General features: G+C 38.3%; 2 protein-coding genes across 2 annotated transcripts; one reads left to right on the top strand and one right to left on the bottom strand.

The window, feature by feature from the left end:
* Positions 1 to 11,169: 11,169 nt before the first annotated feature.
* KCNK10 (potassium two pore domain channel subfamily K member 10) lies at positions 11,170 to 65,656 on the bottom strand. The gene is made up of 7 exons (XM_032230004.1): positions 65,605 to 65,656; positions 41,754 to 42,091; positions 33,409 to 33,526; positions 27,540 to 27,700; positions 23,712 to 23,898; positions 14,193 to 14,335; positions 11,170 to 11,802 (listed from the first exon to the last, which is right to left on the bottom strand). The coding sequence occupies exons 1-7, from the start codon at positions 65,654 to 65,656 to the stop codon at positions 11,170 to 11,172; spliced, it is 1,632 nt and encodes a 543-aa protein (XP_032085895.1).
* Positions 65,657 to 77,128: 11,472 nt separating this feature from the next.
* SPATA7 (spermatogenesis associated 7) lies at positions 77,129 to 121,642 on the top strand. The gene is made up of 12 exons (XM_032218126.1): positions 77,129 to 77,353; positions 81,907 to 81,981; positions 84,982 to 85,077; positions 90,186 to 90,233; positions 97,197 to 97,330; positions 106,739 to 107,223; positions 109,357 to 109,423; positions 111,144 to 111,217; positions 113,344 to 113,397; positions 116,072 to 116,149; positions 116,854 to 116,911; positions 119,620 to 121,642. The coding sequence occupies exons 1-12, from the start codon at positions 77,299 to 77,301 to the stop codon at positions 120,076 to 120,078; spliced, it is 1,683 nt and encodes a 560-aa protein (XP_032074017.1). The 5' UTR covers positions 77,129 to 77,298; the 3' UTR covers positions 120,079 to 121,642.
* The last annotated feature ends 254 nt before the right edge of the window (positions 121,643 to 121,896 follow it).

Raw genomic sequence — 121,896 nt, forward strand, 5'->3', positions numbered from 1 at the left:
AATAGATTTCTATACTTAAAACCTGTTAGATTTGGTGGACATTTTTTGTATATTTTAGAAGGCATTATGGTTAAACTTCAGTTATTGTGGATTTAAATAAGCCCTGTGAACAGATCTGACCCTATTGATTATTATTTATCTATTTTTATGAATTTTATTGAAAAAATATTAAATTTGGAGACTGCCCATTTCACTGATAGAGTGACTGAATTTTCCTTTTAGTCCCTTATTAATATGTGTGTTATTTGGTACAACTTTTTTCCTTTACTCACATTTCTCATCGCTTTCACCATCCAAAGATCACTTTCAGCATTTTGACCATAAATGGATTTGATAATTTATTCCTAATTTACATTTTTATCACATCTAATCTACATTTGTAAACAGATATTAGTATCCATACTGTTGTATGGAAGTATGTGGTCTTCCAGTATTTTCTAGTATGCTAGATTTTATACCGTTCTTAATATAAAAACAATCACTGGCCATCACTGCTCTCCCCTGATTTCTCTATTAAAAAGACTCAATTTTTCCCTATATATAACAAACTATATCATGTATGCATTGAGACCCTTGATTATGCCTGTTTAGTTGGCATTACATGAACACCAGAGTGCATTTGTGATAATGCTACCTTGCAGGGGTGTCCACAAGGAAGTTCAAAAAAGTCAAGATGGGGGTATGATGTGTGCAAAATGTGTAAAAGGGGGGAGGGACAGAGCTTCTTAAAATCACGTCTGCCATGACTTTATGACCATCTTCAATTGATATCACTGCAACATTTTCTGAGAAAGAGCAGCCTTTATGAAGATGCTACCTTGAATCTCCAACTCTTCCTTTTCACCAGCTTACCTGAGTTGTAATATTATGAGAGAGAACAATATTTCTATTCATTTTCCCTACACGCCACACTTAATTTTATGCCCTTCTACTTTTGTTCCTCAGAGAATTGCTGTAACATCTGGATCATTTCCTGTTCACCAAGCCACAACCTTTTAGTGATATTGATGACACATGGATATTAAAGTTCAAAAGGTAAACAGATGGGATCTAGCTATGAAAACATTAGAGAGAAGAAAAACAACAGGGAAGATTATTATCTTCTACAAAGTCTTTGTTTTAGTTTTATCTCTTATTGAAAAATGTTACGTTATAATTATTTTTAAAGAATAATAGCAGAAGCCATTGAGATGCTAACAAGTGTTTTTAGGATTTAGAAATCATGTTTTTTTAATTCTAAAATGCTTTTTGCAAGCATCATGAGCCAAGGTGGCGCAGTGGTTAAATGCAGCACTGCAGGCTACTGCTAGATCAGCAGGTCAGCGGTTCAAATCTCACCGGCTCAGGGTTGACTCAGCCTTCCATCCTTCCGAGGTGGGTAAAATGAGGACCCAGATTGTTGGGGGCAATATGCTGACTCTCTGTAAACCGCTTAGAGAGGGCTGAAAGCCCTATGAAGCGGTATATAAGTCTACTGCTATTGCTATCATGAAAGAAAAAAAAGACAAAACAAGGGAAAACATAAAGGGTTTTTAAAGAAAAAGCAGTTGTTAGTAAATAGTTCAGGGGGGAGACTGTTTATATGCCCAATCCTCTCTACTATTATGCTTTGATAAACTTCAGCTAATATCAATCCCCACATCAAGATCTCTGCATTATTCAGTAAAATGTGACTTATGAACACCAATCTTCTGGGTTTGGAAAAAATTCAACACTCATTCAAGTCATAAATATGATGATAACAATGGCAACCTCATCTTCAAACGATTGAAGATGAGGTTGAAACTAGGTTTAAAAACATTTTTATCCTGAAGTAGGTTTTATCCCCTCTTAAAATTCAAACAACCATCCTTAGCAGTCATGGACATTCCATATTTAACACATTGTTCTGATTAAGGGCGGTTCTAGCATTAAAAGCATGAGACAAGTTCAGTAGCTTTTAGGGAAGAATGTTCAGGTTGTTCCTCCTAAACTCCAGATATTGCTGTATACTGAAAAGAAGAAGAGAGATTCATCTAAATTAGTATACACATGTGGCATGGTAAAGAACACCATTGCATTAACCATGCATGGAATGTGTTCAGGAACAACTACTTTACTTAAGGGAATAAGACATCTTGCACCAGCTTTGCATCAGATCCGAATATAATCCCCATTTATACTAAACCATGAATTTATTCCATTGGGCTTGGTGAATAATGAATGTATAGAAGTGTGTAAAGTTGCATATAAACATCAACATTTGAATATATTTCTGAATGAGCCATGTATCTACATCTGTCTTGTTCTACATATGAAGTTCACTTCCATGCCATGTTCTTCCCTTACTAGCTGGGAACATAAATTTTCTCATTGATCCTGGGAGTTAGTAAAGGATGGGCTGGAAGATGGTATATACTGTATGAATTGCATATTTTGTTAGGCATTCATTGTCTCTTAAAGGGAGAGACAGAGAATTATCAGTGACATGTGGCAGAATGTTTGGTACATGTACAGCAATCTTATTCCAACAATGTTATCCTGGCATATGAGGGGGAAAAGTCCTTTTTGTGCTTTAGCTATGTGTGTGAAAATGATGCTCACTTTAAAATGCAAGCAACACTGGTATTTCATGCTGCAAATTCCAGGATACCACAGGGTTGTACACCAGACTGGTACTCTACAATAAATCCCAGAAGCATAACATTACAAAAAAAAAGTTTCTGCCATGCCCATGAAGCCACCAGAAGTCATGTTTAATTCAACCAAGTTTTTATCTTTATTTTCCTAAAATGTTACACAACATTCCAAGTTTGAAAGATCAGGCATTTAAAATTAAAATATCAGATTCATATGAGCAAATTAGATTAGTCTGTACTCTCTGTACCATATAAAATTGCATGTTAAACTAATTCCCAGTCTCTGCTTATGCAAGCCAACTGGGCAGCATTAGCAGCAATCTTAGTTCTCTAAATCCACAGATTTCAAGTATTGTAAAGAAGGGCTGCCTTTTTTTAAGTGTGCATTGAAAGTGACATCACTCTGCATTTTTAATATATGAATTTACACAGCATCACTCTTTTATCTGGCACATTCTGAACCACATGACTTCAGGTTGCTTGCCCAAAAATGTCAATCTAACAGCCAATCATCCCATTCTAGCCACAAAGTTTTCTGTATCCTGTTCCAAGGGCCTCCTATGTGGTACATTGCAACATCTTCACTCAACAGAAATATGAATCTGCTTCATGTGTTCCTTTAAACCAGTGGTTCCCAAACTTGGCAACTTTAAGACTTGTGGACTTCAACTCCCAGAATTCTCCAGCTAGCTCTTCTGGCTGGAGAACTCTGGGAGTTGAAGTCCACAAGTCTTAAAGTTGCCAAGTTTGGGAATCACTGCTTTAAACTGAAAGCCACCATGCGCTATGGTGAACACAAGTAGGTCAATCCATTTTCATATACACGGCACCAGGACTAAATTCTCATCTAAGTCAAATATAGCTTGTATGCACATTTATGTGTGTGGGAAAGATTTTCATCATAATTCAAATTATGATAGTATTTTTTTTTTAAAAAAAAACCTTCCATTGCAGATACAAGCTATAGAATGTGATGGTTCTCATATCCTACTTTTGGGGTGCCTATTAAGCATGTTAGGAATATAATCTAATGGTTGGGTTGGCAATATATAAATCATATAACAATGTTGTACCTGTTTCTTTAAATCATACTGTAAAATGTGATTGGTTGCTGTTTTCCTCTATCGGCCATAAGAGGGAGCCAGAATGACTGTTAGCTCTCTGTTTGTTAGGTGCTGAGCTGATCTGATCTGAGTGTTTTGGAAGCTGGCTGTTAGAAAGTGCTGTGAGCTATTCTAAGTTTTGCAGCTGCTAGCAAACTTTGAGTACTGAACTGATTATATGATACTGGACTATGTTATTTGGATTATCCCTTAACTGAAAGACATTGATGACTGACTGTCTTATCCATGTATGACTTGGACTCTTTGATGGACTCTGATACCTCTATTTTCACAAAAGTAAAAGCCTATTTAAACTGCAGTGTCTCTGTAGGCTGGTTTGTGTGTTCTCCAACACAACTCTCACAACGCTTCTCTGAACGTACTTACTCCCCCAACGGGGAACTTACCTAACACTGGTTATGGGCCCAGAGTGTACCAGACATAGGTAAAGGAGAGTTGGTGTTGATACGCAATACTGCATACAGACAGCTGTTTATTTTAATGATTGTTACTAACCTGGAGAAGATGGCGAGCGACCCATCAACAAGTCAGATGATGATAACCTAGTTGGATGGAACAAACTATGTTTCCTGGTCTATGAAATGCAGTCTACTCCTGCATAGGGAAGGTTTATGGGATGCTGTACAGAATCCACCAGATGTAACTGCTTGGAATCTAGATAACGATGATGATCCCAAGAAGATAGCAGATTTTCAGCGATGGAACGAATGGGCATTGTGTATAATTGCTCTAACACTGAATGACCAGCAATTAGTTCATAATAATGGAGAAAATTTTGGTGCAAGATGTTGAGAGAATTTGAAGAGGATTTATGTACGTGACACATATATCTTACACGCAAACTGTTTAGGGCACATTTTCTGAAAGGTGGAGATATGTTAGCTCATTTAATCTTTATGAAAGGGGTTTTTCAGGAACTACATGAAAAAGAACTAATTTTCTCTGAGCTACATCAAGTTTATATCATAGTCTCCTCACTGGATGAGAGTTGTGATGTTTTTGTATCTTCTCTTGAAGTCCTAACCCGAAATGAACTAACATTGACTGACATTACTGCACGACTGTTGGAAGAGTCAAGAAGAAGGATGGAGAGGGAACAACTGAGAGAGAAACCACCACAACATGAGGAGTCACCTTCTACTACCTATACTGTTCGAAAATGTTATTCTTGTGGGGCTAAGGGACATATAGCTAGGTTCTGTAAAAAGGCAAAACAACAGAATGCCGGAAGAGCTAAGAAAAATGCTAATGTCAACTTAGCTATGTCTACTTTGGCTATGTCTAGCAATACACCAGTAAACCATGATTTGTGGCTTGTTGATAGTGGAGCATCACAGTGCATCGCTAGAGATCGAAAAAGGTTTGCAAAAATGACCACGAGCAAAGAACATGTATTTTTGGCAAATGGATGGGAGGTGAGGGCGTCTGGTAATGGTAATACATGTTGTTCATTCCTAAATGAGCAGTTACCAATGTTATATGTACCTAACCTGAAATTCAACTTACTATCAGTTAGGGCTCTGGTTAACATTGGCTATGTGGTAACCTTTAGGGGAGACATCTGTATTATTGCAAAGGAGGGTAACAGGGTTACTGCTATTTTAAATAATTATTTGAATGTTATACTGGATGGCCAGATGGCTAACACAGCTTATCGTAATGTTAAACCCCATGATGAATGCATACATTTACTACATAGACGCATGGGGCACATTAATTTCAAGATGCTACAACAAACTGTTAAGTTGGCAGAAGGAGTAAAACTAAAACCATGTAGTAAATATTTAAACTGCAATGTTTGCAATCAGGAGAAAAGCAAAGTTACTCCAGCAAACAGACTGAATGATTTTAAAACAAAGGAACCTCTGGAGGTTGTTTTTGCTGATTTAATAGGACCTTTAAAACCCAGTTTGGGAGGTGCCTGTTATGTTTTGAGTATCATGGATCATTATTCTAGATACGGTTTCTGTTACTTAATGAAAAACAAAACAGAAACATTTCAGAATTTCTTTAATTGGCTGAGGTTTGCAGAAAGAAAGATAAAAGCCAAGTTTATTACTGTAGTTACTGATAATGGGATGGAGTTTACCAATTATAAATTCCAAACAATGTTAAAAACAGCTGGAATCGAGCACAAACGTTCTGTGCCTTATAGACCACAACATAACTTGTTTGTAGAACGAAGGGGGCAAACATTACAGGCCATGGCTCAAACTATGATAGCTGATTCAGGTTTGCTGGAAACACTGTGGGCTGAAGCTAAGATGTGTAGTAACCATGTTTTAAATAATGTGGTGAATACAACAACCGGTGAATTGCCACTCACTAGGTGGCATGGCAGAAAACCAGGTTTGCATTACCTACATACATTCGGAGCTCAAGCATGGGTGCATATACCATCACAAGTGAGACTGAAAGGGCAACATAGAACTTGACAGTTATTTTTTGTAGGATATGACGCTAACCATAGATCATTTAGGTTTTGGGAGAAGGGCACAGCTAAGATTTACTGTAGCGCTAGTGCTAAGTTTATAGAACACGTGGGGTGGAATAAATTAGAAACAAATGATAATCAACACCCAAGTAGTCCCTAATGATGAGGTAGTAAAACCAGTAATTAAAGAAATTAAAGAAGTACAGTTGTAGGAAGAACAAGGGCAGGTTATACAGGAGAGTCCACTGGTGAGTCCTGAAATACTTAGACATTCAACCTATGTAACGAGACCACCTGACAGGTATCAGGCGTCTGTAGCATGTCAGGCAAATAAGATTCCTGCTAATTACCAAGTATTAACTCTATATCCAATTGAGGAACAGAAAGCTTGGAAAGATGCAATGGAAAAGGAATTAAACTCATTGCATAAGCTAGATGTATATGAAAGTGTAAAGTGATACCACCAGGTAACCATGTCATTGGTTGTAAATGGATTTTCAAACTTAAAAATAGTGTAGATGGGACTGTAACCCATAAAGCCAGGTTAGTTGCACAAGTGTTTGCTCAGTCAGCCAATGACTATGATGAGGTCTTTGCACCTAGTTTAAAGGCTACAATGTTACATGCAGCATTAGCGTGGGCAGCTAAGAATGAATATATAGTTAATCACTTAGATGTAAAGACAGCCTATCTTCATGCACCATTGCAACATACTATATATTTACAGAAGCCTGCAGGAAACTGATAGTAAAACTGATTGCTGGAGATTGAAAAAGAGTCTGTATGGCTTGAAGCAATCGAGATATGAATGAAATCAATGTATTGTTAAAGAGTTAACTAAGATGGGTTTTAAAGCTGGCATGGCTGATCCATGTTTGTTTAAAAAAGAAAGTAATGGTGTGATTTCCTTGTTGCTATTGTTCACTGATGACATAGCAGTAATCACTAAAACTAAGCAAGAAGCTATGGGGATTGTAACACTGTTAAGGACGCAGTTTAATATAAAACATCTCAGTGAGATTAGGCAATATCTTGGTTTACAAATAGATAAAACTAGGGGAGGATACAAAATCTCACAAATTGAGAAGATTAACCAGCTACTCAGAATGTTTAGGATGGAACTGTGTAAACCAGCTAAAACTCCAATGGGTCAGGAATTTAGCCATGATGATGTACAAAGCCCTGTTTTGATAAAGGTATTTATCAATCATTAATTGGTAGCTTATCGTATCTGAATAATTGGTCAAGGCCCGACATAGCATATAGTATAAATCAATTAGCCAGGTTTAATGCTGAACCTACTGAAAGGCACTGGCAAGCTGCTAAGAAGATATTAAGATATCTTAAGCAAATGATGCATTATGCATTGTATTTTCGAACCTAAGAATGATCTGAGCTTAACTGCATATGCTGATGCAAGTTTTGCTACAGATGTGTCTATATGGAAATCAACATCAGGGTTTGTTGTATTCCTGGGAAAGGCACTAATTGGATGGGGATCTATTAGACAAAAACATTTGAGTCTATCGACTATGGAGGCTGAGTTCTCATGTTTGTCATTATTATGTAGAGATTTGATTTGTTATAAACAACTCCTACTTGATATGGGGATTGGCATATGAGAATCTATTGTTATTTACGAAGACAATCAAGCAGCAATTCAGATGGCATCCAATCTTGCTGTAAAAACTAGGTCAAAACACACTGATATCAGATATCTGAATGTACGGCAAAGTGTGAATAGTAAATTAGTTTCACTGGAGTATTGTATGTCTGAAGATAACATCACAGATCATTTTACTAAGGCCCAAGGTAATGTAAAGCATAAACATTGTTGCGAGGAATACAGATTAAGATTGTAAAATTTATATATTGTGCTACCCAAAGGGGAGAATGTTAGGAATATAATCTAACGGTTGGGTTGGCAATATATAAATCATATAACAATGTTGTACCTGTTTCTTTAAATCATACTGTAAAATGAGGATTGGTTGCTCCTCAATCGGCCATAATAGGGAGCCAGAATGACTGTTAGCTCTCTGTTTGTTAGATGCTGGGCTGATCTGAATGTTTTGGAAGCTGGCTGTTAGAAAGTGCCGTGAGCTATTGTAAGTTTTGCAACTGCTAGCAAACTTTGAGTATTGAACTAATTATATGATACTGGACTATGTTATTTGGATTATCCCTTAACTGAAAGACATTGATGACTGACTATCTTATCCGTATATGACTTGGACTGTTTGATGGACTCTGATACCTTTATTTCCACGAAAGTAAAAGCCTATTTAAACTGCAGTGTCTCTGTAGGCTAGTTTGTGTGTTCTCCAACACAACTCTCACAACACTTCTCTGAACGTACTCGCTCTCCCCACGAGGAGCTTACCTAACAAAGCATCTGGTTTGTAAAAGCAGAAACTGTATGTTGGACTAACTGGGCTTCTGGATTCATACAGAGAATATAATAAACTCCCAAATGTTAGTAGCTGCTGGGAATAGAAGCCCATTTCTTCCAGTCTTCAACTGCATGCTAAATTCATTATTTTCTATACCTGGAACAGAAGACATTATATTCCATCTCTTCTCCCATTTTCTGCACACTCTCCTGCATAGAATTATTTGACACCGATGATGATCAGATTACGATTTACACAAAGTAGAATTTAAATTATGTGTAATGTAGCTGTTGGGTAATTTAAAAGCATTTCTTCCCCCGTTAGCAGCATTGTGGTTTTTATACAATTTTCTTCTTTGTTCCAAATGTTCTTTCTCAGTGTGAGCCAAGATGGAGAACAGCATGAGCCTTGATGGTGGAAACTCTCTTCCATTATTTATTAGCTGCAGCTTTCCTTAACTTGCAACCTTTGGTATTATGGAACATACTGTCCAATACCCACATACTGAAAGTTCATTTTAGCTTCAGAGAATGGGACTTTTATTTTAACCAGTCAAGTGGATAATACATTTTTAAAAGGGTCTTCAGTTACATCTTTTCCCCAAGATGATGAAGATGGTATATATGTGTCTCTCTCAGTTCATCTTTTATTTTTCTGATAATCATTGTGCAAACTTGGAAATTCCCAAGGCAATCAGTAAGCTCCATAGTTGAAGAAGGATTTGATTCTGGGGCTACATCTTCACGGTTTTATGGATTAATCAGGAATAGTAAAGAAAGAAGGAGTTAAAGATTTCTTTAACTATAGACTGGTGCAAACAACTGAGATGCTTGAAATGACAGCATTACAAATACACTCTCCATAAATTGTGTTGGGCTGAACATATGAAAGCAGGAAAATTAAAAAGTGCAGCAATGGCTTTGGCATCCTTTAAAAACATTACAAATAGTATTTGGGGAACTCTATAGTATTTACAGATGTTCTCTGAATGGTAGCTGAAGGATGCTAATGTATGTCAATTTGCATGTGTATTCTAAGAAAATTTCCATTCAAGCATTCACCAAGAACTAATTTCTTTTTATATGAGAGAGAGAGAGAGAGAGAGAGAGAGAGAGAGAGAGAGAGAGAGAGAGAGAGAGAGAGAGAGAGATCCAAGCATTATAATTCTAACTAATCAACTCTCTCCTACATTTTCATTTAACATCTGCTTTGAAATCTGAAACAATTTTGTGCTTTCCACATTTATTAATGGAAAGAACAACAAACACATAAGTGATAGTGTTTTCTTATTTGGTATAACACTAAAAGTGAATTTGCTCAGTTTCTGTGGAGAGAAGGATCAAATAAGAAAAAAAAATTAAAGAAAGGTATTTAAAAAATAAGTGATTAAAGACTTCACAATATGAAGTTATTAATCGCACTTAAAGCTCTAAGCACTTAAAATAGTTACTCAAACATTACCACCAGTTTCCTTTTTACTATCCTGGAATTTTGGACAGCTGTCTTTCTCTTACATTAAGCTTAACCACCAATAGGGACACAAAGCCCTGAGGTTTGGAAGTTGCCCCACCCTTTACTATACATTGTATATGACATGTCTTTTTTAATGAATTTCTGCTACAGAGAATAGCAAACTGTTGACATCATGCAAGGTTTCACTTTCTATTTTTAGCGTGTTACAGTGTTAAAACTGAAGCTGCTTCAGAAATAGAAAGTATGATCGCAATTTCTTTTAAAAAAGAACTTCACTGGTTATTGACCCAAGCACAAGTTTATATTTTCCTTTCTAAGACTCTGCAGTTGCTTAAATTGTGAAGTTTCCCCTACCCGGGCATAGTATTAGTTTATAAGATGAATTTCTTCCAAAGGCAGAAGTTTTTCATCATTTTTCCCTTTTTCATTTTTCATGACAAATATTCACAATGAGCTGTTTCTACGTTTTCTTTTCTTGTTTCTGAAAAAGACATTATGTTGTCTTTACTGATAATATCCCAGCATCCAGATACTTTTCTTGTGCATAAAAACATTTTAATTTGGGGAGCAGGAATCACTGAAGGCTCATTGATTTTTCAAAACATAAAATGAGGAAACACTCATACTTGGATCTTATGCCAAAACAGAAACACTGCCTTAAAGTTGACAGTTCAGCCTCTTATTTTACTTTTCAATCAAAAGTATTCAACAGTGAGAGAAAGAACTTGAAATCCACTGGAAAGACTCATGCCGGCTCCATTGCCTCCTTTCCAAAATGGTCTTCTAATGTGTCTGTCTTTGCTCTCACACATTCCTGCCACGCTGTTCACCTTTCCAATTGCATTACCATCTTCCTTTGGAATTCCCCCCCCCCCTTGTACATATACAGTGTAGGCTGACACTGTCAATACTCCACCTTCAGATGCCATTCTCCAGTGTATTATCTGTGATTTCTTTTGGCAGAGCAACCTTCGGTCATTATGGCACAGTGAAATATTCTAGGATGCTATGCAATTCAGACTGAACTAGGTCTGTATAAGGCACGTGTCTTGATACGTACATTTATAGATCATGTACATATATAAAAGACTAACACTGGCTCATTAGAGTCAAAGAATGATCTACATTTAATTCCTGTCTTCAAGTAATGATTTATTTTCGTGTTCCCTTTCTTTGGTTTCAGTGGGTAGCACGCCATTCTCCAGGTCCATATGTTGTTCAATACAATTGGTAAGAATGGCAGTACTGGAGTGTTCCGAGTGACACACCTTCTCCAAGTCATCGTCCTCCTCCTCTTTCTTCTCCTCCTCATCCAAGGAGTAGTGCCGTAAGGTCTCATAGATTTTCCGCACATCTTCCGGGATACTTTTTTTCAGGTCTTTGTTTTTCCTTTTGGTCAGCTTTGATGAAGAACCAAACTTGTTGATGATGTTGTCCTCAGACGCCCCCTGCCCATGTTTGCTCAATTGCTCTGATCCTTTAAGGCGCAGATTGTTAGGCTTGTTGTTGATGCTTTCCTGAGATGAAGCCTTGAAATGGCTGTTGCCCAAAGCAGCAAAGACACAACGTTTTTCTGGAGACAGCATATCCAGGGAGTGGGCTCTCTGGTCCAGACCTAAACGCCTGCGCTCCATGCTCCGAATGGTGGCTGCCCTCTGAAGTTTGTCGTGGATCTCCACACTCAGCCGCCGCCGTGTTTCCCTGAACTCTGCTGTCACATTGGCTTTCCATTCTGCCGCATGGGCTTTTATTTCACCAACCTGTCACAGAAAACCAAAAATAACAGAGGAAGATTCAGAATAAATTCAAAAAATTATATTACTTAAACAGATGTTTATAAAAAGGATTATCCCCTGAAATTTAGATGGCCCAACCATTGTTGACATTTCATGAACCTTTTCCCATCCACTGGGCCAGCCTGTCAGATGAGCCTCATGTTGTATTGGTGGTGACTATCATTGTGTTGACTTTGGTTGTATTGTATATTCTCTACTTTTTTTAGTCCTGTTGATCATTTTTCATTTTAATCCTATATTAGTTGCTTGGAGTTGCAAGTTGACAGTCATCTAAACTGATTAAGTAAATAAGCAAACAATTGCTCCTCCAATTGCAAATTGAATTAATGAACAATTAGTGGGATCAGGCATTCATTTGATTTTCAAAGGCTGAGTATTTTTATTTGTTATTCAGTTTTCTGAATACACAGTAATTTCCTCTATAATAAACAAATATTTCTATATTACATTAATAGTATGTAAAGTAATGGGGAATAAAAAATAAAAGCACCTAAATTAAAATAAAAACCTTCCGCTTCACCACCTAAATTGTATTTAATTTTAGCTCTGTGTGCGTCTGTGTGTGAATCTATTAATATTCACTATATCTGGACTATGAATACTTAGACTCAAGCTCTAATCTCTTAGTGACAAAAGCTGACTTTCGGCCAGTCACTCTCTCTCAGCTCCAGAGTGGGATGTCAAACATCTAAGTTGGATCTGAGTTGGTATTATTCATACACACAAAGAAACATATATTTTTATTCGGATTCAAATAAATATAGGCCATAGAGAATTATATTGTCCATCTTGGCTCTCCTTTAGTACAAAGCTGGTTGAAAGTCTAACAACTGACTAATTCTGTAAAGCCAATTTTCCCATTTATATGTTTTTCCCATAAACATATAATCACTTTTTCACAAGTCCATGCTCAATGTATGTTAAATTCTTTACACTGAAACCACTCTAATTTAAGAAACATAAACAGTTTTAATCTTTAATTGACTTGAAAAAAACTTGGTCTACAATAATAATAATAATAACTAGGCAACAAAGAATTGCAAGAACATAACCCATAACAAATGTACTCACAATTTTATTACATCGCTAACATAAAAAGGATCACAGCCAATTGTTTCACGAAGATTCTCTATAGTCTCCAAGAGACTCTAAAGAGAATTTTTACTGCATTTTAGGTCATAAAAATATATTTAACACTCCTCAAAACCTGAGGCAATTGATTGGGCAATATAGGATCATTCTATTTTCTTTTCCAAAATTATATTTTATTCTTCAGATTTAGTTTTTGATATTTTTTTACATTGGCAATCATGGGTTTTAATTCAACAAAGATAATATCTTACAGACACAATTCTCCTGAAGTTTCAGAGTCTGTAAAGTCATGAAAGTCAAACAATAATATATAAGAAGTCTTCTAAATCTTAAGTATTTCCATTCAGCCTTTCTTTGTAAATTATAGTCCTTTTGTAAAATCTGAAAAATTTAAATATACCATTACTTAATAGCTGATTGAGAGTTATAACTTCATATTTAGTTGGTTGTTTTTTTAAAAAAAAACAATTCATCAGCTTTTAAAAAACAAGAATTACTCCAATGTAGCAAATTCTAATAAAGTAATTCTAATAAAATTCTAATAAAATACAAATAAAGGGACATGGTGGCTCAGTGGCTAAGACACTGAGCTTGTCGATCAGAAAGGTCGGCAATTCAGTGGTTCGAATCCCTAGTGCCGCATAACAGAGTGAGCTCCCGTTACTTGTCACAGCTTCTGCCATCTAACAGTTCAAAAGCATGTAAAAACACAAGTAGAAAAATAGAAACCACCTTTGGTGGGAAGGTAACAGTGTTTGGTGCACCTTTGGCATTTAGTCATGCCGGCCACATGACCATGGAAATGTCTTTGGACAGTGCTGGCTCTTCGGCTTAGAAACGGAGATGAGCACTGTCCCTAGAGCCAGAAATGGCTAGCACGTATGTGCAGGGGAATCTTTACCTTTACCTTAGCAATCTCTCATGAGATGAAAAAAATATGAATTTCTAATTCAATTAAATTCCATTAGAATTTGTCTACCCAATTAATGACAATTTCTGAGTGCAGCTTTTACTATTCAAAATTAGATATGACTTTCAGCCCATAATCTTCTTTATAAAGTTTTAAAAAACAACTAATTGTTTTAATGTTGTTTTTAAATTTATTTGGATTATCTCTGTTTTCTTTTCTTTTTTAAGATATTGTATTTTCCCCAAATTTGTTATGTGCTGTATTGAGTACTGATACAGTAAATTTCAAACCCGAAAGCAGAAATAACATGACACAAAACATCCTGCAATGTAAGCTACTTGCTAATAGTTACCTCCTCTTTAGTCTTCTTTGAAATAACTCGCAGCCAGTCTCCAATCATGCTGAGGACAGCAGCAAAATATGCAAGGCCCACAAGGATCCAGAACCATACCAAGGGTTTGTACCACTCCCGGTAAGGGATTTCCGCATTTCCTCCTAAGGTGGTAAGACAACAATGATAACAATGATGATGGCAACAACAACCAGAAGAACCCACATTTAGATCAGTGCTGGGTTCCGGATCCCATCGCAACCAGTATATTGCAAAGGGGCCGGACATCCACCATGGACACGTGCACTGCATGCGCATGCACACCTGCCGCCCTGCGACGTTCCAACTGCTCAGCAGAGGTCAAGCAGGTGCCATATGCTGCTCGCACATGCACAAATGGCTGGGTTAGCTCAAATACAGGTAAGGAACGAGGGCGGTACGATGGCCACTACTCCCATCTGCCACTGGTATGCCCGTACCACCTGAACCCACCACTGATTTAGATATATAGATGCAAAACATATCTCAAAAGCGAAGCTACACTTTTTCATTTCCATGTTCCCAATCCACGTTATTTTCAACGTTATATTTGAGCAAGACCCTTCGCTAACTCACCTCAGTATGCACATTCACAATAGGTTCATGCCATCCTGACAGCACATACAAATATTTAGCATATCGATTTATAATTTGCTTATTGGTAAGAGATAAGAAATGGGAAGAGGAGATATTTCATTGAAATATCAGAGAAGGTGAAAAGTTACTGAAGTTGCATGCACTTGTCTTGAAGGAAGAGGCAGTCATGTCTTTCTATGTCTTTTTCTTTGCACTTTTTCTTTTTAATTCTGTTTTGTATTAATTCTTTACCTTGGTATTTATAAACTTTAATTAAATTATTACAAAAAATGAATAATAAATGATCAAAATAAGTTCACTGTTTTAACACATTTGTGACAAAAGCTTTTTGCTAATGAATATATAGGTTTTCAGCTATCAATATATTCACATTATTTATAGCTAAATGTTCAGACTCATTAAGCTGCAAAGGAAATTCCACCTTTTTTGTGATAATTTTCATTTTTTTAATAGAATACAAACTAGTTATCAACACAAATTTGGACAACCTGGAACTACGCCACCTATGGTGTGACCTAAGCATAGTACACAAAATTGTCTGCTACAATGTCCTACCTGTCAACAACTACTTCAGCTTCAACCTCAATAATAGGTGGGCAAACAATAGATACAAACTCAAGGTAAACTGCTCCAAACTTGATTGCAGAAAATACAACTTCAGCAACAGAGTAGTAAACACCTGGAATTCTCTACCTGACTCCATTGTTACATCCACAAATCTCCACAGCTTCAACCTCAAACTGTCTACTGAGGACCTTATCCCATTCCTAAGAAGTCTGTAAAGGGGTGTGCATAAGCCCACCAGCATGCCTACCGTCCCTGTCCTACTGTCCCCATTTATTCATACTCATTTCCTTTGTTCATGTCCATGTTGATACCTGCTATCTTGTACATGTTTGACAAACCAAATAAATAAATAAAAATAAACAATGTTTTGCAGCGTGTGTTCTCTCTAAAGCCATGTCCCCCAAAAATGCTATTTGCAGTACAGTCCTATTGTTTAAGGACAATAAGTTTTACTCACTGGAAAGGAGTGCTTATAGTGTTGCATTTATTCACCAAGGAGCAAGTCCCTTTGAATTGAATGAGCCCAACTGCTACTTTGGAGGTTCTGCACAGTATCTTAGCTGTTCCTAGTAATACATTCTTCTGGACAAGGAGCTCTGATGCTGTTCCTGGAACCACTCTCTAAGTTCAGATATCCCAGTCCCAAGTGACCTTACCACCCTGGAATCCCTTGGCCCTTTAAACATTATCTCAATTCCTCCTTCAGATACTTCTCCAGCTTCTCATACTTCTTCCTGATCTTGCTGTCACTTAGCACCACTACATCTATTCTACTCTATATCAATTTCAGATTCTTATCAAGAAAACCTGGAATTTGTTTTTATGTGAGTGAGTGAGTGAGAGTGTGTGAGCATGTGTTTCTGTGTGTGTACTGTTAATGTCACTTATTTAAATACAGCTGGACAGAGAATTCAATTTTATTTTTATAATGTTGTTTTGTCTTCCATCTTCTACTTCCCTGACCTTCTGCATTTTTACAGCCTGTTAGCAATTTGAAACATTGCAATGAATTTTTTAAGGTGCATTCTAAGTAGCCTGCATATGAGCATGCTTATAATGATTTAAGAGTCACATACAAATCCAAGCATATAAAAGGTTGGCAAAGACTCAAGTATGGCTTCTGATTTCAATTATCTTTCAACAGATGTATGGTTATGGCTTTACAGCTGTCAAGGTATAACAAAGGGCAAGCAGCTGTGCCCTTGTTTCTATCAGCTGATGATGTTCTTCTGATCATGTATCACAAGTCCCAGGGGAGAATCACTAAACAGTTAAGCGTGATCTGTTGCACAGAATAAGCAGACATTATAAAATAAATGCTACTACTTTCCAGTTAAACCAGTGCAATATTTTTGTGTTCGATTGACAGTTTTCTTCCCTGCTGCCCACAAATTAACAGGACAAATTCCTTTCCAAACTGATAAACATAAAGAAGTTGACTCTGGTATAAATTTGAAAATATCAATGATCTACTGTGGGAGCATATAGCCCAAGGCTCAAAAGCCACATCTAATCCCTGAAAGCTTTAGATGAGATTCTTCAAAAGCTACCATCATACTGTACATAGCAGTTAAGACAATAGAGGGAAATTATACAATATTTGCTTGGGAAACAGTCAAGATTATTTATTTTCATTATACTTAAATGTAAATGAAATGAAATCAAATTTAGTTTTTGTATTGCTTTCTCCAACCGGGCCATCAAGATAGTTCATACTTTATAAACAGCATTTTTAAGGGGAAGATGGAACTATTCTTCATTATGTTTCTGAATCACTATTTTAATCATTAATTTCATCAGTGCTTAAATTATTTTGCCATGGGCCAGTATTATTCTGTATCTCAGACAGCAGAGTCACTTTCTCGAATTTCAGATCACCATAAATACATGGGTACCACATTATTTCTATGTCTCCTTCAGAATCTTACAAATGAGATGTTGTGCAGGATAGGAGATGCAGTTTTCTTCCTTGTTTTCTAAGTAAAAGTGAATAGCATCTTGTTGGGAAAGGGGAAAGGAGTTTCTCCAAAGTCCATAGCTTTAAACAGAAATGCTGCAAATGAAAAATAATTCCACCACAGAGTTTGCTTATTTTATGATTTTTGTAGTTGATTGCCTTCACTCCTGTCACAAGCAGTTACCTTGACTCCAGTCACATTTAGCCCAGACTTCATTTAAATTCATTGCCTTGTCTGGCCTTAGTAAACAAAGAAAAAGGAGATAGGAAATGCCTACAAATATCTCATGTGGAATCATTCAGGTAATAAGTTGGATCTTCTAAAGCAGATCGCAAAAAGATATATTTGTGAACAGTATCAAAAATGTGATAAAAATTTGAGGAATCAGGATGAATGTGTCAAGAAACACATTTTGTCAGATCAATCTTTTCTCAGTTTTTGATTGGATTTTTAGGGCAGGACACTCCCTAAATGAGGAGGGAGTAGCTACTGTCAACCATGAGATTCTGCAGACCTCAAAAGAGACTATCCATAGAAACCACATGAGAGACATGTTGATGCAGCTGGGCCCAAAAGGCCCATGTCTTTCTCAAGGATCTTGTTTGTGGTTCACTCAAGACTCTAATTACACACACGTAGTAAAAGGGCATCCAGAATTTTGAGGACTGGGAAATGAAGGATGCGAGAGCCAGGGTTAACCAACTAGAACAACCTTTATTCAAACGGAAGAACGAAGTGACAGTGATTCAAACAGGCGCTGCACGCGCCAAGGTATTTATACAATATTAACAGCCAATAGGAGACCGGGGACTGGGCAGCAACGGCTGTCAAGTCCCCTGTCCAATCAAGTGTAACTCTTGGCCGGCAACAGCTCCTGCTGCGTCCTGGCCAATCAGGAGGCAGCAGGCTGTTGCTGGCCTTTTGTAAAAGTGCTGAACTGAATGAGCTATATTTGCATAGCTCATGAATATACAACACCCCTTCCCCCCAGATCCGCGCATGCTCCCCTGGTGGAGCATGCATAGTCCTGTAAATAGGCGGGGCGGCGCCGGACCCGCCCAGATCTTCGCAGTTCTACAGGAGTCGTCGGCGGAGGTGGACCTGCTTGTTGTAGCTCCTCCCTGAAGGGGGTGCAGCTCCAAGGGACGCCATCTTGGGAAGGCCCAGAAGGCGGGCTCAACGTCAAAGGTAGGCTGGGCTGTGGTGGCGCGTCCCTAGCTATAGTGTATGGCATGGGAGGAGAGTCACTGAGGGAAGGAGCGATAGGTGGGGCCTCTGCTGCGGCGGTTTGAGTAGTCTGTTGGGCTCCCCGGAAGGGGCGCTCGGGTAGGCCGGGCCTGGTGTTGCAAAGGCCCGATGACGTGTTTCCTCGGGTTGAGCACCTTCACCGTCTGGCAATGGAAAGGCGAGGCCTGGTTCAGCGAAGGCCTCATTCGGCAACCCCGGGTGTGCGGTGTTGTCTTGAGAGTAGTCCGGGTGGCCGGCCTGTGGCGGGAGGCGCCTCCTTAGTTGATCCAGGTGGTGCCTCCATTGTGATCCGTCAGCCAGTCTGACCCTAAAAGAACAGGGGCCTGTCAGGGCGGATACAGTGGCCGGAACCCATTGGGGATTCCCGGAGAAGGAGCGGGCCCAGACCAGGTCCCCTAGTTTAAAGGAACAGGTGGGGAGGACCCCCAGGTTGTTCGGCTGATCCCCTGAATAGAGCGGATGGAGCCTATCCAGGGGAGTCCGCAGGCGCCGGCCCATCAAGAGCTCCGCGGGGCTTTTGTTGGTCGTTGGGCAGGGGGTGGAATGCTGGCTTAGCAGGTAAGCCGCCACTCTCGCCTGCCAATTGCCCCGGTCCATGCGGCCCAGGGCCTCCTTTGCTGAGCGGACCGCCCGTTCCGCCCGGCCATTGCTGGCCGGGTGGTACGGTGCTGTGGGCGCGTGCCGGATCCCTTGCTCAGCCAGGAACCCTTGAAAGGTGGTGGACGTAAATTGGGGCCCGTTGTCAGAAACAACAATGTCCGGCAACCCATGGGTTGCAAATAACCTCCTTAAGGCCCGGACCGTACTCTCGGCCGTGGTGGAGCCCATCAGGACCAGCTCCACCCACCGGGAGTAGGCGTCCACCACAATCAAGAAGTTCTGGCCGTGGAAGGGACCAGCGAAGTCAATGTGGAGGCGTGACCACGGGCCTCTCGGAGCCTCCCACTCGCGAGCAGGCCCGGTGGGGGAATGCGAACCGGCGGGCGATTTTTGAAGGAGTCGGGGCATAATGTCCCTTCAGCCTGGCCATTAAGTTGTCCCAGCCAAGTGTGTACGCTGGCCTAGGAGCGGCCAAAGCCCTGGCAGAGGCGAACATGGAAGGTTCGCAGCAGGAGAGGAAAAAGCTACATTTTTCTTCATCTGTTTGTGCCTGGTTTTTAGATGCGATGAGGTACGTCTCAAACCGCTCCATGAATCCCTCCCAGGATTCTCCGGCCGAGCCGTACGGAGCGAATGGAGGCAAGGCTGAATTCATTTTGGTGGAGAGTTAGGAGGAAGGCACGTAGTGGAGAGTGAGGCAAGAGGGAAGAAAATTTTTCCTCCGTCAGCGTTCGTTGCCGGCGCGGATCGCGGCTTGTGGCAGCTGGCTGATTCTTCACTCTCTCTTCCCCTAGGCTACTCGGGAATCGCTGGATCCCATCCTCGTCGCCAGTTTTGAGGACTGGGAAATGAAGGATGCGAGAGCCAGGGTTAACCAACTAGAACAACCTTTATTCAAACGGAAGAACGAAGTGACAGCGATTCAAACAGGCGCTGCACGCGCCAAGGTATTTATACAATATTAACAGCCAATAGGAGACCAGGGACTGGGCAGCAACGGCTGTCAAGTCCCCTGTCCAATCAAGTGTAACTCTCGGCTCATGAATATACAACACAGAATAAAGGTGCTAGATTTGATTATACTGAAGTGGCATTTGTTCCAAAGTGGCATCCGTGGCAGGAAACCGAATTGTAAACCGTAATCGATGCTTCTCTGAGCAAACGGGGGGTCTTCTTCCACAGGAAAGGAGGCTGTTGTTTGCTCCTGCTCAAGAAAGCTTCTCCCATTCTATTTTAGAGCATTTTACCTGGGTATACCTGTGGATGACTTATGGAGAGACTAGATCAAGAAAGCACAACCTTCCGGTTCTTCTTAATCTCTTAATAGTTTTTGATACCATTGACCATTCTCCAAGGGACTGGAGCGGGAGAATACTGCCTAGACACCTCCAATAAATGGAATGCCTCAGGGAGCTTTCTTCTCTTTATTCTTTCTAATTTCAAGATAAGGTACCTGTCAGCCTGGAGTTCGATATAATCAATATGCCAATGATATCTACTTACACATTCTGTTCTCAGCTGAAAAGTGATTGATGGTGAAAGTACAATCCAATGCTTAGAAACCACCAGGGTTTGGATTGAGAGGAACAGGCTCTGACTGGACTTCTCCAAAACCAAGTGGCTTTGGATTTGTAAACCTAACCATTTCAGGGAAATTTCATCTTTGTGTCTGAACAGAATTGTACTCTCCTGTTCCAAGGTCGCACACAACTTGCAGGCTCTCTAGACTCATACTTGTGCTTTGCTGAGCAAGTGGCAATGGTGACTAGAAGGGCTTCTGCTCAAGTACAGTTGCAGCTATTCCTAGAGTGGCAACCCTTGATGACAGTCATTCATGCATTTCTAACCTCTTCCCCTCAAGGGTGCCCTTGAAGATCATTTAAAAGCTTTAGTTGACATAAAATAATGCAGGCCATGCAACTGTCTTTGTGAGCCAATTTAAATCTGTAGTTACAGAAATGGCTAAATATCTATGTGAACTAATTGTTATTGCTTGAAGATGTAGCTCTTTGCTCACTGGGAAGAATTACAAATCAACAGAATAAAGAACATCCTTACAAAACCTGCACAACTATGGGTTCCGATTATGGCCTGTGATCATTTACTGCTCCCAAGCAATGTGCCAGAGATTTGAAAGCCCAACTAAATCAATCTGCCCAACCCAAGAATGTATTCCTGAATAATCAAGTCAGGTTTCAGGCCAACAAGATACTTTAAATCAAATAACTGTTTCTAAACTGTAAAGAGAACTAACATTAGCATATTTTATTATCCTCATAACAGCTGTTCTCAGGGGCAAATATAAAAAAATCTCTGACAAGTTGAAATCATGCCCTTATGGAGAAGGATTTCTGGAACTCACGTATCTTGTTATATTGAATCTTCTATCATCTCTTATATTGTGCCTTCTATAAGGACATTTAACTCTTTACCAGGAAAGCAATCAGACAATTATTATTCATTTTATGTACAATTACTTTTATTAGACTGCTATAATTTTGCTTATTTGTAAAACTAGACACTCCCTTATCTCCTCAATGACCCAGATACAATTTTATAGCCATTTTATTTTATTTGAAATAGAATTTGTGTAATTGTTTTCATTACTACTTGGTTAACTTGCAGAATTCTGTCCAGTAGCCATTAAAGACTACCACAACTTCTGAATTGTCTAATATTTGGTTGGAAGAAGTAGGTGGGGAAAAGAAGAATAGTGATGTCTTCCCTTACCACGTTCTGCCATTTATTTTATTCCTTGGATTTCCCATAGTTACTTAAACAGATCTAGATTAATGCTGATCATCTATGGATGCCATGAATGAATGACTTTAGCCCAATATTTCATGTTATAGTCCCTCTTTATACTATTTAATCAAACCACTTTCATTTCAGCCTCATCCTGAGCTGCAAATAAAAATCAGTTGCACAGTTGAGTTTTCACAGAGCCCTTTTCCTCTCAGAGGTAAAAGATCACCTATTGAACAGGATCACTGAACATGATCTCATAAAAGTATAAAGCTATCCAAGTCCAAACTCTTGTGTGACATTTGAAAAGGGAATGTTCATCTTGCAAGTTTCTCAATTATCAGGTCAATTATAACTTTATACAAGAAAAATCAATGGGAATCTATATGTCTTACCTCACACTGAGCAAGGAAGGCAGTATACCTGTCCACATTCCTATTTTATGTTTCAAATAGGACCACTAGTGATTGGTATCAAATAGCTACAGGGCCTTGGATGGGGACTGATATGGGACCATCAATCATAGGTTGATGATTAGGATCTATCAGCTAACTCAACTTTCTTTCAACCAATTTCATTGGATTTAAGTACCATGACAATAAAGATTATACTTATACTGTTGAGTTACCTAACACAACCTAATAAATCGATTGGGATACTTGGTTCTTATACTGGAGCAGGGCACTGGTGATTTAATCTAGTTAGTGGCATTGCAAAAGAGCCTATATCATATTCTTTAGGCAAAGCCTCTCCTCCCATAATTTTGGGAGGAATAAATGAGCAAATTTAGTAGTCACAGGTCATTCAACTTTACATATGCACAACTGTAAATCTCTTCCAGTATTTCATCCTTAGAGATTGGTTTTCGAGGCTGAACACAATTTTTGTCTGTCTCTCTGTCTGTCTGCTGTCTTTATTATTACAGACAGGAGACAAGTCATATATACAGAAGTGTGTTCCTTATACAGTACACAAAAAGCATCTCCTTTATATAGGTGTATACACCAAAGTTTATGTTCTCCTGCTTTTCCTAGTCCATGGAAATTGACCTTCATTTTGATGGTCAAAAGGCACCATATCTTTATTGAGCAAATAGCATTCTTTAACATGAGACTTCCTGGTTCTTATGTTAACAGCCTTATTTCTTACAGAAGACATGGATGTTTGCTTCTGAAAAGTCCTTTTACTGTTAATATTTGGAACCTCGCTCATAATGAGTAATCTAGCTAGTATTTACTAGCATTTCACTAGGGAGAAAGAGAGAACTTGAATGTGTACAATGTCCCCAGTACAACAGTCAAAAGACCAAGGATATTTCTTAATTTTTCTCATTATTTCCCACCTTCAATGTTGGGACAGTAACCAAAAGGACAGTTAGTGGCACTCATGGGCAACCCAGTGAAAGAAATGTAAACTAAATGGCAATAGAAATAAGAGAATTAGAATAACTTCTGATTCAAAATTGAATCATATCACATTCTATCCAATATGTTGTTTTCAATACAGAAACCCGCAATAGCACAAATGTCATTTTTTTTCCTTTTTGCTGGGTAGAAAAAAATAATTTAAAAACAATTATATGTCTTCAGTTTCCAGTTTGAAAGCATACACCTTCACTTAATTGGCAAAAGTACATATTTATAGGTTAATATTGTAGTTTTCATGCCTACAAATTTAACATGTTATTTGTAAGCTAGGTAAGCTAGGTAAGATTTGTCTCTTGATAAATGGTACATACAGTAGTTCACTGCAATTAATCAATCAAGCAATTGACGGAATGTCTCACCTGCCACAAAATCCCCAAAACCAACCGTGGTCAGAGTGACGACAACAAAATAAAAGGAGTCCAGGGCTGACCATTCTTCAATATATTTGAAACTGACGGCTGGAATGGTGACAAAAACAACGCATCCGGCCAGGATGAAAAGAATGGTAGAGATCACACGAATCTTTGTCTGACTCACTTGTTTCTTCTGGAAAAAGAAAATGATCATCATTTGTGGGTTTCAAGGCACTGGTTTCAGAAATGAACACAAAATAAATTGCTGCCTGGCAATATCATATTAAAAATCATAACGAATTGCAAACGGACTATAAACATGAGAAATATGCAATACAAGTTTTAATCTCACAACTGTGTATATCGAATCACAGTATTTCCCGCCACTGTCAAACTTCCTAGTAGTAAAGTTTGCAATATTCCAAAGAGAAGAATGAGTGGCTACTAACCTTAAATTTTACAAAAGCGTGACAATTGCTTTTTAAGGAAGAATAGAAGCAGAAGTAGGAAAAGAATAATAGAAATGGAAGTATATTGTGTGTGTGTGTGTGTATTTGAATCAAAGTATGATAAAATGATTAGTCATTCGTGATTTCATGCTTCAGAAAAGAATGAGCTTTCAAACAGTATGCATGCATCATTTATTCTGCATTGCAGAAATATGCACTTTAGATTCAAAACAGGGCAGCAATTCACCTGGATGGGACCTACAGAAAAAATATAGTGTGGCTCATCAAGGCATGGGAACAACATGCTTTTCTTCATTGAAATGCTTTACATAACATAAGGGCCAGTATCCCCCACAGTGCCTGAACAGAAATCTAGTTCCTACACATGACACATAATGGCACATCTGCATCTCTGCAAAAAGTCACATAGTTTGCAAAGTTTTATAAGGCTGCTTCAAAAGGGTACTTCACATCTATATTCATCAAACCATTCATTCAACCATATCTCTGAAATCTACACCAAATGAACAGCCAACCTCACATCAAAAAGGGCTTCGTGTTCATCCCTAAAGGCACAACACCACAGCCATCCTATAGCTCCATTATCAATTGCAGGTTGATAATTTTATTATTCACCAAGGGAGTTGCATACCCTGCCTTTGAATGATTAAAATAATACAGTTATCCCCAACAGCATAGAAGTTTATCCTGCACAGTATAGAAGTTAAAAGGTAAATGTTCCCCTCACACATATGTGCTAGTCCCAGGATGGTGAACCTATGGCACGCGTGCCACCTGTGCCACCCGGGAGTCATTTGTCAGGGCACGCGAGGCATTGCCCTGTCAGCTGGCCATCAGAGTTCAGCCTTTTTTAAAGCCATTTTTTTGCCCTCCCCAGGCCCCAGACGCTTTATAGGAGCCTGGGGAGGGCGAAAAGAGCCTCCCCCCCCGGAGGCCTTCCGGAGGCTTCAGGAGCTTTCCTGAAGCCTCAAGAGCACAAAAAACTGGCCCTATGGGCAAACCGGAAGTTCGTGAACGGACTTCTGGTTTGCTCGTAGGGTCAGTTTAAGCCCTTTGGAGGCTTCAGGGAAGCCTCCTGAAGGTCCCTGAAGCCTTCAGAGGGCCTCCAGGGAGTGGGGGACGCTGTTTTCACCCTTCCCAGGCTCCTATAAAGCCTCTGGAGCCTAGGGAACGGGGGGAAAAGCATGCAAAAAATGGGGGGAGCACCTCTCATGTGTGCATGCACACTGGGGGGATCACATGTTGCATTATGGGTGTGGCATGCCAACACATGACTCCCCTGCACTCCCCCCCCTTATGGCATGCGAGCCAAAAAAGGTTCGCCATCGCTGTGCTAGTCATTTCCAACTCTAGGGGGCAGTGATCATCTCCATTTCAAAACCGAAGAGCCAGCGCTGTCCAAAGATGTCTCCATGGCCATGTGGCTGGCATGACTAAACACTGAAGGCACATGGAGCGCTGTTACCTTACTACCAATAGTGGTTCCTAATTTTCTACTTGCATTTTTTACGTGCTTTAGAACTGCTAGGTTGGCAGAAGCTGGGACAAGTTATGGGAGCTCACTCCATTATGCAGCACTACGGATTTGAACCACTGAACTGCCAACGTTTCTGATCGACAAGCTCAGTGCCTTAGCCACTGAGCTGCCGTGTCCCCTGTATAGAAGTGAGTCATCAATATGTTAGCATAAAACTAAAGGATTTCTCCTTAATCAGTGTAGGACTCAAGAAAGCGGGCAAAAGCTGCTTTCAAGAAAGCGGATTTTGGCCAACCCGGCGCTATGTCCAACATAGAGGAGGGACGTCTCTATGTCGGACATAGCGGCGGGGTGGCCAAAAGCCACTTTCTTTCTTTTTGCCTCGCCAGCCATAAACCTCACCGCACGTCACTGATAGAAACACACATCCATGCATGGAGAAGATGCTTCAAATGTGACATATTCAATTGAGGAGATCCGAACAAGTGAAACAAGCGCAGAATCCAATCTGGGTTGGTGACTTGGACCAGAGATTTAGTCTCATGCTAGAGCTCATTCTCAGGGAATTTCTCTCTAACAGAATGACTAGTCTAGAACAGGAGTATCAAACTCGTGGCCTGTCGGCCAGATGTGTCATGTGCTGCCCCACCCCCACCCGGTTTAGCAACAGGGGGGAGCTCCAATGCATCACGTGATACTGCCATGATGACATGAGTTTGACACCCCAGTCTAGAACATTCTGATAGAGAGAAGTTCCCTGAGGATGGGTTCCAGCACAAGTATGAAAGCTCAGAAGACTAAACCTCTGGTCCCAGTCACCAACCCAAAATGGACTTCACACTGCTGGGGAATTCTGCAAGTTGAAGTCCACACATCTTGACCAAGGAAGCAATGAGGAACACTGCTTAGACTGTACAGTTTAGGGAAAGCTAAATAGAGATTATATAGTAATCTCTAGTTTTTTTATTGATTCCTATCTTTCCTGCCTTTTCCTCTCATAAACCCTTGGCTGTTCATACATAACAGCAGATGAAGTAAATAATTTTTTAAGGGCTCATATAATTTCAGGTTGGAGGTAGAGTGAAGGTACACTGCAGTAATTTGCATGACTGAAGACTATTTCAGATAAAATCTTCCTGCACAAAGAAAATCTGCATTCAAAGAGAACAATATTAAACTAGTTTCACACCTTAGAATGCTACTGTCATTGTAAGCTTATCAAAAGAAAGAAAAATTCAGAAGTTATCAATTGGATGATTCCCATCTGCTGATCAAAGCAGAGTTTTCACTTCCACTGCAATTAATATGACCTGGGGATGACGCTAGATTAAATCGTTAAACACACACACACACACACACGTTCAGGGATAACAAGTTGCACAGAATAAATTAACTCCCTTCCTGATCTAAATCTCAGCTTCTTCTGTAAAGTTATCAAACAATATCAAACAAAAGATACAAATTGAGTTAATTGCGAAGAGAATCATCCCTTAGGAGTCAAGAAATATGCCAAAGAAAGAAGAAGGAAGTGACAAAGTAGCTTTTTAACAGCATGTATATGTTATATTCAATTTAAGGTTACCTGGCAGCCTATTGGGCTTGTCAGAGATACTTGGAAGGAATGCCCTCCGGCAAAACAGAGAACTGCTGATGTTCTATTGCAACTCACATATTCATTATTTTTTCCTGAAAGTCCCTCAGCACTACCTAGCTAAGAAATCTGTAACTTTTATAACAATGCTTTTCCTAAATTGTGAAAATACATCTATGAGACAGGCGGCATCATTGGGTCCCATTAAGCCACATTTTTAAGAAGCACAGATGCTTTGCCATTAAGCTTTGGAATTAAAAGAGGAAAAAGCGGGGGAATAAACAGCTCAGTCTTACTCGAAAGACCTTTTCGACTCGTGCAATGCCCTTCCCAAAGATGGTTCCAAGCTGGTCACCTATGCCAGCTAGCAGAAAGCCAAAAAGCGGGATCCCAAAGATGGCATACAAAATACAGAAAATTTTTCCGCCTTCTGTGCTTGGGGCAATATTTCCATAACCTGTTGAGAAAAAAGAAATTGGTTGTGAGCTCTCTCTTTTCTGAAGATTGTGAGGAGGAGAAAGGAATGGCGCTAAACAGGAGTGGAAATATTCAAGCCAATTCTTTTGCACTTACCAAAGACCCACAGCTTCTCAAAGCAGTGTCAGAACTCTGTAACTTGCATATGCCAACTACCCCCTTTTCCAAAGATTCCTATGCCCTTCCCTTTGAACCCACTGCCATAATTTGTCAGCCAACTGCCTAAAATGATGGTGTAATGTCTTGGTGATTTCTAGCAGAAATCCAAAAGAATAAAACATGCTACGTTTCTGGAGGACCTCAGTGTAGCCTATATTGGGAAAATAGAATAACAGAATTAGAAGGGACCTTGGAGGTCTTCTAATCCAGTGTTTCTCAACCTTGGCAACTTGAAGATGTCCGGACTTCAACTCCCAGAGTTCCCCAGCCAGCATTCGCTGGCTGGGGAATTCTGGGAGTTGAAGTCCGGACATCTTCAAGTTGCCAAGGTTGAGAAACACTGTTCTAATCCAACTCCCTGCTTGGGCAGGAAACTCTACACCACTTCAGACAAATGGTTATCCAATATCTTCTTAAAAACTTGTTGGAGCATTCACAACTTCTGGAGGCAAGTTGTTCCGTTCTAGAAATTTCTGTCAGGAAATTTCTCCTTAGTTCTAGGTTGCTTCTCTCCTTGATTAGTTTCCACCCACTGCTTCTTGTCCTGCCTTCAGAAGCTTTGGAGAATAGCTTGACTCCCTCTTCTTTGTGATACCCCTGAGATATTGGAACACTGCTATCATGTCACCCCTGGTCCTTCTTTTCATTAAACTAGACATACCCAGTTCCTGCAACCGTTCCTCATATGTTTTAGCCTCCAGTCCCCTAATAATCTGTGTTGCTCTTCTCTGCACTCTTTCTAATCTTCACATCATTTTTACATCATGTAGACCAAAACTAGAAAAACTTGTTTTTCTTGCCTAAATATAGAACCTTACTTTTTTCACCATTGAATTTATTTTGTTAGATAGTGCCCAATGTTCAAGTCTGTCAAGATCCTTCTGTATCGTAAGCCTGTCTTCGGGAGTGTTGACTATTCCTGCCAGCTTGGTGTCACCTGCAAATTTGATGAATTCCCCCTCTATCCCCTTGTCCAAATCATATAATCTAGCTAAAAGCAATGCTGACTTTTAGCTGAGGAATTTGAAGAGTTTAGATATACCTATGTTAAAAATACCATTTTTGAAAAACACTGCTATAACCCTTAACCAACAGGTGCCATTAAAAAACAGAAAAATATATGATTTTATAATGCATTGCTATTTATTTCTCCGTGACTTCATAATGCATTGCTGTTCATTTCTATGACTTCATAATACACTGCTCAGACCATCATTGTAATTTTTTTAAGTAAAACCACAACTATCTGAAACTAACTTAATCCTGTCTTAGGACATGGTATTATGGAAATTCAAGCATCAACTTGCCATGTGATACAATAGAAGCCAAGATTAAACATGGGATGTATATTAACTGCTTCATATTTCCCCCACCTTATTCAGGCCAGGAATTTGACTATTACAATTATAAGTAGGCATACTTTATTTAATTATTTGTTTTGCCAACAATTTAAGTGAAATATATTAATCCTTGTACCTACTTTTATTTCATTTTCATATATTTTCAGTTTATCTTTACTAATAAGCTTTTAAGCACATTTAAGATGCACAGTATAGCTATTCACTTCAGAAGACTAAGTGAAGGGGGAAAGGGGGATTATAGACTGTGTCCCTGCTGACAAAATAAAGCAGATTGGGATTTGTGTGTCTGAGTCTATGGTTAATGAGCTATATGGTAAAAGTTCTAGCACTTCATAATGATATACTTACAACAATGGATTCATAAATGTTTAATACCACTTGGAACTTCAACAGAAGATGGAACTTAGCTTGCTATAAAGTAATAGTAATGGCTGGTAGCTTTTTAAGAATTCACATTCAATAAGCAAAATTAAAGCAAAACATTCACAGCAAATTGTGAATAGGCTAAACAGGTGGTACAAGTTGAACTGTTAAATATGAGACAACACATATCTTTAAATTCAAGATTTGGATTTAATGTTAGGTTGCACTCTTTAAAAAGTATAAGCTGTAATCAATATTTTATAACTTAAAATATGTACTGTAATCTGTAAAGAATCCCCTAGCTAGCTATTATTAAAGATTGGTTGCCTATGTTTGGTTTGGAAATATAAGCACTGAACTTGCAAATGCTATAATAATATCCAGAAATGATTTTGCAGATATAGCATCCATCATTATTCTCTAGTAGCATTTGGGGGGTGGGGAGTTACGGAGATGTGTATAAAAATTAGACTTGGTGTATTTGGGTTTCAAAAATCTAGATGACCAAGTAGATGGCAGCAAAGAAACTGAAAACAGTGACTCTCTTCTGCCACTTATAGTCAACTAGAATTTTGATAGCATATGCCTAGCCAAGCTCAACATCTATCTTCCGCACAGGTGTAACATACATTACAAGTAGAATTAAGAATCATTATCTTTTATGTTATATGTCACTCAGCAAGGCAAACTCAGATATTCATGGGTTTTAAGAGGAAAATAAGTGACAGACAATAATTAGAAGCTATTTCAATTTTTATAAATATTTTGAGGCAATCACCACTGAGTTCTATGGAAGGGATTTCAGAAATATGTCATTTAATATTTTGATTGATTTTTTTGTTTGGTTTTTAGAATTTTATTCTTATATTTGATTCTTTTTCTTTCCTCTCTCTCCCCCTTTTTTTGCTTCTTACAGTACTTGATTATGTTTTGGAACAATGACAAACAACAGTCATAGCAATATTAATATCATGCTGAGAATTGTATAGAGATCTTTAGTTATTTATTGAGATTATATAATAAATTTAGTCATTTGCATTTAGTTTATTAATTATAAATCTGATTATAATTGTTTTGGTCCAGTATTGGTTGCCACAATATAAAAACATGTTGAGATTCTGGAAAGAGTGCAGAGAACAACAGATGCTTAGGGGTTGGATACTAAAACATATAAAGGTTGCAGAGATTGGATAATTCTAGTCTAGTGAAAAGAAGGTCTAAAGGTGACATGATAACAATATTCCAATATTTGGGGGGCTGCCACAAAGAAGAGAGGGTCATTCTATTTTCCAAAACACCAGAAGGCAAGACAAGAGGCAATATATGGGAACTAATCAAGGACAGAAACAACCTACAACTAAGGAGAAATTTCTTGACCGTGAGAACAATTAACCAATGAAATGACTTGCCTTCAGAGGTTATGAGTGCTCTATCACTGGAGGTTTTTAAGAAGAAACTGCCAAACCATTTGCCTGAAATGGTATAGGGTCACCTGTTTGAGCAGGGGTTTTGACTAGAAGACCTCCCTTCCAACCCCTTTTTTGGATTTTTTTTAATGATTATTTTTCATTTTTATTTTTTTACAGTAACAGAATACTTTCATTCTGTTTTGTAAATCCTAGATTTATTTACTGTATTTATGTTATTGCTTATCCATGACATTTCTTTCTATATTTTTCCTTCTTTCATGTAACAATTTATTCTGTTTCTTCAATGTTTTGATAAATACAATATTAATGAGGAAGGAAGGAAGGAAGGAAAGTTCTAAGCTCTCTATAATTTTGGATTGCAAATTTGTTGGAAAGACAGAGAGGACTCAAGATTCTTCCTAGCATTCCATTATTAGTGACAAATTAGGAAGGATGCCAGAACTGTATTAATAAAAGGAATTTTCTAATGTACCATATTGCCATTGTTCTGCATCATAGAGAACTGTAAGGCAGCAATTAGCATGTTGTTCAGGCATTATTCTGCTATCTGAAAAATAATGACCTATGTGGCAGTTCTGCATTTGAGGAGGGGTGAGGTAACTCTTTGCTTAACTGTGATCCAAGGAACACTCCAGTGAATTGAACTGGCAGATGGTAGAGAGCCTATCCAAAGCCTCCCAAATCTATTTCTTCAGCAACCTTGTTCAGACCTCACACTTTTCCCTTTCAGTTTGAGCCCATTTTCCCTTTTATATGATGTTTATTATTAGTAACCCTTTATTGTTAGTTAGTTCGCTTAAGTTATCCAATCTTTATCCTTTTAAAAAAAATCATATTTAGATCTAACTTAAATAGCCCAGCCACATTATTGAGTTTGCTGTCCAACGCACATCAACACAGCTGCATAACTTTTCAAAATTAAAATCCGCACTCATCGCAAGTTAGTGAAAGTCCCTTCTTTTTTACAATTTAGCTTATGTGAGAAAGTCTTGTGCCATTTAATCTTTTTTAGGACTTAATTATCTGCAATGATAATAAACTTTTGAATTCCTCCCCACCCCAACACACACAATTGGGGTGCTCTTCCTTATCAAAGGAAGATCCAAATTTGCAACCGGGACAGACAGGACTGTTGCACAGATAATTCAGTAAGCTTTGCTCCAATACGGGTTGAAGTCAGTTATTTCTAAATTCCTCTATAATTATAATATGTGAATGACTTTGCTGCTACCCTGGGTGCAGCTGGTTGATCACTGTAGGAACCAGATGTTCAGCTTGATAGACTTTTGCTCCAACCCAGCTGGGTGCTTCTTACATTTATTTGCTTAGTAAGCCTGCAGCTCCAGATCTGGGATGTTTATTCATCATTAAATCTGTCAGTTGGGAGAATGCCTCTCCTGCACTTCAAATGGAGTCCCCCATTCACTGGTAGATGTGCCTTTGCTTTTACATGTTAAATCACTTGAAATAGGGGTGTGCCTGCATGCACTCTTTTTTAAGAGACAATTTTCCCCCCACCACTTAAGTATAACTATTCTAAAATTCCAAAAATCTGCCAATGAACAAGATTCTAATTCGACTGGTGAGGAACGCCCCCCAAAAAACAACTATTATCAAATGAAATGGCTAAACAGCATCATGTAACAGCAGCTCTTCTGTATCTCAAATGAACAACGGTTCAGTTCTAGTTCCAGAACAATCAGTTGCTAGTCTCAAATAGTGGGGCTGAATTATAAGAGCTATTTCACCAGTAAATGCTAGCATGTTTTCCTCCAGTTTGATAAACAGAGCAAACAGAAGGCAGCTTTGGCTTTGTAAAAAAAAAAAAAACTGCTTTCTATTATTTCCAAAGGTAAACTAAGCAATATGACTAGTGTCCGTGTGTGTTAAGTATGTACTTATACACAAAACAGAATGAAGGCTTGCAGTAACCTCTGCTGACTGTTCTGATTCCATTTGAAGAAATACAGCATAGGTAACAAATAAGGCAGCTGACAGTCAAATAAACCTACTTTTTTAAAAAAAAATCATTGTCAGCTGAGTCACTTCCATTATTCTTTCAAGCCATGTGTTGCGTTATGCCATGTCCTTGGAAATCTCCTTACTTTGCCTTCTTTGGCTACTGGCTATTATTCAATGTTGGTTGATACATCTGTTAAAATATTCTATAGTTTTACTCCTGATTAATTCATTTTATTTGGGATGGTGCCTTTTATTGATTGAGTTAGACTCTGTGGTTGGGCTCCATACTTCAAACCTCTTCTGAAAGTAATAGTTGATAAGCTATATACAGTAAATCCCATTTTCCCCATATTTGGTCATACCAAGACAGAATCATTCAGAAATATACATTATAAATATGCATAAATAGATACCTATAGTAGTAATGACAGTTCCTGCAAAGAAAAAGGCACTTCCAAGGTCCCAGTGGCTACTGCTATTAGAAGAATCTCCAACAGGGTTGACTCCTGCACTGGTAGCATTCATAACCCGCTACAAAAAAAATTAAAAGCAAATTGAGAGCAGAATATATTATAAATGAACAAAATATCTTGTTTTCCAAATGCAAAATTGATGGTCCAATGCTTTTCTCTAAAGTTCAGGCAATTAAAAAAAAAACATTGTCTACTACTTGGCCTCTCTGATACAAGATGTCTCACACTTTTCTACATGCAAAGTCATATTCCTCTCTCACTGAGTCAAAGCTTCTCCCAGAGTCCATTGGAGTTGTGTAGCTGTAACTCTTTTAAGTATAAAATAAAATAGATTCTTTCAAACATCATGGGTACTCAGTAATACACTGATTTACATGGGTACATCTCAAGAAGATGCAACATGCTGCATTTTGCAAGATGCAGAAGCCAAAAAAAAAGAACTTACCTGTGTAAGTATTAAGATGCAAAATATTCTGTGTATCTTCTTATGTCAACCTTCCTATTCAAAGTTTCTCTAATATGATGACCTTCACCATTGTTAAGATTATAAACTTGAATATACCCAGCTGTCTCTAAGTTCATAGACCATGCGGGAAGGAATTTTTGGAATCTGTAATTTGCAAATCACTTCTAACAAAATTGGGTGAAACCATCTCTTCATACATGGCAGATTTTGCATCTTTTGAAATATTCATTCCCCACAATATATCACACATAACTTTTTTACCAGCATTTTGTACCATGATACAAAAATTAATTCTGCTCTAACTTTTCAGCTTTTATATGCAACACAGAATTATTTGCTCCATTTTGTCTCTCAGCTACTTTGATACTTTGATTTTCACTTGTTTGCCATGTGATCTAACATTTACTGAAAATAGTTCAATCTTGGTATACAACACAGCTTCATGAAAATGTATGTGCATTTATGTCCTTAATCAACACACATCTTCAATCACCAGCAGCACCTTATACTTATATAAAAGCATAATATCATACTTTTATCTATAACTACAATAAAAATAAAGGAAATATTATGTATTCTTACCATACTCTGTTCAGCATTTCCAATACATTCAATTTAATCATCACACATAGTTTCTTTCTTCCATATAACATTCTTATTACATTCAACATAGTCATGCAAAACATTCCATAATTCAAAACTCTTTGCTCCCTCATCCACATTCTTTGCACAGCACAGTGTTGCACTTTTCAAATTTTGCTAACTACTGCCTCTCATCCCCTGCAAGCATAATTCTGTCAACTTTCTTATGATACATAACAAATAGGTATAATTTTGCATTCATTCTTGCTTCCTTGTCATGTATATAGGAAAGCAATCCAGATACTCCAGAGACTATCTTGCAAGTCAATATATTATTGACTGCTTCCCAACTACAAGTATATGTAATATTCTAATGTGCATTCAGGATTCAAGAAACAGGAATCTGGGATTCCCAAGAGACTTTTTTCTACTTGAATGTAGAAATGCAACAAATTAATAAGTCTTGTGCCACATGCATGCCAGTTATATATTCTCTTTGAGTGTTAACTTGAACTTTCAAATTAACATTTTCAAACAGACTAGAGCATTTTCTCTAGTCACTGTTGCCTTTCCAGGAGTGCCCACATTGCCAAAATGGAGGGTGAAATATGATAACTGAATATTCAACCCTTTTTGACATGACTAGCATTCTTTGCGTGCACAAAATGAGACAGGGCTTCATTCACACATCCTTGTGTGCCGAATTTGGACATTGTTGGTCTCCTCTCTAGATTTCTCTGCTATCTAGGCTTTTCTCCCTTGGGCTCCTGATTTCTAAGCCACTATCTTCTGCATGGGCCTCAGTAATTTAGAAAACTCAAATTCTCCAAAAGCTTTTTTTGTCATGGAAACAATCCATGAAGAGTGCATAATCTGTTTAAGATCTTCTTTCTTTTCTATGTAGGATGTTGTTTTGTTTCAGTGCAGTACATCCCTCCTTTGGAAAATAAATGCAATGCTAACATCCCCTTTATATTGCTGTTTTGTACTTGTAATCATATTTTTCATTCTCACATACACACACAAACACACACACATGCTGGAGACACAGTTTGTAAGAACATGTTTTGAAAAATGAAAATAACAAACCAGACCTGTAAAAATCCTATATCGGAAGACAATTTATGCAATAAAGAAAATCATCTTCCTTTGTGGCCAATTAATTGCCCACATTACTTCTGTTGGTGTGAAAACAAGTAAACAAGTGGTGACCTATTAAAGCTGTGCACAATTTAATGGCATATTGCATTTAGTTATCACCAAGTGACATTTATGAGATTACTGGCTGGTATAAAAAATTGGTTAACAAATACATAATAGAAAAAGCTGCCAACAGAAGTTTTTTCATTGTCTTCAAATTTAGCTCCACATGCACCATATTTCATTAATCTAGACAAGAGTTTATGATTTCTATTGAAATTTGTAAAAAAAAAAAAAAATGAATCAAGAGTTATATTATTACCAATTATCTTTCAAAAGCTTATGTAACAGACATTTCGGGTTGCACCTTAACTTTCCTACCACGTTAGCAATGCAATTTATTTTTTAATCTTGTTTTTCTTTTTGCCAGGAGCTGCCATAAAGCTCTTCTCCCAGGCCAAGAACTCTGTACTTTTATCTTTTCTTGCTAAATGTTTTTTATATTCGTTTCACAAGTGGATTCTCATGCATGAAATGAACAAGGAATCCATGTAGCAATTGTGGTACCATGTTAAGATGAAATGGCAATGGCATACAACGTGTCTCGCTCAGCAAAGATAACTTAATCCCACCAGAAAAGAGAGCACATTGGTAGTTTTATTAAGAGCTTATAATAAGTACATGTGTTGGGCAGGATATTAGCAACAGATGATCAAAATTCCAACTTGACTGTAGGAAGTAAATGAACTAAGAGAATCAAAAGATTTGTCCAGGAAAAAGTAGGCCCTTGAAAAAATTATTTACCTACATACTCTGCTAATGTTTCAGTAGCTATGGTTCCAAGTTACTGAAAGAAACTGTCACTGCAGCACATGAAAACTGAAAATAATACCAAAATGTATGTTTGTCTATGGAGCATTTGCATTTATATAAAGTGAAGTACTGAAGTTTTCAGATACTGGAAGGAAACATGAGATTGTCCTGTGTAGAATTTTCTCACTCTTATCTCAAGAAGAGATTGGACTGCCATTTGTCAGAAATGGTGTAGGGTCTCCTGCTTGGGCTAGATGACCTACAAGGTCCCTTCCAACTCTGTTAATCTGTTAAGATTTGTTAAGAATACACTAAGAGCTCAACAACTGTAGGGAAGACTTACTGATTAGCAAGACCCTAGCATGAGCACAAATGAGAATGTACAAAATCTATTCTGGAATATTTTTCTTCTTGGTTCATCTTTACTGAACTAAGAGAACTATGCTAAAATCTGACCTGCTATTTATGGGAACAGTTCAATGTATGTTCATTAGCAGATTCAAAGGAATTTTATACTGACTTTCTGAGGACCATTAACAGGTAGAACTGAACTCCAGGATGTGAAGAAAACTCTTACTTAAATGGAACAATAAATGCATGACTTTAGATCATCATCATGTGAGGAAAATGTTCTTCCATCTCTTAACTTTATTCTTTTAAACTTGTTTTTCTTAGGCAGACAGCACCTGGTACAATGGTGAATGTTGCTATGACCATTACAAAGAGACCCTAATTTTTAAAATCCGTATCGATATAAATAGCAAAGTGTGTCAGGGTTTCAAATAGCATCCAAAAGTAAATCCGAGTCCAAGACAAAGTATTGCTCAAAGTTCCAATTTATTAAGAAAGCCATGTTGGCATATTTGAAAAAACCCGACTCTGAAAGCTACCCAGTTTCCCCCACTCAGTTGAAAATTCAAGATTTTGCCCTCACACCAAGTCTGTTACATGACCCAATCTTCCACTGCCATGCTGGCAGTTCCACCCATCCAGTTCCAGTCAGGTGCAGAGGTGCAAAGAGAAAGGATGACCTTGGCATTCTAGAAAGAATTTTTTTATGGCTACATAGCATCTAACTTTGTACAATCTCCCCTCCCATTTTCCCACAATAGAAAATGCATAGTAGGATAATAGAAAGTATGGCAGGCCAAAGAGCCAAAGAAAAGATGGCCGCATCCTGACAAAGTGATTAATTCTTTAAGTCCTATTCATCCCACACATTTCACCCAGATGGCCAGTTTAGGGGTCATTTTATATGTAGAATCTCTGCTTCTTATCTACTTTTAGCAGCTACTCTCATTTGCCTCTTTACTTGTCCAAAATCCATTCCAGTAACTTATTCTTTCTGACATTTTACTTTTCCAAAAACAGTTCCCATGGGGGCCCTTAAAATGCCTTAGGAGAAAAGTGAATTCCCCTGAGCTGAAGCTTGTTTAGAATACCTGACTTTTACAATGAAGCAGCCTTCCTTTTCGTTAACAAAAAGATCATTCTTTAACATACTGCAGTGAAAGGACAGAATAAAATGCCCCATGCTTGGCCCAAAGCAGAATCACAATATGGTATACAGCTCAGGCTACAATAATGCAAAGGGATTGGGGGGGGGGGAAATCAGGAACAATTATCCAGAAAGGTCATTGGCTTTATAGCTGGATAGGATCAAGCTGAGCCTCACTAGACATTTGTTATGGCTTTCATTGGATTCCAGCCCTAAGCAAGGAGCTTACTCAGTGGCCTAAATAGCTTTTTCCAATTGTGTGACTTTAAGATGTTATGCTCAGGTATCTTGGATATCCACATTAAGTATACATCTTTCTCCGATTTGTCATTTTTAGTCAAAGTTTCTATCTCCTGAGTCAGTAATGACTGTTGTGCCCAAGACATCTGAACCCATAGGGACATCAACATAAGCCAATACTTTAGCAGCAGCAGCAGTAGCATTTTCTAATCTAGAAACTCCCAATTGCTATATAGGAAACATTTTAAGATTACCATATCTCCAAACTTCCTGGAGATGTCCATTTCATAGCCGCTATTGGTTAGGAACAGACAATAGGGATGTCTTATTTGCTTTAATTAAGGCTAGAACAATCTGTAGGCAGTCTCACTTTACCATATATCCCCCAATATCCTCCTGTTTTCTGTGTCTTTCTAACATCCTTCACTGTCTCAATTCTCTATGATCTCTTTCTATTTTTTAGTTTATAATGTTACTTTCCATCTTCTCTTTTATTCAGGGGACAAAATGAATAGATATGCCCCTGTAAGCCATTTTAAGCTCTCAAAGAATGGAAAAAGGTCAGATAACCATCTATCTAAAATGTAGATAGGACATTTCAGGAAATTCAAAACCAGTATTTTAAATTATTCTCAGTTTTCATTCTCTTTCTTCTTTTCTTTCTCTTTGTCTGTCTCTATGTGTGTGTGTGAGAGAGAGAGACAGACAGATAGACAGAAAGATTAGAGAGGGAGGGAGGGAGAGAGAGAGGGAGAGATGAGAGAGGGATAAAGAGATGAGAGAGACTGACAGATATAGAGATAGAGACAGACAGACACACACACACAAACAAACAGAGAGAGAGAGATAAGAGAGTGAGACAGAGAGACAGAGAGACAGAGAGATCTTGCTTTTCCTCTCTCATCTTCATCTCTTCCTTCTCAATATGTCATCTACTGCCTTCTGGTGCAACTTTCAGAAGATGTTATAGAGTTTGGGACAATGCCACTAAGATAGTTTTTATTAATTTTTATAGCTGTCCAAAAAGAAACTCAGCCTTATTAACCATGATAATTATTTCTAATAGCTAGTAAGAATATAGGAGAAATGCCTCTAACTGAGGCTCTTTTGCAGACTCTGAATGGCTTAGGGTAGAATGTTCTTGTCACTTCTTTATTGCAAGGGTTATATTCACCCATTCTCTGGAAGGAAAAAATAAGTACACACAAACTGAATATATGTTCAGTTTAAACTGAACATTTCCCTTTTAAACCAAATGTTCAACTGAGTGAAGAAAGAAAATTATAGATTGCCTTTAACAGAAAATGTAATACATGTATTGCAGGCAAATGCAATGTACATTACTCAGTATGAAGTCATTTTGCAGGCTTTATTTCCTACTGTAAGCATCATTAAAGGTAACTAAAATGCTGACATATAATAATTGCACTTAAGCTATTGTAAAGGCTATGTCATATTCCTCTTTTGGCAGCAAACTCAAGTCTGATGATTTCGCTCAGAAGACCAAATGTCACTCAGAGGACCAATTAAATAACAATCCAGACTGCAGCATTGTTTAGTATAGATTAGAAACAAGTAAACAAACATTGGAAGTATTTCTTCACAATTTAAAATAGGGTGAAATATACACCTACAGTATATATTATTTATGAAATATATACATTTCATTCTTCTTTTCTCTATATATAAAACACTTCTTTTAATTAATATGTCTTTGTTTTCATCAACATGTATTTGAGAATTTTTGTGTTTTTGTTTTGTACTGACCTAATGAGCAGTAACTGTAATCAACTTTAATTCAGAAATTAAGGTCCTCATAGCAAGATGACGAAATATATTTTATACGATCTGAATGTTGCTGTCAGATCATAATTGCTTTAGATTGCTTCTCATGTGCTGAATTCAGAACCAGAGATTAAACTGGAAGTTTTTATTCAGTTGAATCTCTGTAGACTTTTTAATCCCAGTTTAAGAGCCACCTAAAAAGATAGCTGCAAATTTAGGAATCAATCATGTATTGCTAGACACATTAAGCTAGGTACATTCAGAGTGGGTACTCTGTCCTATTAGCTTCAGAGCCTCAAAAGAGGCAGTGTTCTTTGATAGTAATATATGGTCATTCTGCTAATCCTTTTTCTTTCTTTTTTTTCTTTTAGCTTCAAATTTACATTCATAAAAGTGAAATAGCTTGTGAAGCTGCATGTATACATTAATTTATTTATTCCATTTATACAGTTGCCTATCTCACAGAACGTAACTCTGGGTAACTTACATTTAGAAACTCCTAGTCAAATTATATGTTTCAATTAATTCTTAAGTGAAAAGAAGCTTATGCAACCTGTGTACATGGTGTAAAACGAAATACCAACTATTTCTACAAACATGAAAGCATACTATTTAGGTGCAATTGTTTACAGATTCAGAATTAGAAAACAACAAACATGACAGGTGAGAAATTTGGACACCTTTACAGTAATATATCCTTGGTCAGAAATAACAGTTTCCCAACATTTCCTGTAATCTTTCTACTTTTGGTTCTGGATCATTTTCCCCATCTACAGAACTTTTCCCCTATTTGCATAACTTTTCTGACACAAAAATATTCTTAGGCTTTTCTGCATGTTTGAGATCTCCCCATAGACATTCAGTACTATTCAAATCTAGGGACTATGAAGGCCATTCTAAAGTATTTCTTTTTTCTTTTCTATAAGCCCTTCATTGTTAATTTAGAGGTATGTTTCATATCAGTGCCTTGCTGAAAATTTTTTTTGACTAGATTGCTATTTTATATCCTATGATACAGGTATAAAACCCAAGATTTTTAGATTTTATAATTTTCCTAATAAAGCAGCTCAACAGAGCAATGTATATCCTAAAGACAAAGCTAGAAAGTCATCTTCAAGAATATATGAACCTAGTTTCCTTCATTGATCTGGGAGTTGGACTTAATGGTCTAAATAGTCCTTTCAACTCAATGATTCTTGGACAAAAGTATAGCTTCACCCTATTGTACTATCCACATTGTAGTCAGCCTTATACAATTTCCAGTATTCTTTTTCTCAGCCATGTATAGTTGCTCACTCAAAAAAACTGTTCTATCTATCACTGCAGGAGACATAGGATTCTGCCAGTTGATGAAAAGGGAAAGATCTATCCTACGTGCTTTTTTCCTCAGGACATCCTGATGCAGATAATTTTCCAAGCCAAAGAAAGCATGTGGATTTAGCATCCAAGATAATTTTCTGCTTGCCTTTTCCATATTCTCTCTCTTTGCCAGACCCATATGCACCTCCTAACAAGTTGCACAGAATTCAAAAGGAATCTTCAGTCTCAAATGGTTAGGTAGCCATATTTAAATAACATTTACTGAAGACACCATCCCTTCTTTTAAAATCAAAAACAGAGACTTCAGAGCTCCTTCTCATAGCAACAAAACAGAAGAGGGAGAAAAACATGCAGCACAGGAAACATTTTTTAAAATTATACCTTATTTAGATTTTTAAAAGCAATTTTCCCAATATGTGGTATCCATTCTGATGTTCTCACCTTAATCAATGCCTCCAACTCCTGCTGGGATACACAGTTGTTCTCTTGGAGGAATTCTGCTTTATCATTGGCAATTCTGATTTTTTGACTGCTTTCTTCTGGCTGTTCCAAAGCACGAAACACAAGACCTCCTGTGACCAGATAGGCCACTACCACAAAAAAAATGGCTACCACTGTTTTCCACTTCATGACTGTCTGCAAACCCTGTGAGGGGGTTTCCATACTGGCAATCACAGTTGCCCGAGGAGATGAAATAGAGAGTCGTGGTGCTGGCTGGGGTATATTAGTCTTATTGGTCACAGGAACACAACCTGAGGGAACCGTTGCCGGCACAATCACTGGAATAGAAAAAAAAATTGCTGTGTTAAATCTGTATATGGTATCCTGGCTTTTTCTGTAGCTGCGTTACACTGAATCACAATAATGGTTCAATAATTTCCCACACTGCCGGGTAGCTTTATCCAAACTTGAAATGTTTGCTAGCCTAATTAAAGACTGAACGTGCCAAATCCTATATTTAAATAATTGGTTGTGTCTCAAAATTATAACCTTTTTATATTTTCAGCTGCTGCTGTATAAACATAGTTATTGCTAACGATAATAGCTTTTCAAGTTCATGGGAAATCCTCCATGTTAATTCCTACACAATATGAAGCAGAGTAGGTAGCTTCAGTACCTCCATAATAAATCCTTGGTATGGATAATGCCTATGGTTTGGCATTAGAGAGTTAATTAACATTTTCTGAGGAAACTTTAACTGATGCAAGGTTTTCAAATGGGAATTGGGCTAGAGAATCTACACCTGCACACACGTACTACTTCTCTGATTGAAATTCCACCTCCTGGGAAATGGCAATTAATCACCAAAGATGGGGAGTGACCATAGCTCAAACTGTTTTCCCATAAATTAAGAGACGATTTTCTAATTAACTGTTGGCTAAAATATAATGAAAAGTGCCAATATAGCCATGTTGTTTCTATCACAGACTTGGAATAAATGCCCTAGATCGGAAGCCAAAATTCTTAAAGCTGCTCTTCTTTTGCCCTCAAATGCTAGCATGGTACAATAGTTAAGAATAAGCAAAAATATTTGTATTCAGCTGCCCTCTCAAGTTCACCCTGCCCCAAAGTGAAAATATAGGAGGTTAAATATTTTATAAATTCTAGTACTCATGTAGATGGTTCTTCAATTTAAAGTAAACAAGAGATAAACAGCTGAGGTCTACAAAATCTTTTTAACTATTCTGAATACAAAACAACCCATTTCAAGCTCAAACTTCTTTCGAAATCATCAAAACAGCCCATTCCATCCAAAGAACAGCTGTTAAGGACTTTCCAATCCCAAAATGAGTTGTTTTGAATTTGAAATGACATGAATTTGAAAAATTTATATATCCCTACTTAGGTTTATGAAGCTTATTTTTGTCTCTGCCTATTTCTCTATTTTCAGAAAGACTGAAATAACATGCACAGATATATGAAGATGATGGGGAATAAGGAGCAACCTGGTTCTCTTACTGAATGGAGATTCTACTGTTTGTTTCAATTGGAAAAATTATATTCATGAAAATGATACAAATTAATGAAAATTAAAATACTTTTCTCAATATTTTAGGACAGAAACTATGTTTATCTACAGTCTGAATAATGATATTCGTTCAGAACTAGAAATAAAATAGTCTCATAAATCTAAATTTAATTTTGTGCATGTTGGATCACATTCCTAATCCATGGCAGATTACAGCTCATTGACCAATGATCCTCCCTCTCAGTAACTATTCCTCAGTTACTTGTAATAAAAGAAAATAGTATTCGTTATTCTTGAATTCCATTTAAGTCTTTGTATCTTGAAAATAAACAAATGAAGTCAGCTTTGGTATTTATTTATATACAGCCACAGCAGGCCTGTCTTCCTCATACAGTAGAGTGATTACTAAGCATATCATGTGAGGTGAATTGTGGAAATAACCAGTAAAAAACAAATGCTCCAATCTGTTAAAAAATATTCCAAACAATCTATCTTTATTCCCCAAAGTATAAATTGTATAACCAATCTTACAATAGGTAAATGAGTTGGACTGAAAGATATTTCCATTGCTAAATTTTGTGGCTGTTTGTTGATATGAAATAAATAATGTAAAACATTATTCAAACATATTACTTAGACTTCACCCTTACTAATAATTAGTACTCAGTAAAATATCCTAATCATGTAAGTAGTACTGTATCAACATTTATGAATTTTGGGCATATCATAGCAAAACCTGACATGAGAAACACTTTTCATCCATAGAAAATTGCAACCAACTGTAAGCAACGTGTAAGCCCAACAAGAATGGAAGCAGACAACAAATTCTGCCCTTGGCAGCTTTAGGTTGGGCTCTAAAAAGACTTCTGCCATTCTGTGTCAACAATATTGAACTATATGAACTACTCTAAAGCAATTCCCTAGATTCTACATATCAGTAACATCCAGAAGCAGAATGTTATCCACTGGAAAGTTCACTATTGGGTATGCTTGGATAGATTAGCAAGTAACCAAGTATCTAAATTAAGTTATCCCTCTCTTGGGAGAGGTATAATCATCATAAATAGCAAATTCAGTCTCCACAAAGTACTTATTATAAGATCTACACACAGTTCACATGGGCACAGCTGCAAGCTCAAAGAACTTTCTAGAGATGTTATAATGTAGGTGTTTTTTTCCCCTCTGTATTATTCTGTTATGGTCACTATTTTTTTTTTCCTTTTTCTTAGCATTATGAAGAAAATGCTGGGATAATGAAGCATTCCAGACAAAGTTTGCCTCCATGAAAAGAGCTACCCCATACATGGTTGTATTCAACATGAGCCCTCTAGACTACTTGTAGGATCCCAGGAAAGGACTTTTTAATTTTATTAATTTATCTAAATTATTGGCCATCCAATTCCAGTGGGCTCATGTTTAAGGAACTTCCAAGGGCTAATACCTAAACATCTCTGTGATTCTTTCCTCTTCTAATTCAGACTATTGCATGGCCCTAACTGGCACACATAACTTGTGCTTTCCGTTTTTTCTGAGTCCAAAAAAATAGATTTTCATTAGCCTCATTTCTGGAAAAGGTCTCTTAAGAATCTGCTTTTCCAGTACAGCTTTCTCTACTTTGAGTTTGTTTGTTAAGCCTTCGTGAAATAGGTTTTAAGCTCTCTCATTAAACATGGTAACAAATCTCAGTTTATGCAACATACACTTTAAATTAGCAGATTGTTATGCCTCAAAGGAGACTTTGCCAGGTGTTATGCCACAGATGATATCACTGGAGAGAGGTATGTTCCTGTTTGTTTAGAGAGAATGCTCTATTGAAACATTAAGGAGCCAGAAACAAGCCATTTGAAATGTCAGTTTCTGTAGCCTTATCAGCTTAGTTCATTTTAGTTTGGGTGTTTAGAAATTATTTATCTACCTAAAGTAAGTAAAATAATACATTCATAAAAATAATCATATATTATTATTTTCCTTTAGGACACCTGCTACAGAATGCCCAACTAAAATTCTAATTTCCTTGGGCCCTTGAGATATTAGTGGATCACAAGCTGACTACACCTCAGTAATGTCAGTTCCAGCTAAAAGTGGGAAATATACAGGTAGTCTTTGACTTATGACCACAATTGAGCCCAACATTTCTGTTGCTAAGAAGACAGCTGTTAAATAAATATTGCCCAATTTTATTATCTTTCTTGCCACAATTGTTCAGTGAATCACTGCAGTTGTTAAGTTAGGAACATGTTGTTAAGTAAATCTGACTTCTCCATTGACTCTGTTTGTCATATTCTTTAGGAAGTATTAAGTTAGTTCAGTGCACTCCAGATGTGCTGTAACTATGTCTCAGCATTCATAACTAGCATGGTCGTATCAACCGGAATTGATATGAAAGATATTCCCAATATACCTGGAGAGCACCAGGTTGTGGGAGATTATTCTAGGCGATCAAAGCTTTCTCAAGTACTTTGAGCAGGCTGATATTGCTGAAACTACAGTATAGCCTCTTCTGGCTGTGATTTTTTATTTATTTACAGAAACCTGATCTAGGTTGGCATAGTGGTTCTCTCTAACTTGAAAATTGCCAGTCTCTGCCTCACCAGCTTTATTCCTAAAACAATCTATCCCAATGGGTTGCTGTATGGATCGGATTAGAAGAAACTCTATATATATGAACTTGAATTCTCAGGGGACTGCTGACATAGAAACAGTACTCAATACATGAAATAATATGTATGAAAAAAGTAAAATAATAAAATAAAAATACATAAAATAGAAAAGAACCAGACACTAAAAACTTAAAGGGATGCAATTTGGTTAGCTTAGATTTTTAACTGATGCTGAAAAAGAAAGGTGCTAATGCCCTCTTGTCTTAGCTCCATTTCCACTGTCATTATGTTTGCAAATTGATAGTTAAAGATCCAATTAAAATGCCCACTACAGAATCAAATCTGCTTTAAAAAAAATTACTGAGTTGTGACAATAGGAAATGCAACAAGTTATCTCATAGAATGTCCTGACTCTAGAATAATTGCACTGCAGACTAAGGTATATCTGAAGGCAGTCGGGAGAAACTTTTTCTTTCTGCCAAGATGAGATCATTTGCACTTTAATAGCCCCATAACAGTGAGAAGATGCAGTTCATCTAGATAAACTAAAAGAACAGCTGCTCCATTTCCCTGAAGTGAATTCTCTAATGCAGTGTTAGCACTGCTAAATTCAGTAATATGCCAGCACTTTGCTATAAGTACCAATACATTTGGTTAACTTTCTCTCTGAAAATAAGCAACCCTGAACCCCAAATGTGCAAATTATGTTTTATTACTAATCCACCTGAGCAAGGAATGGAAGTTCCAAATGAAGTAAGAATCTGGAACTTTAAATGCCAAAGTCCTCTATGTGTTCTCTGCCACAAACACTTTGTACAAAATGACCAAGAAGCATTTGATTTTTTCAGGCAACATTAAAACTGGGACTTGAGGGCTCAGCTTAGTGGACCCGAGACCTGTTCAAGCACAATTCTTGTTATTTTGCATGGAAGCAAGCCTAACCAAGTTTTTAGATCCGACCAATAATTTTCAGAGTCCCAAAACCTTCCACAGATTCTGGATTGATAATTATACATCAATATATAGACTTGATTTCTGCATCTTGCTAAACCATGGTCTCTTAAGCATTTGTTGTTGTTAGTTGCAAAGTCATGTCCGACTCATCACAATCCCATGGACAATGTTCCTCCAGGCCTTCCTGTCCTCTACCATCCTCTGGAGTCCATTTAAGCTCATGCCTACTGTTTCAGTGACTCCATACAGCCACCTCATTCTCTGTTGTCCCCTTCTTCTCTTGCCCACAATCTTTCCCAGCATTAGGTTCTTCTCCAGTGAGTCCTTCCTTCTCATTAAGTGGCCAAAGTATTTGAGTTTCATTTTCAGGATCTGCCCTTCTAAAGAGCAGTCAGGGTTGAACTCCTCTATGACTGACCAGTTTGATCACCTTGCAGTCCAAGGGACACACAGGAGTCTTCTCCAGTACCATAGTTCAAAGGCCTCAACTCTTTGGTGCTCAGCCTTTCTTATGGTCCAATTTTCATAGCCATACATTGCAACTGGGAAAACCATAGCCTAGAGTACTTTCGTTGGCAGGATGATGTCTCTGCTTTTTAGTATGCTGTCTAGATTTGCTTAAGCATGGTTTGTCAAATAAATCAAAACTGGCTTATTTTGCCCATTACATTATGTCAAACTGAAATACACCACAGTGTGGCTTAATGTTTATATGACTTAGTCATGATGATGAGCAAGCTTTGACAAGCTATCTAAAAGGTAAGTAGGTATACAGCCACTGCTCTCTTAGTAGTTACCCATTTAGCAACCGTTCACAAATATGACAGTAATTTAAAAAAAATATTTTCTAACTAATGCATCCATGTATGACCAAATTTCAGCCATCTGATGACAAAAGCCATCAATATGAAAATATTAAGGTCTGGTCAGTTTCAGGCATCATTCCAATCAACCAATTAAGGTCACAGAGCAGAGCCTGTCAACTTGAGGTTAACACTTTTTAGACAATCAGCTCAGGAAGCGATAGCTTTTTAAAGCAATCTCTCTTACCTATGAGGAGACTATAAAAAGAAAAATGGGTCAGGCAAAGGACACTGTATGAGAAAATTTATCTGAATGAGATGGCAGCAAGCAATAATCTTTACAGTGTCATTCTCTTGCTCTTTCTTTCACTGAGCAACCTTTCTGCTTCTAATTTAAGGAATACATTGTGGTGACTCAATGAATGGTGCAGTGGCCTAGCGGTGGAGCTCTCGCCTCACAATGAGGTGGCTGTGAGTTTGATCCTAGGTAGAGGCAGTTATTTCTCTCTCTGGGCACAATGAGAATATATCTGCTGAATATAGCTCTACATTGGCAACAGGAAGGGCATCCGGCCAGTAAATACTCAGCTCCATTCAGTTATCCAGATTCCACCCCACAAGGGTTTATGGGGTTGTTAAAAGATTATGATGATTGTGGTCACTAAATGAGGACAGGATGCCAAGTATCTATTTAAATCATGGGAAGAGGAGAGGAAAAAACCTTTTCCATTTGATTTAAATACCAAAAATCCAAAATAACAGTTCAAGTTTTATGACAGGGCCTCTTTTGTCTATCCATGCATTTCGTTATCCCCCCCCCCCCCGAACATACTCAGTGACTCTACAGCTAGCTAAGTGTTTCCTAATAATTTTAACGTTTCAAAATGATCATTTTCATTCCCCAAAAGATAGTATCATGTAAGGTCTGGATAAACTTATGTAACAAAGATACTTTTTGTTGTATGATTCTTCTCTTTGGAGTCAAGAGACTCATGTGGCAACAAAGCTTAAATGTCACATCAGTCAAATGTTATTTCAGATGAGTACTTTAAATTGTCACATGAAAACGATGTTTTGTTGAACTATTTCTGTACTTTATCATCTAGTATCTCATAAAAATACTTTTGTTTAATTTTTGTACAGCTGTCGTAGCTATAATTGAAACACCAGGAATTAATATTTCTTGGACTAAAACAGGCCCTAATTAGCTTGAAATAGAGAAAAAAACCTTTTACAGATTTTTAAATTTGTTTTTGTGGAAATCAGTAACTCAAACAATAACAGTAAGCAAGGAGATACTGTAGGTGGATGGATATACAGACAGATAGGCAGGCAAGCAGATAGCCTTTGTATCATAAAAAGCACAGGCGAATTCATTACTACATATCTGTCTGAAGTGTGAAGTATCATGCATAAGAAAATAAGCATTTCTGACAGAACTTTCATACCACTCAGTTTGGATCAAAATCACCAGTCTCAATGGAGATACTCAAATGAGAAGAGACCAAATAGTACATATGCATGTTCCAGCCTTTAACGTTTTTAATCTAGTTTAAATTTTAGTCCTACTCCTTCTCTTATTCAACAGAACACTCCCAATTATATGGAAATCCAAGAAGAGCCAGATTTTTTTTTTAAAAAAACACCACCTCTTCCATCTGTCAGTTGTCAAAAGCAGCTACTCAAATGTCTCTGTAAATGCACAGATAGGACATGAAGCTGCTACCCCCTTCGGTGCACAACAGCTGGTACTCAATAGGCCTAAAGGTGCAGAGAATGAAGTGATTATACCAAATAATCATTAAATTCTGACTCCATGTCATCCATACATAAAATATGGTTGTTATGATAACTCCTTATATGCTTAACTATGCCCATTAGAAGCAAGTCGTTTTATTATTCCTAACGATTTTTTCAAAGTTCATGACTGATCAATCAGCTACATTTGTATGCAACATATAGAACAAAAATAATATTTAAAAAAACATAACAAAGTGCTTTTAATATTAGTTTTCTGAAAACACAGTTCTGGAGGTAAAATTCATGAAATGTATTTCTGAAGAGTAAGTTAACAGACTTCTTAATATAAGGACAAATCAACAACAATGCACACATTTAGAACCACAGCAAAGATGCAGTAGCTTTCCTGAAATTAAGCCGAACAGGTTAAATAAGGTCCTAAAAAGATGACCAAATACAGCATTGAATGTCATGGTGGGAAAATGATGGATGATGAATGGATTACAAAATTTTCATCCAAGTTTTTTATCAGTGTTTGCTCTTCTAAAAATATTATCTAATTATTTACCCCTTGCATTTTAATAGGTTTTCTAGGGATAAGAAAATATTCCATCTATTTCTTATCTATTTTTGACACACCCTATTATCAGACCTGTCCCTGAAAATGATGTCATGTTCCCAACTTTACGATTTAAGAAAGATTAGGATAAATTGAAACAGCTTCAGAGAAGATCAGCAAGGATAATCAAAGAACAGAAAATCTAAGCCCTGCAAAGAGAAAGATTTAGCCTTAAGAAAAAGCAACCTAGCAGAATTTAATGGCAAATTTTAAATGGCTGAATAAGTATCATACAAAAGACCTGTCTTCTCTCAATATACAGAGAAATATAGAACAAATATATCAATTTAGAACAATGCTTTAAGTAACAGAATTTAATGTTAGCAAAAACTTTGTAAGAACAAATTGGAACCATGTACCAATGGATGTTCTACCAATGGAGGACAAACACTTGTTAGAAATGCTTTAATTCAGATTCAAATGCAAATAAGAGAATCACCTTGCAGCAAGATGTGCAAACAAATTTAATAAACAAAAAATATTTAACAGGGAATTGGACTTACTAACTTAACTAGCCATTTCTATAATTCCTTCTAGCTCTTCCTATAAAGTATTGGTCACAATATCCCCCTCTGCAGCCCAGAAATAGTATTTTGATAATAGGTGACATAATTATTTCCTTAAATTCAGAAAGCACCAGATTAAGAGCTTTCATAAATCTGTCATAGCAAAATGTGTAACAATGAGTTGCCAAGGACAACAGCAGCAATATTCCTTCCTTCCTTCCTTCAATTTATATGGCCACCCACTTGCAGAGCAACTCTGGATGGCTAGGAGAAATAAAATAAATGTAACAATAAAAAACCAAATCCAGTATACCATATTGAGAATAAAAAAATGACATCACACACACACACACACACACACACACACACATACACACACACCATGGATTCATGTGTCTTCCTAGCCCAGTACTAGTTTTAAAAGGCTAATGGCACGCTTGGGACCAGCCAGATCTTTTTTTTGGGGGGGGGGGCAGGATGGAAATAGCACATGCACTGTAATAGAGAAGGCACACTTTGGAGTACCATCAGATGACACTATTGACAACTTAACGTGGTCCATGTCAAGCACCTCTGAACTTGTAGGATGGTCAGGGATAACTGGAGACAGACAGACAGATAGACACAGAGAGAGACAGAGATGCAGAGAGACAGAAACATAGACAGAGAGACACAGACAGAGAAAGAGAAACAGACAGACAGAGGCAGACAGAGAGACAGAGAGAGAGAGAAACAGAGACAGACAGATAGACAGACAGAGACAAAGACAGATAGAGACAGACAGAGACACAGAGACAGAGACACAGAGAGACAGAGGTAGAAAGACAGAGACAGAGAAACACAGAGAGAGATAGAGACAGACAGAGAGAGAGAAAGAGAGAGACAGAAACAGAGAGACAGAGATAAAGACAGAGAGAGACAGAACCAGAGACAGAGACACAGAGAGACAGAAGTAGAGAGACTGGGACCAGGGGTGGGTTTCAAAAATTGTTCGAACCTACTCTGTGGGCGTGGCCTCCTTTGTGGGAGTGGCTTGCTGCCCATGTGACCGAATGGGAGTGGCTTGCCACCCATGTGACCGGATGGGAGTGGCCTGCCACCCATGTGACCTGGTGGGAGTGGCCAAGACGATGTTATTACTAGATATTACTAATTACTAGATATTATTAATATTACTAGATCATTATTAATGCATAGATAACTGTGGGACATTACACACCCACCCACACCCACCCACACCCACAAACTATGACAGTGCTAGGAAAACACCAAAAAAATAAAAATCCCCCCCCCCCCCCCAAAAAAGACTGCCAATGAAACCAGGTTTTTTTTCCTAAGCCTAAGAACAGGAAAGACAAAGTCACTGGAATAAAAACCATCAAGGCAATGTGGAAAATTATAAAGGACAGGCACTCACAGAACCATCAACCACCTCAGAATTACCTAAACAAGTAAGGTGACCAGATTTTCAGATTGGTAAAGAGGGACACCATTGACCGGGGGTGGGGAGCTAGGCCGCGGCAGTTACTGCCAGCCCGCGACCTCGCTAGGGACGTCTGGTCACCTTAATTATATACATCCTCTCTCTCTCTATCCATCCATCCATCTGTCTGTCTATCTGCCTGCCTATCTAGTTATGGTATCCCTCTCCCTCTTTCCCCCTCTCTTTCTCCATCCATCTATCTGCTTGCCTACCTATCTCTCTCTCTTTCTCTCTATCCATCCGTCTATCTGCCTGCCTATCTGTCTATCTAGTTATGGTCTCTCTCTCTCTCTCTCCCTCTCCCTCCCTCATCTCATTATCATCTATCTCAGTGTTTCTCCACCTTTTTATAAAAATATTTTTTTTTTATTTATTTTTTGTTACATAGACGACACATACCCACAACAATAAAAACAAAACAAAACAAAAAGAAAAAAACCCATCATCACATATAGCATGTCGTTTGGTTACAAGTGTTTTAACATTTATCATTCTTATACATTTATTATTTCATTTAATAGGTTATAATATACAGTTTGGGTTGCTTTGTTTACCATCCCTTCCTCCTGTTATAACACCACCTTATTTTCCCTTTCTTTTCTCCCTTCCTCCCTTCTCTACTTTCTTCCTTCCTGCTCTCCTTCCCCTTCCTTCTTCCCTTACCTTTCTCCTACTCCTGCTCTTCCTCTTCCCCTTTCTACCCTCTCTCCCCCTCTTTCTCTCCTTTCCATCCTCCTCTCCTTACCCCTTTCTTCTTTCTCCCATCTTCCTTTCATTCTCTCCTCCTTTCTCCCTTTCTCCCAACTCCCTTTCTGGGAGTTGAAGTCCACACACTTTCAAGTCTCCAAGGTGGAGAAAGACTGATCTATCTAATTAATATAATTATTTCTCCCTCTCTTTTTCACTCTCTTTCCAGCGCACACACGCAAATGCATAGGGCAGCCCACCTCACACACAGGTAACTCTGGGCGGCTTACGGGAAGAGGACAGCCGACCACTCACCCACGCGGGGGGGGGCAGGATTTCGCCAAGAAAAGTTAACTTTCCTGCGAAAGGGGCCGGCAGCCTCTCAGCTCTTCCCGGCCGGGGAGACCTCCCACCACTTCCACTCCTGCGACCCTCCTCCCGCCTCCTCGGAGTTTCAAGCAAGCTAACTGGGAAGGCCGGGGAAGAAGAAGAAGCGGCGGCGCGAGGTCAGCAGTCCTTGGGGGTGCGGCGGAAGCCCTGCCAAAGCGCCCCTTTCCCGGCTCTGCTGAGGGCGGAAGGGGAGGGGGAGGTTCCTGCAGCCGCCAAGGCAGGAAAGGTGCGCTTTGACAGAGCTTCCACAGCCCTGCCAAAGCGCCCCTTTCCCGGCTCGGCTGCCATTGCTGCTGCTCAGGGCAGAAGGGGAGGAGGAGGAGGAGGAAGATAAAGCGGCGGGGTGGTTCCTGCAGCCGCCAAGGCGGGAAAGGTGCGCTTTGACAGAGCTTCCACAGCCCTGCCAAAGCGCCCCTTTCCTGGCTCAGCTGCCATTGCTGCTACTCAGGGCAAAAGGGGAGGAGGAGGAGGAGGAGGAAGATAAAGTGGCGGGGTGGTCCCTTCAGCCGCCGAGGCGGGAAAGGTGCGCTTTGACAGGGCTTCCTCTCCGGAGAGGCGTTTTTTAAAAAGAAAAACCCTGCAGGCACCCAGCGACAGGGGCTAGGAGCTAGGAACCCGGAAGTTAATTACTTCCGGGTTCACTGACGAACCGGATCGCAAGAACCGGTGCGAACCGGGAGGAACCCACCCCTGACTGGGACAGAGGGAGAGACAGAGAGACAGAGAGACAGAGAGAGACAGAACCAGAGACAGAGGCACAGAGAGACAGAGACAGAGAAACAGAGACAGAAACAGAGAGAGACAGACAGACAGACAGAGAGAGAGAGACAGACAGACAGACAGACAGAGACAGACAGACAGAGAGAGAGAGACAGATACAGGCAGAAACAGAGAGACAGAGACAAAAGACAGAGACAGAGCCAGACAAAGACAGAGAGAGACAGAGACAGAGAGAAAGACAGACAGAGAAACAGAGAGAGAGAGAGAGAGAGAGAGAGAGACCCTCAAATAACCTTACTACAAGCAAAACAAAGAACATTCTGTAAGGCTTGCTCAGGTGGACGTTTTACAAGTGTCACTTGAGAGAGCAACAAATGACAGACTGCTACAAGGGCAGACTACATTATAGCACAAATTGCTACTAAACGTCTGCATGCTAAAGCAGGAACTGCTCCTTTTTCCCCCTTTTCTTCTACTGCATTTCATTGAGCTGGCAGGTCTTGCCAGCCTAGAGAAACACTACAGCACCTTGGAGAGCACTTTCTGAAAATCTGACATGCTTCTGGGTGAACACAGGAACGGCACTGCATAGAAGTCATGAAGAAATGATAACACCAGCATTATGTGAGGCTGCTGGTCTCCAAATTCTAAGGTTTTTGCAATACTATACCAATTTTATATAGGCCAATCACATGTTCCATTAAATGCATACTAGAATTTAAGTTAGAGTTTTTATATATATCTTGGCCTGTCAGGAGAGGGAAGGACATACCATCCAGTTTATGACTGCTAATCCAATTCTAGCAAATTGATTTTTGAAGATAATTAAAATATTATCTTAAAGAACTTAAGAACTTAAAGAACTTAAAAATTTAAGTTCTCTGTTACAGTGTAATTCCAATCTGTAACCCTAATTTCAGGGTTAGAGATATATTTTGCACACATATGAAGCTTCTACAGTTTGAAATAATGTTCTTAACACAATGTGTATTTTAGCTCACCATATTTTTTTGAAGACCGATTAATTTGCAGGCCACCAAGCAGAGTTTCTGCTAAAAACAAGTAATGGTGCCTGTTTGTTGTATTCCAGTTTCAATAATCTTTGGATTGCTTGCAATCCCAGTGATTATGCCTCGAATCCTGGCAGTAAAGCACAGCCATAAAGATTTAAATCAAAGGAATTTGAACATGCTGAAAATGTTAGCCATATATGGTTGGCTTTACTTCACTGACTTTTTAATTCTGAGATATCATTGGCTTCTTTGCATCTTAAATTGTCTAAGTTTCGAGGGTTTGTTTTTCTTTTCTTTGTTTCAGCCCCCTATTCAGTATGAGGTCTCAACAGGTGGCTACATCTAGCCAATTTGGGCTGATTTTGAAAGATAATAAACAGTACCAGAACCTAGTTAATACTTGAATGGGAGACCACCAAAAACTCCCACATCTAAGGACTGTGGAACTTGAATGGGTCCATATGATATAAAGAGTGAAGCTTGATTTAGAGCCAATCTTGGCAACTTTAACCCTGGCAGACTTCAACTCCCAGAATTCCCCAGCCAGCTGGATGGGGAATTCTGGGAGTTGAACTCTGCTAGTCTTAAAGTTGCCAAGGTTGGAGACCTTTGATTTGGAGGACATTTTAATTTAATATGAAAAATACTTGTATACACTCTTTGAACAATAACAAAGAATTAGCTTTAATAACAGAGTAGGCAGTATTTTTGCCACCTGCTCATTGAGCAGATACATAACAATTTACAATTTGTTACTATTTGCCAATAATACTAGAATGCCAACAATTTTCAATAAGAGTGCTGGAAAACACCAAAGCCCAATTGGTTCTGTTCAAAATTGCTGATTTCTTGCAAGTGGTAGAAATCAACTATCTTCAAAGAGAGTCCCTGGGAAGAAGCTTCATTTGTTTCTTCTTTTCTGCAATGAGCCTATTCAAAGACACTGGGAAGGAGGTAGAGATGCGAAGACAAATTAAGGTGGGCAAACTTGTAGGAGGAAAGCTGTGTTAGTTCACGGTTGCAAAACAATTGGAAAGTTTCTGGTAGGACTTTATCCAACTTTTCCAATTTTATAAAAAGACATAAGCTTTTGCAAGCCACAGTTCAAAAAGGTGCTATCAGACTCCTGTTGGGCAAGTCAGTCCACATGCACATACATACACTATCTGACTCAGCGATCTAGGGATGTTCAGTGCCAAATGAGGCTGTCCATCTTTTGAAATACTTAATGATATAACACATAGATACATAAAAGCTGCCGTTGGTAACCAAAAAAAGACTCCCTCCAGAAATACTGCTTTCTCACAAAGATGACGAGTTGTACTAGTAGGAAATGAGAAATAATTATATTTCCTTTGAGAACTTTTTCATAGTATCACAAAAGAGAGAGAGGTGGAGGGAGAGATGGTAATTAAGGGTAAGATTGGAACACGGAAACTATTGAGAGATTTAGCTCTCTCTTAGGCATGAAAAGCAGCTAAATGATTTTAGGCTGGTGTCATCCCTGCCTCAACTTGAACCTTTAAACAAGAATGATCCTTAACTCCGTTTGTTGAGAAATGTATAGTTTACTAAAGGTCAAGTGAAAGACAGTAGAGCAAACTGAAATTTGCATGCCAAAATTCCCAAGTGTAATTTTCTCCCTGTTAGGTACTTCCCATTGCTGGCCCCCATTGCCCAATCAATTTCAAAGATGTTTTCAGAAGGGTCACTTTCAGTGTGAGTTGGTATGCAGTCTGACCTTGAAGCCATGTCTCAGGGAGATATAGCTCCTTCCCTCCCCTCTATGGGGAAAATAGAAGCAAGAGCATTACATGCACCACCTTCAGTTCTACAAAATAAATCCATTGTTTAAATCTAATAATAATAATAATAATATGTTCTTAAGATCAATTTCATTTGCCTGATCAGTTTTATTAATTACTTAATAAATCTGCAATAATGCTCCAGAATAAATTTAGAAAAGGTACTTTAAACTGTAAACACTTTAAAGCAGCTGTATAATCCCTGGGAAAGGCATGGCTGCATTAACAAGTTGCAGACAGGATACATTTATGCTCTCGCGCATTTAGGGTGTTAAATCCAAAGCTGGGTACAGCCTATTAGTTCATCAAAATGTTCGACCACCCACATTTTAGATGAAATAAATCCTACACTTTGTATTCTTTTTCAGTTCTTGAAATTTCAAACATTTGCATTTTTTTTAAACACAAAATTGCTTTATAAAGACACAAATCAAGCTCTGATATTCCAACATCCAAACTGAGTGTCAGGCACAATACAAGATGATGATGGTGGATAATTGATGATTGTTGACTGATGATCATCATCATCATCATCATCATATAGCTTTATATGTTTCCAGGGTCTTCAAAACTGGCAAGAACTGAGTTGTTCAAACACAAATCAAGATCCACACCCTGAATCATTGCAGTATCTTAAATCTCCAAAAAATACCTGGTCTTTTTTTCCCCCTTTCTATTTGAAGAGTCTTTTCAGTAGAGCATTTTGTTCTTTTCCTGTATTGATACTGGTGTCATAGCTTCTGCCAGTTCACGTCCACAGAGCAACAATGTTAAATAAGCTGAGCTATAGCTTCTTGAAATCTGAATAAAGTGGGGCCAGTTATAGATGTGTTGCTTGCCAAGTAGTTCTACAATTTTTCTACATCAGCACAAGCCATCAGGGAACATATTTTGCAGCCATTCAGTGAATCCGATTCCACTGCTCCACACAAGAGAACAAACAGTTTAGCACGTACAACAACCAGCTTCCGTAGGATTTTGGTTTCAAGAACACGACTTTTGTGCAACAGCTTGTTTATACTTGGGGCTCCAGATGCCAGTCACTGCAGTAAGAATACCTCACAACCTTTTATAAACTAATTAAATGCAGCTATTACTGGATCCACCATAGCAGTGACAATGAAACTTTGCTAAGTCAAACAAACGAATGACATTGGTAGGTTTCTTTCCCTTTCTAATTGCTTTTCTTAAAAAATAATCTATAAGGGCTTTCTCCAAACCAGCACTTTCCAAATAGGCTGTGATTACCCTGAGCAAATGACAATCCCGATTTAGAATTTGGGATGTTTTGGAGTTGGGAAAAGCGAGTTCGAAAAAATAGTTTTTGAGACCTTCTTACAAATTAATCTAAGAAAAGATTTATGAGCCCATCTCATGGAAAACATACTAGAGCTCAAGTCTGTTATTTTTACTGGAATAGCATTGAGAGTCTTCAAGGAATGTTAGAGGGAAATTAGCAAATAGCACTTTAAAAAAGTACTTCCGATATCTCTTCATAAGACTTGCAGAGTTTTCTGCTTACCTTCCCAGAAGAGTCGACGTCTGAGTCAGTTCTTCTGGGATATGAGCTCTACACAGCTCCCATAAGTCAGAGTGTTTTATACCTATGGCATAGAAGAGTCCTGTGGGATGGCATCACTATAGTAGTGCCACTTGTTGCTTCATGACGTTTTTTTTTCTTTTTCCAAGATTCTCTCCTCCAAACTTTGCTTTTATCCAAATGTAGACAAGGGATTAATAGAACAGAATAAGGTCCAAAACTGTGATTAATAAATGGGCAACTTGATGGAGTTATTCACAACTCTTGTAGAGAGATAAATTTCAAGTAAGAGAATGAGCAATTTACTCCGCAGTTGTTCAAGTTAAAAAAAGCTAACACACCAACTTGATTATTTGCAAGAAATTGTTCCACTCCATACAAACACCAGACATATGAACATTTTGGGATTTATCCATTACATTAAACCTTTAGCCTCACTGCTACGGAAGAGGCGAGAGGGAAAAACAGGTCCACAGTTGCAGAAAATAAATAATAGAAGATTTTATAGAAGGCAGTAATATCCATGGCATTTGAACTAGTTGGTCCTTTACTCAGATTACAAAGCGGTCTTGCTTGGCACCCGCTACCAATTCTATACTTCAATTTCTACCCCCAAAGTAGAATTCCCAGTAAGGAAGGGTAATTCACTTTGAATTATTTGTAAACAACAGATGCACAGTTATTCTGACATGGTCAATGTGTTATTTCTCTCATATTTCTGTGACCTGAGACCTCATGAGTAACAAAATTAAAATGTAAAAATTGGCCTGCTTCTTTTGGCATGGCAACAAATACATGAGATCTGGAACTACCTTACAAGTAATTTAGCATCAAGAGTCATGAAGGGAAAAAGTGAAGAAATCTAACACTGAGATCACCAGCGATCTCACTGACCATGCTGATATCTTGGGCATTTTTTCAGGTTGCCTTGCTTATTATGCTGGACCTGACACATTGCTCAGACCGAACACCCTCTATACTGCAATCCTCAGACTCTACTGATGTAGTCAAGTACTGTTGAAGGCCTGCCAGGTTTTTTATTATTGCTCACAATCAGGCATACATGATTTCTGAGGGATCTGTTCAAGGTTTAGTTTTAGAGCTATAAAACTAACTTAAGAATATTACATTGCATATGACAGTGAATATAATACTGACAAATATGTGCATACATTAAAAGGAAATGAGTATGTGACAGAGTATCTTCCAATTGGTAACAATTCAGCTCTTCTTCAAATGTGTACAATATTCCACTTTCTTGTTCTTCTTTGTAGAAACAATATATATTTCAGATGCTGTCTAAGTTTGGTTAAAAATTAGTGCCCAGTGTGGATTATTCAAATCCAAGGATGGTGGCCATGCAAAGGGACACATTTATTATTTCAACAACAGGTGTGGATTGTCAGCTGCTCAAATGGTATCACAAATGTTTTAGAATTGCACCCAAGATGTATATTACTATTGTTATTATCTTTGCTTTCTTTTTGCCACAATTGTTCTACTTATATTTACAAGTCTTTACATTTTGTGATTTTCTCCAGTTCTTTCTCTTCTCTTCTTCTGTGCCTGGGCATTGCAATGTCCAGGAAATAAATGATTTTGTCTTTCTTAATAACATTATTAAGTCTGAGGTATGGTGTGGCAGATGCTTGTCAGTTTGAATTCTAAAGTCCCAGAGCACTTTAGCTTTTTTATTTTCTATTATTTTGTGGTCCCACAGTTCTTGCTTGCAGACCATGGCATTTCTTGAAGATATCCCAGGGTACCATTGTTGTTACTTTGTAGTGTCATTGTTTATAGTCAGCCTGGGTGATCTTCTTGTAGTAGCTAACTAGGTGATCCATTGTTTCTTCAGTTTCTCTGCAGAGATGCCATTTGCTGTCTGTTGCTATCATCACAATTCTGGCTTTATATGCATTTGCTCTTAAGGCTTGGTCTTGCGCAGCCAGAATAGCTGTCTGTTTCTTCAACTTTCCTACTCTTAGCCATTGTGAGGCCTTGCTGCATGTAGGTTTTTTTTTAATGTACTGACCATGTAATACTTTGTCTCGCCATTCCTTTTCTATTCTTCATCTGGTCCTTTTTATAGGCCAGTTTAGTCTGTCTGATATTCAATTCTAGTTTCAATGCATCTATTTCACTATCCTTCGTTATTCTTCCAATTACCCTTTTTCTTATTCAATTGTCTTATGTACATGCAACTTTCCTGTCACCTTTGATCCTTTATAAATAGGCTCTGTCAAGATCGCTGCATGGATGAAGAACATGACTGTTGGTGTTTTTCTGCTCTTCCTATCCAGGGTTTCTAATTCAACTTGAATGAACTTTTTCAGCTGTATATCTAATTAGCCAGATGTAAATCACCTTGATTGTATCTCCACCACTCAGTTTGGACTTTAAGATCTTCTTCACTCTTGTTAAGTATTTACTAAAATTCTTCTTGACATTAGTATGCTTGACATCAGTATGCTTGATGTCGCAAGCTTGAAAAATGCACACATATTTATAGTGATCATCTTCATCCAGTTTCTTGATGTTATTTTCATGGGGTATATTGATTCCCTCAATTTTCTCTCTCTCACACACACACACACCGTTGATGTTGAGTGTGATGCATTTGGTCCAGTCCAAACTCCATTGTAATATCTTGGCTGTACATATATTCAGACAGTGTTGAGCAGTTATTCCATTTCAGATGATGTGTTTCTATGTAAAGGAGATGGGACAGCCATGTAAAGGAGGTTGGAAAGTCATGTAAAGAAGGTGGGATAGCTTGGAATCTATTTTTGATCTTTGATAATCATGACTTAACTTGTTCAGTATTGTTGATAGAGAAATCAATGCAATGACAAACAGGAATAACTACTTTCCAAACTGCGTTGCTGTTAAGACATTTTTCCCTGTGCCACAGATGTGTCCATTGTGCAGTTCCCATACTGGTACACAAATCTATATCTTCTCCACTCAGGAGCTACTAAAATTCTGTCCATTGGATGTATATCAGCTCCCAACTCAGCACTAGTGCAGGCCTCCTTTTTTTCCAAACCTGCCTTATTTCTTAGTTATCAATTCTTATCTCATGTGGGCATTCTGATTAGATTTTTAATAAACTTCCTTGGATGTAAGGAGACATGAATGAAAATAGGTTAGTTCTGAGGTAATTTCTAGCAAATGCAACTGTAACTTGAGAGCATTGATTAATTATGGGGACAAAAGAGAAAATATCTCTTATATATTATAATCATGTTCCTGTCCTAATTGGGCATGATTTTACCAAGAAAAGGGGGATTGGATGCTAGTGAATGTAGTGTTGCTCCTTGGTTCACATAACTTCTCTTTACAGTAATTCACTGGACAAGCTGCAGTATCTCTATCATCTCAAAGTCTGATGTAATTCTGTGACATCTCCAGGCAGGATTAAAAAAAAAACCTTCAGGAGAGAAGTTTAATGGACCAATGATCTGATCTAGTTTAAGGCAGTTTCTTTCATTTTATGCATGTGGCTGATATCATTATCACTGTGTTCAGTAGGTTGTATGGGTCTTTCTATCATAAACTAGTTTTCTGTGAAAATGGTAATGCTTTATGGATGAATGTATATCCAGTCCTATCATAAGGCTTCCCCAAAACAAAAGGAAATATACAATAATGAACTATTGTACTTGGTGCTGCTGGTGAATGTGTAGACCGGTTTTTCAATCCCAATAACTTTTTTTTTAAGCTGAAGACTTATTCTCCCCAACAAATAACTGGTGTTACCATAGCAACCTTATGTATCTTATATTCTCAGAATATACAACCAAACCTTTTACAGAAATCCAAAACATCAAATCAGGGATGGAGAATTCTCAAATTAAACTTAGAAAAATATTTTTCTCTACATTTCAGTCAATTGATTTAAGAATTTTCCCTTTCTTACCTTGGAACATCCCTATTTCTATTCATGTCAATTGTGTAAAAGTGTAACTGTCATCAGCTAATATTTTATATGTCATGTCTGGAGGACCATTTCTAATGACATTGAGAAAAACACAGATTTGTTACCCAATATATACAAAAAGTTTGTGAGATGGGCAGCTATATACGATAAATTTCAGAAATAAATACATGTTCATTCTGGAACTCAATAAAAGCTGAATGATTACATTTCATGAGTATCACATTCCATTTATATACAGTATGTCTCTGGGCAAAAAAATGAAACAGCTAATAATTAATTTAAAATATTTAACATGAGCATATATCTTGCAATTATTGAACATTAAAACTGAAAATATCTTAAACATTTTGTGGATGTATCAAACAACCTATGATTTGCCATATTAAAATAGTAACCCAGAGAATTAGATACATCTAATTGCATCTTGCAGAAATTTCATAACACACAGTCAGAAAACTAGAGTAGCTGAGTCCATAAAATATCAACATTCAGGGTTGTTCATTCTATTTGGGTGTTTTAACATCATATCAGAAATGCAATATGACTTGCCTTGCTCCATCTATCGAGGGATACCAAATCAGATTAACAGATGGTAATTATGTTTGATGTTATCCCAATGTATCTGATATGATTTACTATCCCATAATTGTGACTATCTAAATGTACTGAACATAGACAAGTAAACCAATTTGGTACATTTTTTAAAATCAGAAGCTCAGTCTTCTTACTCTACGAAAACTCTTGTAATTGCTCACATTCAAATGATTTGTGAAGTTTGAGATTTTAAGCACACATTAGATTGAAAAATTATAACTGTAATTATGTAACTATTTTCAAAACCAAATGTATGCTGTTGTCAATATATCATATTAAAGTGCATAGCACTGGACCCCAATATACCCATATGTAGAACAAACCCATTGTAGTTAATTATAACTTATAGTACATCATATTGATTTCAAGTTAATATTAAATTTAGGGCTAGTAATCCAAGCATTTAAAAAATAGTCAGCATAAGTTTGTATTAAACATTGAATTCTTTTCTCATTTTATGGGTTAAATCCAGTGTTCTTTTTACAAATGCAACATTTACTTCCTTTTGACACGAAACTGAGATTCTGCCACGGAAAATGGGGAGTACCCTCTTCTGATTCCCTGCATCTTTTCTAACAGTTTTAATAAATAATCCCTACTCCCAGTTGCCTAGAACAGTTTTCTAGAGGCTCAGACAAGGGAGGGGGGAGAATAGCATAAATTGTTTCTGCTATCCTACCAATGATTCTCTGTGAACAAATTATTATCTTAGTCATATAAAAGATGTCTCAATCGTGCAGTTAAAAAAAAAGCAGCTCTTTTTCTTCTGTGCTACTGCAAGAGCATTAGATCACCTTAGGCTGAAAACAGAGCTTTCTGCTGCAACTCCATCAACAATGAACTCAAGCCAGAATCGGGTGCCCATGAGGGTTTGGTCTGACATCTGCCGGTATAAGAAGCAAGTTCTAAACCATTATTGTGACTCTGAACTGACCCATTCATTTGTCTCAGAACATCTGGTCTTCTCCAGAGAAGGCAATGGGCATAACTCAAAACTATTTAAAGTTAACACCATGAATGAACACACCATGAACACACACACACACACAACCCTCTACTTCTTACATTTTTTTCAAGATGTTATTTAAGATACAGTCTGAGTGATATGGCTCAGATCACTGGTGACAACTGGCTACAGATCTATTTAATTGGTTCTGCTTTTATGTGGCAGACATTTAAATCTTACAAAGAGTTATCAGGTGAATTGACAGAAAAGTGGCAAAATATCATTACTCCTATATGAAAGAAACGTAACGTTGTTTGCATTTCGTGTTAGCAGAAGAACTTCATTTATATGGCCTGCTTTTTAAAAATTACTTCATAACTAAATACATGATATCAGCATAGATATGAGAATTGACTCAGTCACACATTAGGGAAATAATCATATTATAGGAATATTTACTTACTATCTCAACTTTTTAGTGCAATTGGAATCCACCACTTGTTGAGCTTGAGAAGCCCTACTATTCAAAACTGATTAATTGGTCTTTGGCGGAACATAGGACATCACTTCCACCAACAATGTTTAGAGATGATATACTTCATTTTATTTATTTTGCAACAACAAAATATAGCAAATGAAAACAACAAATTCCCTTGTGTCCCTTACCACCCCTTCCCAATAATGATGTTAGAATCAGCATCAGTTTCATCATCTCTTAAGGTGAAAATAAGTTACTATGAAACTAGAAACAAATGTACTTTCTTTGTCTATTTCAAATTCAGGTATCTGGAATATTTATATGATTCAGTTCTTTTGCTACGAAATCCATTGCTATGTCTGAAGACAACACAAAATTGGGTATTTTGTCCATTTCAGCATATTGACAAGTTAAACAAAGGGTGAGAAAGGAATGGTAAAAAAAGAAAGGGAGCCAAGCCCAGTCTTTCGAAAAACATATAAATCTGTCAGTCTTCCTAGGACTGCAAAGATCTTAGCATCTGCTGTTGCTGTTGTTAAAATCCTAGACATTCATCCTAGTCTGAATCATGAAGCGATCCTTACGCATCCACAGAGATAATGTCTACCACTTTCTGCAGGAAAAAAAACAAAAACCAAAATATACATTTAAGCTAAAAACAAGCATTTGTGTTAAGTGTGCATGCACAGGCATGCAAACTCGTGTGTTTTAAACAACTCCCAACTGTTTTACAGAGCAGAACCCAGGAGAGAGGCACACATCAGCCTCCTATGTATTTATCCCTCCACTTTTTTTTTTCATTTCCTCTTAAGCTCAAAATTAAGGCCACTCATCCACCAAGCTTGGAAAGAGCTACTCCATTGTTAAGAGGGATGAAAAACATTTTGACTGCCTAGTCTCCCCTAAGCATTGTTATTTCATCAGGGCACCCCAATGGGAGTCCACTGCAGTCAGATTTCATCCTGTACAGCTGCCAAGAGACGTTTGTCATTGAGGAACCAAGAATGGCTCTTCTCTCTGTCTATCTACTGCTCTGTTTACTGGAGACAAAGATCACCAGAAGTGACAAAGAAGCCAGCATCAAGATAAAAGAACCTCCCTCCCACCAGACCCTTTATCCCAAGACAAGTCTATACCAGAGGACTAAAAATAGTATTGGGGAGGGGGGGGGAGAAGTGATGTCACATTTTTGTTTTTTGTTTTGCTTTTTCCAGTTAGACAAGTTTTTCTCTCTCCACCTCCCCACCCCTCAACCCTGCAGTCCCCAAGACTGTAGTAACACTGACCACCTTCCGAGACAAAGGGGGGGGGGAAAGGGCAGAGCTCCAATTAACAACAAAGCTTTCCCCCAAATCTCAGCCAAATCTCTCTTCTCTCAGGCATCAGATGGGTGGGTTAATAACAAGCACAAATACAGCTGCGAAGGCGGACAGCGAGAAACGCTGCATGTATTTACTTATTTATTTATTTGTTTACTGGAAAAAAAGTGAAAAAGCAACACCAACCTTGAGGATCCCAGTTCACCTGTTTTCTTGGAGTCTCGATTGGAAATTTCATTGCTTCCTTTGCACAAGGAGAAGGGAAGGATTAAATAAATTCCCAATTTTCCCCCTGCCTCAGAGCTGCAGCCAACAAACAAATTAATTTCGGGTCAGAGGGAAGACGGCGCCTTTCAAGAGAGGAAGGGAAAAATAAAGTAGTGGTTGCCAGCCGAAGATAAAATGCACGTGAAAACGGGGAAGGGAAGCAGGGAGTGTAGTTCTGAAGAGCAAGTGGCAACGGTGGCAAATGCCAAAGTGAGCTTTGGAATAAGTGAGAAGGGCCAAAATAACCCGGGAGAAAAAGAGGGGAGTCTGATTCAAGGCGCTTCCTGGTTTTATATGGGCTCTAAGAGCCGGGTCCTCCTGTCCTTTTGCAGATGCTCCTCGGTTGCCCACTGCAGCATTACACATTGGGCTGGCGGCGCACACGTGAACGCGTCGTTCAGCCAGATGCAGAGCCGTGAGTGCCCGGGAATCGCGCCAGTCAGCCACTCAGGCGAGCTTCGCCTGCCAGCCAGGCTGCTGTGGGCTGCTGAGACATCTGGAGAACGCGTGGAACAAGCTCATCTCCGCCCCACCATCACCACCACCCGACCCCGCAGTTGCCAGAGAGGAACCGAGAAGCCGTGCACGACGCGCGAGAACGGGCAGAGAGCTTGGAACCGGGGAAAAGAAAAGAAAAAAGTCATCCGCTCGCCGAAGGGAGTTGCAGCCGCATGGCTTGTGGGAGGGCGCAGGAGCTCATCCTATATGAATGCAGCGGCGGCGGCAGGAGGAGGAGGAAGCGCGAACTAGGCGGAGAAGGAAATACAGATTCGCCCGCTTCTTCGCCTTTGGTCCAGCAGCTCTCCAGAGTTCCTCGGACGGGCCCCGCCTGGCAGAGGAAAAAGGGGCTGCCAAGAAGGGGCCGGAGCGTCCGCGGCCTCGGGAGCCAAAGGGGAAAGAGGGTGGCGCTCCGGTTGTATTATTGGGGTGGGGGGCGTCGATGGTGGCTGGCTACTTACTGGCTCGCTTTCTCGCCTGGAGGAGGAGATTGCATTGCGGTGTTGTTAGGTGGAGTTTTGCAGCGGAGACGCGCTTGGCTGGGTTGGAGAAGCGGTCTTAGCAGCGATACCACTTCGGGGCTGGGGGTGGCGGCGGGGTGGGGGAAAGGCGGGGGACAGAGCTCGGAAGGGGTCCCCTGCCACAAACTCGATGCGTATGAAGCCAAGACCAGCTAAAGGACTGGCAGCTGTGATTTCACATTGTTGTGTAAATAATAATAGTAGTGGTAGCAGTAGGAAGAGACTGAGATGAGATCTAGGACGGAGCGGTCGAGAACTTTACAACTATTGCTCGATGCGGATATCGGCTGTGTGTTCGCAAGATACAATGAACCACGAAGTAGACACACGTTTTGGCGTGGTGGTCCAGACGGATGACGCCATGCTCCTCTTTCCTCCTTCCTGTAGTGGTGGCGCAAACAAATAAGCTAAAAGGCCACGAGGTGCGAAGTCTAACATAGTTTGTTAGAAGTCTAACGTAGCTGCGGAGAAGGTGTGAAGGGTGACATCGGTTAGAAGGTGGAACAAAGAAAGAGCTTGAAGTGAAGCTAAATGAACTCCCCTGAGCTTCCTGGAGCCAAATTTCGAAAGAGCACTCAATGGTTTCATGTAAATACAGAAATAGAAAAAAAATAGGTAAAGTCATATATGAAAGTAGGACCTAGTTGTAGCATCTCCCTGGAAATTGGTGCTGTAGAAATTCGGTTTTCCCTGAGATAATCCTCGACTTGCAACAGTTCATTTAGTGACCATTCAAAACTACAACACCACTGAAAAAAGTGACTTATGACCATTTTTCACAGTTACGACCTTTGCAGCATCCCCATAACCATGTGATCAAAATTCAGATGCTTGGCAGTTGGTTCATATTTATGACTGCTGCTGTGTCCCAAAGTCATGTGATCAACTTTTGTGACTTTCCAACAAGCAAAGTCAATGGGGAAACCAGTTTTATTCATTTAAGAATCAGGGTACTAACTTATCAACTGCAATGATTCACTTAACAACTATGGCAAAAAGGTCGTGAAATGGGGCAAAATTCATTTAACAAATGTCTCACACAACAACATAAATTTTGGGCTCCATTGTGGTTGTAAAACGAGGACTCCCTCTACTTGCATAGCCCTTACTTGGAAGTAAATGTCAGTAGGGCCCAGGTAAATGTGCATAACATTGCAAAATTATTTATCATGGTTAATTTGCTACATTGGTCTATTTCCCTCCACATTCTTTTAATCCCCTTTTCAAACAAAAACAGTAGATAGATATTAAAAGGTTTTGAAACATGTTTTATACACTTCAACCTGACCAGTTGCAAGCTTTTTAAAGCACATTTGTCCATTTTCGTAACACAGGTCAAGAATGAGGTAAATGAAAGGTCACCTTGGTTAGGATGGAATCACAAGTCTCAAGAGGAGCATTGAGTAAGCCTTTGGTACATTTTGACAATTAGGTGGCCTTGCAAATCTATTGGAGATCCAGTTTCATCTTTTAGCCCAATGCATCAGGCTTTAAACTGGGAGAATGTGAGTTCTACTCCTGCCTTAGACACAAAACCACTGGGGTGACTTTGGTTTCTTTCAGTCCTAAGAAGTTGGCAATGGCAAACCACTTCTGAAAAATCTTGCCAAGAAAACTCCACGGACCTGCCAAGACAGTCTTGCAAGAATCTAATATCTGAATGGAAGGTGGGGGAAACCAAGTCTATTAGTAGTAATAGTAAGTAGAAATGAAAATTTGTAGAACATTTAATTTAAAAATCAAGGAGATATCTAAATTTTTACCCTTAAAAAATGTTTCTTGCTATCACATTTCCCACCCATTAAGAATTTTAAAACAGTAAATGTTTGTCTGCTCTCCTTTTCTTTCCAAGTTCCACTATTGTTCATTCTGCCTTTTTCCTTCCACTCTGGGACTAGCTTCTGGTCAAAGACAGATTGGCACCAAGGTGTCCCCAAGGGAGATCAGCTAGTACTAAAGTCACAACAATCTTCTGGGGCTACATTTGCCAGACAGAAAAATGAGACAGTCTTGAGTTCCTTTGAGACTCTGTAGTTGCTTAGCCTCGTCTGCAATTTATGCCTCAAAGGTTCATTTTATTTCTTTGCACAGGTTGAATATGCACGTGTATATGGGGAACCACAAAAGAAAATTGTGTGAGTGTTCAAAGTATAAAAGTGGGAATTGCAATAAAATGTTTCTGGGTAGCAGTTTTTTATATAAGTTGGCTGTTACCTTGATTACACCATTGTATTCTCCATTCACCCATGTTTTCCATTTCACCCTCCATCAACACTGTTAGGTATAGTCTTCATATAACTGCCTTTTAGGAAATAGAAAAGAGATCCTATCTAAAGATGATTTACTCCTATTTTTTAATGTTTGTCTTGCACCCTTTGCAAATATTCCCTGAACCACACTGACATTTCCTTCTTGTACATCGATGGGTTGTTTTAGCTGTATAAGGAGAAGCACTCAATGTAATTGATGTATATAAAGAGAGTATTACTGGTTCAGTGCTAGCTAGATAGCTGGTTCATGTAGGAATAAAGAGACAAAATAAATTGTATATATATGCTAAATAAGTCCAAGGAGAGGTCTTAAAAATATACCTTTATATAGTCATTCTTATGCATAAACCACTGGTGCCTACTTTGAATATTTTAATGACAGCTGTGTTACTCATCCTGAATATAAATTACTGTTTGGCCAGACATTGTTCAATTTGCATTAGAAATATTTGTAATATGCAAAATTTGTAGGACAATATTTGAACTCTAACCCTAACTAAATAATTATCGAGTGCAGGACAGAAGGTACTGATGCAGACTGTTGATTTGAATTGCTTGGGTAATTAATTAGCCAATTCTCCTTTGCCTTATTTCTGCAAGTCTCCTTGGTATCTATCTGTTTTCTTTCAACGTGTTTAACTAGTCAGTGAACTAAGATGTTTTATATAATTTGTGAGCATATTAAAATAAAAGCTTGTATCTTTTGAATCATTGTCTAAGCTGATGTTAATATTAACTGTTCTTGAGTTAATAACTATTTTACAATAGTGCAATAGAGTCCACAAACGTATCTACATATTGATCCCAAGATATCTGGATTTTTCTATCTTAGCAAATAGGCATATGTGAATTTAGGCATATAGTGAGAGATACACTGAATAGGATACAACTACAGAAAGTTCAAACAAAAATCCCCTTAATACTTCAGCTTATTGATGTTAATTAATTAGCCATGTTATAAGTATAAATCCCAGAGTGGGTGACTGATGTCTCATTTGAATCAGTTGCTTGACAATTTAGACTTGAGACAGACATGCTGTGGAATGACCAATTCATAAATGTCAACCTCTGCAGTAAAATGTTATTTTATATCAGGATGCTATCTTCAAAGACACAGGATACAAGAAGAAACAAAAATGTTAAGCTTATCTTACGCAGGACTCTGAAATGTGTGCAAATTTTGTATACTGAGGAGGAGGGGGGAGGAGGAGGAGGAGGAGGAGGCGACATAATGATAGCACAATTTAAAGTGGCAGTTTCTTGATTTTGTGAGGTGAAAATATACTCCTGAAATTATAGTTATATTGTAGAAAAACTCATATATGTTTATCAATGTCTGTTTCTCCCTTTTAATTACGGCCTCCATATTAGCCAGTTTGTGGTAGACAATGGGAAAAAGATTTGTTAGCTAACAGTAATGTAGGAAACAACAATTAATGGAAGGAATGATTTATGAGTTTGTTCTGTAAGACTTAAAGATAACATTATGGTTCCAGGACAAAGAGTGTTTTCTTCTGAATAGAGAAAAATGCCATTGAAATCTAAAGAGGTTGTTGGCTTTACAATCACACAGATTCAATGTAATGGAAAACATAATTATATTAGATGCTTTAGTCACAGTACAATATATTTGACTGCAGTTGAAAAGAGAATCCAAGCTTATCCTTTCCTTAAATTAAGCTGAGGAAGTGATATTCCAAAATTAGGCCCATTTAGCAATGGGTCCGCAAAAGATTTCTTGTAAATCATCCTTGTTTCCACCTTAATCATGGACAGTATTATATTATTATTTCTAGATGAACATTTCTAGCTGTAGCATTATCTTGCTTGAGTAGTAGAGCAGCTATTAATGGGACAAAAGTCCAAAATTCTTCATGCAAATTGCTGTCTATATTACTGCCAGCAAGATAATTCAAGAATATAGTCATGGAAGCAAAATAGAAACATGGGAAGCCATTGTACAGTGAGATACCCAATTCAGCAAGGTTTACTCCTTAGGCATACAGTGGGACTAGGTATAGCCATTAGAACTCTTGAGTATGGCCTTCAAATAATTCTCAAACTTGTTACTCAATTATAATTTTTCAATAATAAAGAAGAATGATACTAAATACATAATTAAAACAAATTATTTTTAATTAGATTTAAATATAGAATAGAACCTTATTCAAATTCAAATCCTGTTAATATGATAGAAATTAGCTTCTTCTAGTCTATTTTTTTCCAATTTTCCAATCTAATTTGCAATTCTGGCCTTTTCTTGTAATATCCCTTTGAACTAGATCTAATCCTGTTTAATTGGTTGAGATCAACTGGGTACAGCGGTATGCTGGGGCAAATAAAGCATGTCTTTTCATTTTATATAAGGAAACCAAATTTAGATTTTATCACCACACAACTCATCTTGCCTCCAATTAGTACAAGCTGGCTGTTGTTCTTTGAGGTTTAAGACAAGAATGTATTTCTCTTAATGTATTTGAGGATACCAAATACAAAATTTGGCACTCTCAGGGTGGGGGGAACATCTTTTATTGCTGAGCTATGAAAAACATGGTATTTTAGACTTCTTCAGTTGTTCTGAAACTGACATGGAAGACTGTGAAGATGCATGATATATGTATCCTTACTTTGCACTTGATAGGGGGTAGAGAGAGACACTTTAGGAGGGGGAGTGTTAATTTTTATTTAATATTACATATCCTGTTTATTCTCTTGGCTGTCAAGGCTGCATACATGAGAGGGTTCTCCTAATTCTAAATTTGCAACTGAAATTGGTTGGGAGATGAAAAAGTAACTGACTTACTGAGTCACATAGTAAGTTTCATGATCAAGTGAGGTCTTGAATCTGGATTTCTCTAATCCCAGTTCTACAATTTAACAACTATACTACACTGTAGTGTAATTTACCAGACATTAATCAAACGCTTATTTAATCCTGCCACTATTTTGTCAACAGATAAGAGGCAATTAGTTTTCACTTAATATGCAGACATGAGGTTCATTCTACAGAATTAATTGACTAATATATTCAACAATGAACATGTACAATTGCTACAAATTTGGTTATAGGGAATTTTACGATTCGCATTACTTAACCAGAAATAGTTGACGTATATTATTCAAAATACCCAAAGAATAAACCTTGTAGCTGTCCAATGTCCTGAAACAGTCCAAAAGCTAGTATTTATTCAATGAGTTTTCATACTGAAATTAGCTAGGCAAAAAGTTCCAAGTTTCTCTACAGAGTATTATCTGGATGGAATATATTTTGCTTAACATGAAACCACCATATAGCTAGTGAACAAATATTTAGGTAATTATGAACATATATCAAGACTATTGAAAATAAAATAAAGTTTACTTTTTGAATTGTGTCAGTAAGAATATAGTTTGGTACTTGTGCAAAATGACACAATAAGTTTTCTTAACAATCTTGCAGTACACTCTCATCCTTTCATAAGGTAAATACTGAGCAAAAAGGATTGTAGAATGAAAAAGTCCAAATAAACAGATTAGCATTTTTTGCACATAGACTGACTAAAATTTGGGACAAGCACATCAGGGATGTAGTATCCTCTAATAATTTCCATAGAACTCTTCAGTTTGTAGTTGTTATTAAATGTTAACAAACCCATTCTATCATAAGCTTCTAGAGCCTCTATCTACTTTTGTCAAGGAGGTTCATATCATAAAAACTTATGTCAAAATGAATGGGCTATGTTTTAATGCTCATGGATGTTTTGGTGTGTTTGTTGCAATAATTCACTGAATAATTTCCTGTTCTTCATCTTATGTCCTCTAATAACATAGCTTTTCCTAAAATCTCCTTGTGTGATATTTCAGAAAACACTATAATGCATTTACATTCAGATTGTACCTTAAAACATTTATTTCTCCAAGTCCTGTTTGAATTTGTATCAAAGGATATCCTATAAACCAAACTTGTAAGTCAAAGGGGTATAGAATCACAACAATGTACAGCATTGGTTTGGAGAAGGGCGTTCCCTCTTTTCTCTGCTGCTTTTTCTCTAGTGGACATATTCACTACAGAAAGCAACAGTCTACAATATAGCTGCATAGGTTAATCATAGCTATTTTGTTGTGGGACCTGTGTTAGTCTGGCAAAAAATCAGAATTCTGATAGATTTCAGACCAACAAATGGTCATGGCCTGCTCTCATTCAGATGAGTTTGAGACAGGGGATCTGCTCCAGGAGAGCTGGTTGGATCTCAGCCTAAGGAACCTTTAAGCACTTGAGGTTGATCCAGCTGGTGGATCCACCTGGAACAGTTGCCTTTACTCTCAAAGGATAAGGAATTGGAACTGGAAAGATTGCCCAGCTCCAGAGCCTGCCATCTGCAACAGAGAGCAGAGCAATGATGTTCGGCCTGTCTTGAACCTTAAGAATGTTTCCAGCTTTGATTGGATTCACCAGCATGGACACTATTTAGGAGCAACTTCTAACCTACTCTGTTCGTTGAGAACAACTGCTACGCTTACCAGAACCTCTGCTGTTGCCTAAACTCTTGCCCATAAAAACTCTGTTCTTTTGCATTCAGACCAACTGAGCCCTTTCTGGGTGGTTAAACGATAAATAAATAAATAAAAATGCTACGTGCCTAAAGCTTCCATTTCATTACAACATGGAATCTCTCTGGTTCAGCAAGCCTTTGTCTTTTTTATGTCCAAAGTACCTACAATATCACAAAATGTGCTATATGTACATGTACATTTTGGCCTTGGCATTTACAGGTTCCCTGCTCTATCTTTGGAGAAGAATGTTTAGATCTAGAGTTATCAAAACATGCTATAATTAAGAATGTGTTCACTTGCAATGAGAAATCAGAGGAATGTATTTTTAAATTTAAAGGAATGCAAATGAATCACACCATAAATTTATTGATTTTGTAGCGCCACAAAGGGCTATTCTTTTTAAATCCAGGCTATTACTTTGTGATTTAAAACATTCAAAACATGCAATCATTCTTTGGGGACATACATTTGCCTAATGGTTAATTAAAAAACAAGCTTTTGCATATGGAACATAAGGCTAGAGTCATATTGCACAAGACATAAACTCAGAATTTTTGGCTTGGATAACTAAAATGAAACTCACAACTTCTTGATTGGTTCTCATAATGCTGCTAATTAGCACTGGTGTTATTTAATGCCTGGCATTTCAAATAGAAATAAAGTATAGCAGAAATTTCTCAAATCCTTAACTCCACTCTGATATACTTACAGGAATTAGCAAAAGAAAATGGAAAAATGATCTACTTCAATGGGAAATCCAGAGGCAAATAGAGGTTTTTATATTCCACTCACTGAGGTCTATAATAGATTACTGCCATTTTCACTCAGCTTCCAAATTCTGGGACATCGGATTCTTCCCAATAATTTATAATTATCTCCAGATATTAGAAAAGTTAAGTCAATTTTGTGGCAAATAATTGGCTTCCTTGACCTTGTGTGTTATTTGTAGGAATGCATATTAATAGTGTATACAGTTTTAATTTATTGTAAAATAAAGATATTAGTACAATAGTTCAAGGTAAGATTATAATTAATTCATTAGCTTGCTTTTGAGCAATAACATGGATAACACATTCAACTTTCCGTTTCTTCGATAAGTAAACTAAGATTAATCTAAAAACCATTCCATACATGCGTTCATTGACTTTGAAAAGAGTCAAATAAATGAAAGGCATTAAAGAAGCTGCTATTCAAGCTGCTGTCATTCTGCTGAAAAACGTTATGTGTGAGTGGACCAGAATTCTGGAACAAGTGAAATTCTAATGAATAGGGGCTATTGACAGAAAGGAAGAAGTAGAACTTAGTACATTCCTTAGGTAATAGAGATACGTTGCCCAGTAACAAGGGAATAGTCAGGGACTTTTTTTAAAAAAGCACTGTGTGAATGAAACTAGGCCTCTGTTCATTTGTGAAATGTCAATCAACCATATCACTAACTTGCTCTTAGTAAATTAAAATAACAGTAAGACAAAACCATTATTACAATTATAGAACCAATAAAACCACTTGAATTCTATAGAATTCTTCATTTATTTTACCTCTATATTAAATGCAAAGTAACTGTTTAGGCCAAATGTTGGCATAACTGCTACCCAACAGAGGAATCGTAACCTAAAGACTCTGATTGTTAGGATGTAGCAATACAGGCAGATAGATCTATTATGAAACTATTCCAACAAAACTCCAACATCACTTTGCTAATGGAATTGATAAAAATAGGGAGGGGACATGATGGGGTTACACATAGTGTAAATGCATGCCATCTAGAACTTCCTTACCCATGATACATCTAAATGCATGCCATCTAGAACTTCCTTACCCATGATACATCTATGATGAAAATCACCATGTGAAGATAGTATATTTGCTACCTTATTGAGATCAAAGGGGGAAGAATTCTTTCTACACCTCACACAAAATGTGCTAGTTCATCTCCATTTCAAAGCCAAAGAGCCAGTGCTGTCCGAAGAAGTCTCCGTAGTCAAGTGGCCGGCATGACTAAATGCCGAAGGTGCACGGAGCGCTGTTACCTTCCCACCAAAGGTGGTCCCTATTTTTCTACTTGCATTTTTACATGCTTTCAAACTGCTAGGTTGGCAGAAGCTGTGACAAGTAATGGGAGCTCACTCTGTTATGCGGCACTAGGGATTCAAACTGCTGAACTGCCAACCTTCTGAGAGCCACCACCTCCCATAAAGGAGATTCTCTGAAAATTACTTCTTTGATGAAAGAAGGCTGAAAGGGATAGAATGAGCAAAGTAAATAATTGATGAGCTCTATTAAAGTTTCAACTTTACAGATCAGGAGCATCACAATGTATATTTTTCTACCAGGTTTTTAAACTTATATTTTAATTATATGTATTTTAATAGATCTTAAGTTGTATTTAATATTTTACATTGTTTTATTTTTGTAAGTTACACAGTATCTTGAGGATTCATATGAGCAGAAAAACAATATAAAATTGTTAACATTCCCGTTTTGTCACTGTATGAATACAGTAGGGGCACCTTATGATCCTTCAGGGATGAAAACAATTGCACCTACAAATAAAATGTTCATTTAAAGAGACTTTATTGAAGCTAAAATTCATTGAAGCTGGAATTTCTAATTTAATTGGGACAAGCTTTTTTTGCTATAGTATCCCATATTACCAAATGTGTTGAGCAATAATAGCTGGAAACACAAAATCAAAACTAACTCTCCTCCCACCCCACCACTAATGTACTGGAATGAATGGAATATGAGAGGGGGTAGACTTCTTAGCAAATTTAAAAAGTTTCTAGTGACATCTTGTTATCCTACCTCTTTCTGTCCTTTCCTAATAGTGTTCCAAATAAATTGGGATGTCTAAGATCCAGAACTGCATTATATACACTTTTATCTTTTATTGTGTAGAAAAGGATTTTGGATTTGATTCACCTGTAAAAATGTGATCTGCCTCAGCATCAAGCAACACTGCTTTCTTGTACAATTTTAATAAAGTTTTCTTAAAAGCAATGCCAACTATAGCCAATGAAACTTGCACAAGACAGGTGCACATAGACACATCTGTGCCCTTTTTGTCCTCGTGCCTTCCATCTAGCAGACATAGCCCTGACAAATACTATCCAGCTTTTTTAAAAAAATTATAAACTGCCTCTTCCTGAGCAAGTGTTAGCCATAAATTAACAAGCTCGGCTTTGTGACTTTGCTTTATTAGCACCATTGGCTGGCTTGCCCTGTGCACAGGATTAACCTTGCTTGTGCTCGGTGGGGTTTTATATACAGAATGCTCAAAATTTAAGACAACCTTTTCAGAAACGACCCATTGGAGGACGTAAGGCTTTATTCCCGAATATAGGATAGCACGGTAAATCGAGGCAACAGCTTTTGATCCGTTTTCTCACTCCCCTTCTTTAACCTTCCTCCTTTTCGACAGCGTCTCCCAGACACCCGCAAATCCGGCATCCGTCCCTGCTGCTGCCAATTAAGGGCGGGAAATTCGGCTGCTCTCTATTGGGCCAGGTTGTCACGCCACGCCGGGCGAGGAAGATTGAGGGCTTCTCCCAGAGACCATGTGCCCCGGGAGTGGGTTGGTTTTTCCACCCATCTTCCCCGCCCTTTCTCCGCCCTCTCTGATCCTAAGACCTCCTTGGCGGCGAAGCGCGACGGTGGCTATAGCAACCCCGCCGCCGGTTAGGCCCGTCTCTTGGTTGGCTTTGCCTGCGCAGAGAGGGAGGAGGGACAGGAAACCGCCGAGAGGCGCCGGGTCTCCCGGGGCCGGCCTTACGGGCGAGGAAGCCGGGAACATGGGAGTCAGGATGGACGAAAGCGGCGAGCGCAGGAGGTGGCAGAGCAGCCCAGGTAGCGCGCAGGGACCGAACGGGATTGGGAATCTGCTCCCGAAGCGCCGGGGAGGAGGGCGCCCGAGGGTTCACTGTTAGGTCCCGATTGGCACCGCTGCCGGGCGCTTTCATTCTTAATGCTGCCAGCTTGCTGCAGTCGGAGGGAGGGCTACCCCGCTCGTCCGGAGCTCATTCCGGCATCCCGTGGAAGCAAGCGCTTCTCTGGGAGCGAGCTTTAGCCGGCTGCGAAAGTTCTGTCACCCAGCATGCACTGCTTCTCCGGCTCCGCAGCCGTTCCAGAATTGGCCGTTCCAGATTCCTGGGAAGGCGAGAGGCGGCGGGAGAGGGGAAGCGGGGTTGCTAACGCTTTCCCGAACGTGTTTGGCCTGTTCCAGATAACCCCAGCAGGGAAAGGACGAGGAGCGTAGAGATTTCTCGGCCTGATCATCTCCACAGCAGCAGCAATTTGACTTAGACTTAGAAATAACTTTATTGTCACTTTTAATGTCCACTAATCGGCATACATGAAAATGAATTTCGTGGCATACAGCTCTCAAAGGGTCACCAATAGAATAGAATTTAGAATTATTATAATAGAATAATAGAATATAATAATAGCTTTATTGTCACTTTGAATATACACTAAACACCATATATTAAAATGATTTTGGGGGACATACAGCTCTCAAAGGGTCTCTACCTCCAATATACACTACATAAACATAAATAAATAAGCATATACCCACATATATGGCACAGAGAAACAACAGTCTAGTTTGGATGTTTACATGTGCATGATGAGAAAAATGAATCTTGTGTGTTTACTAAACAAATGTGTGTGTGAGAGAGAACTACCAAAAGGGTTCTTGCACTCTATTAGCTCTTAATTCCTAGGACACGTGTTAAGGGCAAGATGAGTTGGGGCCTGTTATAATTTGGCCAGGGAGAGGTTAGAGAATGGTGCAGAGATCAGAGATAACCACAGGAAAAAAACACTTCTTAGGCATCACAAAATGACAAGATTTAAAAGAAGGAATCTAGAACATGTGGGCTGGACAGATATTCTTGAGAGAAGGTGGCCCCTCAAGTAGCCTGGTCCTATGCCATGTAGGACTTTAAAAAGATTACATTGAATCACATAAAAAAGTTTTATTGAAAGCTAGTGCAGCTTGTGTAGTAACGGTGCAACATGAGCATAACAAGATGCATCCATATCTACCTGTGCTGCTACATTCTGGACCAATTGCAGCTTCCTGGTCATTTTCAGAGGCAGCTTTATGTAGCACACGTTGCATTAGTCCAGTCCGGAAGAAAATAAGACATGAGTGAAGTAATAAAAGGATGATGGTGGTCCATAATTTTTATATTTCTGAATTTTATACTATTGCAGTAAAACCTTGATTTAATGATCATTCAAGAGTGATTTCCATGAAATCTGAGTGTGGTGTTCAGTCTAAATGTATTTCATTCACATCACTTTGTGTCATTGGTATAATTATGCAGTTGATGTAAAAAGAGATTTTGCAGTAACATTTTAATTCAGTAGATACATTTTAATGTCAGCTCCTGACGTTAATCCATGGAGTGGGAGAAGTTCATTGATGCAATTTATAATAAAAAATGTCCATTGTGTCTGAAGTCGGTTGAACCAAGAACATACTATCCTATCCATGCATTTATAGTCTTGTTCATCTTTAGGTAGAAATAATTTCTTGATACCAGAATATCTGTAAAACATATCCTGAAAAATAAATGACTACTGCCTAATGGAAGTTTTAATTTCCTAAAGACATATTAAAAGTCTTTGTAGAATGAAATAATCTTTCTCTACTATCTCAGCTTTCTTATGAAAAATAGGATGTACATATAAATAAAAGGTGGAAGATCTCATGTAATGGTCTGTCTTTCCTATTAAGCATGTATAAGACAGATTGAGAAAATACTACTTTAAAATATTAATGAGAAAGCCATTCTTTCTGAGAAAAGTTTTTATTAGTGATGTTATCCAGGTGCAAATTTATAGCAGTGGAACTTTCTGCCCAGAGGAAAAAAGTCACAGGTAGTCCTTGCTTAGCAACCACAATTGGGATCTATTGCTAAAGCACAGAAAATCACGTGACTGAGATGGAGTTACAACATCATTTTCCATTCTGTAGTTAAGTGAAACATCCCTTAACATGGCCTTGATTTGTAATTTTACTTCTATCTTTTCTATTAATTCTGTTTCTGGAAGCCAGTTGTGAATCCCACATATGGCATGACCACAAGACTTTGCAACAGTCATAAATGTGTGCCAGTTGCCATCAAATGGCTGCAAGGTGTTGCAATGATCATAAACAAGAAGTTTGTCACAACTTTGAATGGTCATTAAATGAGGCAGTTGGTAAGGTCTACTTATAGTCTTCGTAGCTTTTTGCATCGCTCTATTAGCAAAGTAAGCTAATGAGTGACATCTAAAGTAAAACTCAAATAGTTACTAAGAAACAGGAATTTCAACTATACAAACATCCCAATATTATAACATTTAAACGAAGAAAACTCTTACCAAGCAGTTCAGCCAGGAGTATATGAGAAGTAAAAAAAAGATACAGTGCTGTTCTTTTATTGCAAGTCCCAGTTTGTCCTTCTTCCTAATAAAATTTTCAAGAGCTGAATAGATTCATTTTTATATAGCTTTTGTTCCGCTCTTTTGAGTCAGTATATTCTAGTTATCACATGGGGCTGGTTTATCTATAATATTGACAAACTAACATTATTCTGGTCTTAGGTCAGAACTACTCTCAAATTAATGTTTCTTTAATTGCTGAATTATTACATTTTCTGTGAATAAGATTTGTTGCTGAAAAAACGTTTGCAAAGACTGTATTGGTTGCTTCTATGTTGTTTTCCACCATAATAAAGTTCTTAAAAGTTATAGTAAATATAGTAGGCAGTCTATAAAAAAATATGCCATTTGCTTTCATTGCAAGCTAAACTTAAGTAACATTTGCTACTTAAGCCTATGAAAGCACAGCATTCTCCATTACCGTATATACTCGAGTATAAGCCGACCCGAATATAAGCCGAGGCACCTAATTTTACCCCAAAAAGCTGGAAAAGTTATTGACTCGAGTATAAGCCTAGGGTGGGAAATGCAGCAGCTACGGTAAATTTCAAAAATAAAAAATCAGTGTTATTTGAAACTCAAAGTTATGTTTATTCAAGGGACCCGCTTAATTAAAGTGTTCTATAATATCAGTATGACTTATAATACTGCAAGTCTGCAATATTAAAATACTTGTATAGGGGATCCCCGGGATCCCCCGAAGAGATCAAATCACAACCAGTATGCCACCTTCTTGGTATATTTTTATTTTCACTGAGTTTTTTAAAATGAGCATTATTTCATCCTTTTTTTCTTTGTTTGATTGGTATCTGCAATTTGTGTTAATTCTGTTCATACATATAATATAAATGAAAAACCCAGCTCTCTTAAAAAATATTTTAAGTTCTTTCTGGTGCTCCCTTTTAGAATTGGCCAACTAATATTTCTGTTCACCCAACTAATGTCAGGCAGAGTTAACTGAAAAAGTAATTTTTCATGAAAGGACATTTTCCTAGGATTTTAATTGTTCTTACTGTCAGATTGCTCGTTATTTCCAGCTTGAGTCTCCTTCTGACAAGTTTCCATTGCTTCTTGTCCTGTCCTCAGGTGCTATTGCTGCCGCCGCCTCCTCCTCCTCCAACAGCACCAGCACATTTGCTGCCCAGCGCTGCGGCTGAGGTGAAGCCGCCAAAGCTCCCGCTGGCGCCCCCGCAGCGTTGGGCAGATATCCGGCAGTGCTGTTGGAGGAGGAGGAGGCGAACCAGCCTGCCATCGCCGGCCACTGCCAGCCCCGCCGCTCTTCCCACCCCCTTCCAAGCCCCACAGTCCAGCGGATGGAGCAGCGAAGCCCCGGGGCTTCGCTACTGCTCCCCGCATTTTCTGCACGGGGATCCCTTGGAGAGGGGATTCCAGCCTGCCATCGCCAGCCACCGCTAGCCCTGCCGCTCTTCCCACCCCCTTCCAAGCCCCACAGTCCAGCGGACGGAGCAGAAGCAGCTCCGGGGCTTCGCTGCTCCATCCGCTGGACTGTGGGGCTTGGAAGGGGGTGGGAAGAGCGGCAGGGCTAGCGGTGGCTGGCGATGGCAGGCTGGAATCCCCTCTCCAAGGGATCCCCGTGCAGAAAATGCGGGGAGCAGTAGCGAAGCCCCGGGGCTTCGCTGCTCCATCCGCTGGACTGTGGGGCTTGGAAGGGGGTGGGAAGAGCGGCAGGGCTAGCGGTGGCTGGCGATGGCAGGCTGGTTCGCCTCCTCCTCCTCCAACAGGCAACAGCACTGCCGGATCCAGTTGTAGACTCGAGTATAAGCCGAGGCGGCTTTTTTCAGCCCAAAAAGTGGGCTGAAAAACTCGGCTTATACTCGAGTATATACGGTAATTAATCTACTGTGATAGCAAAATATTAAAGAAGGTTTTAAAAAATCCTACAGCCCCAGATTTTTAATAGGCAATTACAACAATCTACACTTGTTTTTTTCTTGTTTTTTTTTCAGTAATTGACTATCTGACCATTCCTAGGTATGGGCTAGCAAGCCCATTCAAAGGACATTTAAGTACCAAAAGTAATGGTAAGTAATTTATGTGATGTGAATTTATTTGGAAACCACACTAGATGTAGACTGCTACAAGTCTTTTATTCAAGCATTAGTTTGACAGAATATAATAATATAATCAGTTCTGCTTTAACCAAGAAACTAAATCTAAACCTAAAAGTAAATTCCCTCACCACTTGGCCCATCAAGTGCTTTCTGTCTTCACTGGCATGAAATTGTCAGAACTTTCAAGCTGAAGTCCTTAAGCCTCTTTACCTCAGAGTGATCACATTGACTTCATAATGGGTCTATTCTTGTAGTAGCTGTTTTGAGGGTCTCATGCTAGTTTCATATGCCTGGATACATGCTGCTCCACTGACTATTAAGACATAAACTTTTCCTGGCAGAAGCATTGCTGAAATGGCTCTGTGATTAGCGCTCATCTTGTTCATGGCTCAGTAACAGAAGAATTCTCAGTCCTGTGTGAGGGTTGATTTTAGTCTGCTTATTTATTTAATATATGATTATTTAGTTGTTGGAATTGCTATCTTAACACAGAGTAGGAACTCTGATGGTATTAAGAAACCAAGAAAGCAAGACCATTGAATATGCCTGCTGATAGCCGTGCCCTGACCTCTTGGGATCTATGATCCCAGCAAATACAGCTGAAGCTCACTCATATCTAAAGCATTAAAGGATCTGGAAGAAGTGGCATCCTGTTTAATCTAAATTAATTAATAGCAAGAAATAGATGTGCCTAATGAAAGATCATTATGATTAGAGCATAAAACTATCTAATTTGTTTTTTTTAAGTTAAATTGAAAAAAATAGGACTAGTAACTTAAACTTTTTAAAATGTAGTGCTTTCACAGAGGGTTTTCTAGATTCATTCAGCTTGAAAACCTACACGTATAAACAATACTATAGCATCAAGTATTCCCGGCCATTTCTCAGGTCATTTTAAATAAGACTTACAAAATAAATATTCCTATTATAAAATAAGCACCTTTTATGTAGAACAAACACCTCAGAGAATGCTATATAAATCTTGGGAAAGATTCTCTGCCAAGGATTTAATTAATCTACTTATTCTCTTATATGTGAGTCTCATATGCAAACTGCCACCATCTGCATATGGGTGAGGTTTTTCCTCTGGTTCAATCTAAACCTTGTTTGATGGTTCCAAATACCGTATTTTTCGGAGTATAACACAGATTTTTTTCCTAAAAAAAAGAGGCTGAAAATCTGGGTGCGTTTTATACATCGAATACAGCATTTTTTCCTTCCAAAGCCCCGCCTCCTTCACCAAAATGACTGTGCATAGCCTTATGGAGGCTTTCAGAGAGCTCCTGGGGGCTGGGGAGGGCAGAAATGAGCATTTTTGCCCCCCCACCAGCAACACTCTATAAGCCTCCATAAGGCTATGCATGCAATTTTTTTTGACAAACAACAGGCCTGTTTTCACGAAAAATGGGCCATTTTTTGCTCATTTTTGGCCCCTCCATCCCCCAGGAGCACTCTGCAAGCCCCCCTTCCAAGGCCATTCATGCCTTTTTTTAAAAAAACAAACTGGCCCGTTTTCATGAAAAATGGGCTGTTTTGGAGAGGTTTGCAGAGTGCAAAAAATTCCCCCCCCCCCCTTTAACTGATTGAAGAGAATTACATCTTCAGAATGTTTCACTGGCAGTGCAGTGTTTTTACCCAAGGGCGTACAGAATGAAGGAAAATGTACCTCTTCAACAAACATCAACTACTTGCTGCAAACCTTGTGGAAACCACAAATTCAGCCATGTTCAAGCTGCTCTCCTCAGGGCTCTTTCCATTCCTGACAACTATCACCATTTTCCACATAGTTTTAATGGCTGGGTAGATAACGCTGCTCAAAATGCACTGAGGTTGAGTAAAAATTACTTCAGTGCCAGCGGGGGAAAAAACAGAAAGATTCCAGTTAAGAAAGTGAAAATTCAATTCCCTGCGTAGAGAATTATGTAATTTAAAGTAATCTTGATTTTTAAAAAAATATATACTGTATATATATATATATGGGGACATGCTTATTTGTTATGCAACTTTGTTGTGCTTTTTAACTGTGTATGGTCTTTATGTTTTTTTGTAACTTTGTCTGTTTCCCCTCCCTTTGAGTTGTGAGCCACCCTGAGTCCCTTTCAGGGAAAAGGGCGGCATACAAATAAAATGAAAAATGATCAAATGCGGTGCCAGCCGAAACAAAGTTTTAGGTGCTGCAGATTGTCAGCGATTTCCTTCTCCTGCGCATGGATAAATACACCTGGAAACATCTACCTATTCCCTATTCTCTCCCTACCTACCTACTGTATTTCTCTCTCTCTATCCCTCTCCCTACCTACCTACTGTATTTCTTTCTCTCTCTCTCTATTTCTCTCTATATATATATCCCTTTGTCTACCTAACTACTCTCTTTCTCTACCTAACTACCTACTGTATTTCTCTCTCTTTGTCTCCCTCTCTATCTATCTATCTACCTACCTACTTTAAAAAAAATCCTCTTCAAAACCTTGGTGCGTCTTATACTCTGGTGTGTCTTATATTCCGAAAAGTATGGTAACTCTTTACTTAATAACATTTTAGACCAAATGAAGGTATCTAGAATAAGTTAGTTTAGTTTAAGTGTGTCTTGTTTCCTTTAGTACACCTTAATCTCAGTTCTATGTTTTAAGTACTTTAAATATTTTAACTACCATTGCCTTGGACAATTTCAATTTGTGGCAGGAAGGTTTGACTATATTTTTAATTATTTAAATAATTACGTAGGTTCTATGGCTAGATCACCACTGCTTTCTCATGAATGGGCTTTGGACATGATCATCATTCTCCCTTTTTCATACAGTTTATTCAGTCCAAGAAAAACAGTATACAACAATATCCAGGTGTACTGTGCTGTTTATTTCATTTTAATGCCACCTTTATTCACATTTTCAATTTTTTCCTTGTAACTACAATTGTGAATCAAAATTATTGGCATTTTATCCTAATGCTCAAATATGTTTTATTTGGTAGCTTTCTGCATTGACTCCTCCTCCCGCAGACTCAGTAATCAGTACCTCATCAGGGATCACATGGCTGTTCATTACAATAAAATACTTTCAGCCAAAGGTAAAAATACTCATACTTGAATTATTTTCAAACATTTGTTATAATACTCATAAGGTATAGTAAAGGTCACAGATGGGCTTGAGACATACAACAGTATATATTACTTCAAACTTTATAAAGGCAACAAAAGGATAAAATATTATAAATATTATGTTATTAGAAAATAAGATTTTGCAACAGATATACTCTTAGGAAAATTTGGTTAGAGATGCAGATCATGTGTGCCCTTGCAATATGTTGGTTTTTTTAAACTAAAATCAGATAGGTCATTTTGTTGCCCTGTGTTTTCTCCTGAATCGTTGAGAGGTTGGTGGCATACAAGTTTAATTTATTATTGTGATTATGATTATAATTTCCACATCTTTTTGTGGTGTGCTTCCAAAGGTACTTTTCCTTTTATCTATATATATATATATTTTAAAAATAACAAGCATTGGGATTAGTGGGATATCATTTAGAAGTTGGAAAAAATGCCAATTTCTTTATTTATCAGCACTCTAATGATTGCATTTCTAATTTAATCAGAAATATTTATGAATCTTGAGTACATACTATTTTCTCACTAAAAATGCAATAGACATAAAAGCTAAATATAGGAAGTATACCAGCCAATATTAATGAAAGTTTGAGGGTTTCAGATAATAATTATATAAAATAATTATTTCATAATATGTCACTTCCTGGGTCATTGATCAGATATTTATTCTCCAAACTGGTGGTACATCCTTATTAATATTTAGCAGAGAGGTCTTTTCATCTCTTTTAATAAAGAGATTGCAGAATAAGACAAAAATAATATTCCTGTAGAGGTCTATTCAGAACTAAATTTTATTGAGTTCAGTGAGGCTTCCCCCCCTGGTTAGTAGATATGCACTCTGATTTCCTAAGAGTTAACTGAATAAATTGGTGGCTGTCACAAGAGGGGTACATCAAGGTACTGGACCTAAGAATATCTAAAATGTTTCATACATAAAATTATTTTGTATGGTCCATGGCCACACTCAAATATGTATGTTTCAGGTGTTTGGGACTGTGCTAAGAACAAAATGGCACAGAAGAATAATAAGTACATTTTATTGTAGAAAACCTAACAAGCTATGTATCAGATTTTCTTTATAACAAACCAGTGTCCTGCATCTGTTTCCCTTGCGTATTCTATGTAAAGGACTAGAAGAATTTCTCTTTTAGGCAAGACATAAGAATTTTCATCTTTTCTTTGTTTGGATAGTACTCAGATCTGATATCATATTTTTTACTTTTGTCCGAATAAGAGTAAATTTTCTCACGGGGAATATTGGGAGTAGGGGTGGCTTGGTAGGTTATGTCCCTCTTTGGCATCAGCAATGGCTTACTGAGAGAAGAGAAGGAACCAGACTGTTATGCCAAGTTGACAACTGCTGAGGAGAAGGTGAGAGATTACACAGAGCAGCTTTATCCTACTTGTTTTAATATAGTATATTTTGTAAGCCACTCAGAGTCTTCTGGAGTGAACTGCTATATTAAAATATCATTATCATCTCATATGTCTTCTGTTTTATTTGAATTGGAACAACCCAAACATTCTGGATTATATGTTGATTGAACCACGAGTGGCCCAACATGGTTCAGTAGACATTTTGCAATGTAATGCATTGTTTTGGGTTCAAAACAAAATACTGTATTTTCTATTTTATGATCATCCCTTGACCCACTATTCTTCTTAAAGTAGCTTTTTAAGACAAGTATTTGCTAATGAGGTTGTTTTATGCCTGGAAAAGCAGTAAATTAAAAATATGTAAACGGGATCCCATTTTTTCTGTGCAAAAGGACATTTATTTTTCTAATGAAGTATCCAAGATACTTTGAGGTAATTTATGTTTACAAGGTAATACTCCACATTGAATTGGATATGTAAGATGGGAAAATGAGCTACATTGAAGAAGAAAAGACAAATACGTAATTTGATCAGAATAGTTTTCTGTGTTCTACAGAGACATGGAATATCATTATAAATCAAGTACTTTGCCTATGGCCCTATGCACTCATTAAATTCTATTGATACTTGATAATTCCAGGCTGAGATTTGCCTGGAAAGTGTAGCATTTACTTAATACTTTTAAATAAACCATTTCTCTCAGCACCCAAGTTTATTTAGTTGAATATATTAACAAGCAAAAGAAATAGATCAGTGGACTTAAGAGGAAAATACTTTCAGGGCACTATTGATTCACAGGAAATCATTGGGGGCTACAGATGATAAAGGCAGAGTTAGAAACCCCAGTGGCATAGCAGTTTTTGTCTTAAGCTTCCACTTCAGTTCATTATTTACTCTTACACCATCATTATAGTTCACAAGCAGAACTATAGCATTCAGAGAGCTAAATTATGCTGAAGTCTGCATGAAATCAGGACACTTCCCACTCCCGGTACCAATGATGCTATAATAGAACTGCAAGTGATGGTTCGGGGAAAAGACAGATAGTAGTTAGGCCAAACTAGACTTGTGGAGAAGGCCTCTACCTCATTTCTTCCTCTAATGGCTGTTGCTTGAGGCAGTTAAGGAAAGGAATGTGTTCAGTAAATAAGAGAGGACTTATATTCTCTATCTCTTTGCTTGCATGGATGCTGATGTCTTGGCAGGAAAGTAACCAGATGGCAGTTGGTCTCCTCCTCTCTAACATTAGAGCCCTGACTGTTTTAATTTGAAATTGGGCCAGGTGATCAGGAAGCCTTATTGCCAATACTAAAAGAACTAGGGGTCTTACAGTAACTAACGAAAGCTTGGCAGAGATGGTCTTTGGACATAATTATATAAAAAAACCTATTAAATATTTTCTAAGACTGAGTTCCTAAGACTAATTCAGATGAAACCCAGTTGAATTGATAGGCCTAACTAACATGTTGCTGATCCAGCTGATAGCTCAGCATACTATTTTTACTTCTTCCAGTATGCATGTTTTCTCCAATTTAAACTCTCCTAAGGTAAAAAAATGATATGTTATTATGGAATATACAGAGTGTTAGATGAAGACCAGAAGTTTTACCTGAAGGCAGATAATAGGCAATATTCAAGATACCATGGGAGTCTTATATTCATTGTTAGCCTCTATAAAGAATAAAATAGGTTTTGTCCTATATGTTTTTAAAAGGAGGGGGGGTGTCAGAAAATTGAAAAAAAATATTTTTCAAATTTCAGCATGTTAACATTTCTGGATGTCTTCCTTCCTATTTTCATGGCCTACCATAGTGTAGCATTATGTCTGTGGGATCCTTGGTCCTGTCTGAGTTTGCTTGTTTTCTTACAGATGTTAACCCACTAGGTAACATAATCAATGCTTAGCAAGGACCCATAGTTCAACCCTGAGTTACAAATATTCTCTTCTATCACTATTATATCTGCATGATACTATTGATTGATTGATTCCCAGACTTTATATAGCCATTCACCTCACCCATCTCACAGGAATTTACTCTGATTTCCAGAGTTGATGGCATAACCAGGTTTTGAGGAATTTCTGGAACATTAAAAGGATGTTTTTTTAATGTATTAAAAGCATTATGTCTGGGGGAAAGAAAGCTCCATAAGACAGGTGCCACAGCAGAGAAGACCCACTACTTTGGATCTGCTAAATGTAAGCCCCTGGAAGATGTCATCTGCAGCATACCTTCTCTGCCAGATTTAATGGGCTGGGCTGATATAATTAGAGACCCCCAGATAACCCAGTCCCATGCTATGAAGGTTGAAACCAGCATTTTGCATTGGCCCCGGAAAAAAACAACTGGCCATCAATGCAGACCGCAGAGCAGAGGTTCAATATGACATGTCTTAGGAGCACATATAACTTCCTACACTGCTGCATTTTGCTGAAACTTCTAAATAATTCTTCAAGGGCAGCCACATGCAAAGTGAATTACAGTAGTACAGTATGGAGGTGACATGGGCATGAATGAATGTGAACCAAATCTCCCCCATCCAGGATTGGGCACAATTGATGCACAATCCAGAGTTGTGCAAAAATCCTCTTAATCATGACTATTACCTCTCCTCAAGCAAGAGTCGTGAATTGAGAAGCATCACAAATTGCACTTTGGGTCTGTCTGGGCAGTATGATTCCATCAAGCACTAAAAATGGCATAGTCCTAAAAACAGGCCAAAATTTCATCTCTAAGGTCCTACATGGGTCATTATTTGAAATACCTCCTTCTTTGGAATTAATTTACTTGTCTGATCATATTTTATATTAACTATTTATACATCCTCTCCTTGTAGGATTGACATCTAACAGGGCCTTGGAAATGGGTTTTATCAGTGTTGCCCCTGTTCTCTTTCTCAGTGGAGCTTTTGCTTGTTTCATTCTTTTTGAGTTTCAGGAAACGTAACAACTTTTGTCTTTGAATTGGCACAGGAAAAGGAGTTTTACAATATGTAAATAGAATCTGTATTGTGTGTGAATTATTTATATTGGTTTGAAGGTTGTTTTTTTTTAAAAAAAAATTATTAGCTGTCTATAGCCTCAGGAATGAGTAGCATACAAGTACAGTAGGAAAGCAGATAACTATATAGTGGGGCAAAAAAGTATTTAGTCAGCCACCAATTGTGCAAGTTCTCCCACTTAAAAAGATGACAGAGGCCTGTAATTGATATAGGTAGACCTCAACTATGAGAGACAAAATGAGAGAACAAATCTAGACAATCACATTGTCTGATTTGGAATTTTTTTTTTTTTTTTTTTTGCAAATTGTGGTAGAAAATAAGTATTTGGTCAATATCAAAAGTTCATCTCAATACTTTGTTATATATCCTTTGTTGGCAATGACAGAGGTCAAACGTTGTCTGTAAGTCTTCACAAGGTTGGCACACACTGTTGCTGGTATGTTGGCCCATTCCTCCATGCAGATCTCCTCTAGAGCAGTGATGTTTTGGGGCTGTCGCTGGGCAACACGGACTTTCAACTCCTGACTAAATACTTTTTTGCCCTACTGTATAAGTAGGTAGTTAATAAAATAATATATTAAAAGCATGGACAAGCTGTAAAGAGGTTCAATTATAAAGTTTCGTTTTGTAGATACATATTGACAACTCATGCAACAAATTCCTTTTTTATTCACTTTGTGGTGTTTGTTTTCAGCTGCTATAGATTGTTCATTACCAAAAAGCAGATTAAACAGCATAAAATGTAAGTATTTTCTTTGATTGTTAATAATTTTAAAAAGCATATCATGAAAATTATATATTGATAACATTCATTATTATTCAGAAATTAGAATTATTCATTACTAGATACACCATTACTTGCAGTGACATTTCCTCTTACTTCCTCTCATCTTCAAATTTTAAGTTGATTTGAAATATGCAGCAGTCTATTATTTCTGATGACTGCTGTCTATCAATGGATGAACACAATAAGCCATGACAAATACCCTGAACTGTGATATTTCAATTCAGCATGGTTCAAACTCTGTCTAATAAGACTATGGTATGGTACGGTACGGTACGGATATATATAATATGATGAAAAATCTGTTTTGTTTTGTTTTGTTTTTTGTTTATTTTGTAATCTTAAATAGCAAGACCTAGCCCACGCTGTTCAGTAGTACTGTTTAACAGTAGTATGATTTTGTGTATTTTGCTTTTTAATTTGTGTTATTTGTTTTGATTTTAACTTGGATGCCACCTATAATCTGTTGGTGAGATAGGCAGCTATAGATATTGTTTAATATGTCTTTTGTTTAAGCAAATCATCAATCAATAACCACCATTGAAAGAATGTTTATGGAGGATGGTACAGTTCACGAATTCTCCACTGGGAAGGGGATTGAACTAGAAGATTTTGGAAGTTATTTTCAATCTTTCAGATTTTTGATTCTATATAATAAAAATGTCTTATAAAATTGTATGAAAACAGGCTTAAGAGTAGTAAGAATTATTCAGGGCAAAAATGCAGTCTATAGAAAATATAGATGAAACGGAATTATTTGTACATTAAAGAAGAATTTTTTTGGTTATGAATCAGCAACGTAAATTGTTTCTCATGGAAATCTAGCAGGGTGAGACAGTTTAGCCCTATAGGAATGCATTTTAATCCTTTTTTTTTTTAGCTATTTAAATTATTTTTCCCGGGCACTTTCTATGTCTTAATGAAGATTTAAAAACAAAATTGTTCATGTAAGAGGACTAAGTCACAGATAAGAGTATAGACAGGTATACTGGAATATAGAGCTGGTACCAGGTAAACCAAAACTCATGTGAGCTAAAGTTACCAAAGGGGGCTTCTTTAGATATGTTCCAAATAAAAGAAAAAGAATTATGCTAGCTGATGAACACAGATGGCAAAATACTTTAAGGTAGCAAACAAAAGGCATAGAAACTGAGCTGTTATTTTGATTCAGTCATAATCAACAAAAAAAGTAAATTGGGTATTTCACTGGGATATAGGCAATCCCCTGGTTACGAGCATTCTCTTAGTGAACTCTCAAATTTACGCAATCAGCGTCTCCTAGTATTTACAAGCGAGTCCTAAAACTATGAATCTTGCAGCACCATGACAGTTGTTCACCCTTAAGAACAACCACAGAGGCTGTGCAACATTCGTTCTGCACTTTGCCGGCCAAAATGGAGGTTTGAAGGGGTGGGCCTGCCCTTCCAATGAGCCGTTTATGCCTGCGCAGGCCTCAGCTGGCATTTTTCCAGCCAAAATGGGGCTCCATTTAGGCCTGCGCAGGTTCGCCTGGCACTGCAGAGGCCTAAACAGAGTATTGGAGGGGCAGGCCTGCTCCTCCAAACCTCCATTTTTGGCCTGTAATGTGCCGTTCAAGCCCTGTGCAGGCCTAAAGGGAGCTTCGTTTTGGCCAGGAAAATGCCAGCTGAGGTCTGTGCAGGCCTAAATGGAACATTGGAGGGGCACGCGCAGCAGAGGCTGGAGAAGAGACAGTTTACTAGATCTTCCCATGGTAAGTGACCCAGTACGGCAGGTTGGGGGGTGGAAAGCAATTGTGGTAACATGAGGTTTTTCAGTGGGTCAGGGAAGGCTTGGGTAGTCTTAAGCAGGTGGCCTATTCCATCACTAGCCCCTCCTCTCCCCCCATGGCCTTCCTCACCCTGAAATTCCTCATGTACCCTTAACAAGCCGCGCATTTGATTAGCAAATGAATGGGTGAAGGAAGGGAGTGATCACGTTCAAGGTACAAGATTCACTCCCACAAATCCTCGGGTTACATTCATAACTCGAGGACTACCTATATTGTGAAGATAGGAAAGCTAGAATGGAGAGGCAAAATTGAAGCTTGAGATTGAGGAAACATGTCCAGGAAATACCTCTTTAAATTAAATCTTCACAAGCAGATGAATTGCATCTGAGTGTAGTGAAGAAATTCATTATAGTCTGGCTGAACCTTTGTATTATTGAGATCCTGATTAAAGTGCCAGATGACTGGAGGAAAGAAAATTTACTTTTCTTCAAGAAAAGAACAATGAACCTTGATGGTATGGAAAGATCAATATTATTTTGTCACCATTTAATTTGCTGTCTAAGAACTTAGCTTTTTATCTTATGTATATCTAGTCTTTTCTTGTTTATTTTACTTTGTGGATTTTTCCCATGGGAAAATAAAGGACAATAAAAATTATTTTAAGATGTGATACGGGAAGATCCAGGAAATGGCAGATTGATCAGTCTAACATTGCTAACTGGGAAAATTCTGGAGCAGATCATGTTTATTAAATCTGTAGATGTTACAATACTGAGTGGGATATTGCCTAGGAAATAGAAAGAAAATTCAAAACAATCTGGATAGGTTGGAGAATGTTGGACAAATGTGCTGCAAATAACTAGAAATTAACAAAAACAGAAAATGAAGTAGAACAAATTCTGCCTTCTCCTGTGCGCTGCTTGGAGAATCTAAGCATGGGTTCAACTTCAGTTTGTCTGCCCAGTGTCTGAGTTGATTTTAGAGTCTTTAGCCACGCCTCCTGGCTTGATTGTCTCAGTTTTTCTCAACTCAGTCAAATCTATAGTAGTGACTTAGGCTCTCTCCTCAGTCAATGAGCAGAGAAATTAAAGTTATTACCTTGGATTCTTCAATCATTTCTTCATTACAGCAGAAGATTAAAAAAAATTGAATTGGCAACTCTGACAGCTGTCAAAGGCCCTTCGGCTTGTGCAGCACCTCAGGCTCCTAGAAGCCTTGCACGAGGCTCGGAGCCGACAACACGGAGCTATCAAAGCTCCATTTGAAGTTTAAAACCACTGGAGCAGCACGATGGCACTACAGCAGCTAGTGAATGGATCGGGTGAGCATCGGCTGAGGCTTCCACAAGGGCTCCAGGCAGCCTGGGAATGAGGCCTTGACACTACAGAGAACGTGGCCGCCATTTTGGACATTGTTTCGAGGCGGCTGCCATTTTGAATAGCGAATTTGGTATGCTTGCCATTTTGGCTGTAAGATCACCTTGGACTGTTATTTCAGTGGCGATTTTCATCTTGACAGGGATCGCTCCTCAGGGAAAGCACAGAGAGAGCCGTGCCTGGACTTTGCTTCTCCCTATCCGGCAGCTTGATCTGGTCTCCTAGCAGCTGCATATTAGAGACTTTTGCAGCCTGAAAGCCCCTGTCTACCACAGCTCCAAAGACTTCAAGTCAGTTGCAGACCCAAGAAGCGGTGCCAGAGGCCTCAAACGAGGCTCTCGAGCGCTCCCAACAACCCAGTCCCAGGCTATTCCCTTTCCGAGTACTTGGTCAAAGATCCGGTGCGGCTGTGGCAGAATTTCACCTCTGGAATTGATTGATCTGACCTGGTCCTGAGGTGGTAAGTGGGGCGTTCGCATTGCCATCCTAACTAACCACAGGAATGGCTGACTCGTGTTACGGGGAGGAAGAACCCTACCCAGGCACATCCTCCATCCTATAGCCAGCCGCAAGGAGAAAGTCGGCTAAGTGCCATCCAAGTCCTCCAGCAAGTCAGAGAGGTCTAAAACCTTCTCTCATAAGTCTTCTATAACAGATAGAAATGCCAGCAGGTACTTTAATGCCTTGGAAAAACAATTTACTAAGGTGCAAAAGGCACTGATGGTTAATCCATCTTCCGCAAGGCAAGCTGAATCCACTCAGGCCAGGGATGAGGTACCAGATGCCTTTCCAGATGATATTTCAGTCTCACAAGATTTCCAGGCAGCTTGTTTCGAGGATAATTTTGCTCCATTCGAATGTCTTCCTGTGACAGCTGAGGACTCTCCTAATGACCATAGGCAAGAGGAGGCCACAGCCAATTCTAGGCCTACCTCAGCATGCTTCTTTGTAGAACAGCAGGAATTTATTTCCCAGGCCATAATGCAAGCCATGGACTTTGCCTTTCAGTATGGGGTCACCTCCAGTAAACACACAATTCAGGTCCCAGTCCAGCAGAGCCAGAAGAAGGACAGTCCTGTTCCCATTCAGGACCCTCCCGCTCCCAAACCTTCAGTACGCAGTGAGGATTCACTAGCAGCAGAGGATGTGACCCCTGAGCAGATCCTTTCGGATGATGAGGATGTGACCATTGATAAGCCAGCTTTCACTGGCTCTTCAAGCCTGCACTCTTCAAATTGCTTTTTCTCCAGGCCAAGGTGATCACTAGTTCAGACATGGCCAGTACCTCGGATGAGGCTACTAAGGAACAACCATCCAAGAAGGCTAAAAGCAGCACCTTCTTTTCTGAAACACCTGCAGAACGCAATGAGGTTTCTACCCCTCAGCTCTTCCTCAACGTAGTCCAACGCCAGTGGTCTCAGCCTGGGTCTATCCCGCTCTTCGTGGTTGTGACAAACGGTTATATGTGGTGGCCCTGGAGATGGAAAATCTCTTGCAGTGGTCCAAGGTTGATACCCCTGTGGCCGCCCTTACATCTTCGGCACTCATTCCCTCCAATCTCATGGAGGTACTGAAGGCGGAGGACAAAAGGGCAGAATCCTCATTTAAGAAAGTTCATCAGGCCGTGTCCTGGGCCATCAGGGCCTTGACATCGGCTTCCTTTTCAACAGGGCCACATTCATGTAGCTGAGACATCTATTAGACAAGATTTTGGTAGAGGACACCAGGCTCTGCCAAGATTTAAACAAGCTGGCGACAGCCACGGAATATTCAGCAGATGCCACACTTAACGCTGCCAAATTTGCCTCACGGGCTACGGCAGCCAATGTGTCTTCCCAATGTGGGTTCATCATTGGCAGGCAAATATGCACTCTAAATGAAGTTTGGCTTCTGTTGCTTTCAAAGGGGATAAACTCTTTGGTCGAGACCAAAGACAAGAAGAAGGCCATGCCAGTCCAGCACAAGAAATATGACAACGGTCTCTCCATACTCCCGCAGACAGCCCTTTTGACAGGCTGACTCTGGAATGTCTGCTTCCCAATTCCAGAGACCATATTACCAGGGAGCAAATAGGTACCAGGACAGACATTCCTTCAGGGACAGGGACAGATAACAACCCTATGGCAAGCGATCTTTCCGAGGGGCTAATACCAAGCCCTTCCACAGAACAAAGTGATTCTTGCCCCAACTTAACGATTGGCAGCCGTCTACAAGCCTTCCTACCCCAGTAGAAGGAGACAACCACCACCGATGCCTGGGTTATCCAGATGGTGAGGCTGGGCCTCACCATAGAATTCCTTTCCCCTCCCTCCACCCACCACTTTCTGAGTTGCCCCACTCCCAGGAATCCCGCCAAGAGGGAATCAGTGGAAACTGAGATTCGCCATCTCCTAGACATCAAGGCAATAGAACCAGTTTCATTGGATCAGGAAGGTCTAAGCTTCTATTCTATGTTCTTCCTTGTGCCCAAAAGCTGGGTGTGTGTGTGCAGAGCCATATTAGATCCCAAGAGGCTCAACTCCCATGTAGTATACAAACACTTCAAAATGCAGTTCCTAAATTCCATCTTGGACAGCATTCAGGAAGGGGATCTACTCACGTCTATAGATCTCGGGGAGGCTTACCTGCATGTACCCATCAGACCAGCACATCGAAAGTTCCTGCAGTTCCATTATGAGGGGCGGCACTTCCAGTATCGTGCCATGCCATTTGGCCTGTCATCGCCCCCCAGGACTTTCACAAAACCGGTGCGCATTTACTGACAACCAGGTGTGTACACTGTTATCTGGACGACATCCTCATTCAATCATTGTCCATCAGATAGGCATACAGGGATGTGCATACCACAACGCTCGTCCTACGGAAACACCACTTCTCTGTGAACATGGAGAAGAGTAATCTCCAGCCCACCAATAGACTATTACATCTAGGGGCTGTGATTGACACTTCCACCTGCGAGGTTTTCCTGTCTCCAGACCGCCAATCTAGCCTATGTCAGATGGTCTCATCCATTCTAGTGCAATACCAGGTGCCACTGATACAGCTTTCCAGCTTACTAGGGAAAATGATCTTGTGCTTGTCAGTCATGCCCTGGGCAGGTTTGCATGCACAACCATTGCAGTGGCTCCTACTTCCACATCAGCGAGCCAAAAGGAGCAACTCCAACATCAAGGTGCACATCCCTCCACGAATGTGCAGTTCGCGCCGATGGTAGGTCTCTCCAGCGATCAGGAAATGATCCCTCTTCAAGGAACTACATCAAGTGACAGTGATGTCAGATGCCAGCCTATTCGGGGCAGGGGGTGGATCTCCAGTCACAACTGTTCCATGGGTGCTGGTCAAACGAAGAACTGGAGAACAGCATCAATTAGCTGGAGCTGAGAGCCGCACACCTAGCCTTGCGACGCTTCGAACATCTAGTCACAGACCAACATGTCCTCCTGCTCACGGACAATGTAGCCACCAAGGCCCACCTCAATCAACAGGGGGGCACTCATTCCAAGGCCCTGATGCAGGAGGATCTTCAATTTACTAATTTTAATTTAAAGTTATGCATTTGGGCCGTTAAATAGAATAAAATTATACTGATTTATCATAATATAGGCCTTATTAAGAATAAGATAATATATCAGATTACAGGGCATTGTCAAGTTTCTCATCATCTCATATCTATTGATACTAAAAAATAGCTTTAGTTGAAAACCATTACTACCTTTGTCGGCACAAACGTAATCCATTTTTTAAAAATCCCTTTAATTCTAGTACTTTAACCTTGGCTATTATTTTCATCTTAAGTTTCAGATCAGAACCGAAGAGAGAAATTAAAGAAAGAGGTAGAAAAATGTGAGAAGGAGATGATTTCATCTCAACAGGTATCCCGATCAAGCTCCAGGGAAAGTAGAAGACTGCTATCTGCTACCTATACAAAAGTAGGTATATTTAGTTTCTTGTTCCTTTTTCACTATTAATACTGGAAGATTCCTTCCAGATTTTAGTATTGTTGAATAGCAGTATTCTGTTAAATAAATTACAGTCACCGAAAATATTTTACTAAATACTTCCTTTTAAGGATAAGCAAGACCATATGTGTAATTCCTATAATTTTTATTCCTATTATTTTAATTTGTGCTGAATAGGAATAGGCAAAATTCTCTCATTTTCCAGTTTTAGATTTGTTGTGGACTTCCTCTATATCAACTTGTAAATTTATTTGGGGGGGGGCGGAGTGTAAATTTTCTATACATTTTTATATATGATTCATGCCTGTTTACAAGATATTGCGCCTTTATTTAATTCTACTTCTGCTATCTTTTTCATCTGCTGGAGGGGAGAATAATAATTAAAAAGATTAACAAACTGCAACTGGAGTTTGTTCTATATTATTTTCTACTTACCATTCATCTGCTTCAGAATGAGGAAGCAGAAATTTAATCCATCCTTCCATTTTTGTCTAGCATCAATAAGGAATATCCTACACACAGACACACATACAGATACCAAATTTTAAATTACGTGTGATATTCTAGGAAAATAAGCCTATAATACCTGTTTTCAATTTACCTGCATTTAGAGATAGGCTTGCTATAAATACCTATAATCCTTGAATTATAATAGTAATTGGGACTAGACTTACTGTTGTGAAGTGCCTTGCCACCCTGCACTTGCTGGCCCTGCCACTTCTTCTGCCATCATCTGACCGTTGCCTTCTCCCTCCTGTTGACAAACTGCCTTGCATAGGGCCATTCTCGCAGTGCTTCAGAAAGTCTGAAAAACCATGAGAATGGCCTGTGCAATTTGGAGAACAGCATGAGCAGCCTCGGGAAGCTGTCCTGAGATGGCCAGCATCTGCTTTACTGGGCAGCAAGTGCAGCAGGGTGAGTGAGGCCCAGGGCAACAAGGATGGCAGGGCAAGCAGAGTTCAGCAGAGGCTTTGAGCTATGATGTGGAGCTTGAGACTGCACTCTTGTGGTAGCAGTGCTGGGGCTGAAGTAGAGATCTGGGAGTGTTAGCCTCTGGCTGAGACTGCTGAACTTCCCTGGTCTCTATTTCAGCCTCAGTGCCACTATCGTTGCTGATGAGTGTCACTATGCAGGGTGGCCAAAAGAGAGAGATGGAGGGGAGATAGGCAAGTGGGAGGGAATTGATACCCTCTTCTGGTCATAAGTGCAAGATGGTACCAAACACTATCTGAATTTTAATCATATCACTGTGGAGGTGCTGCAGTGCCCATCATTTCTGGGATCAGGTATAAGCACCATTCATTCAGCACCTCCTTAACTTGGAATGGTCACTGAACAAACGGTTGAAATTTGAGAGCTACCTGCACATGATTGCTACCTATTGTAATCAGAAACTTCTGTAAACTTCTAGCTTTCTTTTATTTGTGTTCTATTTTTTATAAATATTATTTACTTCATCCTTTCTCCAATCTGTTTCCTCTAAAATATGCGGAAATTCCATCTTCCAAATTTATTGGTCAGTATTATTAAATCTTAAAATTATGGTCCTAAGTATAACTTGGTTGGAGAAGACAGATTTAGATTATAAATGAAAGTTAGCTGTTTATATTCATGTATCTTCCCAGCTATATAGAAAGAGAAAGAAATTGAATGGAGAAATAAATTGCTCAAATAAACCAGTTGTTGACTAGCATTGCACAGAATAGTACTAGTTAGGAAAATGATCTGTAATAGACAGAATATTATTTGTGTAGCAGAAACAGAGTACTGTAAAGGGTGGGATTCATTTTTATTTTAAAATATGCATAACAGCGTATTTGGCTTCAAGCTGCTATATAATGTTGATCATTAGTTGGCCAATTCTTGCATGACTGCTTGGTAGCTGACAGTGAATGATAAGTTTCCCAGATAATCACCCTATTTAGAAAAGTTATTCATGACTGGTGGTGATGGGTAATACAATGTGCTGTTGTTTTTGCTTTGTTTTGTTATATTTTGAAATAAAAAGAAGAAATGTCAGTTAACATCTGAGACTCATTTGGTTACCATTATTGTCATTCATCAAAGTTTTTGTCATTAAGGATTGTTGAATAAAGAATCTTTGTATTCACTACTGATTTTTATCCTGCTAATGTAGGATTTGCAATATGTATCTATTGGTGAAACTTTTTTTCAAAATTTTAAAAGGAATACGACATATGAGACCAAACCAAACTAAACAGAAAACGGCTTTCAAATCATAGTTTCAAACATTATGGTGGTTCTGATTGTCTCCGAAAGCTAATCAATTACCTCCTATAATATAATGGATAATTGGCCCATACTATGTGTTGTATATGTATACATCCTTTCTAGAAGTGGGCTTCACTTAATTTAACAACTGGTTCGCTTAGTGCAGAACTGAAAATGTGAGAGCGCTTGCGCGTGGCTTCAAATACACGGTGATTTCCTGTGCACGGCTTCCAGCACACCTTCTTGGGCAGCCGTGTTGAATAGAGTGGGTGAGGCACGGAAATCAGATACAATACAGAAGAACACGTTGGATAGTTTTGACTTGTCCTGAGTCTCAGGGACATAATGGATATATCTTTCACCCAGAATTGCTAAAGGGAAAACATGACATTGAACTGAGATCCAGGTCCTTCCTGATTCAGGATGTTAAGCTATGTGAGATACAGGCTGGTGCCAGATTCTGTATCTGGCTATTTGCTCTGAAAAGCTGATCATTATAGTAAGCCACCTTTAGGTCTACCTCTCATCTTCCTCAGCTACAGCATTATGAAGTAAGCTGTATATTCATTTAGTGCCCAATCAGTTGGAAGCCAGGTTTCTAAATATAGTTATGAAACATATGAAGTTTATTAACTCTGCAATTGACCAACCAAATGTCCATATTTCAATTAATTAGGGTAGCTTAGACCTAGTCAGATTCATATCCAGAGGTGGTATTCTGCCGGTTCGGACTGGTTTGCCTGAACCAGTAATGGAAATTGCCTACCTGCCGCAGCTCTATGCCGTCCTATTTAGGCACGTTTTAAAGCCGCGTGCATGTATGCACTTATATATATATATAAATGTTATGTCAAAGCACCTGGTATGCCGAGGTCTCACTCTCCATTTTCAGACTGAGTTTTGGGCTTAAAGTGTGATCAGAGCTGCCGTCTTTCTATAAATCTTGGTGGGTGGGGGTATGGAGTGCTGGCTTTGTTTCAGTAAGTGGAATGATTGGTTGTGTGGTTTTATCATGATTGGTAGATTGGTGCTGATTGGTGCTGGCTATGTGTACATTGTTGTTTCGTGTTGTAACGGCCTGGATGGTGGGTGGGGCTCGTTTGTTGACTAGGGCTGGTTTCCAGATGTTTGGTAGGCGAGAGGTATCGTCATGTTTATTCATGTTGTGGGGGTGTTTCTATATTTTGATAGCTTCCATAATATTGTGTGTGTGTTTGTGTGTGTGTGTTTGTGTGTGTGTGTGTGTGTGTATGTATGTATGTATGTATATGTATATGTATGTATTGTGTCACAACAGCTCACCCTAGGAGCCATCCAGGCAGAAAGCCATATATATTGGTCTTGTTGTATTCAGGTCTTTTCCTGTGTGTATACACACACACACACACACACACACACACAGACACACACACAAAAATATATATATACATACTGTAGGAGATGCAAGGGGGGAATTCTAGCTCTCTTCAGGACTATTTTGGTGTAACTTCTACCTTTGTAATGCAGCCCTTGAAGTTGAAGGTTCTCTTGAGGATCATCCATAAAGGACTTCTGAGTGTCTGATGACCCCTTTCTTACGATTTCATGGCTAACAGCTTCATCAAATTCTGAGAGTGGCAATGGGTGAACAGTAGATTGATCATGGAGGGTGATGTTGATGTCAGCCCTTTTTTAAATTGAAATCAAAATCTGGGATAAAATCTAATAGGTGGCATGATATTCCATTTTTTTTCTGACAAACTTGTTTGGATAATTGAATCCAAAGTCAATATCAGAAGGGAAAGAAATTCTTGAAGAACACGCTGCTTTAATTCTACAGGTTTCAGACCACAGGAATAATTTTCCCTTCTTGGAACTGCATTAAGCAAGTAAGTGGGGAAGTTACATTCTTCTCTCCGTTGTAGTCAGTTAAAGCTAGCTGAGGGATAAAAGATGTCAGTGAGGAGGCTTGCTGCTTTAAATCCAGAGTCTGTTCTGAAGATCTGATAACGGAGCATAAAATGAGCCATTGGGAAAGAGAAAGATGGTTGCATTCTCCCTAAATTGAAGCACTAGTTTCTGTATTATCCTCTGTTTCGGCAGAAGGCTGTAGCCTTGAGCAAGTGAGAAGAGTGTGACTGAATCACAAGCTGAACTGGAATGTCTTTAAATATTCTAGAAGGGAAACTGCTGTATTTCTCCCCATTTAAAAAAAAAATGTACATTATATATCTGAAAAAAAAGAAGGCAGATTCTTTTAAATCCCTTGCCTATAAAACTAGGCAAAAAGTGATATGTACCCAGCTCTGTATGCTTGGGGTGAAAGCATAGGAGCTTGCATAACAGATTTGTTACAGCTTTCTGATGTGTAAGATTCCTAGCAGACAGGCTATTTAAAGAAATTGCAGAGCTTCAAATGGTCTCTGAAAGTGATTTTTGTGTGACCTTTCTATTCCTTCCAGTATTTCATTATGGCAACTAGAACTTCAAAAACTCTTTGCTGAGTGATACAGAGCTGGGCAACTTTCTTTTGAGAAGTAGAATATTCCTTTCTCATGGTAGTAAACTTAATTAAAAGGTACTTACAACTTTGTGAATATCATCGTGTGGTAGGAAAGAGACTTTTTTTTTGTTTTCCTTTTTTATTTGCCCTGTTGAATACTTTCTGGGCTATTTCTCAATGTGGTGGCACAGATAGTTCTCAACTTACGACCACAATTGAGCCCAAAATTAATGTTCCTAAGTGAGACATTTGTTAAGTGAGGGGTTTTGCCCCATTTTGCCACAGTTGTTAAGTGAATCATTGTAGTTATTAAGTTAGTAACATGGTTGTTGAGTGAATCTGGCTTCCCCCTTGACTTTGCTTGTCAGAAGGTCGAAAAAGGTGACCCTCAGACACTGCAACCGTCATAATTATGAACCAGTTGCCATGCATCCAAATTTTGATCATGTAACCAAGGGGATGCTGCAGTTGTCATAAGTATGAAAAATGGTCAAAAGTCACTTTTTTCACACCACTGTAACATTTAACAGTCACTAAGCGAACTGTTGTAAATTGAGGACTACCTGTATTTCTGTGTAATGTAATCTGTGTTAATTCTTCCTTGACTTGGCTTTTTCTTCCTTTGTAGCGATATCTACTTTTCCCCTGTGATGCCCTTTACCATAAGTTTTCTTTTTTTGCTAGTTCCTTTTTCTACAAATACAAGGACCTTTTCACCAGAAAAAAGACAAGTCAGTGTTTTCATACGAGTTAGACAAAAGAAATTAAATTGCAGCATGGGTGGCCAATTTCCTTATTGTCAAAATTCATGAATGCCAAGTCAGGAGCTATGGAGAGTGTTTCTGCCATGATTGACGGTAGAGCTTGTCTCCTCAGAAGCAAGCCTGGCCAATGCTTTCTCCAGTCCTTGTTCTTATAAAAGTCTTCCAATATAGATTATCAGCACCAATTCAGAGCTATCATCTTTTTATTAGATATGTTATTATTACAGTACACACCTTTGTCTTTCTCCTTCAGCTAATCAAGATCTAGAAATTGGAAAAAGACATTTGTAGTGACCTTTTGTTCATATTCAGTGACAGAACCAAAAATAGTCAATATACCTATGGAAGGTATAGATTTTATTACTTAGTAAAGTCTGCCAATACCATACAAATAGTTGTTTATATTTTCCCTTGTTATAAACTTGAATTTTAAGTTATTCTGTTATTGTATTTCCTATTAAATATTCTATTGTCATTGAATTTAAATTTATTTCTTTTCCTTCCAGTATGCTGTCCCGTTAATAATTTGTTTCACAATGTCTGTCTGTCTGTCCATCCGTCCGTCCATCCATCCATCCATCCATCCATCTATCTAACTACACACACACACATACATATTAATGCTGCAGAATCCTATAAGAAAATGAAATGTGGACTACAGGAGTATTTTTCAAAAATGTTCACTGTGTTGTACAGTGTTACCTTTGAAAAACAAAAGTATTTTATTTTAAGTAAACAGCTGTTAAAATAGATAAGACAGAAAGAGATTATGTTCATCTTTATAGGCTGTTAATAATATTTTGGGTACTGGGACCATGAAATGGATCATAAAGAATAACTATTACAAAATAATTGCTACAATATATGGCTGTGTTTTATAGAATATTATGAACATCCAGTGAATGGAAATGTGTGCTTAGGTTATGTCAATATTACTTCATTCCTTAATCATACATAGAGAAACATAGTTTTCTGGATCAACACTTCTGTGGTTTGATTCTGGCTTTTTCACCAAATATGTTTAACATTAAATACCATTTATTTGCGCTGACGTAATATGATAAAAAGGGATTAATCTAAAATAGAAACAAAAGCTATCATATTTTCTTTGTGGCTGCACGAGAGAAAAGAGATTAGCAAATTAACCTTATGTTTAGCATTATGTAACAACACTGTTTGAATGAAAATGCACTGATGTACGACAGATTTAATTGAATTTTCCTGATGTTCATACTTTGAGTCCTATTATGAATTCTTACGTATTCTACAGGGAAACAATTTCCAATTTTTTTTTAAAAAAAAAACCTGTATGCCCTTGGTATACTCTGATTCATCAAAATTAAATAGGTGTTACAAGATTCTTCAGTAAGACATACTCCATATATCTGTTTTTATAATATTTATCTTTTAAAGTAATTTATATATATATATTATATTATTGTTTTCCTATGTGATTTTATCTGTTTGTGGCACCACCCAGAGTTACCTTTGGTGAGATGGGTGGCTATATCAATTGGATTAATAAATAAATAAATGTTGTGCAGATAGCAGTATTTTTCATGATTTTATTTCAGTGTTTCAGCAGAAAGTCAAAACTAGAAAGCTTTGCCATTTGTTTTGAGCTGTCAGGGTTATTTAATAGCACCTCCGCTGCTTTGGGGATTTGTGTGAAATACACATATACATGTGTATTGTTGAAGGTTAATTGTTCCATGAATATCTTTCTCCTGGTTCATACTCTGATATACATTATAAGCACTACAAAGAATCCCTGGGAATAGAAAATGTACCTTGTTCAGGTTTATTACTTTGGAGAATTTATATGACTTTTTTTCCATTTCATAGTCTGTCAAAAGCTTAAGTCTGCTGACTTGCTAGTTTTATCTGCAGCCAACTTTTGTAATGCCTTTCCACAGTGGCATGCTGGTTGTAAATGAATACATAAAAATCAATGATGTCAAGGGAAAGAACTGCTAAAGAGTGGTTCTTGTATCTTTAACTTTATGTGGCCTCTTAAAGTGTTTTATTAACTGGCAGTTGAATGTAATTTTTGGTTTTGCTTTAGAATATCAATACAGCAGCTTAAAAAACATGCATAGAAAACTGGTTTTCAAGGATAGAAAATATGGAAATCTATAATGAATAGCATTGGTATATATTAGATTTAGTTACATTTTTTTTCATCTCCGAGCTTTAATTTCTTTTGCTCATGACATCTCAGTCTTAGTGGTTTACATAACACTACATGGTTTAAAGAATAACTTAATAGCTATATTTCTGTGCAGCATTGCGTTTATATACTGCCTAGGTTATTTATTCAGCAAGACAATACTGTCTTTATAATGCCCAGCATACACATCATTTATAATCTTAAACTTTTTCTCCTTCTGATGGGGAAAATGGACTTGGAAGATGTTTCTAAAAACACAAAGAAAATATTGACAATATTGAAGAGAAATCAAACTGGGTGTTTTGAATTCTGATTTCTCTTCAATATTTTCAATAGTTTCTTTGTGTTTTTAAAAAATATCTTCCGAATCCATTTTCAAGGCTGTGTTAGACCCAAGGAAAATGTAATTGTACAGGTAGTCCTTGCTCAACATTCATTCATTCAGCAGTCATTTGAAGTTACCTCAGCAGAGAAAAATGAACTTGCAACCAGTCCTCTAATTTATGACCATACAGTGCCCTCATGGTCACATGATAAAAATTTGAGGGGGGACCCACCAGTGCATTTATAATTGATCGCTGCTGCTGCTACCGCTACAACTGCCCCTAGGGTCCTTTGTCTTGTGCCTGTCCTCAGCTCTGTTGTCATGTTCTGGATGTGGTGTATAGCTTTCTGTTGCCATCCCCAGTGAGCCTTTGTCCTCTGCAGGATAGATAGAGAAGCCATTTTATGACTTTCTGTCCTTTTATTCATGGGCTAGAAGAGGTTATTGGCCCTTGATTGCAAATAAAAGAATATTTCCGCATTATTCTATCTGCCTTTAGTGAGTCTGGAAGGAAATTCCACAAGAGTTACAGTAGACCCCAGACTAGTTGACAAATAAGGGCATAATCAACCAATGGAGAAATGTTATGGAAATTAGGAAATAAAATAAACAGAATATCAGGTGCTGTTTGCAAAAGCAGATAATTGAAAAAATTATGCAGATACCACAGAAACCAACTTGCCATTTCAATATTAATTCCATTGGTTTATACTGCTGTATGGCAGATATTATGGAACGTGGTGGCTCAGTGGCTAAGACGCTGAGCTTGTCAATTGAAAGTTCAGCGGTTCAAATCCCTAGTGCTGCATAATGGAGTGAGCTCCTGTTACTTGTCCCAGCTTCTAGCAGTTCGACGGCACGTAAAAATGCAAATAGAAAAATAGGAGCCACCTTTGGTGGGAAGTTAACAGTGTTCCGTGCGCCTTTGGCATTTAGTCATGCTGGCTACATGACCACGGAGATGTCTTTGGACAATGCTGGCTCTTCAGCTTTGAAACTGAGATGATCACAGTTCCTCTAGAATTGGCAACAACAAGCACATATGTGCGAGCTGAACCTTTACCTTTATGGCAGGTATTGGATGATTTCCCTCCCCCCTTTTACTGATATTTTATTTCAGCAAAAACGAAATAGCTGCTTGCAGTGGAACCATATCCCAGAGCAAGAGAATGATCAACCTGACAAATCCAAAGCCCCCGGGGTAGAAAATCTTTATCACTTTGTGGGGCCAAAGGGAATGTCTCAGCCTAAACAGAGTCCAATCAATATCTCTGTATTTTTTTATAAGCGCTTCATTATGAGGCAAACAAATAGCAGAGAATAGTATTCATTTGGTATTTAGTCTTTGTCTGCTTTTCACGAAAGCAGCCCGATCAAATGGCCTGTGGTTTTTATGTCTCTCCAGCCCACTCCGATACAGGATTCATCAGAATCAGAAGACAAGGAACACTTCAAGGCACCATGTGAACAGCAGCATGGGTTAGACTCCCTATCGACTCCAGAGAAGCAAAGCGCAATCCTTCAAAGAAAAGAAAAAAATAACAAAAAAGTTGGTCCGAAAATCTCCAGCTTATCAATTGAAAGCTCAGATTCCAGCATTTCAAGCCTACAAAAAATACATTGTGGAGTTTCCTGTAGTTCTTCGGACACTACAGCAAGCAAGCATTCTTCAAAAGCCCAAACTCCTGACTCCAAAGCATGCAGTGGGGATCTCCTGGATAAGCATTCCCAACATTTTACCAATGGTCAGCAGCCATTCACTCCAAGGACTTTAAAGTCAGATGCGAAATCCTTTCTTTCACAGTACAGATACTACACCCCAGCGAGACGAAAAGTAAGGGCGAATCTTAGGCAACAGATGGAAGCAGAAACACAAACTGAAATAAGCAGGTGAAGAACTTTCTTATGGAAGTTGTATTATACTATAAGCATTGCACAAACCTGCTCCATGGTGCATTGAATTGCTGCTTCATGTTCATATTTTACAATGGAGAACTAAACTTGATGGGTAGACAGTAACGTGTGTGTGTGTGTAAATAACATCACTAGAAGTAAGATGGATGAAAAATGTCTTGTAGTAGTACATCAAGACAGTTCATCCAGTGACTATTACCACAGTACAAACAAAACCCTTTAGAAATGAGGCAAAAGACAATTAACAAAGATATCATATTTGCTTCATTTCATTCTTTAAAAAAAAAAAAAAACCCACCCTTTTCAAACACCATAAGTGCACTTTCATGGGAAATTACATTTCCAAAGACCTGTTATATGTACCCTGTTTGTCTGAAAATAAGACCTCTTCGGATAATAAGCCCAATCGGGCTTTTGAGCGCATGCGTTAAAATAAGCCCTCCCTGAAAATATTGCAACACAGCAGCAGCCATGAGGTGACCATGCTCGCCGCTTCCTGCACCTCAAAAATAAGACCTTATTTCAGGGGTCAAAAGGAAATAAGACCCTGTCTTTATTTTCAGGAAAGACTGTATTAGGAACTCATGTGACTGCTCATCACCTATATTTTAGTTACTGTTCACAGCTTATTGGTGTATTTACATTTGCAGAGATGTCCCATTGTCATATTGTAGATTCATATCTATGAATAATTTGATCCTGCTTAATTTTATTTTTCATAGAATATGCAGCTTGGGCTGGAGGCTAAAATGCCTATCTATAAATAGGAAAGCTTCCTCCATTTGCAAATGGAATCATGATTTCCATTGGAAATTTTCTGTAGAAGAAAAAGGGTGATGGCATCACCTCTAGGACTTATCCAGAGGATTCCCCAAAACTCTGGAATAGCAGGGGAAATGGCATAGGAAAAGAGGAATTAATAATTGGAAGAAAATAATTATTCCATGCCCTCCAGCAAGTCTGTATCCAAGCATATTTATGAACTTTTTTTATATTGCTTAATAATGTTCTACCAGATTTAGCTATTTTCTGACATGGAAGTACAGCTATGGTAGTAAGCTTTATTCCAGAATAGTAAGCAGAAAATACTTGGCTCTGGCAAAAAGGGTTTGAAGTGTTCATAATAAAAGAAACAAGATAATAAACAGAGATACAGGCAATGTAATCTAATCAAAATCACTTTTGAATTTATGTTTAAAAGACGTTTGAACCAAGCTCCTGGGCAATATTGTTAGGACTGCCCTGATTCTTGTCTCAAAAGTCAGATTTACCATTTTAATTGCAAGTAGTATATTTCAGTTTGGATTTATTAGTATATGTACAGCTAAAGTTCAACATAAAATTGGATTTGATACTAGAAGCTCCTACAGGAATGTATATTTTGTGTTAAAGGTGTACAGTATAGTGCCGTAATTATTAACAGGACTATATTAATTAATACGTATAATTTAGATGCCACACACAGATCTCCCATATATTTTACTTCATTTCCATTTATATTAATAGAGGATATTAAAAGGCAGCACAGTTGCAAGAGAGTAAGCATCTTATTCAGATATAAATAATACAGAGTAGATGTCTTCTGCCTCAATTAAATCTCCTCAGATTATAATAATACATTTCTCTCATGCTAAAGGTTTATTAGGTGCTATCAATTCACTGTCTTCTTTAGAACTGGGATTCTATAGCAAATTAAGAGTCCATTCAACATCATTGTATTTAATGCCAAGCAAGGAAATGATTGTGGCATGATTAGAAGACTTAGGCCCTTTGAGAATACTCTTAATTCCAGAGGTGCCATAGCTATTCTATAGATATTATTAATATTCCACATCTTTTATATCTGTATCACAGATTCTTTATTAAAAAAAGATTTGTACAACAGATGGATTATCAGTTCCTTGTATATATATATATATTTTCCAGTGGCCCATTTGTCTGTTACCTCATGAACACCCATGAACGATGGGTATAGCATCTGTAAGCATTAACACTCTGATAATTGTTTTTTGAACCTATATGGTAATATATTCTGCCCCATAGATATTCAAAACAGTATATTGGAGTATTGTTTCTGCAAAAATATCATTGGATCATTGTATTTTGTAGTTTTCAAGCTGAGTCTGAAGCAGCTGAAAAAGAGAATTTGCCTAGTTTTGAGAAGATCACAAAGGAGGTAATTCAAGTTATCTGTTTGTTGTGTTTCAGTCACCAGGCCATTTATAAAAAGAAGTCTATTGCTCTGGGTAGTTGGTTGCATTCCATATTGAAAGTGGTTGCACTGATACACTAAAAGGTCTCATTTATGGTGTGGATGTTTTTTGGATGTGATGTTTTCTATAGAAACACAAAGGACGCTCTAGCAGAAGTGTCTTTTATTCCACTTTGCTTTGATACATTAGTTCCAACCTTACTAAGAAAAATTAATGTCATGCTTTTTCCTTTACTAGATTATTACAATGGAATTATATAAGTAGAACCATAACTAGAACACTTCAATTGATGAAGAATGAGGCCACTTCAATTGTTATTGTGGAACAGAAGGCTAAATCATTACACACTCATAGTTTAACTTGTCCTTGGGTTTCCTGCTTAGTTCAAAGTGTTGCTTCTAATCTTTTAAATATTTAATAATCTGCCTATATGTTTATGTTTATCATTAGGATGCTACTTGCTGGCTTTCTGTAAAATTTGCTAACTGTGTAACTAGGTCTTCTCAGCAGTGTTCCAGCAAGATTACATTTATCCAATTCTGTTTTAATCAAAATATTTTAATAACCCCATTTTAGGCCTCCTGGGAGCAAAGACAGGGCACATGGTCACTTCTGAAAGGGGCGGGGCAAGAAGGGGCAGGGCCAGCCAGCAATTTAACTATCGGTTCACCTGTTCCAGCCTGAACTGGCTGAATTCCACCACTGTTCGTATGTTATATCCTTTAAAACCTCCCCTCACACAATTATTAAACTTTTAGTTTAATAATCATAATAGCAATGTTTACAATGCTATTTTATATTCTTTTTTTATTATTTCCTGCATTCTTGTCTAAAAAAAGGCCTACATAACAAACTGGTATCATCTTAAAAACAAATAGATGTGCTATATTGAATTCCATTCATTAGTGACTTAACCTTCATGAATGTGTGGCAAAAAGTAGTGGATTGCATAGCAATAAATCAGAATCGTTTGGTGGTTTGGATGGTAATAGTTTCTATACCATCCACCCCGCCCAACTAGATGTTCTCCCATTACACATAGGCATTCAAATTCCCTCTCACATTCTGGTCCAAAAGGTGCTTTTCAAAGGCAACTGGATTTCCTTTGTTTCCTTGAAGATGTTTTGCTCCTCATCCAAGAAGTTTCTTCAGTTCCGACTGAATGGTGGGAATCAAATATATAATCCTTGAAGCTATCTGGTTGCTAGTACTCTGTAGGTCGGTCTTTAGCTCTCTGAGAGTTGTTGAGGCAACTTGGGGATTTATCTGTACCCTTGGGTCACCTGAATCTGAGGGCAAATGGGTATGGAATGTTCTTGGAACTTCTGATTTGTTCTCCTACCCATCAGGACAAGATTCAGCAGTCCATCTGCATTTGAAAGACAAGGGTCACACTTTTGAAGACAGCAAAGTTCACATTCTGAACAGAGAGAGCCGTTGGTTTGAAAGAAGGGTTAAAGAGGCCATCTATGTTATAACTGAGCAGCCCACTCTCAACAGAAAGGGAGGGATATGATACCACCTATCTCCTGTCTACATCATAGTCCTTTCAGCAGTTCCAAAAAGGTTGACAAATGTCTTGCTTAACAACAGAAATGTTGGGCTCAATTACGGTCATAAGTCAAGGACTACCTGTACAAATTAATTTTGTATCAATAACAGAGATGTATTGTTTATATATAGTTAGAAGATCCCAAGTTTTCTAATGAACAGAAGTCTGATGAAATGAAACCTATTTCTCGGTTATCCTCTCCAAGGTAAGCAATATTTGGATCTTTTTCCTTCTTTTTTGACACACACTGTGACTCTCCAGAAGTCCAGAATGATGTATTTCGTGAGGTTTAGAACTGTCTGAAGTTCTCTAAGTACAAATATACATCTTTCCCTTGAAACAAAATTTCAGAAGCAGAGCAAATAAAATAAAAATCCAATGTGAAAGATGAAATGTTTGTTTGAATCACAATATTTATTGTGATTAATAAATAATGAATTAGTAAATCATGAGAATGTGATAAAATCTTTCTTGGATGTAACTGGATGATTAACCCACCATCAGTGAACAGATGTTTACTTTAGGTGAAAGATGAGTAAATATATATTGGTATAAAGCCAAAATTCAGAATCTCAATTTTTAACAAGGGGTTAGAAATGTCTTCATGGAGGGAGGATATATGGAATATGAATATATAGAATATATAGTATATGGAAATTGTTTTCACCAGCTTTCCATATGCTGGTATTTTTCTGGACAGTCTACCAAAGTTATGGGGTTTAAGAAACCTCTTTTATGGTGATCCTAGCGTGGTCACAAGGCTTGGTTCTTTCTCTCCAGTTTGTTCTGCATCTCAAAGTAACTAAAGGGAGAGGTAGTCTATTCAAGTGAGTTGTCACTGGTATGCTGAACTTCTATAGTGCCACCTCAGGCTGAGACAAAGATGGCAGATTGCAAGACTGATTGCTAGGAAGACACTGGACCCAATTCAGAGTGCTGGTTATCATCTTTAAAACATATATACCAGTGATGGCGAATCTTTTTTCCTTGGGTGCGAAAAGTGCGTGTGCCCGTGCTGACACCCATAATACAATGCCCACTGCAGGGCCCCTGCGCATGTGTGCATGACCATCCCCCCCGCGCTCCCCTGTGCACGTGCGCACAACCCCCGTTTTGGTGCTAGCAAGCCTCCCTGAAGCCTCATGTGACCGAAAATGGGGCATGTGTGGCGCCACACCCCCCCCACCCCTCGTTTCTGGTCACAGGAGGCTTCAGGGAGGTGTAGCACCAAAATGGGGTGGGGGATGCCGTACCTCCACCCCATTTTGGTGATAGCAGGCTTCCCTGAAGCCTCCTGGAACCAAAAATGGGCTGCAGGGGGTGCAGCACCCTCCCCAACCCCCATTTTGCTGCTAGCAGGCCTCTCTAACCCCACCCCCACATATGTGCGCGCTTCTAGCAATGGCCTAAAAATCAGCTGGCCAGTGGGAAGCACACGCATGCGCAGTGCAACTGACCTGGGCAACGGCTTGCGTGCCTGCAGAGATTGCTCTGTGTGCCAGCTACGTGTGCCATAGTTTCGTCATCATGGCTATATACCATATGTAAAACACTGAGATTCAGTAAGCACCAACTTTCCCATCCCCAACAAAATTCTAGAAGGGGGATACTGAAAAGAGCAGAGGGCAATGGAGAAAACAACAAACCACCTTCAGTCGCAATCCACAAAGTTTGGAAGACTTATCCACCAGAGATACATTGTCCCTACTATCTGTTTGTATGCATTAAAAATATGCTGGAATGTTCTGTTATTTGGGTTGCTTTTTGTTGACTGTTTTATTTCTTATGTTTTGTGGTTTTATTGTTGTTTACTTGTTCACTGCCCAGAATCTATCCTATTGGGATAGCAGACAAAGAGAAAATTGCAAGGGCAAAAATGTTCCTCTCTCCTGTTTAAAAACTCAGAGAAAAATAAACATCTTCCTGCTCCTGATTGGTTGCCCAGGGTTTGAGTTTCCTGCATTTTGCTTGCCTTTGCCCACTATGTAGATTGACAGGTTTAAGTTTGATTAACAGTTTATATTATTTTATATTAAAATAAAATATATTATTTTCTGTCCCTCTCTCACAACACAGTGAGAGTAACTGGGTAATATCCATTTAATAATTCTAAAAACAATTATGTGATTTTATTTACTTCCTCACCTTCATACATTCATTGGGGAGGGCAAGTTGAGTAAAATTCAAAAATAAGAATGATCATACTGTGCACTTTCCTCCTTTAGGCATAGAGAGCAATTCGAGCATAGCCTTATATGAAACACTGTACATTTTCATTATATTTTGCCTTCTGGGTCTGATTTGCACTGTTTCTTCCTCCTTATGGCTTAGAGCAATTTCTCCATGTTCTGTTGAGTCCCCAACCATGAGGAAAATCCAAGCTGAGTAAGTAACTCATTAATTTCTATGTCACGTAAGTGCAAAACATTAATGAAGCTGACATTGTAAGTGAGATGATACCAAATGACAATTGGAGCCATATACTTCTGTTGCACAATGAAGAAATTAGCAAATTATATTTATATCACTGATCCTGTTTCTTTCCTTCTCCTACCGCACTCCTTAATACCGTTTTGACACACATAACAATATCAAAACAGTCTGATATAACCACAGGTTTCACATGTTTAAGGACACAATGACCCCACAACCTTGTTTGGCTGATAGATTTAAATCAAAATTACTTCTATTTCTTCTGCATTTCTTTTATTTACTTTTTAGCATTGGGGCCCACAGCTACATTACAGAAAATCCATGAAATGCTATGTGAAGCAGTTTACTTCCTATTTATATGAAAATGTTATGAGAACACAAGGGAGGAAAGAAAGGAATAGGTCGCTTATTTATGGGCTAAATAAGTAGGAAAACCTACAACCAAGATATGAGAATTTGAGTCCTTGGTGCTCTCTGACCTTCATTGTTGTTTGCAGATGTTTCATTACCAGACTAGGTAACTTCTTCAGTACTAGAAGGGAATAGGATTTGCTCCCTGATTATATATAAAACGGCTTGCTTTGTCAGTGTTAATGATGTTGTTTTGATAGTTCCTTGATACTGTTTGATTGTTGGGCTCGTATTAATACCTGCTTATCTAGGCATTGATTGCTAGCAAGTAGATATTCTGGTCACATTTTTTCTGACTTGTTTAAATACCAAGCATTTAGCACATTCTTTAAATTTTGGGGGGATTTATCTTGATCTAGGATGCTGTCCATTTCTCAATTGAAACTGTGAATGAATCTATCCATGTGCTGTAAAATTAAGGAATTTATTTTGACAAATATGCTCCACTAGTCTTCTGCCTGTATGTCATACTTAGCGGCAGTTACAGATCTTACACTTAATACCATTGAGAACAATATTACACTGAGACGAAAGAGATGCAACATAAACTTCACTGCATCTTATAGGCCACTATGAGATCAATTATGACCTATGAGATAGATTGCTCATAAACTTTTCCCCCAAACATTTTGTGTCCCAACTAAAAGATCAAGTCTCCTCATCAATTCATGTAAAGTCATTATCTGTTTTCCCAAACCTTTTCTATTCCCAGTGAATCTGAAGTTCAAAGTAAGGAAGCATTTTAGGGTATTTTTCCCCCCAAAACATTAAAGCCAATTTAGCAAACCATTAACTGAACAGAATGTCAGTTGTGCAGATTGTCAGATTTCCAACTTTTACTGATGCAATGGAATATATGGCAGAGCTGTGTGTTGCTTAACACTCTTCACTCAAGCAACTTCTTTAACAACACTATTGTTTATATAAGAGGAAATTTTGTGACATTAGCATATTTGTGCAGATTTGATTGCTTATTTCTGTTAAATGTTTGTCTATATATTACATTAGTTTGCTTGTGTTTAGATAACTCTTAAATTGAGCCATGGTGGCACAGTGGTTAGAATGCAGTATTGCAGGTTAGCTCACTGCCAGGAGTTCAATCCTGACAGGGCTCAAGGTTGACTCAACCATCCATCCTTTTGAGGTAGGTAAAATGAGGACCCAGATTGTTGGGGGTAATAGGCTAACTCCATAAGCCTCTTAGAGAGGGCTGTAAAACACTATGAAGTGATCTATAAGTCTAAGTGCTATTCTATTTCAATGTTTTCTTTTGTTAAACATGTTTTTTTTTAAAAATGCTGCTTAGTTTGACAACTAAATATAATAAAACTAATTCAAGACTTAGGTCCTTTAATTCAGGTACAGATAGTATTTTTCGGAGCATAAGACACACCTTTTTCCCTCAAAAAATAGGGTGAAAATCTTGGTGTGTCTTATACATTGAATACAGCATTTTGGCCTCCTGAAACCCCGCCCCCTTCACCAAAATGGCCGAGCATAGCCTTTAGGAAGCTTCCAGGATGCTGCTGAGGGCTGGGGAGGACTGAAATGAGCAAAAAAACGGGCTGTTTTCTGCTTAATTCTCCCCCCCCCCCAACCCCTAGGAACAAGGCTATGCATGCCCTTTTTGACAAAAAACATTTTTGGGAGGTCTGCAGAGTGCAAAAACTTTTTTTTTAATTTGCCTTTTCAAAATCTTGGTGCGTCTTATACTCTGGTGCATTTTATACTCCAAAAATATGGTATGTATACACTATCCAGTTTGGGAAGAAATTGCACATTCCTATTAATCCTGGAGAAGAGGATATTGTTCATACAACTGTTAATTGAAGTGTGAATTGCATATTAGCCTTCTGCTATGAATGCAGTATCTTCAGGTCAGTGAGAATATATTAGGGAAGCTATTCTGGTCTACACACAGCTGAGATTTTTCAGATGCGGCAGGAAGTTCCCCTGTATAAAATGGTACAGATTTGTACTAGCAGACACTGCTAATTTATAGGGGACAAATCAGCAATGGTAGGAAGTAGAACAAGTTCACTCCCAAGAAGACTTTGAGGTGAAATAATCTACCAAACAAATTAGTTTGTCTACATTTATTGATGTTAGTATTTATCATCCGATATCATAAATAGGAATTGGTTGGTAGCAGCTAAAATGTTTGTTCAGTGTTTTCGTTTGGAGATTAAATGTAGTTTTTATGTTTTCTCTTTAGAGAAGAAGAACTGAGGTATTTAAATTTTATTCAGGACATAACAGATGAGATTCTGAAGCTTGGATTATTTTCCAACAGGTTGGATATATTTAAAGTCCCTACATTTTTTTTTGCAGTGAATCATTGGCTAATGGTAAATAAAGGAAGAACCAGAGATGGGTTTGGGGTTAAAAGTGTGTAAAATTCTGAATAAATGCATTCGGGGGGTGGGGTGGTGTTTACTGTTGACATGAATGGGTAGATGGGAATGAGATGAGAGAGTGAACAAAAAGTGACCAGGTCATTCAGAGACCCAAGAATAAATGAGGGGTAACTAACAACTGTATAGTTGGGGAAAGTCTGTTGGTTTTGAAGGTGTGGCTTAAGCACCAGTCTAATCATGTAGTTGCCCAGCAAAGATATAAATGTTAAGTCTAGAAGCATGGCTGGTTTGATGGTTTCTGATGAAAGATTGGAAGAATCAATAAAATATATAAGGTGATAAAAGGAACTGAAATCTGGCAGGCCATTTGGTAGTTTCAAGAGTAGATTTGAGAAAATATGAACATGAAAAAGTAGGAAAAATATGAAAGAAAGTACACAGTGAAAGCAGGGCAGCTGCAGCAGAAGACCAAAGATAAAAGAATTTAATTCTTGAGTGGGATAATTATTTTGTTTATATATTTATTTGTTTCTATTTAAAAATAATAAGTTAACATCCCAGAGTTGATTATTATTAACAGTTTTCTTTGGAAAAAAATGCTTCCTGTGTAAAACTTTTCCAATATTTTTGCTTTTTAAAGGGCTTTGGAAAGATTGTTTGAACGTCACATAGAACTAAACAAGAACCATCTAAATAAGGTATGCTGCGTAGATGAGAGATCATTTTAAGAGTACTAAAAATTACTTCTGAAAATGATCAGTGTGTTTGCTGAAGAATATTTGTTTCTGAATATATATAAATATAAATATATAAATATATAAATATATATGTATGTATGTATGTATGTATGTATGTATGTATGTATGTATGTATATATATATATATATATAAAGTCACAACCCCTGGTATGCCCAAATATGGGAGGAAGTTCACTGCTTCCATTCTCTGTCCATCGGCTCGTCATAAGAGACCATCCAGACAGAAACTCAATATTTTTACTGTTGCCTTTGTTACATTTGTGTTGTATTTGTGCTGATAAATAAATAAAGGGAGACTAGTATAGATCTATTTCAAGCTATTTAGCTCTCATCAGCTAGCCATACCCTTACTGGGATTGGAACCTGTGCTGTATTGCATCTTAGGCAGATGTGTTAACCATTAAGCCACAGAGTTCCTCTCCTTATCAGCTGAGCCAGGGAGAAAGGTATATATTTAAAGTCACAACCCCTGGTATGCCCAAATATGGGAGGAAGTTTACTGCTTCCATTCTCTGTCCATCGGCTTGTCATAAGAGACCATCCAGACAGAAACCCAATATTTTTACTGTTGCCTTTGTTACATTATACACATACACACACACACACACACACACACGTGTGTGTGTGTGTGTGTGTGTGTATTTACAACCATTAGGCAGGATTTCTAATTTATGAAAACACCTTCTGAAAAAGCATTTAGTGAAAATTCATTTATTACTATAATTTATCGCTTTGGTCCTTTCTCCACATAAATAAATACATGAAGCAGCCAGGGATAGTGGCTTGTGGCAGCCATACCATGTATGCAAAAAGAGACAGCTGATCTTGAAATATGGTTAGATCTGATTAGTGCTTATAGAGACAAACACTAAAGCACCTTATGGCTGTAAACGAATGAGAAGTTTAAAAAAAACCCCACTGCAGACAGCAGCAAATATGCCCAAGTTGTTACAATGATAATTGACACCTCCCAGAGTCATTTTTTGTGAGATGGGTGGCTATATACATTTGACAAATAAAATAAATAAATAAATAAATAAATAAATATTAATAGCATGGGTAAGTTCATGTAGTCATACGGAATCAAACTTAGTTCCAAGACTATATTTTGCCCAAACAAGCCAGGGTTGATAAACTGTAATCCTGAATGGTTAGTGGAATAAGCCATCATATCATGATTATATATGATAAGTATTCTCTACTTTCATTTGTCACTTATGCAAAGTGACAACTGTATGAATATGTTGCTCATTTAATAAGAAGATTTCTTGCATCAATGCCATATGTATATGAAGCTTCCTTGTCTTTCAGCTGCTGCTTGAAGACCATGTGGCAACTGATGTCATGAGGGCCTTTGCACAGCCATCTGGTGTGCCAGTTGTGCCCTTTCCTAGAATAGGAAGCTCTTCATAGTATATTACTATTAAGCTCACAGTTTGATTACTCCAACATGCTCTAGTAGACTAGTCTCTACTAAGACAACACAGAAACCTCAGCTGGTGGGAATGCAATGGCATGAGCAGTGATGTTTATACTTAGGCATGCCCATGTAGCACTGGTTGATAGTTTGCTTCCAGATGCAATTCAAAGTGCTGGTCATGACTTATAAAGCCCTACATGTTACTCTGCCTACTTACTTGAGGAAGTACCTGTCTCCTATAGTACCTACCCAGCTGATTTGATGTTAGAGAGTTCTTTATTTGACACACACCAGCTTCTTCCAATTAAACAATGCCACCTATCAGGACCCTGGGAGTGCCCCTTCTTTGTAGCAGCATCTGATTTCTGAAATAAGGTTCCCCCCAAGAGATAAATGGCCTCCACTCTGTTGTGGTTTAGAAGAGCCATGAAGACCTGACTCTTCACTAAGGATTTTGGTGACGGAGAATAAGATTCCTTGCTTCATTCCAATCCAGTCTGTTGTCCTTGCTATCTTTTATGTTTTTTTCTTTGATACATTTTATTTTAGTGTTTTTACTTCGATAGTTGGAGCCATCCAGAGTTGTTGGATGTCGAAATTAAATTAAATTAAGCTATCACTTGTCTTTTATGGGTGTTGCAGTGGGTCAGTGGTTAAAATGCTGGGCTTGTCAGCTGGAAAGCCGACAGCCCAGGTTCAAGACCTGATCATTGCATGATGGGCTGAGTGTCGGTCTTCACCTAGCTCCTGCCCACCTAGCAGTTTGAAAGTATGCAAATGCAAGTAGATAAGTATGAACTACTTTGATGCAGAGGAAACAGCCCTCCATAAGGTGATGCTGGCCATATGATCCCCAAAACAACTTTGCCCATTAATGCTTATGGCCTTGAAACAGGGATGAGAGCTATCCCGCTAGTAAAATATGCAGGGACTCCTTTCCTTTCTTTGTCTTTTATGCATCCTCTCCCCTCCCCAATCTTTCTGAATTTATTTTCGTATAAATGAATAAACAAACAAATCATACTACTCTTAAGAATATTCAACAAGTTTGCTAAAGCCTTCAGGAAATTAAGCATTTCTTTCATATTAGCTCTTATTTCCTGACTATAACCTAATTGATTTCTGAAAATGTTCAATTAATTTCTTGATGAATTCTTAATTTTTCTAATTTTTTTGTTATAAGGCATATTTATAATTACTGTTGCCTACTCTTTTTGTCCTTTCTTAGACCAAAATGCGCCACCTGCTGGAGATTCTAAAAGTAGACTTGGGTTGCAACAGAGAGGAAAATTCTGCAGGAGTGTCCGATGCATATAGGCATTTACAGAATGAATCAGCAGAGCACCTTCAACTTACCAGTATATCCCAGAGCAAAGAGTCAGAAAGTGAAGAGCTGTTAAATGTAGTGGATTTAAGAACAAGTGATCTCACTGTACACAATGATAAATTCCAGGGAGTAGAAAACCAGGATGTAATTTCTCAGGACATCGAAGAATTACTGAACATTGAGCTGAATCCCCCAGCCATGAAAACTGATGAAACTCCAGATAACACATGTCCATTGCCACCAACATGTAATTCAACCACATGTGATGCTGACTTTGAAACAAGTGAATGTTTGAGAGAAGTTGATGAACTGAAAGAAAATATGACAGAACCCATCTCTTTGGTCAGGGCCCAGGAGTAAACAACTTGCAGCAAAGCACCAAACGGGGCAGTTCATCTAGTCAGCAGTGCAGAGATCTGAACTTTGAAAATTAAATAAAATGCTAGCAAATCAGACTTTTAATATTTTTTATTTGGATGCCACTGCAAATGGGCTTGAAATATTAGCAAATATTAGCAAATGGGCTTGAAATATTAGAAGTCAGACTTTTTTGAATTGGGCACTGGAACATTGTAAGAAACAATAGACAAAATTGTCATGTGTGATGTTATTAACTGCAGAAAAGACTAGGGATATAGTTTGGGGCATAATGTTTATTCTCAAGGCAGTATATTTATCAAAATACACTTACAATAAATGAATATAAAATTTGCAGGAGTAAAAACTGATTGTAAATAATTAACCCTTCTGAATTCTTTTCCAAAAAGTTATACACTCTGATTGAATCATTACTTATATCTGTGCAGAGATCTGGTGCAGCTTGCTGTTTAGTGAACCAGGATTGTTTTGTCTGATTTTAATGGAGAAGCATCCTCTGCAATGCAGTATTCAAATGAAGGATTCATCCATTCATCTTTTAAAACATGGATCAGTTGACAGGACCTCTGACTTACTAACAATAGATGATCACACAGTCAGTGTTAACTAATTGTCTGATGTGTCCTTTCGCTTAAAGTTGGAAGGATAAAATGAATTCACTGCTGTTTGCGTGATGATATTAGTTCTATATCAGGGATGGTTAAATATACTGATCACTCAAGCCTTTTAGACAATAGTCCAAATGCAAGCAGTGTGTTTCATTGCATAATTGGTAACCCCTCTCCTGCATAATAAAGTTCCCATTACACAAAATGGGGTGTGAAGACCTTGAGAACATCAGTTGTTAGATTTTAATTTCCACTCACTCTAAGTATCAGGAAGAGAAATTGCACAACCAGACAAAAGCAGAATCATACAAGTGAACCTATGTACACTCATGCAACGCTATGATATATGAATAAAAGGAAAAGGGCTTCTATCACAATAGTGTGATGCTTTCAATAGGCTAATCAATTTGACACTTCCTTATGGATGTTGCTGTATGACATAATGGATGGTAAGGGATCTATTTGAAGGTGAGCTGCAAAGAGTTACATTTTGTTGCTACTTCTCTTGATCTTGTGGGAAAGAACTGTCATAGCAACTATTTTTACTAGAAAGCATCCAGAAATGACACACAGTACTGCCCTTTGTTGAATGAATTATGAAAATACCTACTGATACCACAATAAAAGTTGTTTACCCTCTTTCAATCAAAAGCTTTATAGATTTTTTTAATGTAGTCCACAGACTGACAAGCAAAAATCATGATTGAAAAGCAAATGGAAATGATAAAAAAATGGTAATAAGATTTTTTAAAGTTGGTAGATTTCTTACCCAAACTAGCTTAAATGGAAACTTTAGGGGGGAAAAGACACTGAAACTTGTCTCTTGGGAAAGGAGCTTAAATGGCCTGTGTCTTTTCTCTTACAGCTTCTGCAGCTGGTTTGGGTGAAAAGAGGTTAAGTCAAGGGTAAGAAAACAATGTGGCCATATTGAACCCACATGGCATTTATGTCAGATTCATACATGAATGTGCTGAGTTGACAAAATTTAATTCTCTAAATTTTATATTTAGAAATCTGCTTTCTGTTTGGAAAGCAGCTATTTTCTCTAATGAACTTTGAAGTGCTAAATTTACTGTAGGAACATATACCCACTTTAGAACTACTAATGATCATCTAAACTGAAGGACTCCAAAAATAGTCATTAACAAATAATCATCTCAACTGAAAAAATCCAAAAATAATAGTCATTAAC

Source organism: Thamnophis elegans, chromosome 1 (assembly GCF_009769535.1).
Source record: "Thamnophis elegans isolate rThaEle1 chromosome 1, rThaEle1.pri, whole genome shotgun sequence".
Classification (NCBI taxonomy): domain Eukaryota; kingdom Metazoa; phylum Chordata; class Lepidosauria; order Squamata; family Colubridae; genus Thamnophis; species Thamnophis elegans.

Coding starts and splice junctions, on each gene's coding strand:
- SPATA7 (XM_032218126.1), top strand. CDS start 77,299: ATGGGAGTCAGGATGGACGAAAGCGGCGAGCGCAGGAGGTGGCAGAGC. Junction 85,078..90,185: donor TAAAATACTTTCAGCCAAAG/GTAAAAATACTC, acceptor GTTTGTTTTCAG/CTGCTATAGATTGTTCATTA. Junction 116,150..116,853: donor CTTGGATTATTTTCCAACAG/GTTGGATATATT, acceptor TGCTTTTTAAAG/GGCTTTGGAAAGATTGTTTG.
- KCNK10 (XM_032230004.1), bottom strand. CDS start 65,656: ATGAAATTTCCAATCGAGACTCCAAGAAAACAGGTGAACTGGGATCCT. Junction 33,527..41,753: donor AGTTGGAGGCATTGATTAAG/GTGAGAACATCA, acceptor TTTTTTTTGTAG/CGGGTTATGAATGCTACCAG. Junction 14,336..23,711: donor TTTTGGGGATTTTGTGGCAG/GTGAGACATTCC, acceptor TTACCACCTTAG/GAGGAAATGCGGAAATCCCT.